Source organism: Idiotropiscis lumnitzeri, chromosome 8 (assembly GCF_059441095.1).
Source record: "Idiotropiscis lumnitzeri isolate Australia: NSW breed Sydney's pygmy pipehorse chromosome 8, RoL_Ilum_1.0, whole genome shotgun sequence".
NCBI classification, from domain to species: Eukaryota; Metazoa; Chordata; class Actinopteri; order Syngnathiformes; family Syngnathidae; genus Idiotropiscis; species Idiotropiscis lumnitzeri.
In genome coordinates, this window is record NC_142398.1 from 6,697,405 (window position 1) to 6,841,583 (window position 144,179).

The 144,179-nt window shown below is 40.3% G+C and overlaps 8 protein-coding genes across 16 annotated transcripts; 3 read left to right on the top strand and 5 right to left on the bottom strand.

The window, feature by feature from the left end:
* Positions 1-7,201: 7,201 nt before the first annotated feature.
* Positions 7,202-18,329, bottom strand: cyp4v2a (cytochrome P450, family 4, subfamily V, member 2a). The gene is made up of 11 exons (XM_088302074.1): positions 18,103-18,329; positions 15,944-16,056; positions 14,785-14,870; positions 13,813-14,003; positions 12,424-12,493; positions 12,216-12,342; positions 11,588-11,746; positions 10,769-10,871; positions 9,047-9,181; positions 8,150-8,329; positions 7,202-7,908 (listed from the first exon to the last, which is right to left on the bottom strand). The coding sequence occupies exons 1-11, from the start codon at positions 18,290-18,292 to the stop codon at positions 7,724-7,726; spliced, it is 1,539 nt and encodes a 512-aa protein (XP_088158200.1). The 5' UTR covers positions 18,293-18,329; the 3' UTR covers positions 7,202-7,723.
* A 2,684-nt stretch (positions 18,330-21,013) lies between these two features.
* tlr3 (toll-like receptor 3) lies at positions 21,014-30,698 on the bottom strand. Its single transcript, XM_088302073.1, has 6 exons — positions 30,419-30,698; positions 29,367-29,786; positions 28,865-29,059; positions 25,656-27,511; positions 23,667-23,928; positions 21,014-21,091 (listed from the first exon to the last, which is right to left on the bottom strand). Exons 1-5 carry the CDS (start codon positions 30,443-30,445, stop codon positions 23,691-23,693), a joined length of 2,736 nt encoding a protein of 911 aa, XP_088158199.1. The 5' UTR covers positions 30,446-30,698; the 3' UTR covers positions 21,014-21,091; positions 23,667-23,690.
* An 11,596-nt stretch (positions 30,699-42,294) lies between these two features.
* Positions 42,295-102,467, top strand: sorbs2a (sorbin and SH3 domain containing 2a). 9 transcript variants are annotated; one of them, XM_088302011.1, is made up of 24 exons: positions 42,295-42,754; positions 62,197-62,252; positions 62,930-63,019; positions 65,363-65,602; positions 67,884-68,240; positions 69,678-69,804; positions 72,338-72,498; positions 74,363-74,429; positions 75,949-75,999; positions 76,076-76,301; positions 76,367-76,481; positions 79,423-79,494; positions 81,994-82,050; positions 82,853-82,902; positions 84,650-84,831; positions 85,022-86,677; positions 87,346-87,425; positions 87,563-87,660; positions 87,868-87,982; positions 88,067-88,195; positions 88,612-88,803; positions 99,895-99,932; positions 100,041-100,147; positions 101,184-102,467. In XM_088302011.1, the coding sequence occupies exons 4-24, from the start codon at positions 65,462-65,464 to the stop codon at positions 101,246-101,248; spliced, it is 4,086 nt and encodes a 1,361-aa protein (XP_088158137.1). In that variant the 5' UTR covers positions 42,295-42,754; positions 62,197-62,252; positions 62,930-63,019; positions 65,363-65,461; the 3' UTR covers positions 101,249-102,467. The 9 variants fall into 9 exon arrangements, with proteins under 9 accessions (XP_088158137.1, XP_088158139.1, XP_088158138.1 ...); XM_088302012.1 differs by lacking the exon at positions 42,295-42,754 and adding an exon at positions 49,082-49,228; XM_088302014.1 differs by lacking the exons at positions 42,295-42,754; positions 62,197-62,252 and adding an exon at positions 65,736-66,305 and having other exon boundaries at positions 62,905-63,019; positions 65,363-65,389; positions 65,484-65,602.
* On the top strand, positions 91,931-94,414 carry LOC148331881 (uncharacterized). The gene has a single exon (XM_088302016.1). It carries the CDS (start codon positions 92,364-92,366, stop codon positions 93,162-93,164), a length of 801 nt encoding a protein of 266 aa, XP_088158142.1. The 5' UTR covers positions 91,931-92,363; the 3' UTR covers positions 93,165-94,414.
* A 2,025-nt stretch (positions 102,468-104,492) lies between the features above and the next one.
* LOC148331882 (PDZ and LIM domain protein 3-like) lies at positions 104,493-117,908 on the top strand. Its single transcript, XM_088302955.1, has 7 exons — positions 104,493-104,747; positions 112,717-112,868; positions 113,711-113,786; positions 114,280-114,467; positions 116,528-116,655; positions 116,968-117,079; positions 117,591-117,908. The coding sequence occupies exons 1-7, from the start codon at positions 104,655-104,657 to the stop codon at positions 117,760-117,762; spliced, it is 921 nt and encodes a 306-aa protein (XP_088159081.1). The 5' UTR covers positions 104,493-104,654; the 3' UTR covers positions 117,763-117,908.
* A 2,482-nt stretch (positions 117,909-120,390) lies between these two features.
* Positions 120,391-123,685, bottom strand: LOC148331883 (neuropeptide Y receptor type 2-like). The gene is made up of 2 exons (XM_088302297.1): positions 122,978-123,685; positions 120,391-120,732 (listed from the first exon to the last, which is right to left on the bottom strand). The coding sequence occupies exons 1-2, from the start codon at positions 123,683-123,685 to the stop codon at positions 120,391-120,393; spliced, it is 1,050 nt and encodes a 349-aa protein (XP_088158423.1).
* A 5,015-nt stretch (positions 123,686-128,700) lies between these two features.
* Positions 128,701-131,596, bottom strand: LOC148331884 (lecithin retinol acyltransferase-like). The gene is made up of 2 exons (XM_088302794.1): positions 131,105-131,596; positions 128,701-130,110 (listed from the first exon to the last, which is right to left on the bottom strand). The coding sequence occupies exons 1-2, from the start codon at positions 131,594-131,596 to the stop codon at positions 129,955-129,957; spliced, it is 648 nt and encodes a 215-aa protein (XP_088158920.1). The 3' UTR covers positions 128,701-129,954.
* Positions 131,597-133,263: 1,667 nt separating this feature from the next.
* On the bottom strand, positions 133,264-136,167 carry LOC148331885 (lecithin retinol acyltransferase-like). Its single transcript, XM_088303121.1, has 2 exons — positions 135,604-136,167; positions 133,264-133,504 (listed from the first exon to the last, which is right to left on the bottom strand). Exons 1-2 carry the CDS (start codon positions 136,165-136,167, stop codon positions 133,352-133,354), a joined length of 717 nt encoding a protein of 238 aa, XP_088159247.1. The 3' UTR covers positions 133,264-133,351.
* Between the last annotated feature and the right edge of the window lie 8,012 nt (positions 136,168-144,179).

Sequence of the window (144,179 nt, forward strand, 5' to 3'; positions counted from 1 at the left end):
CTTTTTTTCAAATCTGTGTTTAATTTATTTCATAATGATTTTAACACTATGAAAGGAAAATGACAAATTTTCAACCAGCCGCAGGTAAAGGTAACTCGCAATGAAGATATTTAACCACATAATGTGCGCTATAATATTAAATGTTTCAACTCGATAGTAGTAGCTCCCTACCTCAATATTTGTATCAATGACATTTATTTTTTAATACAACTATTGGAAATGATATTTTGTCCAGTAATTAAATAATCCCAGACTGTAACCCAACAAAAAAGAGAAGGAAAGAAAACAAAGCACAATATATTGAAATAAAATACTTTTTCAAAGGTACACAGAATGACTCGAAGTCAAAGTCAAATTGAGTCTTTCAGATGTTTTTTCCAAGCAAGTCGGAATTCATATTTTCTGTGACCCGAGTTGAGTCAGGTCCAAGTCACGTGACTCAAGTCCACCATCTCTGGTAAACAGGATTTTGCATGGATTAAAAATGGTGGATCAAATGTCCAAATGGGGTACAACCGCCACAGTTTGGGGACCCCAGTTGAATGAAAAGCAACCCATCTGGATCCTACACTTTTTAAGATGGTGAATGTCCCTTTCAGCACCCCAAAAAATCGGAGCACAAATAAGTTAGCATACTCCAACCACAATAGCCACAAATCAAAGGGTTGTTTTTTTTTTAAAGGTTGATTTCTGTTCTGTCTGTTTTACTGCCTTCACCAACCCCCCCCCCTCCACCGACCTCTTTGGTGCACCCTTCGTTTGTGCATTTTGACGGAGCGTGACACCTCCCGATAGAATCAGTGAGTTGTTCCTTTAATGTCTTTTTAATGGCAGAAAATGACCTGATTTCTATTCGACAAGACAGCAAAAAGGAACACGCCAAGTGGAAGAAGGCGTGGGCGACTGCGTGTGCGTGTAAGTGTGAGTGACTAAAAGCAAGCCAGGGAGATCGCAGGGTGTCATGAAGCGCTCCCGCGCTCAGTCAGGTCGAGGCGCGCTGTCACTTCTTGTCCTCAACATGCGTGCGTGACGTGTACACACAAATACGATGACACCCAAACCACACTTTCTTTCTTTGTCTATTCCGAGGCACCGCTAGTGATAACCACAAAACAGCGTTAAGTGTTTTTACTTGGTTTTCTGATGGTGGAGAGTTTGATCTAAACAATGAGAACAGCATCACGCGTAATGTTTGCAAATCTCTCTTTGGCTAAAATACAATTAAACCTGTTTAGCTTCGATCTACCTACTTGCCTGCCTGCCTGTCAACAGAGCCAAACAGAGCGAGCGTTCCTCAGTTCTAAGATACATTGCTGCCTCCCTGTGGACATTAGCGTGAACTACAACATGTTGGAAAAGTAGGCCAGCGCAGTCATGCACGTCATCAACATCACCATCTTCAACATCCTCGTTGTCGTCGTCATCATCTTTCAACCTAAACCTTTTAATCATCTTCCATATATTGCTCTTCCTTCTCAACATTTACATCTTCATCCTCCTCAATGTCGACGACATCTTCCTCGTTGTCGTCATCCTCCTCCTCTTCCTCCTCATCTTCTTCATAATTTTTCTCTTCCTCCTTGTCTTTTGGTCTTCAACCTCATCTTTCTCATCCGATTCATGCCCTGTAAGGGTTTCTTCGCCGTCAGGGAACTCCCAGATCTCCCAGGCAATTTCTTTCATGACATACTTTTTTCACCCTGGACTGCTCCAACTCACAGTGCTCACTGGCGAAGTCCCTCCTTGTTTCTTTCTTGTTCTCCCTTCTCACGTGCCTTGCAAAATTGCTCCTAGCTATTTCCTTCCTACATAAATGACATTTTTATGACTTGGATCATTTGATTTCACACCCCCACAGCTCTTAAAATGGTTCTCCAGATTACCCTTTTGATTGACTTTTTTCTTTGAAATTTCATGAATTCTCCTTCTGTGGTTGGTCAATGCCACCGTACTGTTGCACCTTTTGCCACAGCCCGCGAACTCACAAATCAATATCCTCATAATCCTCAGGTGTTGGGCTGCTTCTTTGGCCTCTTTCACCTTCAAAACGTGCAGCTTCTTCTGTCTCCTTCCTTCTCTTCTTTACAATCCCTTTCTGTTTCTTTTCTGTCCGTGGTGAAAAGGCTTATAATTCGTCCGGTTGATGGCCTTCTCCTCCCCCAGGACTTGCTTCCGGTAGAGGATGTTTTTTTTTGGCTTTTTTTGCCAGAAACTTGTCGACGTTTTCCAGGTGTTCCATGCAGCCAACAATGCCAGCCTTTACCGCACTGTCATCTTCAAGTCTCATCACATGACCTGTTCTTTTCTCGATTTTGTACCTGACTGACTTGACACCCAACTCCTTCCTCACATCAAATGTTCTTTCCTGCTTCCTGCGTCTCTCTGAGTGGTGCTTTTACATTTCCTGTTGATGTCAGCTTTGTGTGTGGCAGTCAAAAAGTTGCGTCTCTCTACGCAAGCCTCCTACCATCTTGGCTTGTCTCTTTTTTGAGTGCTTTGAATTTTTCAACTTTTTTTTTTTTAATCTTGAACCATGAGGTGGCTGCTCGCTTAAGTTGTTGGTGAACATCTTCGGTTTTGCCAAGCCATTCTCCTAGAACTCTGATCCTATCACTTTCTTCATTTCCAAACTCTACAATCTCCTTGTCATCATTAAACCATCCTTCAAATCTTCTTTTGTTATCTTTTCTCCTTCTTCCAATTGTTCTTCGTTCCTACTGTGGAATCTATCTTGATCTTTTTTTTCCTGATTTTTCAGATTTATCATTTGGAAAGTTGCTTCCTGGAACCCATTTAAAATGTATTCATATGTTTTGCTCCATGGCTTTGGCTTTTTCTTTTCTTGCCTTCATTGCAATGCGCATCACCACCTGGTGGAAGATGTTAAAAAGTACTTGGAGATGTTCTTGCAGGCCCACCCATGTCTCACTCACCCCCCCCCCCCCTCTCTACTTTTGACCTGGTACTCTGTTGTCTCATGTAACTCCTTTCATGTTCTGATGCACTTTTTCCCAAGGTCATATTTTCCCCGATGGGAATTCTTGTTTACCCTATGGTAAGATTTGCGAAGCTCTAATATTCTGACATTTGTTTTTTTTTGTTTTTTGGTTTTGTTTTCTAGTACGACTGCGCCTTGAGCATCAGCTCTTCCCTTGCAATCTTGATTGTAATTTGCGTGACGTCTGCAGTCGATCTGTTCTTTCTGAAGCCCGATTGGTCATCATCTAGGAGATATAATTCCTCTGCCCCGAGCCGAAATCCAATTACTAACAACTTCTGGGCTGTTTTCAAAAGTGACCTTTTGAAATCTTTTCAAAATGCTCTTTGAAGTCTTCCTTTGTAAGATTTGTCGCGTTAGGAGCCCTCCTAGTGCCTCTCCTTCCGGACTTTTTCAAGCTTTTGAACATCAATCCGAAATCATTTCTCTTGCTTGCATGATTGCTTTCATTCCGTATCCTGTGCCACCATTCATTCTCCCACTCTGCGCTTCTTTTTTTCAACTTTTCATCTTCTAGTTCTCTTCTTCAAATCTCATGCTCTTCTCTGTTCTGTATCCGACTCGGCCCTTCCGATATTCTGTTCCAGGCAATCAAGGGTCAGTTGATTCTTGATCTCATTTCTAATATTTCCACTTTGTTGTCAACCATTGTAATTACATTTTTTTTTTCTTGGCACCACTCTAAAAGGTCCACCCCTTGTTGATTTGATCTTCTTAATCCAAAAATCCCACACACTCCCGATCTGTGTACACCTCTGAAAATGGAGTCCCCACCTGTGATTGAAATGTCTTTTTTCGCCCACCTTGTGTGTTCTAAAAGATCAATTTGCGCCACCTCAATTTAACGAGCATTGCTCCCCATCCATAGAGGGGAATAAAAATCATTGAAAACTAGGCCCACTGCTTTTCCTGAGATTGATCTTTCATTGTATTGGCTTGGTTGTCCTTCATCGCACCGTTTCTGTAACAGCTCCCCTCTTAACAATCTCGCAGCTCATTATGCGTAAACTACGGCGATTCGTTTCTCATTTTCCCCAAACCAAGCTATCCCTTCCCTCTCAACTTTCACCCCTGTCAGTAATACAGAAATCCACCTTGTTCCTATCAGCCTATTCAGCAACTGCCTTTCTTCCGTTGTACGTACGCTGACACGTTGTCTCAAGTTTGACTTCTCTGCCCCTACTCTTAACCAAAATCTCTAAAATTATCTGAAAATCTCACGGCAGTACGTTTTTACAGAGAGGAAAGAGATGGCAAGTTTCTTACCCCTCTGTTGTAAAAAAAAAAAAAAGGACACCTCCATATCCGCCTCTCGACGTACCCTGTAGGTTTGTCCTTCTGGCATTTCTGGTCACTCATCCTTTTCATCTTCTTCACTTTCCTCTTTATCCTCATGGTTCTCAACTCCACCGTCCTCTTTCTCATGTTCTTCCTCATATCCATCCTCATTGTAGATACAACTTCCTCATTCACATCTTCCTCGTCTTCATATATTTTTAATCCTCATCCGCCTTCCTCTTCCTCATCCTTCCGCATGCTGATCTTTACTCAAGTCATCTTTTTTCATCCTCATCTTATTCAACCTCTGCTTCATACTCGTCATCCTCAGCTTTCTCTTGAACCTCCTCATTCTAATAGTAGTCCTTGTTCTTCTTATGAATCACTTTCGATATTATCATCCTCATTTTCCTCTTCTTAATCAACATCATTCTCATTCAATTAAATTTCCTCATTTTCACCCTCCTCTTCATCTTTATTATCCTCAGCCTACTTTCAATTCCTCTGCATCCTCAATATCTGCCTTATATTAATTTTCATCATATTAATATCATCATCATCAGCATCATCATCATCATCATCATCATCATCATTATCATCTCCCTCAGCTTCCTCCTCCCATTCTTCATCCTTCCCGTCATCATCGTCATCCTCTTCCCTAAAGTGTTGCAGCGCATAAGGTTCACTTGCCGGCAGACAGAAGGAATCAATCGGCGTACAAATCAATGTCTGCGATGGAGGAGATGATGACGAATGGATCTTCATTTTTCTACTTTCCATTACTAACTCTCAAGGGCATCTCACAGGTTGCGCGTATATGCCTGCATGTGTGTGTGTGTGTGTGTGTGTGTGTGTTTTGCACATGATAAGCATTCACTCAAATAAATGATAATAATAACTAGAGCTGCAAGCAGGTACAAAGTGCGCTCGCAGCCCTGGCAACGTTGGGGTACTGTCACGTTGGAATTATTTAATTTTTTTTAATTAAGTATTTCAGATTTAAATCTATTTTGAGAGTTAGTGTCGATCTTGGGTTGGTGGTACTTCTGCCTACAACTTTTGCTCGAGCTTGTTGACATATACAATCGGATTTGCTTCGCTAAAAAATTGTAAGGGCGTTCTTGAGACATTTAAAAAAAAAAAAAAAAAAAGCTTTTGCACAGATTTATACCCTCCAAAGTACTGTTTTCTTGTTGAAAAGAACATTGCCATGGCAAAAATGCACAAGCTTTGTGTTGCAACATCATAAAGGCCAAAACACTCTTCCGATCAAATATGACGTTTATCTGGGTAACCGCTGGCAGAAAACATCAAGCAAGTTTTTCGCTCGGAAACAATTAGCTGAGTTGTTTTTACTACTATATCTTCAAGTTAGGGGACAAAACAATTAGTGGTGACTATTAGTTCTGTAAATTCCAATTTCCAAAGCCAATATTCAAAACAACAAAATTGCAAATATTTTATTGAATTTCTCTGCATCAAATTTTATCAAGGTTTATCCTTAAATTTGGGAGTTCACCCATAATTGTTTTCTTTTTCACAGCTTCTTACTTCTATTTCTTCTTCTATGACGTTGACTAGTGGTACTTATTCTACTAGAGTTCGAGTACGACTTCTTCACCTCCCACCTACTTTTTCCGATTCCTCTATTCCTACTTTAACCCATTATTTGTCTACTTTTTCTACGCTTTGTCTTCTTGCACTACTCATGTACTTTTGTTTCCACTCGAGTTAAGTCCCTCATCCATTGTCTTGAGATGTACGATCAATTGGCAGTACATGCAATGTTGTTCTTCATGTTTGGAATAAAAATCAACAACATAGTCCGCGTGTGTATTGCCGTTTGAATTTCCACAGAAACAACCGTTCCGGCTTTCTGAACATCTCGGCCAGCATTGATTATGCAGCGCATTGAATAATTGAAATAATCCGCATCCATTCATCATCCAGTGACTTCTCTTTTGATGTTATGGATGGAGATCATTTGTTACGCTGTCCTGCCATCAACCCACTGACCATTCATCCTCGTTGACCTCAATGGGCCACTCTCGTCTCACTTCTACATCAAGATGGTGATGAAGTTGTTTTGATGATGAATTGTCTCTTATGGCAGTATTCGCTCCGTAAATGTACAGCGCAGACCTCAAGAGTTTTTATCTCAATGATAAACAAAAGAAGCAATTTAAAAGTCCTGTTCAGAGCTGTAAAACTGCGAAAGAAAAACAATTTATAAAATCAATATAACCCAAAGTTATACTTTTCAGCTTCATCAGTGAATTGTAAAACTGAAACTGCTGAGAAAACTAAGCTAGCTAAGGCAAGCCAAAGTAGCTTTTTCTTATGATCATTATAAAGGCTAGCCAGCATTAGCATAGCATCAATCATATATGGAGATCTTTATGCTTCAATTTTGGCGACCTTTGTGCCGCTAATGTATAAACAAGACGACATGTGGCACTTTTAGCAAGTGTGCATAAAAAGGTGGTCAAGATAGCGATTAATCTGCACTTTTATGTCGCTGTTTGAACATGCAAGTGTTAGAAGGTTTATCTTTACATACGTTATCAGTATGCAGTAGGGTACAGAAAAAAGAAAAAAAAAATCCATAAAAAGTCAACTATGCAGGGGTCTTGCTTTTTGGGGTACCGTACATAATTTTCAGTCTAATTTTGGTCAAAGTTCCAATTATGATAGTTTTGATATTTTTCAACTTCAAACGTTAAACAAAAACACTGGTCGTTTAATACTATTTTATGACAGTTTTCACCTAAATTATTAAAAAACAAGCACATTTCTCCCAAAGGAAATGTCAAATAATCTATGCAGTAATAAGAAAAAAATCAAATATAACACACATAAAAGTACAATGTTATTTTTAATTAACAGATATATTAAAATAAAATACAGTGACATAACTAGTTGTCTTTAAAAAAAAAACACTTTTTTTATTTTTGGAAAAAAATTCTTTTTTTAAATGCCACAGCAAGAAACATTCCAATATGTTACACTTTGAATTTAAAAATGAATTTGGGATATTTTTTTGCCGACTTTTGTTAATGTCATTGCCACTGAGATAATGGCAATAAACTATTTAAATGAGAATTTACAATACACAGTATTAAAGTACAATGTACAATGCATCCATCTATCTGAGCCGTTTCTCCTCACGAAGGTTGCGGGCGTGCTGGAGCCTATCCCAGCTGTCTTGGGGTACTAGGCGGGGTACACCCCGAACTGGTTGGGCAGCACAAATACATTTAAAAAATTGAATTGGAATTGCAAACACAATCATGAACTTTCATGCAAGACAATTTTGACACAAATCACAAGTATATTCATAACCCACATATCAAGTTAATTCAGCCAGAAATGTGTCCACCACTTGGTAATTGGTAAAAAAAAAAACCCTCATGGCTCGCATTTCATTCTTTTGCAATTTTTTTTCTCTCAAATGAGAAGCGTTGTCTGTGCGTTGTCCCGCTTTTCCAATTGGATCCAGATGCCACACTCGGGGCGAAGGATGAGCCCGGCGGTGGGACTCAGCTCCTCACGTGACTGGCTGGTTTTCACATTAAATTTACGCAAAATGGATGATAACACCACCTTTTCCTCCATGATGGCAAAGCGCTGACCTGCCAGAGTGCAAAATGATGAGACATTAAAGCATTAGCATTTGAAATTTAATTAACATCAACATAAGGAGAAACCTCAGCATGAAGAGAAGAATCAGCATCAAGATTTACTAACATTATCATGAGCATAAAATGCATTAACATTAGCATTAATGATAGCATTAGCATAAAGATAATTACGAGCAACAGCATTTGTTTTAGCATGAGAATGGGGAAACTGATCCATGAGTCCAGTTCTTACCGATGCAGTTTCGGAGACCGGCAGAGAAAGGGATGTACGCATAGGGCGGCCTCCCTGCCAAATTTTCCGTCAGGAACCGTTCGGGCCGGAATTCCTCGGGCTCGGGGAAGTAGCGTGGATCTCGGTGGAGAGCGTAGGTGATGATGATGGCGTTGGTGCCACTGGGCACTTTAAAACCGTCTGGCAAAATACACAAAAAAAAAAAAAAAAAGAAAGAAAATGACATTTTTGGTCAATCCCTTAAAAAAACAATTGGTACCGTCAATGACTCTGGAGAGATTTCCAAAAAGCGGAAAAGCAGGTTGAACATTCTACTTTTTGTCTCTCAACGGCCACCATATTTTGGCAAATGTAACGGCCAGCATGAAGAACAACATCAAAACCTTTTGTCAGAACACATGCACCCACACACTCACAGTACAAATAGGATTCATTTTGATTCAGATTTAACGTGAGAATAATCACGTTATCACAAATGCTAGCCATACGATTTTACTGAAGCGTCAATTGCAGCAGAACGAGCAAGGCTAGTTAACAAAAAGTGCACCGCAGCTTCTAAATTGAAGGTAGCTTGTAATCACATTCCCAGGTTTTACCAATGGCCTCTCTGATCGGGTGCATCTTGTCAAACTCCCAAAGTATTGCACATTTTCAAGATAATAGCATAGACGCTAACATCAGAGCAGTTTTATCAGAACCTGACGCAATTATTCCTTGATGGGAAAAGATGTTCAAATGAATATTGCTTTCATTCAAACATGTTTCAGAGAGCAAGGACACCAGAACCAACATTAGCATAAGCAGAGACTAGTTTTTAAACAAGGCTAAAACAAAAAAGTCTGACACTTTTTGACCCTCAATGGCCACCGTACAAATAGCGACTTAGCTCATACGTACTGATTTTTGTATCTTCGCGTAGGCTGCGTCCGAAGAAGGGTACGGAGGGATAGAGGCGTAGGGCCTCCTTAATGACACACTCCAAGTACTTGAGTTGCTTCAGGTCGTCCATGCTAGCCACGCGTTCTGACGCACCTTTGGACATGGGGAGGAAAAAACATCTAAAGGTGGCAACCCAAAACCCCAATAGAGTTGGTGCACCCCTTTCCCCGGACACCCCGAACCACCTTGCGGCATTCAAAATATTCAAACACAAACCCTGCTTAGCATTTGGATATGTTGATAGATATGTACATCATATAGTCTATTTTACCCACACCTTTCAACAAACTTTGTAATACACTCACCCTTTTCAACACACTGATAGAGTTGCCTCTGGACCACAAATTGTTTTGTTCCCCAGCACAGATATTTAATTCAATTTAATCTCTGGCTATGTTGATTTGTACCTTGTAGAATGGCCACTCCCAATTGCTTTGGTTTGGTTAGCAAAAGCTTATGGATGAAATTGTAATACAGTATCCAGGAAGTCGTCAAGTTATGAACGAGTTCCGTTCCAATGATGGCGACGCAACCAGAATTTCCATGTTAGTTGTAATTAACTCATTCACTACCAGCCGAGTAAAAAAAAAAAAATGGATCTTTGACGTCTTTAGCCGTCAATGGGAATAAATGAGTTAACCTTTTAATACCCCCAAAATCTTTACATAAATAGTCATAAACAATCATTATATGTCATATTAATCAAATAAATTGAAATGAAAAAAAACAAGATACTGTACTTACCAGCACTGGTAAGAGGTGAAAAAGGTTTTTGTGAAATACAGAGTAGTTTGGGGGTTAATGATGAGACAAGGAATTTCAATCTCATTTCATGGAGACACGTCATTGCCGTCCGTAAAAAAATTAACCAATCTATGTGGATGAATTATTACCCTAACCATAAGGACCTCCTGTATGATGAGCAATGAACAATTAACCTGATGAAAAGCCTACCAGAAAGCATTTTGTATGTTTATCTTGGTGACTTATTAAAGAAAACTGACAAAACATGACGCTGCTCATTTCCTCATTCTCTTTTAAGTCAGACATGGAAAGTTATCGTTTTCATGTTATTGATGACGTATTTACAATGACTTTGAATGGACAAAGTGTGATCGATCCCTGGTCTCACTCCCACCACATAGAGTGAGGGTAGGGGGGCGTGGCCATAATACTCATGACCAGTGGGCGTTTTTTTAGCTCCTTAGTTTTGTACAGATTTCTCCAAAACAAATATATAACATTGAAAATGCAAGATATCATTTTCCTGATTAAAAAAATGTAGCTTGTTGTTAAAAATGAACCATCAGGGTTTTGTGATCCCTTTACAAAAAATAAGTGCCATAAACACAATAAAAGCATATCTAGGAAGTATTTAAATCCTATTCATTTAATATTATCGCAGATTCATTGTAGAGAATTGACGGGCGGTTTTCTGTCTACTGACGTTGACTTCTACGCACAAAGTTACACCGAAAGAGGTTGCATTCATCTGAAGCCTTGCAAAGCACATCAAAACAGCTAAGAGCATTACTGAATCATGCTCTCTGTGTGTGCGGGGGTGTGTGTGTGTGTGTGTGTGTGTTTTCACAGCTATCATTTGCCCGAAGCACAACTCCAAACTCAAACAAACACATTAGAGGCAATGAGTCAGCGTGCGCGTTGGGGTGTGTGTGTTACCAAACACTTCCTGAAGCTCGCGTTGAACTTTGTGGTGCACGTCAGGGTGAGAGCCCAGCAGATGTAGGGCCCAGTTCATTGAGGCGGCCGTTGTGTCATGGCCCTGCAAAAACAAATAGAAATACAACAATGCGTTCATGTAATTCTGATCAAATAGAAAGATTTAAATGTAGAGAATAGCTGTGAATTATGAATATTGTCATTTTTATGAATTTGGCTCTCATTTCTTTTCATACATTTTTGTGCATTAGCATGACTTGGACTCGTAATATGCTTGCGTATATCGTTGCGTAAACAAGGGCTGCACGATATTGGAAAAGCATGCGAAATGAAACATGATTGTTGAACATTCTGATAACTTCCTTTTGTGAGACTTTCTGTCTAATTGTCAGTCGAATAAGTAATTATTGTAAAATAATGTTAATATTATAAATTAACTACAGGACCAGCAAAAAAGAATTACAAAATTAAAAAAAAAAAAAATTTCTATAATTGTGTTTTGATTTACTATTTCGAATACGACTTCTTAATTTGTATTTTCTTTTCGAATAACAAACATAAATTAATTAATTCATATTTAATTCTTTAATTTTTGTTCTGATCATGTATTTTCATTTTTTCCCCAAAACCCAGACCACACTGAAGTTTAGCTAATATTGTGGCCAGGTTTTGTATTCACATAAAAATAAAATAATTCAAACAAAACACTCAAAATTTGATGTATCTACTGTAAGGAATAATTGCAGTTAAAATTGTCTTCACGCAAGTATATTTAATTAATAAATACACATAAATGAAGAAAAAATTGGAAGTAGAAACCCTGAACATGAAGGTGTCCACTTCCTCCTGGATGTCTTGGTGGCTCATGGAGTTTCCGTCCTCATCTTTGGTCTTGAGCAGCAGGTCCAGGAATGCTCGCCTCTTCCTGGTCTCGGACTCATCCTCCAGCTTCAGACTCTCGGCTCGCTCCCGAATTACCTGACAGGAGATCTCAAATGCTCCAATGTGCTATACTATATTACATTACATTACAGCACGGTGGGTGCTGGAGCCTGTCCCAGCTATCTTCGGGCAGTAGGCGGGGGACACCCTGAACCGGTTGCCAGCCAATTTCAGGGCACACACGAACAACCATCCGCTCTCAGACTCATACCTAGGGGCAATTTAGAGAGTTCAATTGACCTGCCATGCATGTTTTTGGAATGTGTGAAGAAACCGGATTACCCGGAGAAAACCCACGCAGGAACGGGGAAAACATGCTAACTGCACACAGGAAAGCCGGAGCTTGAATCAAACCCACGATCTCTGCACCGTGAGGCCATCGTGCAAACCAGCGGCGGTCACCGTGCCGCACATGCATACAAATAAATAAATAAATAAATAAATATCCCTCCCCCTCTCTCTCTCCTTCTCCTTCTCTCTCGCTCACACACATACACACTCTTACCTCTAACGTGAATGAATGGAGCAATTTCAGCGTGCTATCGTGCACACCGCCCTCGCCAAAATATTTATACGTAAAGTCGGGCCAAAACCATGGCGCCCTCTGTCTGCGACTGATGATGTCACTCATTCTTGAAACAAAGACAAAGACCTTGCATTATTTCCTTGAACTGCGCAAAGCATGAAAATAAAATGAATGCACTTATACTTACTTGTAGACGCTCTGGACATACTCTGACTCAGAATTGCTTTGGGCATGGATTTTCCTTCCCATGGCAGTTTCTATAAAAGATATGCAAATTGCAAAATCATTAACTTGCTTTCTTTCTCTCTTTATTGGCAATATGAGGCGGAGGGGTTTGTGACAGTCACAAAGACGTACATATAAGGGCTGAATTTATTTTATTGGGCTTTTGGGCACAATTGAGTCTGCCCCGTGGATTCTTCTCAGTAAAAAGTGACCAAAGTGACGCATTGCATTAGCATTTTTGTTGTTATACATCAAACTTGTCAATTAGCAGTTTTATAGCAACTTTTTTTATATACAGTCGTGACGACACAATTTCCAGCAGCAATTTCCACAGTGTGCCTCTTTTCTTCTTTCTGCTTTGTGGGCGTCACAGACATCTGCCCCAGGTTGCAAAGGAAACAACATTGTGGGGGTAAAACTGGCAACTGCAGTAGTCGGCCTCGCTATTGGTGAGGGATAGGGACAGGTTCTAGCAGCAAATAATTGGCACTGATTGTACGTGCCGTGGGGGAAATCATGATTTATTCATTTTTTTTCTCCAGGGGATAAAAAGTGGTTCAGCAGTGAATTGAGTAAAACAAATAAGTGGAGATCGGGAACAAAATATGGCTAATATGCTGGGATTTCCGCAAATAACACGGGTCGACTGGGCGGTAGTTTTCTTGGGTGTAATTGAATGAGCATAGCATTCTGCCCCTAGTTGCTAAGGAAACAGCAGACTAAGGGCCGCCAAAATGTTAGCTGCATTCATTTTATTAGTTATTACACAAATAATTCTGCCTGGTGAATTTTACCTAGGAACAATAGATTGTGATTTTTTTTTTCAAATCTTATTTAGAAATGATTTCCATAAACTATTACATGACATTTTTGATCAGACTCTCCTTCCATCATATTTGGTGTCACATGGTAGTTTGATTTGGGAAATTAACTCATTCACTGCCAGCACAGGTAAAATGAAAGTACGTCTATATCCGTCAATGGTAGCGAATGAGTTAATGTGTAAAGTTTGTGAAAGCATGATGTCTCAATCCTTACAGAGGTGGTTTGGAGTAATCTCGTTAGTGTGTCTTTTTCTGACTTCAAGCACCTACCGTCTCAATCATGGGTTTTTTTTTTTACTTGACATTGTAATGCCAATTAATAAAAAAGATTAGTCATTGATTTGAAACCTTTGCATTTATTAAACTACCAAACCCCAACTATTCATAACTACTATCAAACCTTCCTCCCTGCAGATTTGAACACTTTATTCTTGCACACTATTCTTTTTGTTAAGTAAAAATAATGACCTTGACCCCAGTGGAGCTTTCTGCCCCTGGTTGCTAATTAGCTGTTCCAGTGCACTGACCGCAGATGATGTCCAGGGCGCAAAGCGTGACATAGTTGAAGCAGTTGAAGGGGCCTCTGCCCGCCTGCGAGGCCAGCTTGTTCACCAGGACCTCGGCCTGCTCGTTCATCACTTCCAGGAAGTCCTGCAGGATGGTGAAGTGGAAGGTGGGTGTCAGCATCTTGCGCCGTTGCCGCCACTTTGAGCCTGTGCTGTCAAAGGTTCAAGCAGAGTTTGTTAATACAGCCCTCTGAATCGGTTTGAAGGATGAAATGTAGCAACCGTGAGTAAACACAGTTGCTATCAAGAAACAATGCCTGAATAGAATCACAGTCAGCCATTTTGTTTTGAGACTAAAAAAGGGGCGTCCGACACCAGTTTGACTGATCGACAGGAAATTGCATGGACATGTCAATCAGACGGGATGTAAGAAAAAGTCTCAGCGAGAGGTCCCAGAAATTAAGCAAAAAACTGAACATTTTGAAACTCTCCTTATGGGCTTAAATTCCATGGAAAAAAAACAAGGCTGGTCAGTTAGAAAAAAAAATTCTCAAGATAATAGTTTCACCAATCAATGCAAAATTGGCTAAACATAAAAGATCATAAGAGGACACAAGAAAAGTTCTCAAGGTCCAGTGCCCGACATTGAAAAGGAACCGAGTGATTTTGTTTTGACGTGACCATTTTTGGGGTTGATTTTCTGAAAAATCAGGAAAAAAAAACTAAAACGCCCCCGATGCTACGTCACCAATCGACATCATATTTGGATCCACAAAAAAGTCCCAACAAATTGAGTGGGAAGCCATCTTTTTAGTGCTTGGAAGCCATTTTGGACTTATTCCGGGACTTTGCCAAACTTCTACGATATGAAATCCGCCCCAATGATCAGAAGCAGGTCTCTTCGACATCAGAGCGATGCTGAATTACGAGACATTATTGCCCAAACCATTTTATGTGGGTGTCGAGCGGCGTCAAAGTTTGGCATTTCCGTACCTGGTGAGCAGGCCGGTTCCAAGCCAGGGATGGAGGAAGCTGTAAGCGATAGATTTGTCCATGTGAGCAGGGTTGCTTACAATTGGCTGGGGGGAAATAAATATAAAAACACAAGTCACTGGAAAGTGTTTCAACTTTTGAAATTGATTCAAATGATCAGCTCATAAGCAAGCTCTGATGAAGCTTGATACTGCTCATTTGAATCAGGTGTGTTGCAGCCGAGAGGGACGGAAAACATGCAGGAAGGCGACCCTCCGGGACCAAAGTTTTTTTTCTGTGTTATAGGAGGTCGAAAAAGCACAAACACAAAAGTTAAAGGTCTATAAACCTCTGGGAATGCAATGTCTCGAAGCTCAGATGTAGGGAATGGTACTGCAAATTTGATCTGAATAATTGAATTATTGAATAATTATTATTCATTATTGAAGAGGTAAATGTTTGTCACTCTCGCTCAACTGCATGGCCATTAACAAATGATAATAAGCAAGTAATGTCATATGGATTGTCTAAAAGTGTTCTGTTGCTGTAGTAAGAAAAATATCATATCTTGAAAATCTCTTAAGTTGGGTCACTCTTATCTCAAGGCACCACGATAGATTTTGATCACTGTTGCAAGACCTTCTGATTATTTTTGTAGTACTAAATAATTTTTTAAATCGGCTTTTACTCCTGCCTCCCTTGCCAACTTCACTACATTATGTTTTTTTAAGAATAAAAATATACCAATATTTTTTTCAACAGAATGTAAATAATGAGTTTGCGTATGATAATAAAATGTTTCATTCCGATTCATTGCGTCACTCCTTCAAACGTGCCTTACTCGCCCCCTCTTGGCCACTAGGTGGCAGTATAATGCCGCGCTACACACTGGAAACAAATTCAAACGGACATTATAATGTATGTTTCAACTACTTTAATAGCTTATCTACTGTCCAAATAAGTTAGCTATAAATCCGTAGGAAACATTTCTGGGACTGCGACAAACAGTCATCACTGCTTTTACTTACGTGGCAGATACACTTTCTCAAGCTTTCTTTTTACCATGACATTAGTTTTGCCTGGATCCCCCAGGGACTTTTGGAAAAGCCCCTGGCTTTAACCAAACAAAGTGTGGGGAAAAAGTGTGATTAATAGCTTATCTATGAAGTGTATACTATACCTCGACAGTCTCTGCATGATAAAGAATCACAAATGGCACTATCCCCAGCCAAAGTTTAATCACCGGTGCATTGCGGAACTCTTCTGCATAACCCTGAATTTGCTGGAAGAACTCTGCAACACAAGATGAATATATATTGTTTCATAAACATTTTATTTTTACGTTAACATTTCATCCATCAATTAGCCTAGCCGAGCCGTTTCTCCTCACGAGGGTGGCGGGCGTGCTGGAGCCTTTCGAGGCTATCTTCAGTACACCCTGAACTGGTTGCCAGCCAATTACAGGGTACACAAAGACAAACAACCACTCACACTCACACCAAGGGACAATTTAGAGCAGGGGTGGGTAAACTTTTTGATTGGTGGGCCACAATGGGTTCTAAAATTTTTCAGAGGGGCCGGACCATGAGCAGATGGATGGAGTGTTTTGGTAACCTCACCTCATCTGAGAAAAAAAAATACATTTAATTTGAAATGAAAGTGAACAAAAGCATTACAACAATATATATGTCTTTGACGCACCACAGTATTTAGAAAATAAAACATTAGCAAGGTTTATTCATTTAATTTTTTCAAGTTCGGTGTGTCGCATTAAAACGTTTACAGATTAAAACGCCGCATGTGGCCCCCGGGCCGTAGTTTGCCCACACCTGATGAAGAATGTCCGACCAATCTACATTGCATGTTTTTGCAATGTGGGGGGGAAACCGGAGTACCAGGAGAAAACCCACGCAGGCAAGGGGAGAAAATGCAAACTCCGGAAGGCCGGAGTCGGAATCGCACCTTTCACCTCAGTGCTGTGATGTGGACATGCTTCATCTTGGAAAAAATACTATACTCCCAAGATTACGCGTTTTCCCACCAAATTTGGCTCTGTTCGTTTAAGGATTAGACTTTTCTGTAAACCATGACTTTATTCTCATAACATAAAGATTTGTCACAGAAACCTTTGGACTAGGCAACTTTCCTGTCATTTAGGTGTACACATGGTACTTCAGTTAGTTTTATGAAACTGTTCATGGAAACATTTCTTCCAGGTGTCGTGCCAAAGTACTTACCCCCTGCCAAAATCTGTATCCCCTGTCGCGGGAGCGCGCACGCATTGACTGAAGGCGGCGCGATGTTACTACGTTTGTTTTCATTGAAAGGCACGAAGAATGTATGATTTTGTGTGTTTGATTTGCTGTAATTTAAACCAGGGTTTCCATAAAAGTGGTAGTCTTCGTCGGTGTGGGTTTCAGCACACCATTCGCTACAATTTAACACGTAAAGTAAGCGTTTGACTGCGCCGAAATCGGGGGGAAATTACCTGCATTTGCATTAGTTAGACCAAAGAAATGTTGCAATCAATGAAGCTACCATAAGGGAATTTCAGTGATCAAAACACGATGAAAAGGGGAGAGGATTAGTGAAGTGGGCTATATCGTGTTTACAGCGAGATCAAATTAAGTGGCAACATACAGATAGGTGGTATCCTGTTAGAGAACACGTAATTGTATTCCAATTGACTGATTTGTTTATTTTTTTATAATCACCGATAGCCGTGTCAAGAGTAGCAAAAGAATAAAAATAAATAAAGTCACTCGCGTTCTGCGTCGGACTCGAGGTGCATTCAATGACCACTTACGCAGTAGGAAAGTTACCAGGGGATACTGATTCTGGCAGCACCTGCCAGAATAGGTACCCCCCCTCTAATCACAAAAATATTGACCCTAACCATCAAGTGACTTATTCTGTGTACTTATTGGATCATTTTGAGTATGTGTGGCAAATTTGAGCAGGATCCCTCTTTTCTAAGCAAAGTTACCAGGGGGGACCTATTCTGGCAGCCCCTGCCACAATAAGTACCCCCCCTCTAATCACAAAAATATTAACCCCAACCATCGAATGGTGTGCTGAAAACCACACCGACGAAGACTACCACTTTTATGGAAACCCTAGTTTAAATTACAGCAAATCAAAAACACAAAATCATACATACTTTGTGCCTTTCTAGAAAACAAACGTAGTAACATCGCGCCGCCTTCAGTCAATGCGTGCGCGCTCCCGCGACAGGGGATACAGATTTTGGCAGGGGGTAAGTACTTTGGCACGACACCTGTTCTGAAAAAGTTTGAGATTCCATGCAAGTGTGACAATCGGACCACGGCGTCGATTTACCTACTGCGTCCGTCTTCAAATCCAGCGCGTTGCCGAGGAAGGGATACGTGCGGCTTACAGCCGGGATGGGCTTCATGATCACCCACTTTTTCAGATATCCGCTCAGCTGTTTGTAGCCGAGCGCCACCAGGACCAGAAGCAGACCGACAGCCAGCAACGGCACTGACACGCAGGCGGGTATGATGGCCATGTTGCTTGGCTGTGGTTGTTGAGCAGTAGTGGGAGGCAGGCGGGGTGTTATGTAGCAAGAAGCGGGCTGGGGTGGGAGGGGCAGACCACAACCGCCCTTTGTGCTTTTTATCTTTGACTACACACAGGTCAGTGTGCTTTAAGTTAGACTTTTTTATGTAATGATCAGCAACAGGATAGGCGAACCAGACGATTGCTAAGGGCTGACGCCCCTTACCAAATGTTGTGGGCTAGTGACTATAGAAGGGGGTCCTACAGACAGCTGCAATTGGTCCATCAATGTCACAACTGGAAACAGGCACAAGCAGGCTTGTTGTAATGAATTTACAGTCCAATAAAATGGAATACAATTTAGAAAATCCAAACAAGAAGGAGGAGCAAAGGAAAATATTACAGCGCTAAGTGAGAATGTGTATCTGTTAACGTGAGAAAAATTAAGATGCCAGTTTGTAGCAGTCCCAAGCGTCAGAAATGTTTACTACGGATTCATAGCTAAAGTTAGTTGAACAGCAGAAAAGCAAATAAAGCAGTTGAAACGTACAGTAAAACTTCCGTTTGAATTTGTTTACACTGTGTAGCGCGGCATTATACTGCCACCTAGTGGCCAAGAGGGGGCGCAGAAGGCACACTTGACAAGGCAATGACTCGGATTGAAGCATTTTATCATGATTCATCAACTAATTAATTATTTGCATTATACTGGGAAAACATTGCTATATTTTTATTATTAAAAAAGAACAATGTAAATTTTGGGGGTTGTTTGTATGGGCTTGGACAAGTTATGCCATTTCAATTCAATTCAGTGGGGAAAGTCAAGTAACCCAAGGTCACCCACCTAACATAAGATAAAATCATTTTAAAAAGTCCTTTTAATTTCAAAAATCAAAAATTATAGATCTGTTATATAAAGTAAATTATACGCTGGATGATAAAGCACTATATATTTTATACAAACATCATTTTGGTCCCATTTTTGACCTCCTGCATTGAAGTATGCGGAAATGCCTGCAAAACATATTCCCAGTCAATTTTTATTTCACAAAAAAGAGCAAGAAGAAGAATTAGTTGAAAACAATATAGATAACCAACAAATCCACAATTTCTTCAGTTAAAATGATTGAAATTTCGTGATTTAGTAGATTTTAGTATTCTTCAATTTAAGCTTGAAGCTCACAAACAGACTTTGCCAACCAACATTCAAAAATATTTGAAAAAAGAGAAAGCAAGTATGAGTTAAGAGGAACGGAGATCTTTTTAAAAGCAAGATTCGGGAGTCCTAAACTGATGGAACACTGTATTTCTATAAAATTAATAAGTTTATGGAACAATTTGAACAAATAAATCAAAGAATCCAATTCAGGCATCACATTTAAAAAATAACTAAAGCGAGTCTGTTAAAGAAATAAGAAATATGTTCAATTTTGGTTGTCTATTAGACCAGGCTTTTTTCCTATGAACAGCATAAAGTGGATCGTAAACTGGGAACTGACTGTTTTAAATTTGTTATTGCAAATGTAGTCATTAAATTACTACGTAGGTTTTTTTTTGTTTTTTATGTGACTTGATGGCCGGCACAATGGCCTCACAGTGCAAAGGTCGTAGGCTCGATTTCGGCTCCGGCCTGCATGTTCTCCCCGTGCCTGTGTGTCTTTCCTGCGGGTGCTCCGATTTCCTCCCACATTCCAAAAACATGCATGGCAGGTTAATTGGACACTCTAAATTGTCCCTAGGTATGAGTGTGAGTGCGGAAGGTTGTTCGTCTCTGTGTGCCCTGCGATTGGCTGGCAATCAGTTCAGGGTGTCCCCCGCCTACTGCCCAAAGATAGCTGGGATAGGCTCCAGCACCCCCCGTGACCCTAGTGAGGAGAAACGGTACAGATAATGGATGGATGGATATAATGATTATGATTATTATTAAATACTCTGTCAAAACCTTGATTCTGCCGCCTTTCTTCACAAGAGTCGCGCGGGGTGCTGGAGCCTTCGGGCAGAAGGCTGGGTACACCCTGAACTGGTTGCCAGCCAATCGCAGGGCACACATAGACCAATAACCATTCGTGCTCACACGCATACCTAGGGGCAATTTAGAGTGTTCAATCGGCCTGCCATGCATGTTTTTGGAATGTGGGAGGAAATCGGAATTCGTGGGGGAAAGCCACACAGGCATATGTGCACCTTAGATTTGAACACAAATTACATCAAAAGCTATAAACTGATTATCTTCAGAATCAATCAATCAACCAATCAATCTTTAACACTTTTCATACAAGATAGCCTCTAAGAATAATGGCCAAAGTGATATTTTGACAATTGTTTTAGTACTTACTTATTTTTGACTAAACATCTTCTCAGGATACTCTGCTAAAATTGGTTGCATCCTTGAACAGAAGATTCAATTCTATGCCTGGAATAAAATTTATCATACGTAAAAAAAAAAAGATGCATTTTTAATTTTCCGTTTTATTTCAATAAAGCCACATAATGTATTTTCAATAGATCATGCTGCCTCTAATAAAACAAGAAATGAACTTAAGAGCAAGATAGACTATTGATTGAGCAACACAATTTTCCATCAACATTATTTTACTGCTGCCACACAATTCTGTCAAAAGAAGTTTGTGAAGGCTGTCTTCAACTACTGTTGGTGTCTGAAGGCTGTCTTGATGTACCCTTTTTTCAACAGAGTTTGTGTAGGAATGAAACGTGTTCGCTTTTCAGCAGCAGCAAATCTCCGGAGTTTTGACAAATAACTTGCAGTCAGTTTGGGCATGCCTGCAGATGGAGGTCAGGATGGGTCTCACTGAAAAGAGAAAGCAATTAAATGGAAATTAATCAGGTTAGATACTAATAGAGAACACATTACTCGTATTTGTTTATTTTTCATGCATCATAATGGTTTACAGTTCAAGTCAACGTCAAGACAAAAAGATCCTCTCGCTGTGAAAGTTTTATCCATGACCAGAGTTTCATTTAAAACAATTTGCAATAGAAAGGAAACAAAGACAAATAAAAAAAAATGCTTCGATTAACCAAGGCCGGAGGTTGATTTTAGTCCGGCCTACGAATCGGTCCTCGTGCGTGTGATGAACCGCCTTGCAAAATGGGCAAACGACAAAAATTGCCTCAGAACGTGACAAAAGTGCCACTACCAACTGGTTGGTCCCACTCAAAATGAAACATTTTTTTTGAGTTGATGTAAGCCTACAGGTGAAAGTATTTATTTTGAGTTAAAGAATGGAAAGGTGAAAGTATTACGTTACAGAAATTGAATGCACGTGTTCAGTATTTTAAAGATTGTTCTGAGCAAATCAAACGGTAATTTAATGTGTCACATCACAGATGGGCGTGAATGTTTTTGGAGTGTGCCATCTACAGTGCATGAAATCTTAATCTGACTGCTGCATTTGATAGCATAAAGAGTTAGATTACTAGTTGGTCAAAATGGCAGCCATTAGACTGTGAAGTAACTCGTATGCAGGCCATGCAATGGAAACAGCTCCGAGCTGCTGCTAGCAAATTGCGGGCAATGCTCGCTTGCGCCACACTGAAGCAGATTATTGGTCGCAAACATTTTTGCACTCATTGAGATCACAAACAGTGCCGGGATTAAAATTATACCACAATATGAAATTTAAGACATATTGTTTAGCCCTCAGTCTCCATTTGAACCGATTTCATCCATGACAAGATGATGAAAAATTATTTGCAACAATTGAAAAAATTAACGCAATCTGATGTTCACAAACACAGCCGAGCCAAGTACAGATTGGCTGAATTTTTGCTAGGCTTTTATCTAATTACCGCTAAATATACCCATTTGTCAATCTTTACAGTAGACCAATGCAAAAACAGACTAAAGCACAAACACTACCAAAGTTACTTTCATATGGAAGGCATTCTCAGAAGAACCAATGCAGCAATTAGTACAAAATACTTGCTGTAACTAGGTGCATTAGCAAATGGGCAGCATAGTAAAATCTACAGCGGATGGCGACTCTAAGAGAGAGGGGGACTTTGAAACGGGAACTCACATTAAAAGCAATTTTTTGTAATATATTCTACGTGCCCTCGCTGGTATAAACAAGCCACTCTAATAAATATTGTGGAATAAGAAATAAGTGGATGAATCCACCAATTTTCATCCATATAAGGGAGTGGCCATTTTGTCTCATAGCGCACTCTTGCTGTCAGCTGAAATTGAGGTCAAAGTGCATTCGGCTCGCATTGCCACGATCACGTGACCCAAACAAAAAAACGAGTGAGACTGAAGGTTGGGGCACTTGGACGTCCATTTCCGTTGTCAGCAGACGACGCGACGTGGCAGTCCCTTGGAATGGATGAAAATGGGTGCAGTTGACACGCGACCACTTCAGGGTAAACCAAGATTGTCTAATGCGCAAAAGTAAGAGTTCATGTATTATTCACGTCAAATACATAACCTGTAGGGTGTAGTAAGTAGGAATAGCCACTAGATGTCACTCATAGTTTTAAATTTATTAATAAAATCGTACTATATTCTTAACAGTGTAAACAAAATATGTAATTTTATGTTACATCATTGCATGAAATAGTACTAAAATACCTCCATAGTTTCTTATGACACAAATATGTAATTTATTAATTTATTCGGAGAACAAATGTGGGACACAGAAGGGATGGATAGATTGATGCTTAGAGAGTGACTTTTACCCTTAAATAAATTTTTACACAGTGTAATGAGATTCTGAGAGCTGTTGCTAATATGTGGACCCGACTGTCTAACCAAAGATGACAACCAGAAATTAGATTTCAATTCTCAAATTGGGCTGTCAAAATTAAAGCGTTAACTCAGGTGATTAATCCATTTTTTAACTCAATTAAATATGTACTCAATTAACTCAGTTTGATTTACTTCAAAAATAATTTGCATACTTTGCCAATATTGTGCCATATAAACTATACATCATTAGCACGTCTCAGAACAAGTTACCACTGGGCCTGGCAAACCAACACTGCTGGAGTGTGGCGCTTATGGGCAGTTTTGAGAAATGTTTCGAAGAAAAATGCATGTAAAGATGTCTCCATTTAGAACATATTTAAGAATCAAAGAAAGCTATTAGAACAGTCTTTTGAATTAAACATACTTCATATTTGGTGATTTTGCACCAATTCCAAGATATTATTGAAGTAAATATCTGTTACAAGCGTCACAAAAAAATTAGTTGAAAAATGTGAATAATCGCAATTAATCATGGAATTTTTTGTGATTAAATATTACTATGTGCAAGTGTACAAAATGAAATGTCACATCACACATTTGTTGGTTTTGCCGTACCAGTTTGTGACTTTAGGTTTGCCTGGCCCATTCACACCAAAGTGAGAACAAATTCCCTAACCTGCACCAAAGGCCGCTAGGTTGTTCAAAGCAGGGGTGGAAATTGATTGGTCATCCCGAGGGCGATGAGCAGCTTCTGACGGAAGGCAACCACTTGCTCCTTGTGGACGGGCCAGTGGAGGACGCAGCGTTGCCTCAGCATGCCACGGCGCAGGAAGAGCGAGCGCGATAGCTTGTAGTCGTGTATGTCCTGCAGGAAGACCAGTATAACGGAGTCCCTGCTGGCCTCCATCACCTGGTGCAATGCATGATGGGCTTTGAAGCTGCATGGCGGGAAGCATTTCAAATCAAATTTCATTTATATAGCATTTTTCATACATGACACGTAACTCAAAGTGCTGTATAATAATGAATAAAAAGGAGAGCGGCACTCTTCCTCCTAACATACCCAAACAACATATATATATTTCCATGAGCATGCCTGCGCTCTCACACACACAAAACACACACATACTCAAAACCTGATACCTGTGTTAAATAGCACACTGAATTCACATGAGAAAAGGATACTCAAGGGGAACTCAATAACCTACGGCCCCAGGGAGCGCCACCGTCACAGAGACCCCTGGCCCAGATTGACCGGGGTAGACCTTAACCCTGGTCCTGGGCTAAGGAGACCCCGCAGGATGATAACTACAGCCTCTGTTTTGTCCTGATTGAGCTCTAGGAAATTATCTGCCATCCATGACTAAATATCTAAAATACAATTTAAAAGGGTATCAATAGGCCCTGCGTGAGACATGGCTGTGTGTCGGCAGCGTAGCTGGAGAAGCTCATGCCTTGTCTCCTGATTTCGCCCCCCAAGGGGAAGCATATAAATATTAAAAAGTATTGGGCTTAAAATTGAAATGAATCTCATTTCTTTTTGGAGGAACAAGTATCCATATTTATAAAGAAATGTCTGTCTGTCTGATAGGAATAAAAACAGCTAAAAGCAGTACCAGAAATGCCCACCCGGTTTTTAAGTCATGCGTCATCATCCACACCGCTCATCTTGTACAGGGTCGTGGGGATGCTGGAGCCTATCCCAGCTAACTATGGGCGAGAGGCGCACTACACCCTGAACTGGTCGCCAGCCAGTTGCAAGGCACACACCGACACCACCACTGAGCGGGACCCGAACCCTCGCTGCCCGCACACAAGTCAGGTGAGTGTACCACGACACCATCAGTGACTAATTTTTAAGTCTATTTAATAAAATGTGCTGATCTGCAGGATCAAAAGCAGCACTTAGATCCAGTAGCACTAAGACTGTGACTTTATCCATATCTGTACGGGATATCATTTAAAATCCTTAAAGCAGCTGTTTCTGTTCTATGGTTCTTCTAAAATCAGATTGATATTTCTCTACAACCCAATCATCAATCCATTTTTTGAGTCACTTATCCGCACAAGGGTCCTGATAGTGCTGGAGCCTACCTCAGATTGCATCGGGTAGTAGGCGGGTTCCACCCTGAACTGAAATCGCAGGGCACACAAAGACAAAAAAACTCTCGCTCTCACACTTAAGGACAATTTACAGTGTTCATTCACACTCACATTCGCAACAGGGGACAATTTGGATTGTCACACCAACCTACCATGCATCTCTTTGGAATGTTGGAAGAAACCGGAGTTCCCGAAGAAAACCCGCACAGGCACAAGGAGAACATGCGAACTCCACACAGGAAGGCCAGAAACGGGGATCAACTGTTGTACTATTCATGACTGACTAATTTCAATCAATCGTCTATGTGTGCCCTGTGATTGGCTGGCACCAGTTCAGGGTGTCCCCCACCTACTGCCCGAAGGCAGCTGGGATAGGCTCCAGCACCTCCAGCGACCCTAGTGAGGAGAAGCGGCACAGATAATGGATGGCTGGATGGACTTTAGGGGGATTTACAGGAGTTGCATTACATCCACCGCAATTTATTGAACATTTATGCTAGTCCTTCCTTTAACCTGGGCAACCTTTGCAAAAGTGGTTTTAAGAACAAAGAAAATTACCTACCGGCTGCACCATGGATCGCTGAGGAGGCTTTCGGTGACCACAAAAAGAATTTTCCGGGAGTTCCTCATGTTCTCCACGATGGACTCCAGCTGGGACTTTCCTGGCACGGAATCCCGGTCCTCCAGGCAAAACTTGCAGGCTTTGCCCTCAAGGGGAATCATGGCTCTTTCCACCCAGCTGCTGTCCACCTCGGCGTGGATGATGTAAGCATCGTATTCAAACTGCCGGCTCTCCTCCACCGTGGCGTCACGGAAGCCTAAAGCCCGGTTGACCAGGATGTTCCAATAGAACTGGATCCTCCAGCTGTGGAAGCGCACTACAAGTGCTGTCACGGTCAGCAGCATCACTAGAGTACTGCTCAGTATGTAGAGCACCCGGAACGGTGCCCCGTCCCTGCAGGACAGGGGGTCGAACTCTGTGATGGAACGGTTGGAATAAGCCAGCGGCGTGTTGCAGATGTATTGGCCCCTCAAGCTGGGAATGCTGGTAGTGTTGGTGGTGTTTAACCACGTCACAAACCACAGGATGCTCTCACATGTACAGTCGAAAGGATTCCTATCCATGAGGAGAAAGCTAAGGTTGGTCAAAGGTATCTGGAAGACCTCGGGCCTCACGGCCGTGATCAGGCTCCGCTGGAGATTTAAGACTTTCAGGGAGGTTAGGCTGTCAAACACAGAGTCCTTCAGGTTGTTGAGCAGATTGTTACTAAGGCTGAGCTCACGCAGGCCACTCAATCCGCGCAGCGCCTCCACAGGGATCTCGTCAAGCCCATTGCTGTCCATCTGCAGGCTCGTCATGTTGTCCAACCCTTTCAGGAAGAGTACAGGTCCACCTAGATTGGCATCCTTCCACAACCGCGCCAGGTTGTTGTGTTGCAGCTTGAGGACCTTCAGGTTTACGAGATTGCTCAGCAGGTTGGCTCTCAAGTTGGCAATGTTATTATGGCTCAGGTCCAAGTAGGCGAGGTTGGACAAGGGCTCAAATGGAGAACGAGCCAAGTTCAAGGACATGGCCGTGAGGCTTTTACTCAGCGTCAGCACCCTGAGAAGAGGAACGGCAACAAACGACATGGAGCTGAGGGTGATGGTCTGGCGGTTGAAGGACATGTGAAGCTCCTGGAGTTGATCCAAGCCTTGGAACTCTGCCCCGCTCAGAGTCTGCTTGATGAAATTGAAATCTAGAAAAAGGTGAGTCAGGTTCCCCAAATGGGAGAAGGCTCCACGTTGAATCTGCAAAATGTCTGTCGCCGTCAAGTTGAGCTTCAGCAAGCATGACCTGCCCAGCGAAGACAGCGTCTTGTTGGAGATATTTTTCAATGACACGTAGCTGCTCCAGCTCAGGTCCAGATATTTGAGACTTTTCAAGCCTGTGAAGGTGTGTGCAGTAATCTCCCGTGCCGAAGTCCTCCGCAAACCCAAAGTCTCCAGGGCGCCCAACGGCTGGAAAGAGAAGTCGTCGATGATAGGCGTGGCGGAAGTATGACTTTTCACCAGGGCTTTCCTCAAGTCCAGCTTCTTTAAACTGTCAAGACCCTGAAACGTCTGCTTGGTTAAGTGCTTGATGTTATTGTCGGACAAAACTAGAGCATCTAGTTTGCCGAGCCATTGGAACGAGCCCTTTTCGATTTTACCTAAGCCGTTGCCGGAGAGGTCCAGCAAAGTTATATTGGTTTGCTGCAACTCTTTGAAGGTGGCATTGATGAGTGTAACCAGCTTCATTCTCTGCAGGGACAATTTCTGGATAGATGTTCCTGACAGTGCAGCACATAGTTTGGAGATGGCCGTCGTTCCCATGTTGCTCCCATCCATGATTAACATACGTAAGTGGGAAATGGGGTGGAAGGAACCAGGCTCCACCTGTGGAAAAATACACAGACAACGGCTATTTGAACCGGTAAACTTGTACTGTATGTCCCGCATATCCTATTCAGTGCTGCAACGACTTGGGGCTCAAAGGAAGACGACACCAAGGACTGATCACTGGTCTCAAAGCCTCTACGTACTAATCCGACGTTGGCCATTGGAAAGTCGGTATACGTGTCAAGTTGTCAAGTCGGAGCCGTTGTTGGGGCGTCTGGGGGACGTGCTCGGCCGATTCAACATGTCGGGACAAATGATCACTGTGATTGGCTGTCAGCTAGCGAATCAGTGTGCTGGACAAATACAGCAAGTGACCGTGAAAGGCTATGCAGTGACTATTACCGCGATGGCATGGAGGGTTGCTACTTCTCACGCCTGTGGTCCGTAGGTAGTTTGCTTTTGCAGTGTGTACATCCGTCGTTTTATGGTCCAAAGTGCCGACTCCTAGGCCGACGCGACAGTTGGCCACGACGGCCGACGTCGGATTGGTGTGGAGAAGGCTTTAGACTAGGTGTGGGCAAACTACGGACTGGGGGCCACATGCGGCCCATTTAATGTTTTTATCCGGCCCGCCGAACTTGAAAAAATTTAAACTAATAAACCTTGTTAAGACATATATATTGTTGTAATTCTTTTGTTCACTTTCATTTCAAATTAAATGTATTTTTTTTTTCTCCGATGAGGTGAGGTTACCAAAACACTCCATCCAACTGCTCCTGGTCCGGCCCCTCTGTCAAATTTTAGAACTCATTGTGGCCCGCCAGTCAAAAAGTTTGCCCACCCCTGGTTTAGACTGAAATGTCAGAGCATGCCCTGTGCTACTGTTCCACTGTAGTCCTTTTTTTTTTATAAAACAAGTGTCAAGAACCACATCAACGCTGGCTGCCCCATTTCTGGGTGTTATGAGCAACTGCCCCACTTGGCCTCAGTGCAAGAGAACGGTAATAAAAATGAATAGGAGACATAAAAGGCAGTTTAGACCAATACCAGTATTCACTCTTTGAGTACTCACCGATAACAGCGAGTATTTATTTAATCTAAAAAAACAAGGACAACAAACTGTGAATGAAGACTTTTCTTTTTGATGCAGATGATGATGATTCGCCTATGACAAACTGCTGCAGTAGAGTGACAAATACTGCTGAGGAAGATTTAGTCAATGTCAGATTTTTTTTTTTCCCACCTTAAGTATCCGTGGCTGTTATCGTCAGCCTTCACGAGTTCCCGGCACCTTCAAATAAGCCTGATATTGGCTCAACACCGATGCCTGGTATGTGTACTCACCCAACCCGAATAAAAAGCAAAAAGTGAATTTAAAAAAAAAAGTGTAAATACAAATTTACTACTTACTGTTTTGATGCTGGCGGATTCCAGGTTGAGGACCTGCAGAGATGTTGAATGGCTAAAGAGAGCAAAGTCGTCGTTGGCCAAAGTTGAGAATGTGTTGAATCCTAACCTGACCTCCACCAGGTCGGGCATCTGAGGCCTGGACCCAAGTTTGGCAGAGTTGAGGTTGTTTTTAGACACATCAAGGAATTTCAGACTCTGAAAGGCAGACATGGGGGAGTCACATGACTTGATGACTTAAGTGGATCATTTTTGTAATTGGGGCTTAATTGGTTAAATCTCAATATTTCAGGATAAAGCCGAAATGTAACCAGCAAGCCAAATATCCTGAACCAATTTATGTTTTCAGAGAGCAAGACTGTATGACTTGTTGAGCACAAGGGAAGACATGACTTAGTTCAGACTTGAGACTTATTACAACATTGCGCATACCTGTCTGTGGTTTACTCTGACCCTAAAGATAAGTCACGGTGAGCCGAAAGCCACCAGATACAGATTATAGTACCTGAAGCCCTGAGAATACTTCCCCTTTCAACTTCAGCCTGTTGCTCGACAAGCAAAACCTGGTCAGGCTTCCGCAGGCGCTCAGATCCTCCTCCCGGATGACATGCACCTCGTTGTGGTCTAAATCGAGAGTCTGCAGCAGAGGCAGCGCCCGGCACAGCCCACCATCCAGATTGGTAAGGCTGTTGAAACTGACATCCAGATGTAGGAGACCTGCATAGGGAGACAGGGATGCCGGCGGAACCTCGCTCAGTCTGTTGTGGGACAGATCCAAGCTGGTGATATCGCTCGGGAGATCAGGCGGCACGGCAGCCAGACTCAGGCGGCTGCAGTCGGCTGTGGTGCCTTGGATACGGCAAGCGGTCTTCTTCTCTGAAGCCTCAACGAGGAAAACCAGCATGAAGTGGCACAAAAAGATCACCTGTCAGAATGACAGGGAAACGGTTGTGATTTTGAGAAGAGACTCAAAAAAACACTAAAAATCATTGATCAGGTTCATCCGATCTCTGTGATGGGTGTGATGTTACCACCAAACATGCTAAGACACGAAAAAAATCTTTTTAAATAATAATGTAGTCCAGTGGTGGCAAGTATTTAGGTTTTTTTTGGCTACACAAAAAACTGCACCCTAGTTTTTAGAAGCCATTTTTTCTTTTGTTTCTGCTTAAAAAAAGCCTGCTCACTAAAAAACTATTCAATTGTCACTTGAAAATATTTCAAGTCAATCATCGCCAACAAATAGCATGTCTTCTTTTAAACTAAATCAAAACAGCAGAAAAGAACAGCAGCGTGCTAGACTAGACTAGACTCAACATTGAATTATTTCAACTTCAATAATTAAAGCATTTTTTTTTATACTGGTTGTTACTCTAAATTTCCTTTGTTGGATTATTAAAAAAATCAATTTGCATTTTGGTTGCCAGTGATGCAATACAAAAGTCACATGTACAATCAATTAATCAATCTCCTAGTTTGTTTTTGGTAATTTATGAGCCAAAATGTTGTTTAAATTATACATAATAAATGTTTTGGTCATTTCGTCCAAGTCCTTACCAAGTTGTTGCCGTCTCTTGAGCTCATGGTTGCCAAACAAAGAAGTCGTATTTCCTCACCAGTGAAGACATCCGAGACGCCAATAAATAAGCTTTGTCAGAGCAAACAAACACGGACATGAGATTTCTAATTCCGCTTTCATTTCTTCTTTTACGAGCTTCACTTTGTACAATGTGCACAAACTAAAACTCTCACACACAACCACGTGAAACCAGTTCTTTTCAATGCCAAGTAGGCAGGACTAAACTTGTCTGCTGGGCGTCCATTTTGCCAAACATAATCCAGGTCAAACGGAAAAAAAGAGAGAGAGAAAATTGCGATTTGCCAGTTTTCCGAGCGGGCGGTGCTTGCATACACTTTGGCCTTGACACACCCACCCACACACGTGGGAGAACATGAAATGAAACTTGTTTTGAGACTCTAATGCTGCATGCATGCATGCATGCGTGAATGAATAGATGAATGAATGAGCGAGGGAATTTTATATGAAATCAAGAACCAACTTTGCAACACATTTATTGAGTGAAATCTGAATCAGCTTGTTCTTTTTTTTCTTTTAATGCTCAATACCGATGATTTATTCATTTCGCTCGCATTAAAAAAAACATGCATGTTAGGTCCACTGAAGACTCCAAATTGTTCTTTGGTGTTAATGGGAGTGGAATGAGGCCCTGCCATTGGCTGGCGACCAGTCCGGAGTGTACCGCGACCAGTCCGGAGTGTCCCGCTTTTTGCCTGAAGGCAAGTGAGATAGACTCCAGGATGGATCATGGATTAGTACATCAAACATCTGGAAAGACTGGCTGGGGACCAGTTCAGGGTGTATGTACTATGTACCTTGCCTGTAGACAGCCCATGGCAACTGGAATAGGTTGTAGTTGCAAATGATGACCACTAGAGGACAGCACACCTCTATAAATCAGCACTTGTTTCACTGCTGACTGCCATTGAATGATCATTTTATTTACACATTTACATGTTGTGGGTTTATGGCGACAACCTTTTAAACTTGACAGCACTTCTTTTTCTTTTTTACACTTGCATGGCAGTCGATACTATTTGAGTTTTTCTTGTGACAGTTTTGCCCTCAAGTATTCAACCTTTACCTTTTATAATTATTATTGTAATTATTATTATCCATCCACCATCCATCCATTATCTGTACTGCTTGTTCTCACAAGGGTCGCGGGGGGTGCTGGTTGCCCGTCAATCGCAGGGCACACAAAGACTAACAACCATCCGCTGTCACACCTCTGTGAGCTTGGAGTGTCCTATCAACCTACCATGCATGTTTTTGGAATGTGGGAGGAAACCGGAGTACCCACGCAGGCACGGGGAGAACATGTAAACTCCACACAGGATGGCCAGAGCCGGGATCGAACCCATGACCTGTGCTGTCTCTCACTGTGAGGCCATTTTGCTAACCAGTCGGGCCACAGAGGCGTATGAAATATGAATACAATAATTTAAAATAAATATAAGAAAAGATGAAAAAATACCAACACGAATGCAATAAAAACATAACAAAACAAACAAAAAGAAAAACGAAAACACATCAGAAAAAACTATATCAATAAACAACAGAAGTATTCAGTTAAAAACTAAATTAAAAATGAATGTGATAAAAAAAAAACATTTAAAAAAACAAACAACAAAAAGGTTCAAAACATTAATTAGCTGCACCAGCTAGAGATAACAGAGATAGACAGGTGATGGTATGTCATTGCATATTTTTTTTTAAATTAATTGATGAATTTTCACAAATTCAGTCTCTAATATTAAGTCATTTTATTTGTGACAGAAGTATTCTTGCAAAAAAAGCAAACAAACAAAAAAAAAACACTACAATCCCTGGGGGCGGGCACTCGTTCTCACCAGGTTTTTTTTTTATCCCTGGCAACTAACACGAACCGCTCGTATCAGATCACCTCGCTTTTATCTTTTTATCCTCCCCCCATGAGATTAGTAAAGCACAAACGTCCTGTCCTGGGATAGGAGGCACCTGAATGCTTTAGTCTGCTGCTAACCTCCGGCGGTTTATGCTGCCACGGGCTTTGATCCATTGACTCGACTGATGTCGACGTGTCAAAACAAAAAACAAAACAAGTACATACGGAAAAATAACAATAATGTGGTGAATAAACAACACTGTAGAAGATCCAAGCAGCGAATCAATAGATGCTGCAGAGCATCTTTGCTTTGGTTGTTTTCAATTCCAAAAATAAAAGGCATTTGAATCCGGAAAACACTTGGAAGCTCATAAATACGGGTTTTTACTGCTGGATGTGTGTATTTTTCTCGTGCTACGTCACTAACTGGATAGTGTGCGTGTGCGTGCGCGCGTGCGTGCGTGTGCGCGTGTGTGTGCGCGCGTGGTGAGTCTACTGGGCTCTTGTACGTATGCAAATGTACAATAACTGCCAGTGTAATTTATGCATCTAATCAGCCATGTGAAGCACACAACCCACGGGCCAAAACTGATGCTCTTGGGAGTTCGGTTTTCATTTTTTTCTTTGATGAAAGTGGAAAAAATGTTGCTTTAAGAGCTGTAAAGTAGGGGGGCCAAGAAATGTCACAACAACTGAACTACAGTAGTTCAATGTTGTTGTGTTGTGGCTTTTGCAGTCGTGCCGAGTTTCAGTGTGGTGTTGCGGTTTTAATAATTGTTGTGACCTTTCTCGGCCACCGTAGTAAAGCTTTGGGCGTCAATTTAGGGTTAATGTTTTTTTATGTATGAAGAAAAATCACCCGAGCTCACACCTGTTTGACCTGTTGCCTCTGGCAGGCGCTACAGGTGCATCAAAATAAAGACGAACAGACTGAAAAACAGTTTCTTCCCGAGGGCCATCTCCATACTGAACCCTTACAGAACAGCAACATAATGTGTTTTTATTTATCCAATTTCGTATTTATTTTCTATTTAATTATTTAATCTTTAATTGATATATATATATATATATATATATATGTATATATATATATATATATATATATATATATATATATATATATATATATATATATATATATATATATATATATATATATATATATATATATATATATATATATATATATATATATATATTTATATTGGCACCTCTGGTTAAGATGTGTTAAATGACCTAATAGCAGTTAATGTTCATCAATCATCCTCTCATACTGAAAATTGTAGGAATGGGACACCAGACACAGAATCAAGCTCCTCCAATGGCCATCTCAGCCCCGAAATCTCAACACCATTGAGAACCTGTGGCATAAGGCAGAGGAGAGGACCCAAGTCAATGGATGATTTAGACACAAATTCTAAAGTGTAAAAATTAGTAAGACTGTACAATGTAATTAAACTAAAGTTAAGAAAAAATACTCAGCTGGAGCAAAGAAAAGTGAGCAGAAATGTGTTTGCAGAGAAATATAGGCCCCTAGTGGCATTCTTTTTAATTTTTTTATTTTATTGATTTTGGTTATTGATGGAACTGTTGTTCAGTGATGACTGTCTGGCTCTCTTCTCACTGCTACAGCTCTGACAGGAGATGAATACGGTCAATATTTTATGCAGTGTGCTGTTGACTCTTTGCAGAAGAGTACACACTAAAACACCAGAGTATGTACATATACTAGCGTGATTATTAATATCTGCACACTTTATAGTCTGTCTATCAGCCCATTTGTACTGCCTGTCTAAATTGGAGGATTGTACTGTCCAACATAAGGAGGTTTTGAAAGAGTATTTAAAAATAAAAATAAAAATAAAAATAAAAATAAAAATAAAAATAAAAATAAAAATAAAAATAAAAATAAAAATAAAAATAAAAATAAAAATAAAAATAAAAATAAAAATAAAAATAGCACCTTTTATTTGAAAGAGAGACTGTACAGAACAAGAATTAAGAAATCCAGGACAAAATGTGCAGTTTAAAATAAAAATATACACAACATACAAAAGTCAAGGGAAAAAAATAAGAAAGAAGTGAAATAATAAAGAATTGAAAGATGTCAACAGATGAATTTTAAGAGATGATTTGAAGGATGTGAGGTCAGTGCTGTTGCGGATGTGTTGAGGGAGAGAGTTCCAGAGGGTGGAGAAGGAAGGCGCTGTCTCCTCAGGTTCTGTGCTTGGTCATGGGGATAGTGAAGAGGAATATTTGACAGAATGTATCCTATAGGAAGAAAAATAAAATCCATCCATTCATGTGTGCAGGCAATATTTAAATTACAGTTTAACATTATTAACTGACGTAAAAGTGTCAAATGACCTTCATGCCCTAGTGTTTCAACAGTTTTAATTATCATATTATTGTAAAAAGAAGTTAAAGATCCCATTGCACAATTTTACTTATTGTTTATATTGCACTTTCTCACAATGAATAAACCACAAAGAGACAGAGTAAAAATCAAGGAAGAAGTGGGTTGCTAGACAAAGATATCACGGGATTTGTTAGGGCTCACTCAGCTCCCAATCACTTGAATGCAACCACCAGGGTATGCAACACTTGTGTACAATTTGGCGACAATGACTATAAACCTCATTATTTCAACCTTCCATTATAAATACAATACAATACGATACAACTTTATTGTTTCACAACAGCTGGAGCTGTAACAAAGCGCTTTCCATATGCTGGAATATAAATTAGCGGGAAATTCGAACAAATTAAAACACATAAACACCATAAATATAGTCAAGTATTGTTTTAAAACACAATCTATTTATACTTACTGTATGGTATGATGGTTAGCTGAGTTTTGCTTGCTCAAAACACAGAAATGTATTTTTAGCGTAGTGTATGCAATTTTCTTGTGTGTATGTCTGTATTTAATTTTCCTATAAATTATCTTCAAGTTCCAGTAGTTAACACCATGGCAGTGTTCTGCCTTGATATTCAAGAATGGTTATTTTGTTTCAACATATAAGAGGACCTCAACTTCCTTCAGTGTAGAGGTACTTCTGGCTGAACACACAGATGTTCTTGTGGGTCATCATCTAAAGCTATGTTACCTAAAAAGGAACAGGAGACATGCAGGGTCAAATTCCTCATCCTTAAAAATCCTGCAAAGACGCAAGAATGATGTAAGACGGTAAGGTCCTCGAAGCAGTCTGCTAACTCATTCACCCCAAATGTCTACATGCAATAGGATTGTACCACTGCTTGCTGCTTCAAGGTCCTTAATCACCTTCTGTTGCCCCCCCCCCCCCCACTATTCATTAATTGGATTAATGGGCCCATTTCTTAATTATAGAAGCCGAAAATCTAGCAATAGGATTTGCAGCTTTACCCGAGAACAAGCAGGGAAGGAATTCCAAAGATTTGTTTTTAAACATACTTTCTTCTCAGAGGCTACTTAGAGCAGCTAGTGATAAAAGGCTCTCCAAGTAAAACCGTAATGGCAAATGGTAAAATACTGTGGTGTAGCAGGCCTTAGTGCTCATCAAAAACCGACTGATTTTTTTTCAAAAAAGTACATTTCATATTCCAAACAACCAAAACATTATGCATAATAACTCTGTGTTTAAATAAAGGGAGACTAAAATGGTGAGAATCGTATGAGGTTTCTTTACGAAATGACGTCACCAACTACTGGCCTGGCATGCACATTACAGCATTCTGCCAGAGATCTTTTTGACAATATTGTCATCGATACATGAAACATTTCTAAAAATTCCTAACTCCTTCTAATATCCGTCATTGAGACAGATGCATCCTCCTATCCAAGGCCAAAACAACACCTGCCGTATTGTATCAGACAGCTTGGCAGCAAATGCAACAGATGCTAGTCTTGGCCTGCGAGTGTAATCATAATAATAATTTAATAGTGTACTGTCTATCGCTAGTGCTTTGATAGATGTTAAGAGGTGCGTTGCGTAACACGCGCCAACTTCCTTGCTTCATGCCCTCATAAGGAGAAGCAATAGAGGTGCATGACAATGTTGGCTGCACAAGTGAGATGAAGTGCCAAAGAAGAAGCACGTTGGGAAAGCCACAACTGAATGTGGATGTAGATGACAAAGAAGAACAATTTATAAACAATTTTCCCCTAGGAAGTCATAACTTATAAGTGCCTGGCCACTTGTTATTAGGCACAATTCGCGCGTTTGCTTGTCGCTGGACAACATTTACAGGGCCAATTATAAGTATCTGGGCACTTGTTGCTAGACCAAATTCATACCGTTTCATGTCACTAGGTAGAATTAATAGGATTACATTGAAGTTGCCTATTAACTTGGCAGTAGGAAGAAATCAACAATCGTAGGGATCCATCATAATTGCCTTACTGCTTGTCGCCAGGTAGAATTTGCAGGGCTTGACTGTAACTGTCTATTCACCTTTCGCAAGATAGATTTCATAGTAATCAATTCCAATTACGTATCCACTTGCCAATTGGCAGAATTCATAAGACATAATAGTAAGTCCTCTGCCAATACAGAATTCGTAGGGCAAAAGCATAACTGCTCATTTGCTTCCTGCACCAATCCGTGACAACTTCTTCTTCCGCTAGTCACTAGGAAATATTTGTAGAGTATTCTAATAAGTGCCCATCCACTGGGCAGAATTCTGAGGTTACAATTAGAACTAGCGGCTATTGGCCAGCATGCAGCCATTCATAATCAAGCCCTACGAATTCTGCCTGGCGACAAGCGGATGGGCAGTTATAATCAAGCCCTATGAATTTGTCTTAACAACAAGTAGCTTGGCAGTTAGAATTAAGCCCAACAAGTGACAATTGAGCACTACGAACTAAGCCAAGCGGCAAGTGGAAGTTATTTGAGCTTTAAAGAATATTAAGCATTTGCCTGATTTGTTCACTATTTTGTGTTCAATTTATTTTGCCCAACTATCCAAACAAGTTGCATACATGATAAATCGGGGCTGTCTTGCTAAAAAAAAATTAGCTGCATGCAAAAAACCAAGGTCGACAAGGCTGTAGAACAGGTTTCTGGTACGCTACAGACAGTCATCAAGGCTGGTGTTATCATAGGAAATATGTCTAAGGGCCACTTCAGAGATGATGCAGGTAGGTTGAATCATCCGCAGATGTAAAAAAAGGCACAAGTCGGCCTTATGAATTCTGCCTATGTAGCTACATATAGAAAACCGTAATAATTGAGTCCTGCAAATTTTGCCTAGCAGCAAATGGAAGGCCAGTTAAAATCCAGCCATAAAAATTCTGCCTAGCAACAAGTGATAACTGCGCTCTATGAATTAACTATCTTAAGTAGTTATAGTTGAGTTGCATAAACTTTGCCAAGCAATTAGTGTCTCTGCAGTTAGAAATGACCGCTATAAATTCTATCTATGTATAAGTGGCTGGACAGTTATAATCAAGCCCTCCAATTTCTCCCTGCAAATTATAATTCGGCCCTATGCATTTGCCTGGTAACAAGCTACAATTTAGTCTCACAAATTCTGCCAAACAACAAGTAGCGGGGCAGATATAATTGAGTCTTATGGCTTCTGCTGTGTTGGGGCAGATGAATGAGTGAGCCCTGCAAATTCTGCCTAGCAACAAGTTCTAATTTTCATTTTATTTTACTTGAACAACTGGTAAACAATGAGCAGCAACTGACAAAGACAAAGACAAGCGACATGGCCCCGGACACATACAATTGATCCGAATGAAATCTGATGAGCAAAAGGTTGCCGAGAAGTTATCATTGAGGCCTGCAAATTCTGCCCAGCCACAAATTAGAATGGATCCAAAGAACTCCGCTGGGCAACAAGTGTTCGGGTAGTAACTTATAATTGAGCCTTATGATTCTAAAACGTTGGTCACCAATTTAGGTAACCCCCGAGGACATGCGAAAATAACTCACCAATAATGGGACATTGTGATTTTCTAGGAATTTTGTAGAAGTGATCATTTGGTAACAATGGCAGAGATTTTTAAGAAATATTTGTTGCCTAATGATATATACAGTGAACCCCCGGTTATCGCGGTTAATGGGGACCGAGACCACCCGTGAAAACTGAAAATCCGCGAAGTAGCGTCGCACCTTCAAAAAAAAAAAAAAAAAAAAAAAAAAAAACACAGTGTATATATATACTTCGCACCTATATATATATATATATATATATAAATATATATATATATATATATATATATATAAATATATATATATATATATATATATATATATATATATATATATTTATATATATATATATATATATATATATATGTATATATATATATATATATATATATATATATATATATATATATATATATATACTGGTAGAGAGAGAGAGAGTGAAATTCATGTTATAATTACTTCTTTTTGTATTTATTTAATTACTTCGACTTTTACCTGCTGGTACGCCGTCCGGTGTGCCCTGTGAATGTTATGATCCTCCAGCAGAACTGGAGGATTGAACAGGACTCTCCAAACGCAGACCCGGGATAAAAGGTGGTGATACAAAGATATTTATTATAATCACAATATAGTCAGTGAAATCAGCGCGTCTCGCAGCAGCTGACGGCATGGCGCGAGACTATCGCTGGAGGAACGCCCACACAGCTGAAAAAACAAAAACACACGCGGCATGACAGGCACGGATCATGACAGTGAAAATTCTTCATTTATTTATTTATTCATTCATAACTGACAGCCTCGTGCTCCGCCGGTGCGCGGGCGGAAGGTGCTCCTATTCGGCTTGCTGTGACGTGAGCATGCCCTCCTCCTCCGCCGGCCGGTCTCCTTCGGAGCTCACGCACGGTCTCGAACGAAGCGAAATGTCGCCGCGCGAGTGCCCGGGCGGAAGTTGTTTCTCTTCGGCTTAACTGCCACGCACGCCGGCCGCAGCGCGGGTACGGTCCGAACCGCGCGAAACGTCGCCCCCCGATCGTGCCGGGGGGAACGTGCTCTTCTCCGTCCACTCTCTTCTTCGCCCGCCCACGCTCTTCTTCGGCGCACGCCGGCCGTCTAACCGCTCCAGCGCCCCGCCGTGCCGCTCGGCGAAACTGCAATGCCCCCGAATATTTTTTAGACCCGCGAAGCACTGAACCCGCGAAAGGTGAACCGCGAAGTAGCGGGGGTTCACTGTATCTCATTCTTAATTAATTGTCAGAATTCATTAACATGGTAGGTGTCTTCTCATTAATGGATGACATTAATTATTAATAAGCTATGAAAAATAATTAGCACATTTTTCTTTTATTTCACAAGTGTGTATAATAATTGGTAGCCTGTCACATTAATTCAGTATCCAAGAAGTAACTCATTTTCAAAAAAGGTTGGTGACCCTTGATCTAAAACCTAAAAACACCACTGCATAGCATACTGAATAAAAGATGAAGACATGTTACAGGCGTTGCACATTCAAGACGTTTAACCAGCTCTTAAGACAAAAAAGCTAGCCTGCAAGGTGCTGATATGATGACATTGTCAGACCATGACTTCATGTACTCCAAATGTTCTATTCAGCACCATCAGGCAGTCTTCAAACACTGACCAGACTGCTGAACTTAACCATATCAGCTGTTCCAAATGTGGATCCTTTTGAGAATGGAAAGATATGAGGGCACAAAAAAAACTTGATATCGATGGGATTGGGTGGCAACCAGTTCAGGGTGTACCCTGTCTACTGCGCGAAGTAACGTTGGAATCGGCTCCAGCACGCCCGCGACCCATGTGAGGAGAAGCAGCTCAGAAAATGTTTGGATGGTTGATGTGGGTGAAATTATAGCTGTTAATGTAAAGAGACACATTTTAACATTCTTAAGACGTGATTTTTACAGATGCCACATCTACCTTGAGGCAGTGTGCATTGTCGTAAAGAAATCGACTGCAAAAATTAGGTTTACGATTAAAAGCAAAGGTAGTTGCAACCTTATTTGATGATTGATTGTGGGCACAGCTTCAATTAGGACAGAGACCACTGGGTCTACAATACATTAAACTTACTTTCCATCTTCATCTAATTGCACAGCGATTAGTACATCGCCACCTGTAACAACCTTGAATTGGCCCATGTCGGTGGTCATGCATTGCCATCATTTCCCCCTCGGCCCAGTCACAATGTATAGCCTATGAAAAAAAAAGCCTCACCGTGATAACAGTGATGGCAATTGACTCAAGGGCCGACCCGTAAAGCACAGAAGAGCATATGCGATAAAAGACCAAACGCATGCACGCGGATGCACGGACACACAGTTCCTGTTGACACAAAGGTCAATATCACTGAAGCTCTAAATTTGAACCCCTGAAATGAAGAAACCTCTCGCACATATGTTTACTTCTATGAGATTTTTACAGATTTCTAGGTGAACTCTCTTTAATGAAAAAAAAATCATAAAATGCACCGAACAAATACAATAAAAACTAATTTTATGATTTTAATTCATTCAAATACCCCATTCACAAAATGAAACGTTCGCAACCCGTTATTGTTTATCATTGAAATGAATGCTATTTATCAATGCGTTCAAATTACTTTATCAATCTGTTTGAATGACACACCTCAATCAAAAATGTTTACTCCTCATAGGCAGTTCCACACTTCCATACTAAAAGGCTAACGATAGCCCACTGTCATGATTCCAAGGGCAAACCGCTCACAGGTTTGCAAATTTGCCACAGGCTAATTGCTAAAACAAGCGTTTTTAGTATTCAAAGGACTGCGCAAAAACAATAGTTTTCCCATAATGGCATTGTGGACAAAAATGCCGCTTTGTAGCATTTGATTTATATTTTATTACATGAGAAGGACTTTATCAAATACGTTCGAACAATTTTATCAAAACGATCAAAAGACGTTGCTGTACATTTGACCAACATCGACCAGTCAAAAATGTTTCCTCCACGTTGGCAGTTCCACGCATTAACAGGCTAACTTGCCCACTGTAATGGATAAAAGGGCTAACTGCTCATAGGCCAGCAAGTTTGCAAACTGAAGCACAGTAGTATATTCAATAATATATATTCATACATATTAGTGATGTTCCGATACAGATACCAGTATTGGTATCGTACCAGTACTGCCTTAAAACACTGGTATCGGATTGGCGAGTACCAACCAATATGGTCCCGATACCGGCTATCGACATTGGTATCATGCTTCAAATGCTCCAAATTATATTTTGAATAAATTTAGTTTTCCTACAAGCTAAGGATTTCATTGACATATTCTGACATCTATGTACATTAGTACGAAATGTAAAATATTTGGGGTTTAAAAAATGCATTTTCATATACACAATTTTATGCTTCAAATTTCAATCAAATGTAATCTGATGACCCAGTCTAGATGAAAAAGAAAACCAAAACTGATATGAAATGATCAGAGTATGTATGTTGCGATGGTGCTGAAGCCTAATCCAGCTATCTTCGGGCAGTAAACGGGAGACACCCTGAACTGGTTGCCAGCCAATCGCAGGGCACACAGAGACGAACCATCCGCGATCGCACTCATACCGAGGGGGAATTTAGAGTGTTCAATCGACCTGCCGTGCATGTTTTTGGAATGTGGGAGGAAACCGGAGTACCCGGAGGAAACCCACGCAGGCACGGAGAGAACATGCAAACTCCACACAGGAAGGCTGGGGTCGAACCCACAACCGCTATTGTCTCTCACTGTGAGGTCATCGTGCTAACCAGTCGGGCCACCGCGCCGCCCGCTTATATTTCAAATTTTCAAAAGTGTAAGTACAGGATCGGCCAGTTAGCGGTATCGGGACCCAAAAAGTGGTATCGGAACAACACTAACATATATGTATTGAAGTGTGTGTTTCAACAACTGTTACGATCTTGGTGGATAGAAAAAGTTGCTAACAGGCAAATTGTAGTCCGTTGCCATGGTTACCGCGCGAGCAAATTGCTCAGAGGGTGTTGGTGGGCAATTTCGAGAAGCCATTTTGCGCAGTACCGGCGGTCAATAGCCTCGTACTGGGGCGGTTGACGTTAGTCAAGTTCTAAAAAGATATGAGCTCTCGCCTTCGCAGCCTCCCGTGAGGGTGCTTGTCCTTGTCGCGGGAGAAAGCAAAGAGGAGCGGAGTGGAACCGGGAGGGCGAGCCAGAGAGCTGCAGGCGGGCGGGCGGGGGCATGGTACCATTTCGCCGCATTGCTATTCGATCCACTCCACCCGGTGACCCCCGCCGTGTGAGGTGGGAGTTGTCCGCCTCCGTGAATCCACCAGGCAGACGGGCTACTAGTAAGCACTGAGCAGGTGGACCGTTTAGCAGGTGGACTGCCGCTTGCCTTGCTCGATCCTCGCCGGTGCGTTGTGCTGTTTTCGCGTGTGATTTTGTGTCTAAGTGAGGACTTTTTTTTTTTATAATTTTTTTTCTCGACATGGAGGACGCTGACAAGCTAGCCAGGTGGAGGCGGCTTTGCTAAGGTAGGCACCTTACCGAAAACCTCACCTTACGTCATTTTATTCCAAACCACCATTCGGACATATTTATGTCATTTCATTTTGTTTTATTTGAATTTATTTAAACGCGCTACAACGAGCCTAAGTGACCCCTGCATGTCTGCGACAGATACCGGGGCAGATGAACACAGGCAAGCCGGCCGAGCGCGCCCGTGTCGTCGCCTTGGTGCGTTGAAGTGAGCCGCTCTTTTTCCGGCACATTTATGGAAGAGAGAAGAGATATAATTAAAAATGCGTCTGTTCTCTTCTTTAAGCACCGGAAGGATTAAAACGTGAAGTGATACAGAAAACAAAAGCCTTCTAATGGTCAGATTGACTGGTTTAATCCCTCAATGCCGCATAATCGCTATTGTCATTGACTGTGTACTGTAAAATGCATCCATGCATTCCACAGTTTGTAGGGAATGATTCACAAATTGACAATACTATTGTGGTTTATTTTTATATCCACAAAATAAGAGACTCGTGCTTTATTAAGATATTACAAAAGACTAGATGGCGTTATTGTCAGTGATCAAGTGTAAAAAGAAGTTAGGACCTGCTACTCGAGGAATTTTGCTGATTTTAGGACCAAATTTCACTGTAATTATGCATAAAGAGCAGAGTCTCTCAAACATTTTGGATCAGAGGAGACAGTATTCCAAAGACAATTCTATTGGCAATTTAACAACTATCACAAATTCACCTGAATACCGTCGGATATGTTTTTTTTAGACATGTAAATGATGAAAAGTTATGAAGCACCTTAAATTTCAAATGGTCTCAAAACACAGTCAGAGGTCAAGAAAGTCAAGATATATTAACTATATTGAGCACAGCTGTGAAAAGAGTCATTCCAGGACTTAAAGCACCATCCACATCATAAAGCTGACTGAGAAAATACCAAGATGTGCAAGGAAAGCTGTTATCCTAGCAACTTTGAAGAACCTAAATTCTAAAACATTTTGTTCTGATGAACATTTTTGTCTACCAAATAATTAAATCATTCCAGTATTAATGTACAATTCAGGATTTTTTAAATCATCAAAACACACTGAATTAGAGGGTTTCTTCAAACTTTTGACTAGTACTGATAGAATGGAACTCGTGTTTCACTCAATTTATCAATTTTAGTGGTTTATTGACATGTTGGAAACTTTTGACCCGAGGTATGTGCTATCAAACTGCCAGTGTTTCGCTTATATCTATACAATTCAATTCAATCTTAGAAAAGCTTGTGAGAGAATAAAAAAGTGCTGCCTTCCTGCAGGGATGGCAGAGTTTTGATGATGCATTTACACTATATTACAAAAGTATTCTGTCTCCTGCCTTGACTCACATATACATTTAAGTGATATCACATTCTTAATCCATATGTTGTAATATGACATTTGTCCACTCTTAGCAGCAATAACAGCTTCAACTCTTCTGGGAAGACTTTAAGAGTGTATTGGGAGATTTACGGCAAATTATTTTGCGGACCCCCAACAACTAGAGCTAAGGGGACCCCAGTTTGACCACCACTGAGTATGCGAAATAGCCTAAGAGCGATTGTGGTCGCCTTCCGCTATACAACTCAACTATTCAGCCTCCGGTTAACTCTTAGAATTGTCAAAGGAATTCCCGCTTATGTGAAACACTGCATTTTCTTTGGTATTTTGACGCTACTGTTGTCAAATTGAAACTTACTGGTATGAAGGGATGTTGGTAAAACAATAAGGCTTATCTGTCAGAGTCATCTGAATGGCGGTGGTGGGGGGTGACGATCCGGGAGAGTGGGAAAAGTGTAACACTATCACTCCGGGAACATCAAGCCACTCCTATTGTGGCCTACCTGACCTGTGTGCAACGCTGAAAAAATATCAAGGATGCAGGACATAATGTCGCGTAATTCTACCTGCTAAGATTTAACACTTAAATGTGGATTTCATATGTTGTAGACATCAAACAATGCTACGTTTGTTAACAGAGATACACCTGCCAGCTTGTTCGGAGAGAGAAAGAGAGGGAGAGAGAGAGTGTGTGTGTGTGGGTGTATGAGACTCAAGCTTTTACTATGAGATATATTGCGAACAGCCATGTGGTCCACGGTCAAATTGTTAGCATCATAAAGATTTTATAGGAAAGTACTTTTTAGTCCTCTTCCGTTCAAAAATAACAAAGAATTTGTGAACTTTTGAGACCAAACAATGGCACATACATTTTTGCAAGACCAAAAAGCACAAGTCAATTCGTTGATGCTCACTGAACGGAGGTCACTGCTACACTAAATGATGAGATATGAGTAATACCGTTTTATGAGATTTTAAAGGCACATTTGTTTACTGGCTAATGTTGGAAGAAATCATAATTTCACACCCTCTACTGTATTTTCTCTTTTTTTTTTTCCAGCCCTGTCTTTCAAAAATAGAGTAGATCGAAAAGCTTAGACTCACTGATACGAGTGATACCGCCTTAGCTTTAGCTTTAATGACATAATCCTTTGGAGATTAGACTGCTAACTGTTGACAGCGTGAACTTTTTTTTTCCTCGTTTGCTGCGTTAACAGCACACAGGCTCTGTTTTATAGACTACCAATATTTGTTTTGGTGGGTAGAATTAACACATTCAATAAGAAAAACACAAACTAACACTAGCGAATGATTGCTGACACAAAAACGCCACACTTAAACATCATATTCATGCAAATAGTGGCCTGTGAATGTTAATTTACCCAACTGTGGATGGGGAGAGGAATCTGTTAGGCGCTTGTTCAGATAGAATGGATTTTGAAACAAACTAAAAAGGACTGTTGTGAAGTAACGTAGTAAAATGTTAACAAACAAGGTCGCTCATAACTTGATACCGTGGCGCAACCAGATGTCCAAATATACTAGAACTCAGAATAGCGACCCATCTTTAATTGAAAGAGTAATCAGAGAGGATTAGTCATCTCAGAAATTCCACACTTAATCGCAAAATTCTGCAAAAAATCCGCCAATTTATCCTGATTTAAAAAGAGGTGTAAATTGGAGTGTGTCGTCTATTAACGGCTACTAGTTGAAGAAAGACGGTACCACAGACTTTACTGGTGGATTTGGCCTGAAAATGAATGTCGTATCAAATCCTTCTGCTCGGATAGCTGTCAATGCTGAGTCATTAATAGGGTACTTTGGCGCCCTTTTTGTGTTTTATTGGTCCCCTGATAGTTCTTGAGGCTACATCATTAGCAGCCATCGCTTGTCAGCTTTTCACCGTTCCTCTGTGATCCTTGGCACGTGAGCTGGAGATCTGGGAAACTGCAGCTGTTCTGGCCGTCATGTTCCGGCCGCCACTGCCCCACGCGGCCCTGCGATCCCTCGGCCAACTGTGCTCGTGTCGATTTGATTTCCCCCGTGTTACCGCTTTGTCACCAACACACTTGGCGAGCCAGGCAGTTGTTTAGTTTTTACATTTTGGCACTGCATAGATGCCCCTTTTTGGAGCTCAGTATGCCTGTGGTTTCATTTGCATTTTTACTGCTCAGGTGATGTCATTGCTTTGTCCCGTCTGATAAAACTGGAGTTACATTTGCATCACAGTTTAGCACTAATGCTACGAGCCCACGACCGCCTAGAATTCCCGACTTCCGAGGACATTCTGTGTATTTGTGTTTAACTCGAACTGATGAAACCTCGGAAAGATTCCAGGCCTGGAACGTACAGACTGGTACTGTTAAATGTTCTTCTGTTCTAAAAACTAAGCTATTATTCAAGCAGTTCCACTCAGAGATGCCTGTACTCACCAAAATACAACGTTCAAAGACGCTCACATGCTAAAATAAAAAAAGCCTTTTTTTTTTTAATTTATGCCTTTCTTGCGCCAATTTTGAATTTGTATCTATTTATTTATTTTTTATGAAGATTCTTTTATATAAGGAGAACACAACTTTTTTTAGCTGTCAAATATAGTTACCACTGTCCTGCAAATGGTTGAAGACTTCCCAAATAGCACCCGACTGATAAATTGGTTAGCCGATTAAGTCGGCTAATTATGGCCCTTTAAACATTGCCAAAATTATCAGCCAAATGGTTGATGTCTGCCAATTGTTTTCATCTTTATGTACGCTAACCTTTTTCAGCAGTTATACACAAGTAACACAGGTCTCATTATTTATTACTTAAATTTATGTCATAATGATAAGGTTCATTCGATGGACCGGTCATTCAATACAAAGAAAATCTCGATTTTCAACACATTTTATATTCAGTCACCCCATTACTTTATTGTCTTGCTGTACACTGGTGTGAATGGAAAAGGCAGCGGCCGTAGTCCCAGACAACGCAGTGCACAGTAGCCGCTCGCGTTGGTTTTAGGTGTCAAGCGTCTAAATATGAAATGCTAATATCAGTCGTTACGTCTTCCTTCTGGGAATAGCAGCCAGTCTCAGGGTCTGACTGTGTGTATAGTCGACGTGCATGTGGTCACGTCCAAATATATACACTCCCAGATGAATTACACGGCAGTAAAATAATCAATGACGTGAGCCGGGTGGTCGTACGAGCAAGTTAAATGTATTCATAGTGAGACGCAAACTGCGGAGATACAGTGGGAAATCAACTCCAACTTGTTCAACGTTAGAAGCTTGCTCAACTGCGGTCGTCTCGCATGATGAAATACCGATGCAAAAAATTCTACTTTTTTAACATTCATCAAAAGCAGCATGCTGTTATATATTTTTTCTGATAAGAACCAAACCAAGAATTAAATCCTAAACAGTTTATGTGTGTGCATTTTCTGCAGTGTAAATTTGAAATAATGTCCTGGTTTTGAATAATAGGATACAAATTTTTTTTTTAATCCATTCATCATTGCAAAATTATTAAAATAGTCAATATCAGTTGCAGCTGTATTAAAAAAACTTAGCAAAAACTGATAGCTGTTTTCAGGGAATGAAATGATTGTCATTTCAATATAATGGGGAAAATGTATCGAAAATATGAGTTAATATTTGCCGGGAATTTTAGTCAAATCCCAAATTTCTCCACCTCAACTTCAGAGTCTCTACAGAACATAGAGTATTTATACCCGCTGTTGTGCCATTGACGGCAAGGAATGTTAGCGTGCGTGTCGGCCAGCGTCGCTGCGTCTCAAAGGGCGACGTGACCCGTTCAGTCGATCAAAGTGTCAGCCTAGGAAAGTGAAAGAAAATCTCGCTGGGTGGAATTCGACAGGGTTATGTGGTAGTCAAACACTCTTGCATAGCCGCGCGCTGACGAAATGCTGCTGCTAGCGTGTGACTTTAACCCCTGCTGTGTGTACCCTTCAGTCATTTATCCGCCCTTTCCCAGAGCTGTCAAAAGTACTTACTCTCTAGTTAAAAAAAAGTACAGATACAGAAGGATTTTTTACTGTCAATTATATACAGTACCAGTTTTTTATTGTCTTAGGTTGTGTTTATGCTAAGATGAAAAAAAAAACTAATGGACAGGCCGTCGAAACATTGATTTACAAAAACAATTTTAACTATGACAACTGAAAAATTACACCTCAAGTTAGCCTGAATTTTTGAATACCCGAAGCTCGTCATGTTTAAGTTGACACAAGGCATTTTCACTCCAAACGATTCTTTTGAATAAAGACATGGACATGGCAAATTTGTTCCGTCATACTCGTTAATGTGTCTTTTTAGACTTATGGTTCATTTTAACAGTGGTACCTTGAAGAGAAAAAATTAAGCGCTTCTGCCACCGATGGATTTTGAGCTGTTTATTGAACATTACAGTCAAGAAGTTCTCAAGAAGTTCACATCCAGATATTTGTAAGCAGACTGACTGACCAAGTTCCTGACGAACTAAGCCTAACCCTTTGAAGACACAAATTACATCACTAAAGTTGTTAGGACTTTCGGCCTGTCATTCAGTAATCACGCAGTATAATTCTCTTTGATTGTATTTCATTACGTTTATGTGCAATCCTGTGATATTTTTCATTCATAAACCTGTGAATTTTACTCAATACAGTCCATACCTAGCTACTTCCTTATTGTAATTTAGCCTATTTTAACTATACGTACAGTATACAGGGACAGGTCAGTAAATGGCGTGACTGTATGGAATGTGATAAAATAAGAGCTAGTCAGACCCCGACACTGAGTGTGGTAGTGGGGGGGGGGCATAACGTTCCAGTGTCACAGACAAGCATGCCCGCGTCTGTAAATAGCAGGATCTGATCACCGCTTCACCCAAACAGGGAACTCTCTTTGCCAGTCTCTCTCTCTCTCTCTCTTCCTTCCACCCCCAACCCTCCCTCTTTCTTCCACCTCACTCTGTTGTCCATCCTGAGATTTAAACACATGTGGGAATACAGCCCCCGAGAGGACAGGGAACTCATTCCAACCGTCTTGAAAGAAGACAGAAAAAAATTGAGCTTCCAACAAAAACAAGGGGAGTTGGAAGACATCTTCGCCTCATTCAAAGCCTCCTTTTTGGTTTCATGAGGGTAAGAATTGAATTTTTTTTGGGAATGTTGCACCTTGCCGACTGGTTGGTCATCCTTGGGGTGACATTTCATAGATATTAATTTAGGAATGGAACAAAGGATACAGTGGAAGACTAGATTGCGTTGACAAGGGGAATAGCAAAAAAATCAATAAAATAAAAAGTGGAATTTATTTCTTATGGTTTTGCCCAACTCACAGTTTGCTGAGGTTCAAGAAGTAAGAAATACAGAAAAGGGAACGCTCCAATCGAATGTTTTCATGTCAATGAATATCTTTGTAGCCATTTCAAACATTGTTTGTGATAACAGCTCGGTTTAACAATGATGTTTCAGTTTTCAGCTTCTAGTTGTGACTTGTTTTTCCAACCTCCTGTTGTATTGCAGGTCATATTGACTGTTTAAAGTACAGGAAACAATAAAAAAAATAAATATAAACAAATATGCATGTAATCTAATCTAATCTTGTATTATTTCTTTTAATTACACTTAACTAATTATTTTTTTAAAAATCCTGAGTTTACAATTCAACGTTTTGTAGTTAAAAACAATGCCCTCTTCCTTTTTTACCCCTCGGAATTTAGTTTTCTGCACTCTCCCTTCATGCTTGGGTCTCTCGTTACACCCTTTTTTCCACTCGACAAAAGCCAACGTAGGGATACCTCCATTTAGTGTGCGATCTCCGGAGTGTTGACGACTGTCCGCTCAATCCCCTGTAGGTGTGCACCGAGGGGTGATTTCCGTTCGGTTCACACAGGGATATGCTTTCCCCGCCATCACCACTGGTGTGATTCATTCATCTCCCCTCAAACCTTGTTTGAGCATTTTCTGCCCCAATTTATGCAGATATATCAATGATGTTGATAGGATGTGATTTATTTGCCTTTTATGCCCTTGGTGTGGTTATAGTTAGTGTCTTACATTTGATGGTAGTGCCTTATAAAAAAGGAGTTGAAAAAGACTCAGTCACAAATTGGCCACTTTTGATGGACCAATTTAATGGAAGTGCCCTGATAATGGCAAAGAAATCTTAACTTAGTTTAAAATATCAACAAACTGTAAAAATCTGGGTGAAGTAATCCAACCTGAATTCTCACTTTTAGCAAAGGAATGTTCCTAAATTTGAGAAAGTTTTTCTGCCTGTTCGAACTAATGATCATCCTCAGTGAAGACTAGGTCTTAAATTTAATGTGCCCAAAATTCTTCACCTCCTTAAACCTGCAGAACCTGCCAAAAAATTTCCACCTTTCACAGTCAGTCCAAAAGTGGCATTCGAACCTCCTATACAGTATTTTTGCAATGCCCTAGACAACCTTAGAGGGCAAAGGGTCTTATCTAACAGCAGTAAATATAGCAGCACCCCCTGCTAATCAAGTCGCTCTTATCGCCGTAGTGGACACTTAACGCCGGTACCTGGGGAATCTGGACTATGTGTGCAGAATGCTGCTGATAGGACTTCACTTTGAGTGGGCTTCAATGACAAACTGTTATTGGAATAGTTAGCTCGCGTAAATAGAGCCAGTGTGAGGGGAGTTGTTTTCTCCTGCCCCAAAAAATGTTTTCTTGTAATATTACGTACAGAGTAAAATATTAATTTAAAATTTTAGCTGCAAGTGCTCAGAGACCTGATTTTGTATTTATTACTTCAGTTCTGACACTTGAGTTGTTTGTTTTTGCTCTTAAGTGGTTTACTAACTGTTTCCCTGCGTATTTGTCAAGTCATCTTCATTTGTTTGCTGAAAAAAAATGAGCTTTTCATTGTCTAACAGCAACATAATTGCTTCGGCACCATCTTGTGGCATCTTTGTGCTGAGGAACTATGTTGAAGTCAGTTGAGGAGCTTCATGTCATCATTTGTTGCCATCCTGGGTAGAGTTGAATGATTTATCGTTTAGGGATCTAAATTGCGATCTCTGTCAATGTGATTTTGAGATCGCCAAAGCTGCGTTTTTTTTAAAGGGCTCTTGTGCCCCACGCTCACAAAGCAGGTCACACCAGCCAGCGCCGTACTGATATATATATATATATATATATATATATATATATATATATATATATATATATATATATATATATATATATATATATATATATATATATATATATATTTAAAAAAAAAAGTAATTTCTTTCGAGGCAGCTTGAATGCTAGGTGCTATGCTAGCTTGAACTGTTTTCTGTGTCCTGCCTACTCCGTCTAATATGACTGAGCGAATAACAAGTTCAATATATTATTTTCCGAGGGAAAAGTTTGATTTGAAATCTAAACTAAAAAAAGAAAACGTATCAGCACCGTCGAGTTAAGTACACAAGAACCTAAACAGTCCTGAACAGCTTGGAAACATCAGCAACTTGAGTGAGATTTAAGCATCAAGTGCGTTTTGCTTTTTCTTTGGCTTACTTTTTTGATTGCACCATATCAGAACAGCAGAGATCCCAAAGCAGCACAGTGTGATGCCCGCCATTGGAAATATATACCGGCAATATATCGGAATTTTATTATGCCGAAAATTAGAATCGTCATCTGCCTCAAACAATCCATATCGGTCAGGCTCAAATACTAATGACACCTTTTGCTATGTTCCATAGAATCAGAGACGTAGAGAATAGAAGGAGAGCAGCAACAACACCTGCTAGTTGGTCGTCTGAGAAAGAGATCGTGAAAGAGAGATCACTTATTACAACTTGCTTATTGTTATCAAGGTCCCTCTTCCCATGTATTTTTCTCAACAAATACGTGCAATAAAATAATCTGTAACCAAGCAAGATGAAGCATTTTTTTCTCTAAATTGCATTGTCTGAAATTTGAAAATTGCATTCTACCACATTGCGATTTGAATTCAATTACAACTAATTGTTAGCCCTTTTCCTTTCAGTCCAGGTGCCCACTTGCTTTTTATGCTTTTCCCACCATCCTCTTTGCTGCTGTTCAGAGCCATGTTTAGAAAGGACAAGACGCCTCAACTTGTCACATGTAATCCCATCTCCTTCCGCGCCCTCGACTCCAGAGAGAGCGGGCGAGTTGCTGGGGTTGTAATTTTTTTCATAATTGCATTAGCGATCCTGTTGCTCGTTAGCGGTGCCCGTGATGCAATCCGCAACACACACGGCCTCTGCGTCGCTTGTGCCATGGACGGACGGGCCGGCGGGTGGGGGTCAGCGTATCGGCCTCCTCACGGGGGTTCCGCTAATGAGTGGCGAGGTTGAACAAACAAGGCAGATAACAGGGACTTTGTTGAACGTGGCTGTTATTCAACTAGTGGCAGGAGAGCTGAATAAAAACAACTTAAAACAAGTAAAGATCATTGCCTTGTTTTGCTTGTCGCGCCGTTGCATGTACAGTATGCTGATTAACAACAGGATCAACCACCGACCTTGTTTTGCATTGAAATTCTCTTGCGCATAACATTCGCACACCGACCCAACCTAAGCACAAAAACCAAAATGAAGTCATTTATCAAGCAGCTGTTAGCTTTGCTTAAGTTGTCATGCATTCGTGGTTTTATATGAAAAATGTTGCCCCTAAAAAAAATTAAGATCCTATAAAGTGTAAGAGAGACACTTTTCAAACATTTGTAGTTTGTAGTTGTTTCTCATGAAAATTGATCACACAAGTCTTATTTTCACATATTATGTCACAAAACAAATTTTAGAAGATTTCAGTCCAACTGGCATCGAAGGTTTCATTTCTTAACGTTTTGTTTTAACTGTGACTAAGCACGTTATGTCTTTGTCGTTAATGAGACTGTTTGATGACTCGATATTCACCACATTGTTTTGTCAGTGTAGACTCTAAATGCCAGCTCAGGTCTCGCATACTTGGCATTGCGTTGTGGTTGAACATTTACTACGTGGAATCCCGAAGGGGGGCAGAAAAAGCTAAACCTCCGTAAAATGTTTAACACATGCTGCACTACTAGAGGAGTGTGAAGTAGCAAATAAGGTCAGGATCCTCCCTGCCCTTGCAACGCTTGTGCTTGATCTTGCAAATCCTGCTGCCTCACAAGGGAATGTGTCGGAGGCCGCAGACGTATCCAATGCTGAAAACCTAGCTAACTTCACCGGGTGGACTTTAAAGGATTAAGGATCTTTATTTCTTCCACATTTTTCGGTGCGCTACTTCTATTGATGTCATGTTATAGATTAAATAAAAAGGAGAAGTATGAAATACAATAACATGGATTCACACGATATTGTGGAGTGAGCACACAATCAGTGTAATGATTAAAGACATCGCCTCATTTTTAATACTACACGAAGAAGTCGTTTGCAATGTGCGGTAAGAGGCAACAGAGTTCAAACTGTTTAAAGAAAATATGCTTCAATAATCCCATCTGTGAACAGAGGTAATTGATTGAGAAGAAATGTTCTAATCTCAATTACCATACGGCTTTGCAGAGAAGTTGTATACTACATGTATGACCAAGCAAAATGTTTGCGATTAAAAAAACGTTGGAAATAGAATACTTAACTTTTTGCCTGATTTCAGCTCTCTTTCTAGTTCGCTGAGTGAGTGAGTTACTTTTAAGTCATCTAAAAGCCTGAATTTGCCGTGGTTTATCCAGTGACTGTAATTTGGGCTCCGGGAGACCACAAAGAAAACCAGCATGCATAATCATATGCGAGTGTAATAACCGTGAGACTGTAAAACCAAAACGTCACAGCTGCACATGCTCAAAAAGTTAGTTTGATGAAAACCAGCCATGTACAGTAGCACACTTGATGAGGATTTTGTATTTGTCGTGTGTTTTTGTTGTTCTACTTTTGACAAAGAGTAATTTGTACCGCTACAACACCATTGCGACAGCTTTGCTTTAGAAACCGAGTGCCGACGTCCTGCAATAATCAATTAATGTTGTTGTTGTTCTGCAAAAACTATGACAGATGCCGAATTTAACGACGACCAGGCCGCCTCGTAGCCCATTTTCCATAATGACTCCTGGAAGTGGTCAAATCTGATGCCATGCTCTGCTCACACTCATAGATGGTGTAGGCAAAAAAGCTTGGCAATTTAGCCTTGCCCATCCATGGATATGATACCTGGAGGAGGCCGATCAATTTTCTATTGGGTGAATTTTCCTAGTTGGATTACATTCACGTTAGATGGTAATTTGCAGAAAATGGCTGCGTCAAGCCGAAATGACCAACAGCCTATTCAACTTTGGCCGTAGGCCCTTGAGACATTTTTTGTCCGTATAATAGAAATGTTCAATAAATTCTAGGCTGTAACTGACTTCAGGGGATATTTTTATCTCGCTTTCCAGGGAGCATTCTCGACTGGACCCCTAAAATACAGAGGAACCATGTTTTTCAGATGTCTGAGTTTTCATATTCCTTCAGCCAATTGATTTATTTTTTTGTTCTACATTATTTCACTTTTTTTTAAATACTATATATACACCCAGTCGGTTTTCATACAAAAACATGTGTGACTCTGCCATTCATATTCTGTTCGCTTGAAGCATTTCTTAAGTTGCGTAGAAGGGGTTCAACAGATGGGCATTCCTACCAATTTAAACCAGTGTCCACTCAACATACGGGTGGACGTATTTATGTAAAGAGCAGGCGAGAGTGATCAAGGGAGCTAAGCTATATAGCCTCAAGGGTCCTGACCTCCGTGTGGTGCCTCGCACAGAGACATACTCAAAGGATGTCAACAGATTATGCTCATTAGCAAATGTATTTTAAGACACTGCCAACAAGGAACGTCTATCCACGTAGTCGTTCCTGTGTCCTGAACTAAAATATGTCAGCTGGATATCACTAGGTCCTGGCGTAAGATCTTGTGTCCTCCAGAGATGTGACATGGCTGGCCTCAGGAGACACCGTGGGTATGCGAATTAGTCGACAGGAAGAAAAACTTTTCCAAATAAGGAATAGGGCCTTCATTCTTTTAAATACAGCACTGCATCGCAGTTATTTCAGTGGACACATTTTTGTGGTCAAAACAACGATAGGCATGGGATTCAAAATAAATCTGGCAGGTCTGAACGTTACATTTTTATGTTGCACTTTGGTCAAACCATGACCTTATAGAGTTGGGTTATTGGATTATCGCGTTTTACGGCACGTCATCCAAGTTAATTCCCTTGATCCACCCACAAGCGATGACAAAAACCATCCATCCATCCATCCATCCATCCATTATCCAAACCGCTTCCCCTCACGGGTATGCTGGAGCCTATACCAGCTGTCTTTGGGCAATAGGCAGGGTACACCCTGAATTGGTTGACAGCCAATGGCAAAGACAAACATTCACAGTCTCAATCACACCGAGTAACCTACCATGCATGTTTTTGGAATGTGGGAGTACCCACGCAGGCACGGGAGGAACATGCAAACTCCACACAGGAAGGCTGGTGGATTCAAACCCCCGACCTCTGTACTGTGAGGCGGATGTGCCACCCTGACGAACACTAATTCATTGCAATTTTGTACACTATACGAGGTTCAAATGTGGATAAATTTTCAACAGAATTTGAATCATAAAGGCAATTGCAAGTCCTCAACTGTAACTCCCAATTACCTTTATTTTAATTCCAATTAACATATCATGAAAAAAGCCCGAATCCTCTGACAATTGAGTGCCGAGTGTACTTGATGGAGCAAACTTATCGTCAGATAAGCGCAGCTGATATTCAGAATTTTGCCTCATCAGCGGCATCTCCCTTTTTAAAAAAAATCTGCTAGCCGATAAGAGATATTCTAAAAATTGGGTCAACTTTCTAAGTGATGCCCCGGAGTCTGGGAAATCCATGAAATCTTATTTTTGTTTGAGCCTAAAACATAAAGCAGCTTTTGAGTTAAACTTTTATTTGGAAAACTTTATTTACTGTGGGAATTTTTAAGGACCTATTTATCTGTTGAAGTTTTCACTGCACTTCCTAAGATGTTTCTGTGCCTGGTTGCTCCTTGACATTTTTGTTAGAATTTTAGAACAAAGATGTCTATTGTCTAAGTTAAAAACAAAAACCTATTTACAAGTTGAAAAGCTGCGGAATAAACCTGCATAAAGACTTAAAGTTAAGTGTTGACGTTTGTAAAATTCCAAATTTTGACAATTTTTTTTTCCATGCAAACAAATATCTGGTTATTGGTCTCCTTGACTACTAATAATCAGGATCGACCCTGAAAAAAATCACATTGGTCTATCTCTACTTTGAAAGTGGCAAAATGCGACCGTTCAAACCATAATGTCCGATTTTTGTGTTCTCTCCAAGCATGGCTTTTTGATACTTTTTTGAGGGGGTTTACTCACAATAATCATGCATGTTCCAAAGTGAAACTGGCTTTGCTGGCTGGATTTTCCAAAGACTCTGTGGGGTGTTACCGAGCACATTTTTGGGAGTCAGACCATCAAACCCTAACCAAACCAAATTTTCACGATTGCCTCTGCCGCGAAATGTGGTGCGCCCCACAAGGTGTGTTTGGACTGTTTCCTCCCAGTCGGTCCAGCCATAACATTTACACCACAGACACAGCTGCTGTGACGCCGCAGATCTGTCCCCAAGAAACACGATCCTGTTTATAAGCTCACCATCGTTTGGATGCCGACAGCTCGTGACGCCACACTCATGATTTACCCAGTCCGTGTGTGTATGGTGCTTGGAGATAGATTTACGAGGGACGCCGTGTGAAGGTGAAGATTGGGTCTCCGGAGGCTGAAAGTATCCCACAACACACAACTTGATATAGACCCAGCGTCTTATAAAATGCTTTCCCTACATTAAATATTGATATTATTTACCCCTCTCCTAGCATTTTGTGTCTCATCTAGTTCATAAAACTGACAACTACGGGAATAACTACAACAACAGCCGCTGAGGCTTACCAGTCCTGATTAGGTTCCACCCCAAAAGGTAATGCTGTCACTCAGAATCATACTTTGCACTGACAAACCAAAGAATAAACAGAAATTCAAAAAAACATTCATTAGGGAAAAGAAATACTCCTGGATGTACACCTTTTTGTCGGTTCCCCTCAACAATCTCAGGGGGTCTTCTTTGCACATTTTCAAGTTTTTGTTTTTGTGATGAGATTTACGACAAATTGGCATGCCCCCTTCTGGAGCTCGGCTCGTTTTTTTTCCCGGTTTCAGGGTCTACATCACAGCAGGGAGGCAAGCGGGGTAATATTGCTAGACTTGTCAGTTCTGTTGTCTAAAACGGCGACCGATCACCACCAAAATTCAAATGCACATTTCTACTCTTGTCCACTTGAACCCGTGAAAACATAAAAGCGTTTTGCACAATAGTTTGGGTTTATTGACATCAAACGTGAGCTCTTGTGATCACCTCCACAAAATCCAAAATACCGTGCCGATCGATTCTCCCCTTACACAGGCTGACGCGGACAAAAGCAAGAATGTGCACACAAACCCCAACATTTCCCATATTTCGGCAGCCAGGCATGGATGTTTAGCTCTCCCACCACCCACGGGTAAAAAAAAAACGTACGTTCTTAAGTAGCTTTTGCAACAAAATTAGCTTCTTACCGGTAACTTGGTGCCGGGGATGCCTGGCTCTTGCCTCCCATGCACATTTGCGGTGCGAGTCGGTGTCGGTTTTGGATGAACTCCTCATCGATAAACCCTGGAGGGGGTCTTCTTGAACGTTGTGCATTGCGAAGCGGCATGTGCTTTTCGTCAAGAGCGTCAATGTTCAGCGAACAAAAAGTTCCAGCAAGGAGGCCGCCCAGCCGAGTGTGGCCGCATTGGAACGTTTCATTGAGTCGTATACGCGTAGCCCGGAGCTGTCGCGTTCCAAAAAATTAAAAATATGTGTTGTTGTTACACCCCATTCAGTCAAAAAACTGGAGCCAATCCTCATCCAAATAAATGTGCACATCTACTCACTCCCACTTCAGTCTATGTAAATATACCAACTGGTGCTTTTATCCGGCCTCACCGTGATCAGCAAAGTAGTGTGCCGCGTTCGAACAGCATATTCTATGTACCTTCCACAGTTCCTCATTCTCATATAAATCAGCCACGGAGAGGTTAATTCTTTTGATATGTTGAAGTGGTCATAGGTAGTGATGTCCACATGAATTTTAGTGCCGAATGATCACGGTATTTGGACGTTGTAAGCAATGAATTCCAGTGGAGAGTTTGTAACCGGTCCCTTCACTGACTCTGCAGTACCATGGTAGAGCGGTGGGGGGTGCGGCTATATTACTTAGTAAAATGAGGTGTTTTTTCAAGTCGTCACTTATTTACTAATTTGTCCAAAATTATTGGATAAAATGATATCTAATTTCAGTTTCATTACCAAAAAATATATAAACTGAGCTTGTTCGTGAAAAATGAGCCATCTTGGATCTTGTCCTCCTAATTGTATGTAACAGTATGTGTGATTCACGCACACATTTTATTAAAAACTCACTTGTGCCAATGTACAAACTAGAATTGAGTACGAACTAAAATTGACTTCACAGTGCCAGTTGTTGCAGAGGCATACTTTCACTTTCACTTTGAATGTACATTCAATATATCCTAAATGCTAAAAACAAACCAACATCGTACAACAACACCAACATTTCATAAGGAGGCATCAAAGGAATTAATTAGTTTTGGGCTCAGCAAAAAATATGAAAAAACGCAGCAATAAATGAGTTTTACAGTGAATAATGGAGGATTGGTTCTCAAATCTTTTAGAGAATTTGCGAATGTTGAACAACAAATATGCCAGATTTCACTGTATGATGACTGAATGGAAATGTGAATGATCAAATTTGCTTGTTTGCGAGGCAACCTCGCGTTAATGGAACACCTGATGATGATTCTTCACATGGTGTAAGGTGCTGTTATTTGTGTTAGCGTGTGGAATGTGGGTCCCCGACAGAGGAAAAGTAATTTGTGAATTTTGTGGTTGCTGGTGTGATTCTCTGTTGCAGTCAAAAGCCAACATGATCAGAATCAGAATCAGAAATCACACTTGTGTATGACGTTAGCGTCGGTTTTTGTCTCAATCGAGGCTGTAAATGTGTCAGCAAGCTTTACGGTGCACACTTTATCCCATCAGTCGCTCGCAGAAGGCACTTAGCAGTCATCTCAGAATATGGCCGCATGCCTTTTCCCAAAATGAATCCCGACGTAAATCAACCTCTCAACATGTAAATCTGTGATGAGGCTGACAGTTTATGTTCTGTACCTTTTTGTCGCTTGGAAGTAGCCATTTTAGTCATTATGTTCTCTTGCAGGGTTCCTTCAAAACACAATTAATCTGGAGAGCTTTTCCAATTATGACCAAATTTGGACTATATCGACTGGCGAAATTGCAGAATTGAATTCCACAAACATTTCAGTTTCACTAGGTTAGCTGTATTACCTTGTTGTTATCATTAAATTCAAAATCTCCTTCCTGCTTCTAATGTATGTTTGATAGGAGTCAGGCGTGCGTAAGAGTGGACTCACAAAAGTTTCAAGAAGGCAATCCCAAAAACACAGCAGTTCTACTTTTTTCATTTAAAATGAGCTTTTTTTTTTAATTTTTGGTCATTTCCAGCAATCCTTCAAAGGCAAACTTGTCTTCAAGGGTTCACATCGCAGAACATTTGGCAGGCTTGACGAATATGACCAGACCAACAAAAATGTTGCAAGAACCTTTGCCTGAAAAGATGCTTGACGTCGGTCATTTTGGAGTGACGTGGCCATTTTTAACAATTGCAAAGGATTTCTGTCTTCGTTATTGTGTTTGAGCCAAGCTTGGCAGCAATGTTTGATCTTTTGCCATAATTAATTGTTTGCCACCTCTGCTTTAAGTGCAACGGAATTAGTTGGTCACCACTAGAGTGAACAATGAAGCTGAGTGACTCGTCATGTTAGCCATGTGCTACATGTCGAGATCATTTACAGGAGGCCTACATAGCGGGCCACATGTGATCCCTGCCGCCATCAGTCTAATCCACCACTTAACTGTACGCATGACATAAGTTAAGTCCCACCATAATGCCCCACTCCCATATGATGGGTCTTTTTGGTTTTCAATTTCCACCATACCAATCACGCCTTCTTTAGCTACACTTCTTATAGCAACAGAAGAGAGTTATGGGGGCAGTGAACATTGCGTTCTGTATCGTCTTCCTGTTTGTCTCCCATATGTTGCAGCTAAAGTCCCCAAAAAAATAGAACCTTTAAAGTCAAGTGTAATACATTTGGACAGCCAGAGGTCATTTTAAGATTTTCTTGTCCTACAGATTTGGTCGTCAAACATGTCACGAAAAGTATGAACAGGAGCACGTTGATAAATAGGTTTATTGTAATTTATGCAGCACAGTGGACAACTGGTTATAAACTGGTTAGCATGTCCACCTCACAGTTGAAAGGTGCAGGGTTCGATATCCCGGTGCGGACAACCTGTGTGGAGTTTGCATGTTCTCCCTGTCTGCGCGTTAATACGTCACACATAGCAACTACTTCAGCAAAACCGTGGCATATTCGCAGTGGTGGGCCGGACATTTCACACGTAGGCCTTCAGTGAAGTCCTTCTTTGTCCAACTTGAATAAATCTCCCTCATATTACCATCATTTATGACACCATGGCTGGACAAATAATATACAGAAAGACACTTCCGCACGACTGAGTGAGTGTTGCATGACTTAGCTTCTATTCAAAGGTCCATCTTGAAAATGGCCTCGCAAGTGTATCTGCAATTAAATCCAAACTTTTCCCTCCTTCGGCCATTGTGGTTTAAAAACGCAAGAATATATTTTTGATTTTCAAACGGTCGCCAGTTATGACTTTCTGATGTGTTGATTCTGCATAGCGCTGCTCCCTCATGAGTGACTCTCCAATCACAATGTGATCGACTCACGATCTGATTGGCAATTGCAACTGTCTATCAACAGTAAAAGCCCCCTTGCTTACAGAGAACAGATGCCCGCACGGTTGTACCTGAAGGCCTTGGACGAATAGTGCTATTGGTATTATGAATTCTGCCTGGCAACACGAGCTCGCTGAATTCTGATGGGATAAAAACTCTAACCTAAAAATTCAACACTAGGATATAAAATGACATCAATGTGAAAAATATTATCATGATTTCTTGATTATGTTAGGAAAGCCTTCAAGGCCTTGACTTCCCACCACTGCATATTAGTTAGTTGGTTAGATGGACTTCAAAATCTCTAGCTTTTTGCTTTCTATCGTCTTCCAGCAGTACACCCGGGTGACGTCACTTCAGGTGTTCGTTCATCGCTGATTTACAAAGGCTACAGACAACGTACTCGTTGGACTTTGTGTTGAAATTTGTCCATACTTTGGACTTTCTTGTGCGTTTTTTTTAGCTGCTACGGGATGCCGCTCTCCTGTTCCCCGCCTGGAATGCTCGGATCCGGCGGCTCCGACATTTATGCTGTTCTCCTTTCTTGTCTGTGGTGCGCACATGTTTACAACTGAAGGCATGCACGTGTGGATGTATATACGTATCAACAACATGCAATGGTATGTTGTGCGTACTAACGTATTTACGTCATCGACACGCGACATCGACTTGTTTTCGTTCTTTTTTTTAAAGCGACGTCAACGGTATATTGTGCGCTCCGACGTATATACGTCATCGGCTGCGTCGACTAGTTGGGACTTCTCCTCACGAGGGTCGCGGGTGTGCTGGAGCCTTTTCCAGCGGGGTACACCTTGAACTGGTTACCAGCAAATCGCAGATATGTATATGATTCATTTATTCCTAACATTTGACTTACAAAAATTCCAACTCAAACATGAGATAAATTATAGGTCCCTGAGAAGTAACCCTAATAAAGTCAATAAAAACAAATTTTACACTTTGAAGTGCAAAATAACAATTAAAGTTGACTTTGGTACAGAATCAAGTTTTTATTTCATCTTCTATGATGCTTCCATTCACAATATTTAAATTTGACCATTGTCACTTCTGCTTTAATTTCCACTCATACGCTACTTGAGATCTGTTTCGAAGACATTAAAGGTGTGCGTTGTGTTTTTGTTTTTGCAGGAAGGTGTGTCACCCAGCTTGGAATCTCAAAGAAGTGCTCTTCAATATGAATACAGGTATGCATTAAATGTCATCCTGTCCATTCATTTGAACCAGAATCTCATACACTCGTGTTATTTGAGCCTTCTTCTAAAAACAGTTACTTTGCAAGTGTAATTTGCTGCTCTGGCATCGGTCCATATTGAGTTCAGTGATATTTTGTGGAGAACCTGTTGCTCTCCGCCTCACTGTGATGTATTCCTCCATGAGTACTTTTCTAAAGCTACACTTGGCAGGCGTCCCGTTCTGACTTCTGTTCTACTATGCCAGCTGGAGACGAGCGCTTCATCTTTAAAATCTACACGTGCACAGTCTGCCAAGGTTCAGATTGTTTACACCGACAACAGCCCTTACAGAGTTGGCACACCCAATCCACGGCACCACAATCACCCCCAACACCACCCCAAATATCCAAACAAGCCTTGTTTAGCGTATAACTACAGTACATTGATTGTTAAAGGGAAAGCAGCCTTTACCAAACCTTTTAGGCTATTCACCCCCTGCAAAAATCCTGACAGAAGTGGCGCAGCCTTATTTGGTTTACCTAATGAATGTTTGAAAATAACCTCAAATATCAATTATTTTTTCTTTCTGCTATTTTATTTAAGCTAAATTGCATGTGCTCTGTGTGTTGCTTGTGCCTGTATGCATGTGTGCATGTGTCGTGTGTTTGCCGTGCATGTGATGTTCTCAGATAGCGGCGGATGTGCTCGCAAAAGCGTGGCCATGTCGCTCACGCTCTCACCCATGAAGAGGGTCCAGAGCTCACCCAATCTGGCCTCAGGTACTAACACTTGCACGACCCAATTTAACGGAAAAGGCTCCCACCATGAGACAAGCCAGTTTTCACGTTTCAGTTTTCATGTTGCTGCTTGCGCAATGTTATGATTGCTATTTTTGTTATGTTATTTTGTTCCCTTTTGCTTCGTGTTGTCAACTTTTGGGGGTTAAATCATGTCATACTGGTCGTTAAACTCCCGACAGCTTGCATATGACATGTTCTCCTTCAGCCCCTATTTAGACAATCATACTTGCTGTTTTCCCCCAATTGCAGTGCTTGTATGGAATGTATTGATGCAGGGGTGGAGTTAATTAGTTGGAATGTCCCTCTTATCTTTTCTCCGAATTAGTGATGGACCGATCATTAGTAGTCGTGGAGGCCGACAACCAATATTCATTTGTAGAAAAAAGGGGTACAGTTGTGTCAAAATTTTTAGGAGGAAAAAAAACTTCAAAACTTGACTTAAAGTTAAATGCCTTTAGGCACATATTTATTGAACAACTTCAGTGATTTACAACATGGTAAAGCTTTTTCAGGTCTTAGAAAATGGACAACTTTGTTTTAAAAGTACTCTGCTGTCAATTTTTGCACCATGCACAACATGGAGCGGTGGTTGTTTTAAAGTGCTCTATAAACAAAGTTGAGTTTAGCTTTTCATGTCATGTGGAAGACACACACAGACACACGTACACTGGCACTCATTCATTTCTTACTTTTAGACCAAGTCCCTCACAGTATTATCATCAACTTTATTTATGTCTGGAGCCATGTCGTTGCAAATCTGCAACGTTACAATGGGAGAGCGATTAGATTTAGTCTCAAGGCATCTTAATGTGAGTCGAGTAGAACTTTCCCTTACGTTGATATGACATAAAAGGGCTCGTAGCAATGTTACAAGTGGTTGTGAGTTGTAGTAGACTGACGTTTATTAAAATTTGGGCAAGGTCTTGTCGCTTTACCTTTCTCTGCTCGTGGGACCTCTCCTGTAGTAATGCATGTGACTCGAGGTGAAAAATCGGATGCCGATAATTGGTAAAATGTCCAAAATTGGCCCCGATAATTGGACTTTTTTTTTTACATTACTTCACACTGGGTCTTTATCCTGACATAAAGCGGACCCTGCTCTCCACTCGTCAAAATTCAGTTTAAATTAAAATGCACAACAGCAGAATTTTATGGCATTCTGAAAATAGTGACAAGATGTGTTTATTTGGAATGATGTTAAACCATGTCATGGTATATTACTGTGAAACAGGATCTTTAAAAGAATTGTTCTGGAAAATAAAAAGACGCAAGTTGTCTCGCTTCTGGCGACATTAAGATGGACGCACACATTGGATAGAGATCACATGTCACTCTACTGGAATGCTAATGACCTAGGTTCTTTGGGCCCATGCATCTGCAAGAATATAACAATGCAATCAACAATAGGGATTTAGCCATGCAAAAAGGCCCATGTAACAACAAAAGCTGTTTCAGTACACTTTGTTCAGGGTCACTTAAGTTGTGTTGGAATTGCTGTGGTGCAATGTTGGAATCTGGACTCATTGTTGCCAATACTGTTGGACCCCTAAAGTGGAACACCCGCTTAAGATGATTTGTTTGGAATTCCAACAAAAAATGTGGCTCTCAACATTGTCTTCAAAGTGTATACATTGGTCCCGGGCGATACAATTTGGGTTTGTTCGCTTGTAACGCAGAACTCTTGTAGCTCAAAGCACTTTCTCCCATCAAAATGAATGGGAAATTATATTAATCCTTTTAAAAAAACAAAAAAAAACATTTTTGTCAGGTGTTTTAAAGAGGACAAATTGTGTTCTATAACATCATGCTTTATTAAAAATACATAAAATTCAGTACAATTAGAAGGAATTAAACAGTTTTGGTGACACTTTCAAGTTCAATCGTGCTGCCCATTCTGGTGTGTGCGCCTTGGCAACTGGATAACAAACAAAGACAAGCAGATGTATTGTACAGTTGGGATGAAGATTATATTCCAAAAACAAGTGTGTTAAAAATCGCAATCGAATTGATATTGCATCTTTTGCCAATACCCTTCCCAGTCGTACCGTACTTGAGGCTAATCTTAGTCACTCTTTGCAGAGGATATGGTAAAGACACCATCACATAGATGAGGATTGTTTGCCTCATCTAAATGTTTGATATAACATCAATTGTGAGGAAGTCTGTTTTTTTTTTTTTTGGGCTGTTCACTTGATAATCACAAAGTCTGATTATGTACTTGGTGGACATTAGGCTATTGCTGTTACCATCGGAGGATGAGTTCTGCAATTCTTTGAAACTTTGATTTTATTATTTTTTTTGTCTTGTCTCTCTGTTCCCCAGGGAGTGAGCCTCACTCGTCAGACTTCAGTAAGCCTCTTGTCTTTTATTCGCCATCTGTACCTTGGTCACTTTTGTTCTTGTGTTTACTTACTGACGCTAATGAAACCAACCCAACCTTCAGGTTCTTGGCGCTCTCACAGTGCAACCGATGGCCTTAAGAACGGCGACGCCATCAGCTCGTCTCTGGCCGCCAAAGGCTTTCGCAGCGTCAGGCCCAACCTGCAGGATAGAAAATTGCAGGTAAAACATCTCAAATAGATATTGGCACATTTTGGCTTTAAGTTTGACATTTTTGTCTGTCAAGGAGTGTTTTCATGGGATGTGACTACAACCATACTGATTTATTTTTTTGTATTTCGATTTGGTCCAAAAGGGTAACAATCACGTACCTTCGCTCCCTTCAGGAAGAGATTGTTTGCATTTCATGCCAGCCAGCGCTAACCCACCAGACCACAGATCACTCACTGTTATAGATGACAACCTGAGCACTAATCGAATGTTCTCCCACAAAGAGGAAGCATCTTTAAGAGAGTGCTACACTTTTAGTACCACTTCCTCACACACTGAAACCAGCGCAAATTCACTCCAACTTGTGTCCAGTGTCCCAAATGATGCTTCAGCTAATACACATGTCCAGGAACGTAAGGTATCCTGCCTGACACTGACTCCCGTAACCATCCCAGACCCGCCTGAACACCTTCACGTTGAGACCACAGCTAGCCACTCGCCCCCTCCTCTCGCACACCACCCGACCACCCCTCCTCAGCCCTCCACAAGGACCTCCTCGCTCTGCGTGAAATTGTACCCGGAAAGCCAGAAACATCCAGAGCCTTCAAACAAATCCACGATGAGCCTGACTCAACCACCACCAGGTTTAGCTCCATCTCAAGACCTGAAGTCTCCTCCCGCAATTCCACCAAGACCTTCTCCTGCTGAGTTGTTGGTACAAGAAACAGCACAAATTACATTTAAGATGACTAAAACGACATCACCTTGGTGGCATCAAGTTGGAAAAAAAGAGCAGCACACACGCTGACTTGTTTAGTAGACAGTATGCCACCTTTGCTGGGTTCTTTGTGAAAAGGCCAATGGGGGATAATTTTGCAGGATATCTATGTGAACCCTTGTATATTGTTCTTTTGGTTTTTCAACTTGGTGCTGCCATTCAAGAAAGTCAACTAACATTTTTTTTTCATGTGTGAGCAGCTCAGCTGACCCACGGTTAGGTATTGCATACATCTGTGAAAATCGGTGTAAAGTACATTATATGGACACCGCACATTGGGTTGCAGTGCCTAATGGTGAACATGTAGAGAGAATAAGAATTGAAGATTGTGCAGGAAGCCGAAATTTAAACAGCAGTGACAGCGGAACACTACATGCGGTCACAAATTACACTGGAGTGTATTATCCTGCCACAGTCCCACCAATGTGGGAGAATTCGGTTCCTGATCCAATATTAAAGTAGCATCGACCTAATGAGAATATTTATCTACATTACAGCAATGCAGAAAATCCGACCTCGCCAACTCAGTAAGGCACTTACTATTCCTGGAAAATATTTATTTTCCATTCATGGAAAACACACGGAAAATGAGAGTGAAAAAAGTCAAGTGTGCCAGAAAAGCTTGAGTTGTCCTTGAAAAATAGTTTTCCCCGCTCTTCCTTGTGGGTAACACAACCTAAGCCAACATGCATGTCTGTTTTCAGCTGCATTCAGGGCAATGGGCAACATTGAACTGGGGCGCTTTTCTGCTTCATCTCTGCTTCGAGCTGGCACAGCGACCCATATGATGATACCAACTAGTCAAATTGCATATTGTCTTTGAACAGTTCGGCTGCCCATTGTTTCCATATCACTTTTTAGACGCAAATAAGGATTTATTTTCTCCAAACACGCACCAGAACTAGAGATTTTCAAGATTGTTGCTGTAGCGCTGTATATCAACTGGGAGGTTGTTTTCCCTCATTCTGGCTGCTGTGTTGGGAGACAGAAAGCTATAGCGGCGTGCTGTCACTTCTAGCTGCGCGCCATGAGATGAATTCTGGTTTCGGTTGAGGCGCAGCAACCATGACAACAGCTTTGAGGTAGCGACGGGTAACAGGTAGTTTTATTGGGCCACGTTTCACTCTGTATTCCAGACTTGCTCAATTGTCCGACACCAGAAAGAGAAAAAATGCGAACAACAAAAACTTCATTAGGAATTCTGCTCAATTAAAATTACTGACTGTGTTTTGTTCAACTATGCGACCGTTCAGTACACCTTTACAGATGAGTACCAGAGAAAGGCTGACGTAGCAAGATTGGTCGTAAATGACATTCGTAAATATGTCCCAATCCTTGTGTCCATGTAGTCTATTTGCACTTGGACTAACAACGCCTTTTCCATCCACAGCATTAATCAATGAAGACAGGCTGCGGACTCATGGGCGTCACTGTGTTACTTCCACTCATGCTTTGTGACAGGGCTTCTAATGAGCAAGGCCACTAAGCTCTCTTCCTTCCTCCCCCCATCACCAGGGCCCCCTCTCCCTTGACACCACAGCACGTCAGTCCCCCTTTCTCAGCCACAGCTCCGAATCGCTCGACTACCTGTCGGGTCTAATGTCCAAGGGGCTGTCACCCAGCCCATATGTCGCTACCGTCACCGCGTCGCCCCCCGCTTCCCCCGTGACGGTCTCGGCTCTCAGCCACTACTCCTCCTCCACGGCGGGTCTGCTGGACGAGCTGCAGATCTGTAGCCTGGACTCGCCCGGCGCTTCGCCCACACCGTCGCCCACCCTCAGCCACGTCTCGGTCTTCACTGCCGCCGCTGCTGCTGCTGCTGCTGGCCCCGACGATGCGCTAACATCCACCGCAACAGCCACTGTCACTAACGTAATTATTATTCCAGCGAGTCACCGCCGCATTTACCCCAAAACAACGCTCCGCCAACTCACTCGGAGAGCTGCAGCGCCATGTGTTGCTTTTATCTGCCACTAACTGTTCTAAACCACCTGCTTGATTCCAGACTTTAGCCCACCACCCTGTCATTGCAACGTTTCTGCTCTCAAAGCTCTGCTCTGTGTCCCTTTCTCTGTAATGCTCCAATTCTAAGTTGCATGCACAATTATAGCCATTCCTACTTGCAGACCTCGTCTTTGACTAACAAATAAGCAACGACAGTTTTTTCTTAAATAGTGTTCTCTGCTTTAATATACGGAATCATCCAATGGAGTACAATAATCACCTACTCAAGTTTCTACAAAACCTGACAAAAAACTTAAAAATTCTTTGAGGCCCCTGTAAAGTTTAAACATAAGATAAATATGCGTCGTCATGGTCTTGCATATCGGATCTCCTCTAATTGCATTTTTCCTTCGATATTACAATTCCGATTTAATTTGTGATTATTTTAAGCCTACCAACTAAAATCATGCCGTTTTTAATCATTCATTTTGTCAGTTGCTGCCTTTGCAATTTGAAAATTGCATTCTACTACTTGCAATGTCGATTTTAATTGGAATACTTAGCAGTACTATCAATCCAACGAAACGTGTACAGAGTTTACAACTTCTTCATGACTTCTTCAAAAGTTCAACCAGCTTGGTCTTACCGCCATGCTGCAAGTAACATGTCTAAGGAGAAATTTCATTCCGGGATTAATGAAGTATCTACTTAACAAATTCAATTGCAGAATTGTGTTTTGTAGAATTGTTTCTATTTTATGTAAATGCTCATCAGCATGTATGTTACAGTCAAGCTGCAAGTGTGGTAGTATCGCGAAAAAGAAGCAGAATTTCAAAATGTTCTTTTCAATGGCTCAATGGAGTATCCAGAAATAAGTGCCATGCCTCACTTGAAAACCAATGCCGTCTGCCCTCGACGGTTAAGTAAAGTCACTTCCCGGCCACCATTGGTGGAAATATAGTACATCTGACAGGCTTTATCATAAATTTAAGCTTTTAGTGCCTATTCCTGCTCATTATGCCCTAGAGATGTAGATATGTACTGTAGTTTTACTTCTCATTTAACAACATTGTCATCAGTGATTAAAAGAATAACTTTTTAAATACCATTTTAATGTGCACTAATTGTCGGTGTCTCAAATTGGATGGAAGCGCTTCTTTCAAAGTAGCCTTCCATCCTGTCCGCTCTCCGCGAGCTTGATGTCATAACCAAACTAATGGAATAATTGTCTGTCTGTTGACTATTACTCTTTAATTCTATGACTGTTTTCCCGGAATCTGCCCTCTCTCCGCTTTAGAACACACTGACGTCGTAAAATGAACACTTTTGGTGATTATGTACTGTTTGTGGTGCACCTCCTCATAGGGCCAGGTGCTCTCTCACACCATGAACGGGGGGACGGAGCACGCCCCAAGGTCGCTTTCGCCGCCATCTTACCCGCCGCCGCCGACCTCGCTCCGCACCGGAGTGCTGAGGCAGAGCCAGAGTTCAGGTAAGATGTTTACAAATGACATTGAATCCTTTTCACTATTTTCTGATGCAAATGGCACCTTGACTTTGGAGTTTAATTGGTTCTGTGACCATGCTTCTTACTCAGATCAGTTTTAGCTCAAATCATTTGAGATACGACTGATCTGTTCAAAGGTGAAAGTTAAATTGAGTCAAATTGATGTTTCACTTTGAACCACCCCATAAAAAAACATTTTTGTAAGTACAAATAGCACTGTTCAGTCGAGTTCGAACTGATTAGTCGACGAATCGACTTTACTAATTCACATTGACGTATAATGCTTGAAGTCGCCAATTAAATGTCCTTTTTTTTTTTTATTTTTTTATTAGAGTATGAGACGGTGTCTTCTGGGGATGTAAAGACATACAAATTTAAACTGCTTAAGATATGCATCGATGTAAAAAAATAAAAGAATCGACTCGCAATGCCATGTTAACCACAGCTGCTCTCTGATGTCTCTGCTGCAAAAAAAAACTGCATATGCACAATGCCTAGTCTGAAAAGCACAGTGGTAATCTGGGTCTTCTGTGATGTTAGTAATTGAGTTTCATGGCTAAACCATTTTAACGTTAGCAACTGATTCCGAAAGTTGTGGCATTTCACCAAATGACTTAATACAATGTAAATGTCCCTTTCGTAGCAGCACCACGGTTATGAACGAGCATCCAAAGGAAGTGCTATTTAATTTCTGACATAGAGACAGCTGTATCTGGAAGTTAGCTGTAGTTTGCACACACAGGTATGACTGATGGAATGCCTCACGCAATGTCCTGTTGTGGTACACAAACATCTTGTTGTGTCTACTGTGGATTATGACGGTCGGCAAACTCACGTTTATTAAAAACCAAAACACCGTTTTTGTCTACCTTGTGGTTGACTTTGAACAGCAATAGCACAAGTGCTATGACGCTATCCTCCTAATCTCTTTTTCAGGCATATACCGCGTTTTGATGTGTAGATTGTATTATGCATACAAGAGAAGCAAAACAAAACATTTGGTGTTAAGGTTGAATAAAAACAAAATTAAAAATCAATCCCAGTGTTTACTTTAATTTCTTTAGCACAAAATATTTGCCTAATTTTATTCATGGAATTTCAGATTCGTCTACAAAAATGGATTGGAGGCCAAGTAAACTCAAATATATATTTCTTTTATTATTTTCATAGTATTAGTTCAACTCATCATTGTGTATTTTCTTTTTAATCTTTAATATGCACAAAACATTTAACTCTTGCGCCAAACATCAATACATATTGCCTTTGTGGATGGCTGCAGAACCACACGAACCTACAGAGACAGAGTTTGAGTGAATCTTTAGATCCCGACTGCCTTCTAATCTGCCAATTTACGGGGCTCTTTTGAGTCACCTGCCTGCTTTTCTCACCGAACTGTAACGCTGTGGAGCAGGAAATCTCACGCTCACAAGGCAACAGTTTTCACGTCTGTTCCCGAGTATGAAAATAAGTTGTAGAAGAGAAAAGCCATTAGTCTTGCGAGTTTAGGCGATTCTGGTAGCCGGGGAATGAGGGCATAGGTGCGAAGTGAAGCTCGATCTGAGGCAAAATTTTATGTCTAATAATGCATGGCCCACAAAAGTATGATGCTGTGAACATTCACATTGATCTGCCGTTTTTTCAAAACGTCTTTATGTCAATGGGTAGGACTAGATAAGAGTCGTACTTCTTTCTACTCCCTTTGAACATGTAAACCATGTTGATCTATGACATCTACTGATGATTTTCTTTCTCTCTTTTTCTTTCTTCCAATTTCGTTTTTATCTTGTAATATGTTCAATAAATCAACTCAATCAATCAATCAATCAATCAATAATGTGAAACTGGTGCCTGGTGAAAAAAAAGCTGGGGACCGCTGTTTGTTTTAAAAGATGACATCATTGATTGATGGACTTCAACTCAACTTTCTACGCTTTATAGTTGACTCCAACATTTTTTTTTATTCAACCTCTACTTTACGTTATCATACTGTATTAAAGCATGCAGTAATAACATAAAATAAAAAATGGAAATTAAGCACTTTCCTAAATTGCTGTATTTTTCATTCTTTGTGTTTTCTTTTCCTTTTTCGTCTCGTTTTTCTCTACAACCACAGCATTTTTTTTCTTTAACAGGTAGACGACCGTCGCGTAGAAATTATTTTACACCAGCCTTTTTCTTTATCAACTAGTTCTGCCTCATCGTTGCGCATATACATAAGCACTGCACTCGTACTGCGTCGGCTCGTCGACTACGTTTATGTTTTTATAGAATTTCAAGATTTAATTGGATGGGCATCACACTTTAGTTCTTGGCACTAACTTAACTACTTGCACAAAAAACACAACAGACACTTTTACTTTCCCTGCGAATAAACTGGGTGGACTGATGGTGGCCAGATGTTGTGAAGTTTGCTGGCGCCGTCTAGTGGTCGACTGTCTGAAGCTCAATCATCAGTCATATTTTTTCTTGCAAACGCAAAGCAAAAAAATCCATGTATTTTCGATATTCTCTGTTTTAGAAGCCAGTGATGCGTTTACCAGAGAGTCTGTGGTGTCGAGCAGCACCGTGCCCATCGCACGCTTCTCCGAGGAGGAAACCAAGGTGTCCATCATCAAAGCCCCCCACTACGAAGGGATCGGACCCGTGGACGAGTCGGGCATTCCCATTGCCATCCGCACGGTGAGATTTTGACACAACCCACAACTGTATCAATCAAAATGATTGATTTGGTCAAGCACCCCAAAAATTACACTACAAGTCCAACAAAACCAAAATCATCATTGTAATTATCTTTGTTTTGTGTTTGGTTTGACAGTAGACTTTAACTGAACGTGGCATTAAACAGCTTAAAGACTATTTTTGAAAGAATTGTTCACTGTCAGCCAACTTGCTGCTTGTTGTGAAGTGGGTGGAGTTGAGTTAATTTCACTACCACCGTACGGGGTTCATATCTTAATTTTTCGCCTGCAAGTCAAAGCCAAAAATCGCCTGAACAGTGTCTTGTTTCTTGAATAATTCGCAAGTTGAGTCACTTTGAACTTCAATGCGCCGCTGTCCAGTCATAATGGGTAATAACATTATTTTGACACTCGGTAGCCATTTGTGAAGACTTCAGGGAGAGGATAAGCACGTATTAGCACTCTGTCCCGTTTTGGCTTCGTGAGGAGCCTTGTTTAATGGACAAGAGTTACAGGAATAAAAAGCTCGGAAATCGATGAAAAGAAAAACGAGGAGTCCTGCAGAAAAGCAGACGCGTCCTATTGTGAGCAGACAAGCATTTTTGCGGCCTCTCTCTTTGGTAACCGTGGAGAGTGAAGTGGTAATTGGCCCCCAGTCTCGGCGCTGTCATGCTCAGGCCAACTTTCTCCCTCTCTGTGGAGCCTCTTCTTTTTTTGTTGTTTTTATTGAGGCGAGGCCAAACACAGTTTTTAGTGCTAGTGAATAAAGGCAACATTAAGTGTGACTGGCTCCTGTGTAGAAAGACGCTCATACCACACTTTCTATAAAATGTACGTCTTGCTATACGGCAGAGCAGCATATGGTCCTGCTGTGGTTCGCTCACATATTGTTGCGTCTACTGTGGATTATGGCGGCATTAGTCAGTGAACTCACTTAAAAAAAAAAAAAACACAGTTTTTGTATACCAGCGGCAAACAGCAAGAGCACATCAAGTGTTACGCTTATGAACTCAGAAATCTCAGCACTCAAAAGTAACACAACGTGACCTATTTTCCCTCAAGCCCTGAATGGCAACTCATAACAATAAAAGACATAACCTACCCCTGTCTGTAGAATATACTAATTTACAGTGCCAAAAAATGATGTTGCCCCTAATCTTTAAAAATATTTTTCCATTCCAGGTGCACACTACATTTTGAATGTCTAGATCAGATTATGCATAATAGAGGATCAAAACAAAATGTTTTGGATAAATGTTTAATTTAAGGTGAATGAAAAACCAATACAAGTATTTATTGTAGTATACTTTAGTACAGTGCAAGTTCCTAATTTTACTCATATGATTTCACTCCCTTCTACAAAGAAAAAAGGATTGGTGCCCAAGAAGAGTGAAATATGTTTGTCAATATTTTTAGTATTATAATATTTAACATGTAGTGTCATAGTATTATATATCTCGCATAAATTACTGCGTATAGTTTTTGGTTGCATTTTGAAATGCACTAAACATTTACAGCTAAAGATTTTAAGGCCACCTTCAGTTTCAGTTGCTGCCATCATTTACAAACATGCCAGGAAAGCTGCTACAAGTTGCAAAGTTTAATACAAATTGAATATATTATCATCTTAATTGTCTTTATTATACATATCTTAAAGAATTCTAGCTGTAAACTAACAGATGGTCATATGAGAGCAGCAGCTTGCGGGTGCAATTATGGGGAGATTTACAGATGACCCGATTAGTCGACTAATCGCGACTACTGTTGGTCATGAGTCGGCAAAATAATCGTTTGTGGCAGCCCTACTCTTACCCTGTAGATACTTTTACCAGTTGCTATGCTAACATTTTTCTCTCTCCACATAGACGGTGGATCGACCCAAGGACTGGTACAAAACCATGTTCAAACAGATCCACAAGGTCCACAAAGCGGGTAGGTTAACTTGACTGTAGCATGACCCTAAGAAGGTCCCGTTCATTGTGTGATGAAGTCTCTCATTAATGGCGCCTCGCCCCACACCCCAAATAACTCGTCTCCCCTCGCGCCCTGAGCCAGAACTCATTAGGCTGGTGGTGAAGACTCGCTAATAAGACACAATCCGTCCTGGGAAAAGCGCTCTAATTTAGAGGGTCTGACCGCAAATGTCCAGCATAGGGTTCGTTTGTTCTTGACTGCTCGGGCTAGAAATACCAATGCAACTATTGCGTAATTGAGCGTGTGAATGTGTTCATCCTAATGAATAATGACAAGCAAAATGCCTCAGTAGGGTGCTGTTGACCTCAAAAGCAACAAGTCAATGGCTCATTTTTTTTAATGTTTTATCTGGAAAAGTGGAAACGTGGGAGAAGTTTAAAGCTCCACAGCTGCCTGATCAAGGCAAGAGAAGTGTGTGTGGTTAGGGGGGAGGCGTGGATGTTGGATGACATACAATACTAAATATAGCGGAGGCCAATAGGGGAATGTCATAGGCAGAGCAGAGCCCTGGACAAATTAAGTGAAGATTCTTTTCTGTTTTTTTTGGGGGGGTGTTCTTACTTGCAGGGGGAAAAAAAACGAGGCAAAGGCTTAAGGGACATCTGACAAATTTTCAAGATTATAAAATTCAGCAACTTTAATTGTTTCTTTTTGGAAAAGTGGAGCATCAGTAATCTTTTTAGGAAATGAATAGTGCCTTGTGAGACAGTTTTTTGCGGGCCGCAAAGTGTACGTGACTTAAGAAGTGCATTTTGTGTGTGCGTGTGTGTGTGTGTGATGTAAAGATTCATAGAAAATCGATATAATGTCGATAATAACCAGTCAACATTGATAAAAAAAATAAAATAAGAGAATCGATTCACAACCCCATGTTAACCAGAGCCGCTCTCTCGTGTCTGTGCTGGAAACAAATTGCATACACAAAATTACTTTATTTTCCGGTCTATATGGCGCACATGCATATAAGCCGCAGCAACTCTTTTGGGGAAAAAAAAACAAAAAAAAGATATACACGCCGCACCAGGCTATAAACTGCTGTTTTCTGTGTTGAAAAAAAAATGATTGTTTACTGCATGCACAGAACGATTTTGTGCCGTGAATCCACATAAAGGTACATAAACAGATTGTTAAAACAGTGCCTTTTAACACAGCAACAACTTTTCTAATTAAAACAGGACTGCCCCAAGAGAAAAAAAATTGAGATTCATTTCGTGTGTTTAATGAACTATAGAGCGCCCCTACCGGTGAAAGAAAAATCCACATAAAAGCATCACTGCTGTACAAGCCGCATGGTTTAAAATCTATGAAAAAAGTAGCGGCTTATAGTCTGGAAAATACGGTACTTAATACGATGTAAACCTCTCTTTAATAGCAGTGCAGCACAACGGTAATAATCCGGCAGTAAAAAAACTGTCACTCATGATCACTTCGATTTGTATCAATTGTATCAAATTTTAAAATGCACTTTACTTTTCAGATGACGACTATTCAGACACCTACAGTGCAACATATGCTATCATCAACAATGGTGAGCTTGGCTTTATGATTAACTAACCATTACGCTGAGCAGCTTAGTCCAATTTAATGTTCTGCTTTTTTAACAGATGACTACAGTGTGCCACCCAGCGCCACCTTAGCCCACCCGGCCCCACGCACGCACACATACAGGCCGCTCACCAAGAGCCTCTCGGACAACGGCGGGCAGCGCGGAGCCGTCCGGGATCCCTCGCCTTCGCCATCACCCGTGCCTCCTCCACCACCGCCACCCGCGCCCTCCTTGCTGCAGTTGCGAGCCCGGGATAGTGACCGTGACAAAGACACACCTGATATGTGAGAGAACATTCACGTCTCACATGAATTCAGAGCTTTTGCGGCCTAATGGTTCTTCTCTCTAGGAACGAATGGGGTCCTCCCGACAGGAAAGTGGACACGCGAATGTACCGCGCCGAGCCAAGGAGTATTTTCGAGTATGAGCCAGGGAAGTCCTCCATTTTAGAACATGAAAGACCTGTAAGTATTTTTTTTATTCTTATTTAATAAGTATATATTTGATAAACAACCCCATATAATTGCGATTGGTTGGCAATCAGTCCAGGGTGTCCCCCGCCTACTGCCCGAAGATAACTGGGATAGGCTCCAGCAGGTCCACGACCCTCGTGAGGAGAAGCGGCTCAAATAATTGATGGCTGGAACCCCATTGAATTCTGTGCAGACAATTTTCTAAGCGGGACCAATCAGATCACAATTAATTGTAGTTTTTCCTTAATTCTTGATTCTCAGTAATTTCAAACACAGGGCAAGACTTCCACTTTGAAAACGTCAATCAATCAGTCAACAATTAACGGTCATTCCTTTGGGCAGCAAATGAGTCAAAGCTTGAATTCATTGTTGTTTGCTGGTTCCTAAGGTAGCGAGTGCATAACTTGCATGTCACCCCGATAGACAGAAATAAACACCCACTTGCGAGCGCCGTGTGTACTACTTAATTATATTTCTCTCTTCAGTCACACTCCTTATTGTGTTGTCTTTGTGTGTGTTGATTGCACATTGTTGTCAGCAGCCACCACCAAGTCACTCTGCTTTTCAGGCTGACTCATCGTTCCCCCAAAACCGCAGTTAAGGGAGATGGATGCAATGAAATACATGCCTTAGCATCTTTGCAGGAGTCGGATTAGAACAAGAAAAAAATGGAACAATTGTGTGTCCTATTGTGGACAACAACTTTGCAATTAAAAAGGACTCAAGAGTCCATACTAAGGTGATGAAAAGCTAAAGAACGATGAGATTTGAAAATTCAGCCCCGGAAACCACTTTCATTTAAACATGAAATTCAAAAGGTCTCAAAAACCCATGCCTGAGAACACACAGAAAGTCTGCTATTTTGTTTTGAAACATCCATTTTAGGGACTTTTTAACCATTTCTCGGGGTCCATTTATGACAAACTAGACCCAAAGATTGTTATCGCAAACTATTTGAGTTCCAGGGGTTTTAGGTCAAATTCAGTGTCTTTTGATCACAAAGTGTTTGTGTTTCAAGAAGCATGGAAGTTTAGGTCAAATTAGGGCCGGACTGATTCAATATTAATATATGTTGCGATAGACACATGATCAATGACAATATGAAAATGCCTTCAAAAAAACAGTGAGAAAACCCCAACCCCGGCATTCTGCGTGCTGTAGGTAGCAGCTACAATTTCGTGTTATATTTGTGCCACACTTACATGCAGGTAAGAGCACAAAAGTGTGTTTTGGGCACAGCTGAGTTGGTGAATGCTCATCTGCTGAGTGTGCAGAAACGAAAGAAGAAAGAAGAGGGCGCACTCGCGCTTGTGTGTTTGGCGTACGCACGACATACAAAAGTGTGGCTTGGATTTGTTTCAATAAACTAAACCCGTCAGCGCAATAGCTAGCAATAAGACTATATTGTGCAACGTAACACATCCGAATGAATGGAGTCAAGGAGTTCCCGATCTTTGACATGCTTGCTTTGGTGTTTGGTGTAATGCTGACGCTCAGCATTGCCATGAAGTTACAATCAGATAAAACAATAGCATATAGTTATAATCCTATGTCAATAATACACCTGCAAGCAAGTAAAAGTAGAACCAAGATGGTTGGTCAACTATAATGCATACTAGTCCTGCACAATATGCGGTTTGAACATCGCGATTGCGATGTGCGCATGCGCAATAGTCTTTTTTTTTTTTTTTTTTTAAGAACACGGAAACTTTTGGTTTGTTACTATGCCATACATTGTTGAGACTACACAGACCGTCGTGCTCACGCCCCCTGCACCTTATGATAAGAAGTCCAAACCGCATCCACAAATCAATAACTTTTCACGGGGCAAAAGCGAAAGCAACTCAACGCCGTAACAAAAGAGAGGTTTACAAAAAAATGATCCGCACGCTCAACAAAAGGTATATAAAATGCCGTGGCGCACGTATTTCTATCAAGTGTCCATCCCAGAGCTGTATAATAAACAAAGCCAAGTCTTCCCAAACAGAGCTATTTGAGTCATCTGCTGAAATCTTTTCTAATTTCAATATTGCAATGTACATCACAGCCTCCCCAAAAATTGCAATGTCATTTTTTTTCCAATATCGGCCTAATGCATACATCCAAGAGTGTATTTGATCTCTGTACATTGTATGAACAACGAATGAAGGTTACTCTAACATGGGGTATAGCGCCTTCGGCAAATAACCATTTACGCCGGCGATACTTGAGCCAGGAGCATGGATTTAAACAACATTCTGCATTACACTGCATTGCAATGTACACATAAAAAATACATTTTATGACTCACAGCTCATGACCATAGGATAGGAAGTTAGGAACGTAGATTGTGAACGTAGACACTATTTAATAATAATTGACTACCAAACCACTCACCTTCTGGGGCCCAAGGAATTGTATGTCTAATTCTGAGTCTTATGCCCCCAAATGAGTTCCAAGGTCCGCAAAATCTCGTCCACAAGATAGTCAAAGTCCAAATCGTTTGAACACCAAATTGTGTACAAGATTTTCGGTTGAATTGTGACGCATTCGTGACACCATACTATTCACGTTTGTAGGTCTCTGGAATTTTAGGATGAATCTTGTATCTTTCGTGAGAGTCAACTGCATTAACAATCCTAGTAAACAAAATTTGGCGATTCTTGTCGACTTAGAATTTTTTTCTATTTTGACCATGATATTGTTGAGTTTCTAGATCCATGGAATTTAAGGTTTGACTACCTAATGAGTTCCAAGTTCCATCGTATTTACTGTACTTAGTGAACACGGTTTTAAATAGGTTTTTATTTCTTTTACCCTCCAGATCTTCACCCATGGTCCACATCCACCTTCCTCACACTCAACCCGAACCATTGCCTCCATGTTTATTTGACTTTTCTACATACTTCCTTCTTCTTTCTTGTCTCTCTTCCCACTGTCACATTTTTTCCAGAGCTATGATGACATAGATTTAGACAACGAGCCTTGGTATAAGTTCTTTTCCGAGCTGGAGTTTGGCCGCCCGGTAAGTTAGCTCTAGGCCGCCGAGCTACTCGTGAGCACTCTCTCGCCTTCTAGGCTGCTGCACTCACTTTTTCTCCATACCACCCTTGTGGTTTTGTTTCCATGTATATATAGTATGTGCGTGTCTGTATGTGTGTGCACTAGTAAACCGCGTGGGGCTAGCTGTGTGAGCATGATATAGTAGTTTGTTGGGTGCTGTGACTCCTCTATACCCCACCAACTGTCTAGCAGACTGTATTTTTTCTGGGTTTAATTCGCTTTTTTTTTTTTAAGTTTGTTGTCTAGCAGGTATTGATACATTGATAATGATGTATAATTATTACCACCAACCACAAAAGCAGTTACTCTATCACCTAAATTACATGATTGTTAGGTAGAAATAATGGACAGTGAAACCTCAAAGGCCGAGCATGAGTCGTACCAGAGTCAGTTGCCCCTTTTGCTCAGCCTTAAAGCTGGCCTTAATCCAGCTGTCATTCTATGTGAAAGGCACAATGCAGGGGTGAGGAAGCCAGTTTCACAGCTTCTGAGTTAGTATCATTCGGAACAGCGACTTTGTGAAAAGCAATAATGGGAAGTCAGAAAGCTGGTCTGAAGTTAAACAAAACAAATGACATCAATCAGAATACTCCATTCTCGAGTTTGTAGGCCCTTTTACATTGCCGATCAAAACTTTCTGTCATTTGTTTGTGTGAAATCTGAAAATCTAGATGACGAATACAACCCAGCAGTATTCTGCCTTGGGCGGTAGAATAAGAGACGACTTAGCAACTGTGTGAAAGGGAATAGCGGAATGCCAGTGCAGGCGTGTGAGGTTGAACAACAACAACAAAACGATTCCCATAACAAATAATTGAAATGGAAAGAGTTTAAGCCCCTTTTGCAATACCGGTCAAAACTGGCTTTTGGCTAGCAATGGTTGTGGGTGCAAGGTATAAAGGGATGACGGCTTTAGAGGAGGTATCAAAGGAAGGTGACAGTGTGAAAGGGAATAGCGGACAACCAGAACAGATCTGCGGTGTAATAAATATGAATGTCACAAATAATGGAAATACAAACATTGCCTCGCATGTTTTCCTTGTATCGCTCTTCTGTGTGTAAGGTACGATACAAAATGGTCCACAGAAGCGCAGAGAAACAATGATAAACGATTGTGTGCATTTACTTATTCCTATTCATTTGCTTGTTAGTTCATATAGGAAGGCTTTATTCTGTACAAGCTTTAACAGCTTTAACGCCCTCTGCTGGAGGAAGCATGTGGTACAATTCTGACGCAATCTTTATGCACTGCACTGTATTAGACTCAAGCCTTTTTTTCTTTTTCTGACATAACTCACACTGCATGAACACTTTTGTTTGTGCGTGTTTTCGTTTGCACACTCTGGTCACTTCTATAGTTATATCCAATCCAAGAGCGCCTTTTACAGAGGCAATAACTCCAATTTATAGGCCAAGGAAACTTTGGTCACTGTAAATGTACCCCATCTATAATGCTCATAAGGCAGGTGAAACATGTGATCCTTCCATCCAATCAGAAGAATGAAAAGGTGTTGATTTTGATGCAGTAAAAAGTACAATGAATGGAAAGTGCATTACACTAATAAATACAGTATATTTAAAAAAAATAAAAATTATAATAATTGCTTTAAATGAAAATAATGACAATTATATTATTTTGGGGGATATTTACATGTATAATTTAATAAATAATTATTAAATTGGTATTATGCCATTTTCCTATGATATGATGTAATAGACATTGTAAATACACAAATTGTTCAGGGTCACTGATGATGTAGTGGTACACTCGCCCGAGTTGTGTGCGGGCAGCGTGGGTTCAGTTCCCACTCAGTGACGGTGTCTATGTCGACCCTGTGACTGGCTGGCGACCAGTTCAGGGTGTAGTGCGCCTTTCGCCCGTAGTCAGCTGGGATAGGCTTTAGCACCCTGTACAGGATAAGCGGTGTGGATAATGACATGACATGACAAATTGTTCACCAAAGCATTCAACAATGAAAAAAATAAAACAAAAACTAATTAAAAATATTTCAAATTCAAAGTTGTCCAAAAATAAACCATAAACAGTACTACAACAGATATATGTTATACTGTGTTTTGCTGTATGACTGAGAGCCATATTCGTTTGCTGTAAGACTGAGAGCCATATTCGTAACTATTTGGTTATCCTATTTAGTGACAATCAAAAGTGAGAATTGTCTTTTGTAAAAGCATCATTTTTCAAACATCTCTGATATCGGGTGTCATTAAGTTGCTTGTGCGTCCCTAAGGAAGTGACCATTCGGTGTGTAAATGCGTTTGTGATTTAGAGATTAATTCATGCATAAATATCCGACTACTCTAATGGGTGTCACTCTTCTCCACGTTTTTCCATTCTTTTCTTCCACTCCCTATGATGCCACCGCTGTTTCTCCTCCTCACCTCATCTTCACCTTCCTCCTCTTCCTCCTCCTGCCTCCCACGCACATCCCTGGCGTTCAAGCCTCCTAAAAAACGACTCGATTATAATCCAGACGTCTCTGCTCGCCAGCGCATCGAGGTAAATGACGTATGTGACTAATGTAGTGGTGCAGTAATGTAACGTGAACAGGGGCTTCTGAGCCGAAAACTCGTCATCAGTCATCATGATCAGTGTTCTAATTAAGTAACAGAGCCGCTTGATTACGGCTACAAGAATAAATTGGTGCGTACATGAATAAATCAAAATTCTGGGTATAAATGTGGACGTGAAGCGCAGTAATGGTCAGCAAATGTTTTATGTATGAAATAAACAACATAATAATTTGTGTTAAGTTACTGTCCAAAGACAGCTGGGGATAGACTTTATGCCCACAAACCTCATGAGGAAAATAATAATAATAATAATAATGGATGCAAGTGAATGTGTATATGTGTTATTACTGTAAAAAAAAAAGACACAGTGGAAACACCACTAGTTACCTTTGTTTATAGTTCATGGCAGTGTTGAATGATACCTCCATGTTTAGGTCCATTCCATCTGATCCAGTCCATGTTTCTGAGGCAACATATGACCCCCGACCCCCTACCACTTTCCCCCCCAACACCATTCTTAGCTCTTTTGCTAATTCACCTTCATGCCCCAGAGCAGCCCGACAGAGCTCAAGCAGTGCTTTGTTTTTGCAAAGGTGCACCACGTGGAACGATCATCTCTGTTATGCCAAGAGTGGCTAGGGGGAGACTTTTTACTGTGACACATCCAGAGGCCCGAGCTGGCTACAGTGCAATCGGGAGTCACTCCAGCCACCTTTTGTTCCACCTTTTTTCAGACCGTCTTATTTTTCTCTTCCCTTTTTTTTCTCTTTTCTTCTTCTGTCTTCCAGGCGACCCTGTTGGTGACTCCTGCCGACAAGACCCCTGAAAGACCCACGAGGTAACCCCTGTGTTTCTTTTATTTTTGTTCCCCCCGCCCCCCTCTATCTTGCCCCTCCCCCCCATCTTGTCAACATCACCGCTCCACGCTCTGATTGAGAGCTGTGCTCTTGTCCTTGGTATTGCTCCCCTTTTTGCTGACATTTCGGTGTGATTATCAGCAGTTATTTGCTCGTGTGACTCAAGACAATGAGTTACATATCTTCCTTGCTATTTTTTACCAAAATGACCATATTGAGTCTGTCCTTAACCTCTTATTCTACTCGCTCCATTCTTCCCATGTCCTCTCATTCCTTCGCCATGATTATTAACACTCGCCTCAGTGAGCAGTAATAAGACGTGATGAATAGGTGGAGTCGCTCTCAATAGAAACCTCACGTGTGGCTTTTTAAATGAGCACAAAAAAGAATGCCAACAAGTCAATGTTGTACTGTGAAAAGAAAACATTCCAAACTGTTTCATAAAAATTATGCCCACTGAGCCAGTTATGCTTTGCCACATGAAATTTTGTACCCTCATCCATCAAGACTAGAGTCGTAAAATGTCTGAACTGAACTAACTGAAAAGACTCAGGAAGTCAGATTTTTTTTTTTTTTTTTTTGCAAATACATTATGCTTCAGTGCGAAATCCTTGTAACGCCATCCAACATTTGACATTCCATCACATAATAGCGCAATCCATTTTCAAAACTTTAGGTTGGTCAAAAATTTTAAAAATAGTATAACAATGTGTGGACAAACAAATTTGTTCTGATTTGTGGAAAAATACAGTGACACTCTAAAACAATGGCCTCAATTATATTTTGACAAAAGTGATTTTATTGCCCTTAAACATGTCATATCTTCTAGAATCAGCTGCATTCTTATTTGAAAATATTCATTTCTACCCCTGAAATGAAAATATTAACAAATATAGTATAATCAGGACATTGTATGGTTCAGTTTTTCGTGTTTTCTGGGGAAAATTTGTAAAAATCGCTTAAGCCAATATGTGACAATTAAAATTCACCAAATTTGGGCATAGGAAGATTTGGCCCGGCAGCAACGATTGGGGACAATACTGTTTCATAAAAATGCTGCCCTCAAATCCACTCTTACATTGTAACACAGCCATTGGTATGTATTTCTATTACGAGTAGACTTTAAAAAAAAAAGTATTGTCTCCAAAAAAAATAAACAAATACCATTAATGCATAATGGCAGTTTCACTTTGCATCATTAAATTTGTTTGGTTAGTTTGATGACTTGTTAGAAAACACTAAACTCTAACAACTCATTGACTCCACCAGGACAGCACTTAAAAAAATCATGGCACATTTATAGAGGTGCCCAATATGGATCTGTTTTAGGGGGCCGGGGGATTCACCAATCAAAACAAAATTTGGCGAGCACATCTGTCATTTAGGGATTCATAAAAACAAGTCTCAAGGAGCCATGTTTGAAATTTAACTTTATGTGGGCCATTTTGGTTTGAACAAATAATTTTGGGTAAATTCAGGGAAACATACTGAAACAAACTCCTAGAGAATTTGCCTTAATGACTTCCAATGAGCCGAGACTATCTTAGATTGGTGATGTTACATTATAAAGATTGGCCACGAAATTGGGGGCTGTGAGTGCCCGTTCATTGCCTTGTGCTTCCATGTTCCCATCTTGAATGTGTAGTTTGTCTCAATACTTGTGCATTCATATTTCATTTCATTCATGCATTCAGGACTTTGTTGTCATTACTGACCGCCATGTTTCAGCGCTGCTAGCGACTACAGAAAAAGAAGGAAGTCAGAGCCTGCGGGCTCCCAGGCGAACACTGTGCCATACGCTAGCCGAGCAGCAACGTCACCCCAGGCGTCCGACACTAGCAGGTCCGCCAGCAGTGCCCTCAAGAAGCCCGTCGTTCGCTCCTCGCCGTCCTCACCCTCACGCCCCAAAGGTATGAACTTGGAATGACTCCCAGTTTGTCTCTCATGTGTTTCAATTGTGGATGCTTTCCCTCCTTCTCCCTTCCTCCCATCCTTTCTTGCTCACTATGACTGCTTAACATGCTTTCCTGCTTCTTCTTCTCTCCCACCATGCTGCTCTCTTGTGGGACATCTTAAAAAAAATAAATTAAAAAAACGAAGGTGGGGCCGCATGCATCATGTATTCAAACACTTTGACCTCTCCGGGTCCTTGCCGGCACTCGTCCCTGCACCCCCTTCCCCTCCGATGCCCAAACGAGGCGCCGGCGTCCTCATGCGAGGAGGCTTCAGCACCACCACCGCCGAGCAGCAAACTCCGGTCTCGTAGCTGCGACGACTTGCTGGGCGACAATGCAAGCCGACGGCGCGCCTGCCGCTCGGAAAGCGCCGGCTCGTTGCTGTGCGGCCACACGGACTCCAATGGGTCCGTGGGCACAGCGCCTCGCCTCCGCCGTCGGCTGCCACATGACTCTCCGGGCTTTCTCAAGCTCTACCGCAAGATGCACCACATCGACAGGGCCCACCTGATCCCGTCCGAGGTGATCCGTTCGGTTCGCGCCCGCATCCTGGAACTGGAGAAACAGCCACATCTGCACCTGCACCGCCTTTCTCCCTGGGCACCCTCTGGCAGCTTGGAAGTGCCACGCGACACTGTGCCCAGCCGCATCTCTGCCTTTGAGAGTCTCATTGAGAAATCCAAATCCATGCCCAATTTGGGAGAAACCGAGATGGCGTCAGGCGCGACCACGCCAGGTGGTTCGTCGTCTCGGGCGAGCAGTGGCGGCGGCACCCCTAGTTTTCCAAAACGCCGTTTCTCCATTGAGTCGCTCCTGGAGGAGGACGACAGTGGCAATAGACCGCCACCCGCTGCCTCGGACCACTCGCTTCAACCTCGTAGCCCGCCTGAGGGCCAGCCTCGTGTGGGGCCGGAGCCCAACCGTGGAGCCTCCTACCTGGCTCCTCCCGTCCCACGGGTGCCGCAAGCTGACTACTCTGATAGCGAGCAGGATGCTATCGCCTCAGACCTCAGCGACTTCATCCAGGTGGAGGGCTCTTCGTTTTGTAGCGAGAGCGACTTTGATCACTGCTCGCTGACGTCCTCGGAGAGCCTGTACGGCTCCGCCACATTGCACCACCACCTCCGCCATCACCACCATCACCCTGGTCACCAGAGTGTTGGTCAAAGCCAGGGCTACCAACATAGACACCTCATTAGCTCTTGCAAAGGTCGCTGCCCGGCTTCTTACACACGCTTCACCACCATGCTCCGCCACGAGCGACAGCGGGCCCGCCAAGACCCTCATAGACATCCGCCGCTGAGTCGCAGCAGCCGCTCCATGGTCCAGAGCTCAGAGTCCCAACAATCCATGTCCAAGCTGGCCTACCTGGTCAGCCCAGTGCCTTTCCACAAGAAAAAGGGCATCGGCGGCGGTCACAGTCGCGGAAGCAGACCAAAATCCAAGCAGGCCATCTACGAAGCGCTGGACGCAGCCCTGAGGGACATCTACGAACACATCCAAGCCGAGCGGGGACACCGGGGCGCCAAGACCCCCGATGACAGCATCCTGAGAAGAATACTCTCCGAGCTGCTGCCCAGCGTGCCTGAAAGAAGCTCTTCGTTGCCAGGAAGGAGGAGGTGTTGGCACGAGGTCAACCCGGACGGGTACACCTCGTACGGGGGCGATCCAGCCACGGTGCATTTGCATTCTCCCCGGCTCCAGTCGCCAGTCAGTGCCTGTTACGGACGCCATTTGGACGCCACCAACTATAATGATTACGGGGAGGAACATGGCAATGAGAATGGTGTTTTTTATTCAGGTGGAGATGACGCCGTTATATCATTTGCTCGTTGTCCTATTTGCCACCTTGATCACATGATGTCTTTCCATTGTAAATTCTCATGTTACAGCTGTTGAAAGCATTTTATCCCAACAACTGAGCTTTTTTATATATGGGAATTTACAGAATACAGTAAACCCCTGCCTGCAGTTTGCTATTCAAAAATTCACTGAAAGTATGTCGACGTGATACATATTGACTGAAAGACTAACATCTCTGTATGTTGAGAGGAACTAAGTTTAGTCTGGGTCGTTTGTAGTGGTTCAGGGTGGCCTCGCTGGATGTTTAAACTATTGGTAAAGGCAAATTAAAAAAAAATAGGGGTCTGTCACTGACTTGCGGTTTTTCGCTATTTAGTCGGGGGTTACTGTATTAATCTGTGTGTCGTGCAATTCATGCCCATCTGTTTGTAATGTCTTTTTGAAGAGTCACCAATCATTTAAAATGTTTGCCCCCGTGTTTAATTTTATTGTCTCCAAACTGTCTTTGTCAAATATTGGAACCCCCCGTCATTCATTTTCATGCCTTTAAGTACTTTCTGGAATGACATCAGCCGTATTGTGAGCATGCCCCATTGTTGTCCCTATTGTCATTGTTATTCCGACTGTGCTAACTTCGTTTGCCCTCTTGTCTCCTGCCAATCACAGACCAGGATGCGCCCAGGAGTTATTCCACCACGGACGGTCGACACACTCCCCAGAGTCGAAGAGCCACACCTGACAGAGAGGTAAGACCTGTTGATCGTGCCCCCAATTAACAACAAACAGCTCAGTTAATATTAGCATTATTGGTTGCATTGTTTTGTTGTTTATTTCTGGTAATACTCGCTGCTTTTCTTCTGTCTCCCACTTTTATTCCCTCTAGGTATCACATAAACAGATGACACAACTTATTCTGTTCTCTCTCCTCCATCAGAAGCAGCCTGCCCGAGCTATTTACAACTTTAAGGCGCAGACGGCTAAGTGAGTACAGTACGAAGCATGAACGCCTAAAACCTACACGTCAGCAAATGGCCGTTCACTCCATTAAACTTTACATGGAATTTTTATGCCGGAGTTATTCGCATCCCACTATCATACCTGAATGGCTTTGACCGTGGCTTTGCTATTCATGCGCTGCATGGCCTCCAATTAGTAAACTCCGCTTGTAATAACCTGACAACATTACAGGGAGCTGACGTTCAAAAAAGGTGATGCCGTGAACATCATAAGGCAGATCGATAGCAACTGGTACGAAGGCGAGCACCGAGGTCGCGTGGGGATATTTCCTATATCTTACGTGGAGGTGGGTGTACGACTAGCTTACAGCTAGCAGAAATGACATATTGTATGTGTGGCGTTATATGGCGTCTTAATTCTGTGTCTCTAGAAGATGGCCTCTTCAGAGAAGGTGCAGCCCAGCCGCCCGCCTCCACCTGCCCACGTCAGGGAGATCGGCGAGGCTGTGGCTCGCTACAACTTCAACGCTGACACAAATGTGGAGTTGTCTCTCAGAAAGGTAGATTGTGTACACCCTGGACTGCATGCCAGTGGGTCACATTAAAAACTCATTCGATGCATCAATGCCGTCTATTTTCTAAACCGATTGTTCTCATTTGGTTCACGGGTGAGTTGGAGTCTGTCCCAGCTGACTTTTGGCAACCAAAGTGTTGTACACAATTGACTGGTCATCAGTCAATAGCACTCAGAGCTATTTCCCAAGTTTTCAAAGGTCACATCCAGTATGATGCGATAAAATACTTTCCGTCCATTTTCTATGCTGGAGCCTATCCCAGCTGAGTTTTAGAGAGACACCCCTCTTGCTACTCTTATGCGATCCGATAACATCCATTCAATCATTTCCTACCCCTCTTGTCCTCATAAGGCTTGTTGGTGATTGTTACTCCATTATATGTGTGTTTGTGTCTGGTACAGGGCGAAAGGGTGATCGTGATCCGACAGGTGGACCAGAACTGGTACGAGGGCAAGATCCCCGACACAACCAAACAAGGCATCTTTCCCGTAGCCTATGTGGACCTGCTCAAGCGCTCGCCCTCCAAAACCTCTGCCCACCACCTCCACCATGGATATCATGGCAACAGGACACCCAGCTCCACACCCATCAAGGTAAGGGAATGTCATCACAACACCAGGAGAGAGGGGAAGCGGCGTTGGCAAATTTACAATGGAACCTCTAAAGTCCCAAGTTGGATACGTAAAAAAAGAATATTTGGGAAAATTACGCTACTGACATTTGACTTGGGATTAATGTAATGTTTCACATATTTTTGTTTTTTACTTCACTTTTGTTGTCATGTTAGGGCCACCCATCAAGTGGGAAATTAGACAAATCTTTTGTGCACTTCTTTTTCCCAAAATAGTAAGAAATGTGAAGCAATACTCCTTATATAGACAACTAAAATTAATCAAAACTAAACTAAAATGATGTGCCCTGTGATTGGCTGGCAACCAGTTTAGGGTGTACCCCGCCTACTGCTCTAAGATAGCTGGGATAGGCTCCAGCACCCGCGCGGAGAAGGAGAAGCGGTACACATAATGGATGATGGATGAACTAAAATGAAGTTGTTTTGAAAAAAACAAAAATGTAAGGAATTGAAACTACCGTATTTTACGGTCATAAGACGCGCTGCATCAAAGGGCGCAACACTAGTTGAGGGTGCTATTTCCATATTTAATGCATATACTAGGCGCGCTGCATTACAAGGCGCGAGCTCGCGCTAGCTCAGCCTGCGCTAGCTCAGCTCGCGCTAGCGCTCGCTCGGCTCGCTGTGTGGAATTTGCATGTTTTCCCCGTGCCTGTGTGGGTTTCCTCCTATATTCCAAAAACATGCATGGCAGTTTGATTGAACACTCTTAATTGGCCCTAGGTATGAGTGTGAACATGGATGGTTGTTCGTCTTTGTGTGCCCTGCGATTGTCTGGCAAAGTCAAAGTCAAAATGAAATGAAAACTATAATGTAAATTCCAAACTTTTATCATCCTAGTCACCAGTCAATTGTATATCAAGTTACGCTGACGTGATAAGATATTATCCATCCATCCAAATCCATCCATTTTCTATAGTGCTCAACCTCATTTGGTTTGCAAGTCCCTGGAGCCTATCCCTTCTGACTTGGTAGCAGAAGTGTACAATGGACCTGTCAACTGGAAACAATGATGACAGCTTCTCTGTTGCAAAAAAGTATCATCCATCCAACCCTTTTCTATTCCACTTGTCCTGGAACTCTTTCGTTTTTATTATTTTTTTTTTGTGTGAAAAGGAGCAAGGTGAGAATTAGAATCACATTTAGAGGTTCCACTGTATTGCAGTAGAGGCATTTATCACTGATTGAATCCTTCAGTATTATAATACTACCCAAACATATGACCTCATTTTTTGGACTAGAAATTGCACTTTTATTCATTGTTTGGCTGGTCCTGCCACTCATACTATGGTGAGATTTGTTAATATTAGAATTAGCTTGATCTGGCCCCCAAAATCCCCATTCTTATGGCAGTTGGCAAATACTTTGGTTGCATTATTGCTAGTGGCCAGAAGGTGGTGGTAATGTGCCATCAATTTGCCAACTGCCAAAAGAATGTAAAACGGCAAGTAGTCAGAGTATTAGTGAGACATTACCTAATTACATAATTATTTCATTGATTAATATCAGCCTCAATGCCCCACGTGATCAAAACAACAGCTCTCAAGGAGCTAACGAAGATTTTGCCGGAGTGGGAGTGACCATAATTTTTTTTTAAAATAAATATTGAACAAAAATAAATAAATAAATTATATATATTTTTCTATATATATATATATATAAATATATACATATATATATATATATATATATATATATATATATATATATATATATATATATATATATATATATATATATATATATATATATATATGTGTATATATATATATATATATATGTGTATATATATATATATATATATATTAGTGCTGTCAAGTGATTAATTTTTTTAAATTAATTAATCACAAAGAATTCCATGATTATTCACATTTTTCAACTACAATTTTTTGCGAAGCTTGAAACAGATATTTACTTGAATAATATCTTGGAATTGATGCAAAATCACCCAATATGAAGTATATTTAATTCAAAGACTGTTCTAATTTAACTGAAATTTTGGATTAATCACCTGAGTTAATGCTTTAATTTTGACAGCCCTAATATATACAGTATTTTCCGGACCATAGGGCGCACTTTAAAGTCCCAAATCTTCCCCAAAACAAACGAGGCGCCTTGTAAATCGACGCGCCCATTATATGGACTGAGCATCACTCTCGACCATCAACTCTTTTACTCATTGGGCTGTACGGAGTGCATGTTAGCACACCCTGCTGGTCAAAGTCTGAGTCATCTATGCTTCTAATTGACCGTGACTTATACATTATGTGACTATGGTGTTTGGGTGATGGTGTAGGTGAAAGCTGGACAAAAGGGCAGCTGTCCACAATGTTGTAGTCTGTCTTATCATTTATGTTATTGCAAGCAAGAAACGTCCCAGGTTTTAGACAACAGACTGCAAAAAGCCCAAAGCACAACATGCACATCTCTCTAAACAGCCATGTGATTGGCTGAGTCTGAGTGGCTCTCAAGAAGCCATTGCTATAATATTTTTGTGTTATTTTTATTTCTTTTAGGTATGTAGATGGCATGAGAGATACATGTTTTGTGTTAATCTTATTTCTTTGTTGCATTGTTTGCTTGTATGCTGAGTTTTTTTGGTTTTGATTTGAAACCGTGACTCTCAGGAGTGTGGTGCCCAGTGGAGTCCCTCCCCTGACGTTGTCTAGTAGACAAATTGCCATGACACCTCTTATTGGTTAGAGTTAGTGTTATTGGCAGTGATTCCTTATTGTTTAAGGACATCTGCCATTGACTTGGGGTGATACCTCTAGCAGCGATCCCTTAAGGGATTGAATCCTTGTGAGCTGGCTACAGCTAGCCGCGAGCTGAGCTAGTGCGAGCTCGCGCCTTGTCGTGCGGTGCGCCTAGTATATGCATTAAATACGGAAATAGCACCCTCAACTGGTGTTGCGCCCTTTGATGCAGCACGTCAAACGGTGTATATATATATATATATATATATATATATATATATATATATATATATATATATATATATATATATATAGCAGATTTTTCTTTTTACATGCATTTACCTTAAATTGATCATTGGTTGCAACCAGAATTATTATTTCTGTAGAAGAGATTGTCCGGATCAAGGTTATTTTCAGGATCAAATGTCCGTGTTCAACATTTGGAAATTAAGTTTATATCTTCATTGTGCACGTTTTTCATCTTTTAATGTTTTTATATATTTATTTAGCATTCACTGGGTTTTTTTTTTGCGAAATAGGCTAGTAATTAACCAGTCTCTAATTGCCCAAACATTATGATGAGAGGCTGAGTAGCGTTACCCTCTCATTAATTCATGAAAGCAGCCTATTTGATAAACCAATCAGCAGCTCGTGTTTGAACTGTTTGAAGAATGCTCTTGAGTTTCCGAAATGTCGGAGTGAAGTAGTGCGCACTCTGAGCATATTTACAAGTGTGTTTATAAAATAAATGTCTCCTAAAATAGTAGTTTTTTTTTTTTCTTATTCATGATGTCTTTTTTTTGACTGGTGCAACCGATACAGCAGAATGACTTCTAGTCTGAAAAACATGTTAAACTACATTCATTCTAAAAATGGGCATACACACACTCAAATGCACTGTGTACCTTTCTGTTTACTTCACTCTCTTCTACTTCCCTTCATAAAGCCTTTCTCTCATCTACCGCCTCCGTCCCCCACCCCTGCCCACGACCACCCATCTTCACTGCTGACCAGGCATGACCTGCGGGCGGTCACCCACGAGTGGCTGTCCCTCACCGTGGACGCCCCTCCTCCTCGCTCCCTCTCGGCCACGGCCTTCCCCCCCACGCCACCCCCTCTCCCTGGTCAATTTGCGCCGTCTCTCAACGAACCTCTCCCCGCCTCGCCCAAGTATCCCTCTGCTGATTTAGGTCCACTGGCCGCTTCTTGCATGCGTAGTGTGGGTGACCCGTTGCGCGTGGAGAAGCCGAGTGAGTTGCAGAGAGCGGTATCAGAGCCCCTCACGTCACCTAGCCAATTTGACGTTCAACTCCGTGTCGCAGAACCTTGCGATGAGCTGCTGTCTGTAATTCTGGATGACCCGGCTCGATCGGTGTGTTTCACGACTAAACCCCCGTTTCACGAATCTCCGCCAAAAGCAAAACCCAAAGCAAATAAATCAGCAGAACACAAATGTGTCACAGACCACGTCCTGAACGAAGCCCCGGTTGAGTCTCAGAGGCCTCCATCAACAAGAGGGAAGGTGTTTATTGAGTTATTTATTCAGGAAGAAGTAGATGAGGAGGCTCGAGAGGATGAGGAGGAGGTTTTTACAGGGAGACTCAGTACACAGGTAGAGCATTTGTGACTTTTCTTTTAAATCCCCTGTTTCCACCAGGCAGTACAGTTTGCTCTTTCAAGGTCCCTGTTTTAAAATGATCCACTTTTGGGTACCAACCTCAGTGTTAATGGAGGAGTTGGTACAAGAATTGAAGACCTACAGAGTTGCGACTTAGAAAAACAATATAACGCCACTCTTCAGTGCCTCGTGGCAATAATGTCCTTGCGGAAACACGCTGCCAAGGGGCGCCAGAAAGAAAGCACTCTGGTTTTAGGGAGCGTATTACCGCGTTTTAACAATGTGCATGTTGTAACTTGTGAAATTAAGAAAAAAAAGTCAATTCCTATGTCCATTATCAAATACAATATATACAGATAATTAAAGTTAAGTTTCTTAGATTAATTTATCAGAGTTGTGCTTCTCTGGCTTGAATCATATTTAGCGTATCATCGGAATTTGTATTCATGTACAGGAAACATTTTATATATCATATATAAAACTATGATATATGTGAGAAACGGTTGTATTCCCCGTCTCGTATAATAACGCAGAGGACCAGGCGTCTATTTGAAGTGAGACTTTCTAAAAAATTTAAATAATTGTAAATTACAATAATAATAAAATCGAATCCTTTTTTTTCATTAAATCCTGAATATTATATATTATGATGTTGCATTTTTTTAACTTATTCCTTTAACTTATTTTTCCACAACATTTAGGACATTAGAAAAACAAGCTATGTGAGGTGATCTACACCTTTTTTTTTTAAATTTCATTTTCACTTTTTATTACAAATTAAACAGGTACATAACCACATCCTAATGCGAGTTGCTACAGCCACAACTGACAGCCCGCTATCCTGATCACTGTCATTCGCTAACTCCCACGTTATTTGCCACTTCACATTGTTCTTCTAGCTTTAATCTAAGAAGGCTTGTACTGAGCTGTACTGCAAGGTGGAAACACAGTTTAAGTTTTAAAAAGCTGCCGGACCTTAGATTAGACATGGAGGAAAATATTTGTCATGTTGAATGTTGCATATCACATTGAGTTTTACATTTCAATGACACATTTTGTTCCAAATGTATATGCGAATAGTGGCTTCGCACTACAATTCTGTTTTTCACGTTATTTCTACGCACTAAATGGCAAGCTGTCATTCTTAACACTTCTCCCTGTTTTCTTAAAATGAACTTAACATTTTAATTTGTTATTCAGAAATCTGTGTTGACCAAAGTAAAAATAATGGACTGAAAATGTTAACTATGACATATGTGTGAGAAACGGTTGTATTCCTCGTATCGTATAATAACGCAGAGGACCAGGTGTCTATTTGAAGTGAGACTTTCTAAAAAAATTAGATAATTGTAAATTACAATAATAATAAAAATTAATCTTTTTTTTTATTAAATCCTGAATATTATATATTATTATATTGCATTTTTTAAAATTCTAAAATTCATGATGAAGGGAAAAAAGAATATATATATATTTATATATATATATATATATATATAACATATATATATATAGCATATATATATAGCATATATATATATATATATATATATATATATATATATATATATATATATATATATATATATATATATATATATAGCATATATATGTATATATGTGTGTATAGACAATATTGTATCGTAAAATAGAAAAATATCAATATGTATTTTTCTAAATATTAACAATAAAATTATTTTCTAATATAGTAGTTACCGTTATTAGTTTTAAAAATGATATCTATTCTAACGATCAATATAACCAATAGGAAGAATTTAAAAAAAATCTAAATTTATACTGATTAATGAAAATTATAGTGATAAATAATAAAGGCAAAGGAAATGTTTCAATATTTTCCTCTATGTCACCTCAGCCATTAATATTTCAATTCAATTGAAGTTGTGTGCTCAAGTATTGTGTGTCATTGCCCCCCCACTAGGCAGACGTCTGTCCCCCCACTAGCTCACCCTCTCCCCCCACCGGGCCCTCGTCACCCTCCTCACCGTCACTCTTGAACTCTCCCCCGTCTTTCCTGGCCCCCGCACGGCCCCCACCGCTGCCCATCTTCTCCACATCGCCCCCTGTCTCGCCCTCCCCCTCCGTGTCCCCCCTCCACTCGCCAGAGCCACTGACTCCCCCTCACTCCGCCACATCGCCCTCCTCCACCTCTCCCCCGCTCCTCACCTCCCGCCGCTCTCCCCCCACGGTGCCCTACCCGGGCCGTAAGTCCCCCAAATTGAAGGTAAACTGGAGTCTGCGTGTTGCTAGGAATGAATTCTAACAGTTGTTGCTGCTCGTTTGGGAATGAGGAATGGATTCATGAGTTCATCGGATGGACCTCATTAAGTTGCTCTTTACAGGATTTACTGACTGTAGAGTGCCTTGCCTTTGTGCAAATATATTTGTCAAATATTAAAAGATGTAGTTAATGTTTGTATTTTAAAAATATATCGTGAGATTAATTTGTAATGATAATTGCTCACTATGGAGAAGGTAGTTATGCATTTTTGATCATATAAAATAGTATGGTCCTTTTACTTCATTATTTTTCCAATAAATAACTGTAGAGTATATTTGGGGAAAGGCCTTACGTTTTTCTAATAATAAACAATGTATTTAATATTTTAATCATTGTCCTATGACTATTCTGAAATAATAGTAGTTGTGACAATCATGTTCCTTGTTGGTATTTTCAAATAATATAATATTACATTTTCCACAATTAACATACATAACATTATTTGTTAAACCATTTAAAAAATATCACTAAATAATATTGGGGGTGGGGTTATATGGTTTTCCTACACATGAATAAATAAAGGTATTTCTGGGTGTAAGGTCTAAATTTGTAGAAATGCATTTTTTATATATTTAATTATATACATGTTTTTTTTTCATTACTTCCCCATTAAATATATCATAATGTAGTGTTAAATCATTCATTTAGTATATTTGAAGTGAACAATTTCCTACAAGCAGCATGTATTGTGGTCATGAAAAAGTCCACCGTGCAGTGTGGAAGTACCTTGTCATAATATTTGCAGTATGAATTTGTATTGTGTGACGTGCACACTAACGTACTTTGTCCATTAACAGAAATGACTTTGTGGTTAGGGAACATAGCTTGCGCAGATGGTGGTTGCATCGTGATGTTTTCGGTGTCGGCCTTTAGCATGCTAGCGTTTGGCTTTGCGTGTGCTCGACATAACTGCCAGTGGCTTGGTGTTGGTTGCTGTAGAAACCAAAATATACATTTTGCCTTCTTTCTTTGCCCACCGAGCAGGATCCTGTCGTGGGTGGAAAGCCGCCTCGTAGCCCCATCTTGTCTCGGAGGCCCACTAGAGGTCGAAGGGTAGGGGGACACGTCTTTGTCTCTTGGTGAACTCTGCTCACTGGAACTGTTGCAGAAGGTTGCTTTAAAGCACGTTTCAGGAAGGAATCTCAAACCACTTAGCTAACACACATGTTCAAATAAGTGAACCAAACAAGAATTATTTCTTTCAAGTAGATACTTGCTAATAAATTATTAGCCTCTGCATATGTAAAGGTTTCTTAATACGAGTCCAAGAAGAGGCCTGCATTCTTATAAAATGGAATGATACCGTTTGTTGTTAGTACAAAGTATAAAGAAAATTTTGGTTCTTTATGGAGAGAAAATCCCAATAACATTGTTTATATTGCTCTAATATACACTAATAATATACATTACTATGACTTTGTTGTATTACTTATTACACACACACCCAAATATATATATATATATATATATACTTATATATATATTTATTTATTTATATATATATATTTATATTTATTTATTTATTTATATATATATATATATATTAGGGCTGGGCGATATGACCTAAAATCAATATCGCGATAAATTGGGCAATTTTACCTCGATAACAATAAATGCACGATAAATTCCCCCTGAGGACCAAAATCAAAATAAATGCAGAAAATGCATATTAACTGCTTTTTTTTATTGACCAACTGGTACACATTACTTTCAATGAAAAATAGAAGTACAAAAATCATTTGAATAAACATTCAAAATAGCTTTCTTTGCATGACTTGAACAATGTCACAAAGAACAGGAAAAAAAGGGTACCTCTCACAAAATCTTTTCCTGCAAATAGATTGTGCCGAGATGGTGTAATGCCATTTGCAAATGCTTAGATTTGTGTAAAGGTATCTTGTAAACAATATAAATAATGCCATGTGCAAAGGCACTAGTCGCCTGTAAACAAAATGCTAAATAAAATGAAAAAAAAAAAATCAATGGAATGCCAGTGCCAAACAAACGCGTGTGCTTCATCAGTAAAATGTGCCGTCTCGAGTACTCCGGTGCGCAGTCGCCACTTGTCGTCTATGTACTGCACATTTCAGGCTCAAACAGGGATGCATGTTGCGACTCGACCACAAGTCGGATGTGGATGCAAAATGCTCGACATGTCTCCGCTCCCGTCCCGATGTTGTCCATATCGGGAAGTGCTGTTTGCGGCAAATATTTTCGTACCTCTTGTCGGCTACGTTCCTGAGGCGTTTAAATCCTGTGCGCTCCACTGTAACTTCTGGAGCTCTATCTTTAGCTATGTGCTCGGCTATCGCGTCCACCTCTGAGACGTTCTCTCGTATGGTGTCGCCTCCGTTATGGGCTGTTGTTACTTGTCCAACCTTGCTCCTCACTTTGAACTTTTAGCACAAGCTCCAAGTCAACAGCATGGTTGTGTTGTGGGTGGTGAAAAAGAAAAGGTTGGACGCGCTGTTTCAGGTGCTTACGACGCACTTTGTAGTTCATGTTCTTTTGCTCAAACATCGTCTTTATGGAACCCAAAACATTTCCAAACGACAGATGTCGAATTTCTTTTTGGGACAAGCGCGACAAGACCAATTTCAACTAACGTTACTTCGTCTTTAGCCGTGTCAGCCGCTTCTGAATTTGAATCGCCAGCTACGAACGCGTCTTGTGTTTACATTCTTCTACAGCGCCTGAGTCACGTGACTACATGCGCTGGAGCAGACTTAAAGAGGCATGAACATTGCCGCAGACAGAAAAGACTTTCCTTTTTCATTTTTTTTTTAGACACCGAATTTACCGACATGGGCAAAATGATGTCGGTCATTCTAATAAATTTCGGTAACGGTAAATTTTCGGTTAATCGCCCAGCCCTAATATATATATATATATATATATATATTCATGTTCTCAAGTGATTAATTTTTTTAACTAATTAATCACAAAAAAATCCATGATTAATTTGCGGATCTTGTAACAGATACTTACTTGAATAATATCCTGGAATTGATGCAAAATCACCAAATATGAATTATATTTAATTCAAAGACTGTTCTAATAGCTTTATTTGATTCTTAAATACGATCTAAATGGACACATCTTTCCAGGCATTTTTCTTCAAAACATTTCTCAAAACTGCCACACTCATGCAGTTTTGGTTTGCAAGGCCCAGTGGTAACTAGAACACAGTGTTTTGTTCTGAGACTTGATAAAGATGTACAGCTAATATGGCGCAATATTTGCAAAGTATGCAAATTATTTTTGAAGTAATTCAAACTGAGTTAATTGAGTTGAAATATTTTACTGAGTTAAAATATTTTGTATATATGTATATACATGTATATATGTATGTATATTTGTCTATATATATATATATATATATATATATATATATATATATATATATATATATATATATATATAAAACATTTTGGGGTTTCAAAATGAATTTTCATTTCCAGAATTACTCAAACACAAAATAATACGGCAAGTAGTGCAGTAGGTCTTGCCTTACTTGAATCATTTTGAACAACTTTAAACAAAATTTCTGCCTCCCTCACAAACGTTTTTCCTGCACTTGCAGTTTTATAATAATAGCTTTTATTGTTTTTAATTGTACAATGGCATTTTCTGTCATGTTTGTAAATCTAACTATCCATTGTGAAGAAAAACTCAAATAAAAAAAGAAATCGTAATATCTGTCAAAAAAAAATAAATTGCAATACAATTTACTCCTAAAATCTTTTAGCCCTTGCGGACACATGCATGTATAAATGTAAACATTTAATCATTTGACAGCCCTAATATGTATCTAACTTTACAATATATTTAACATGAATAAAAAAAGATTTCCAAATTATGATTTGCTGGCTCCGGCCTTCCTGTGTGGAGTTTGCATGTTCTCCTCGTGCCTGCGTGGGTTTTCAGAATCAGAATCATCTTTATTGGCCAACTATGTAAAACAGACTGGGAATTTGTCTCTGGCAGTTTCTTCTGCTGCTCTGATTTCCTCCCATATCCCTAAGACATGATGGTTGGTTAATGGGACATTATAAATTGGCCCTCGTTGTGAGTGTGAGTGAGAGTGGTTGTTCATCGTTGTGTGCCCTGCTTGCTGGCAACCAGTTCTGGGTGTCCCCCGCCTACTGCCCGAAGTCAGCTGGGATAGGCTCCAGCAACTCCGCGACCCTAGTGAGGAGAAACGGCTTAGAAAATGGATGGATGGATGGAGTCCTCAACTGTTTGAGTCAACATATTTTTTTTAACTAAGTCCTCTGTATACATCATCTTTACAGGTGCCATGCTATGTTATGTCATGTTCACTTATGTTATATGATGTTTCACCCACCCCCTCTAAAAATATTCCTGGAAGACACTTATGGTCTGTGAACAAAATACTACTTTAACGAAGTTTTCTAACACATTTTCGTTCTTTTTCAGCGATTAGTCCAAGAAGCGCTCCATGGAGGAGGGGACCCGTAAGTCATGTTTTCACACCATTATTTTGTTGTCATTTTGACATTAGTAAGCGAATTATGTGCTGACTAAAGAGGGTAATGACCGAGTGACATTTGTTTGCAACGTAGCTTCCAGGCCGTGTATAACTACACGCCACGCAACGAAGATGAGCTGGAGCTGAGGGAGGGGGACATTGTTGACGTGTTGGAGAAGTGTGATGACGGATGGTTTGTTGGTAAGCAAAGACACACAAGGTGATTTTTTTTAATTATTATTATATACATTGTATCATATTAAATTATGCAAGAAAGAACTCAAAACGAAGAGGATCCGAAAGTACCGCCACCGTGCAGAATGTACACAACCATGAAGCTATGTTCCATATGCAACCACATTCACATTAAGCTCAACCAGTGCTAGCTAGCCTATTAGCCTAAATATCATCCTTGCGCAAATTTAAGGCTGTAACTGTCTAATATTTTTAGAATAGATTATTCAATTGATAAACTGAATAATCTGATCAAATTTGATTTGGCATTAAAGTGTTTTGCAAAACCATTTTTTTTCCCCATCTTACTGTCTAATTATTAAAGTTGTGTTGTAATGTTGTTTATTCGGTACTGTTCAGCGATAACAACAAAAAGATCAGCCCTCCAAATATCACACCATCAGGATTGATGTACTCATCAACCTTTTGGAAACTGATTTAGTTGCTGTTTTAGTCATTGTTTTCCAAAGTAAAAGCAGTTGTTTGAAACTGTCTTATTTTGATTGAACACAAAAGGTGCACCCGAAATCAGAGAATAATTACTGTTGAGACGCTGAAATCAGATTGATTTGGATTATTTTGAATGAAACAATGGCTCTGAACAATTACTTGATGATTAAAATAATTGCCGATTGGTTTGTTCATCGATGAGATGTCGATTCATTTTGACACCTCTTCGTGACAAATTGATGTGACCTCACACGCGGACAAACTCTAATTTCTGTTAATAAAAAGTTTGATGGGGGGAAAAAAACACAGTGTTCCTAGTACTAATTTTAAAGGAATTGGCACCAGCGAAGTACAATGAGCACATTGTAACGTTTGTTGTTGTTTTCTTTTTAGTGTTTTTATGTAAATAAATTGCCACTAGATGACATTGTGAACCCACAATTTTGAACTAAAATGGCACCCTAGTCATGACACTTGCCATTTAAAAATGTTGATTTTAGGTCATGTTTAAAGCATGCTTTTCACATTTTATTGTTCTTAATTGTTTACAAAGGGACGTCTCGTCGAAGCAAGTTGTTCGGAACCTTCCCAGGAAACTACGTGAACCAGATCCCATGAATGATTCCTCGCCCCGCCCTCCTCAGCACAGAAGCGTGTGAATGTGTGCGTGTGTATGGCGACGCAGCTCTCACTAGCCATCTTCAACAGAAGACCTCTTTAGTACAATTTTTGGTTGTTTTTAACTCTTTGTACGCTTGTTTTTAGGGTCACGGACAAGCCGAAAAATGTTGACAAAAAATGCTTATTTTGTGTATGTGCTGCATCACGCATTATTACTTTTTGTTTCGCACCCCAAAGACATTCAATGATGAATTATGTGCTATGTTACATGTGCAAATGTCATCTGTTACCGTCACCGCTAGTGTTTATGCACTTTAACCAATTTGTGTTTGTTTGTCGGATTTCACCTCAGAAGAAGAACGCATGTCAGTATCAGAGGGCTTGTCACCTTTTCAGTTTTTGTATTTATTAGCGCTCCAACACTAAGGGATGATTGTAGCATAATTTTTGCTTTATTTGCGATTATTCAATAATGTAACCGAGCCCACTTTGGAAAGATTACAGTGATGATGAATATTTAAAAAAAAAAAAAATCTTCATACGCAACACATTTTTAACAATCTGAAATTATGAAAGTTTTAGTTTTTAAAGCGATTTGGTTTTTTTTGTTTTTTGTCGACTTTTCTCTAGTGTGCAAAATAAGACAAGATGTCATGGATTGTAGGCTGTTAGTTGAGTTATAATGATTACATAAATTTGCAGGTTTTCCTCTAAGGGGAGTTCGTAATATATTTAAAACTGCATTTTAGCTGTGACTTCACACAAAGGATTTTTATTTTATTTTTTGACACTGACTATCGTTGAAGCACCTTAAGATATGTTATGTTTATCATAGGTTCACATTGTGTTGCTCACATTTTAGTGTGCGTGTGTGTGTGTGTGTGCGTTTATTTTCTAAGCCTTTTGTATGTTGTCAACATCCACCTGCTTTATAAAGAAAAATCACTCTTGGCTTTATCTTTTTTCTTCTTTTGCCATTCTTGTTTTGTATCAGCAGCGCCATCTTGTGGGTGTTTTTAACACCGCCTTAAAAAAGAAATTAGCCATGTAACAGGTGACAAATGCAAAAAATAATAACATGAATATACTAATGTAGTCTAAATGGAATATTTGTAAAAATAATTAACACACGCACACACACACAAGTGTCAAGTATTTCTACTTTGCATTTTACGGGGCTGTATTAATAAACGCTTAGATTTATGATCTTAACTCATTTTACTGTTCTCTTTTTTTGTCATTTTTCTCATTTCAAAAACAATGTGACAGGTTTCACAAAAAACGCAGCTGCGTTTCTTTGGTGTTCTTTATAATGGTGAACAGCCTGGATAGCATTGTTGGATTATTTTAGTTGGTACAACACCCAATGGTTAACAGTGCTAACATAAATTATTTCAATTAAATGAATTAAATTTACACAGGGTCACGACTGCAACAGTGATGTATTCTGTTAGCTCTAGTGGTTACATTAGCATTCAGAGTTGTACAAACTAAAAAAAATAAATCATTGACAGTGTCATTTGCGGAGCTGGACACTTGACCCTTATTTGCCCGTCAGTCCCCTGCCCTCCGGCCGCTATTTCGGTATGGTTTCTGCCACGACCCTACGGCCTTAGTCATAAAAATTGTTGGTAGCATCTGTGCGAGTGTTATTTCCATGATGTAGTCGCACCAGTGCTCACATTAGAATTAGGAGTTGTACAAACTTAAATAACACTGGTCAACAAATGTTTGCAACATTTATTCAGAGATTCAAGTAAAACTTTTTTTTTAATTATCTTTTTTTGTGCAGATTCCCAATCTGCCCTAATTTTTTTCTCTAGCACATCAAATTTTCATATTACAATATGGAATAGCAATACATTCAGTAATATTTATGATTTGAGGGTTAACTTCAGCAACAGATGTCTTATTTTGTTGTTTTATCTGAAACTTCATAGCTATAAATAAAAATATAAAACGCATGGTAAAATCCGTATTGCACGTTTTTATAGGTTAAAAAAAAATGAAATATATTGTAACGTAGAAGAAATCAGGCAAAGCGGCAATCGAGCAACAAACTCTTTTATTGACAAAAACGGTTACTGTTGGCCATAACCATGCCGAGACAACCAACATAACGCTGACTCGAGTCAGTTAAAAATCCGTCTCCTATCTCTCGCTTCTTTCGTCCAGCCTTCCGTCATCCAGCCCCCTGTTGCCTTCACAGCCTCTCCAGAGAACAGGAAACCACAGAACTTATTAACTATTTACATGGTCGCTACAATATCAAAAACCTGATGATTTAGGAAAAAAGTAGACATTTTTAAAATTGGCATCAAAAATACGTTTAGGGGCACTTAAACCATCTCTAAATTTGCTGTTGCCCAGTGAAATTAAACAGTATCGCCAATATGTTAGCACTATAGCATTTGGAGCTATAATCGGACAGTAACTCGTGTTAGCATTACTGCTAACAGTATTGTAATTCTGAGTGACGAGCCTATATAGACGCCTTCACTAGTGCTAACAATAGAATTATAGAAAAGAAAATAATTATGAAGTGGAATTACATTATAGCACGAGTGCTAACATAAGTGTAAATTTACAAACTTTAATAAAAAACTGTGTCACGTTGTTTTAGTGTTAGTGCTAACACGAGTGTTCAGTGTTGGACAAACAAAGCAAGCAGTCAATGCCATTTGCGTTAGCTCCGGTGCTACCAGAATCACATCGGCATTTCTGTGTTCATTCATATTTGTGGACGAACCTGGACCACAATTTAGCGATCACTATTTTTGCCTAAATGCTGCTTTAAAACTTCTACAATAACTTTATGGCAGTAAAGGAGGGCTTAAAATTTTCCATTGAATGCCTTGCAAATGCTAAATTGCTCCATGCAGTTTGATTGACAATAGTATGATTGATCTGGAAGATGATCATCTCTTTTTACATGTAAAAACAGAACAGTACAAATGCAACAACATTAAGAAAATACCCCGTAATACAATTTTTTTTAGAAGGGTTGGATTTTAGGATGCTGGGCAGCCCTCCAAGCTGGTGCGGAGGGGGCTGGTCCACAATGTTCCTGCGGGACCTCTGAGCAAGGATGGGCAGACCAAAAAAGGAGAGGAGTGAAGAGGGGGGCTGGAGGGACGTTTATACCAGACTGAGCTGTTTGGGGATGATTTTTGGTGGAGGAAAGGGGGGGGGGTCTTGTGGAGGGGTGGGGGCACTCATTCTCACTTAGTTAAGTATAAGAAACATATAATGGCACATAAAGCCATAACAGACCATTGGAGTTCCTGTATGAGGGGTGGGACCACATCCGACCCCCTTCCAGCCAGCCCCTCCCTTGCCCTTTGATATCGCTGCACGCTTAGACTCCCCTCAGTGTGTCGGGACGTCGCCGCTGAAAGTGGCAATGCCGTTCAAGGTGGTCCTGAATGGGCCGGCCCCCTGGGGCTTCCGTCTGGTGGGTGGCAAGGACTTCAACCAACCACTGACCATCTCCAGGGTGAGTCAGATTTAATGTTTTGCTCTTTTCTAGAATCTTTGAAAAAAGTTTCAATGGAAGTGAAGGAATGAGGGTGGGTTGGGGGCTTGCAAGAAAGGGGTGTGACTTTGCACCTGTGTCAATGTGTTTTGCTGTAGGCTTAGATACAAATAGCAGCTTACGTTACACTCTCACATCCACACACACACGCCCACACCCCCCCACACACACACACACATATATATGCAGTGGAAAAATCTACACACCCCTGGCCCAGTGCCACATTGTGGTGCTTTAAGTATTTGAGACTAAGATAAATCATCCCTTCATGTAATGTAAGACAGCAACGCAATTGAAAAGAAGAAAATATATTAAAGGAAAAATTAAAAAATGTCAAATAAAAGCCTTCTTGAACTGTTGAACTTTATTTGGGGTTAAATAGACACTTTGAATTGCTAAATCTCATTTAACATAAGTTTCAATGTGATTGGTTCATTCTGAACATAGCTACATCCCAGTTATAAAAGGGTGGGTGTGCACACTTGTGCAACCCCCTTTTTTGTCCCAAACAAGTTGCACATATTGCAGGTCACATTAACGATGGGAAATGTTTTGGAGTCTTTTATCTTGGTCTCGTCTTTTGTATTCCACAAACACCTGGCAATTTGTCTAGACTTTTTTCCCCCCATCCACCAGATTACTCATACATAAGACTTTATCAAAATATGACAAGACACTCCAAAGTCCATCATCCCAATCTAGTCTGGACTGCGAAGTGTGTATAAATGGACTGACAAATTCTGTTTGTATGTAAATAGTCAGGTCTATGGTTACATCATGTGTGTGAATGGATAGCCACATATATTTACATTATGTCTGTATGTGATTGGTCAGACTCATAGTTTAAAATATATGAATATGACAGATGGACGTTTCTGTTGTGTATGTAAATGGACAAACGTTCATCATGCGCGTCTATGAATGAATGGACTCCGGTATTTTCCATAATGAATATGTAAATAGAGAGACGGAGAGTAATGTCATGTGTGAAGGGACAGACTGTTTATATCGCCTTTACATGAATGGACTGATGGCTTTTTGAATGCTGTGTGGATGAGAATGGACAGACAGATGGTTACATATTGTGTGTGTGTGAATGGACAGAATGATATTAAAATGTCTCCCTTGGTGGTCAGACAAGGTCAACATTTTTCATGTAAGTGAATGGACAAACGCAAAGCCAGTTTTCTTTAGTGTGTGCAAGTGGATGTTTGCATTGTGTCTATCTGAAATGGAGACAGAAATGTTTACAATACATTTTTTGAGGAAGTACAGACTCAGGATGGGCGAGTATCGATACCAGGTATCGGATATGGATTTAAGGATGCCCCCCCCAAAAATCTGGCAGTTTGACACATTGGTGAATCATGTGTGTCAAAAAGACAAGAAAGGTGTTGATTAAAATGTTATGTAGCATAAGTACTAGTAGTTTCGGTACTTGATATCAGTGAGTACTCAAGAGTGATTCCCAATACTGATACGGTCTGAAATACAGTGGTATAAAAAAAAAAAAAAAAATCCTTACATAATATTTCAAATTTCCCCATTGTGGGACTAATAAAGGACATCTTTATCTTTATCTTTATCTTTATATTTGTACACCAGCTATGTTGGCCTCCAGAAGACAAGATGAAAAGATCTTTTTTGGGAAGTGATACAACAAAAGTCTCACGTTGGTAAAACAAATAGGTGGCATGAATAACGCAAGTTGAAAACTACATTTGCAGCGTGTTCGGCGTGAAGAGTGACACAAGAGCAGGAACATTACAACAATTTAGACGCGATTCGATCTTCTAATCCATCACCAGCCCCCGCCTGCTATTTTTAGGAAAAGACATCAGGAACAACTGGAGCCATCATTTCAAGGCCACTCTCTGTGCGTGTGTGTGCGTGTGTGTGCACTCGCGTGCATGTGTGTGTGTGCCTCCACTGCCTTTTTAGGACAGGAACATCACCTCCTGGTCTTTATGGGCCGCTAGGAGAATGTAAACACAAGTGATGGCAGAGTTCTTTTTTTTTTTTTCTTAAAGCAATATACACACAATTTAATTGTGTGAATGCTTGACACCACTCTAATTAATATTCTGCCAGGTTTTGCCATACGACTCCCATTTTTTCTACAAGACACATGATATTTAAACCATGTTGGGACATTGGGTTATTTTTGCGGCTATGGGCTTTTCTTTGATACTTACGAGTGACAAAACAAGTAAAAATGTCCAGGAAAAAAAAAGTTTAACTTGATTGCACATTAGGCTTTATTGTCAGTTGTATGCAGACATTCAAAGAATCAAAATAATTTTAGAAGCAAAACTCATACATGTTTGGGTTTTTTTTGTTTGGTCATGTTTAAAAAAACAGCATTTATTAATTCAAAATATGTGTGTCAATGTTTTTCAAAATGATTTTTCAATAATCAAATAATATTAATAATTAATATAAAATAATAAAAAAGTCTATTCATTTTAAAAATAGATTAAAAAAAAAGTCCAATAATTTTGTGCTATTTCTTTATTATTCTTACTTTCTATTCAACTTAATTACTTCACTCACTGTTATGGTCTGGTGATTTTTTTTCCCGAAGATAAAAGGAAGAATTTTGGGCAAAAATAAAAAATTGCATAAACAGTTTTGTTCCGCCATTGGAAAGTTGTGACTTATTTCTTTCCCATTTCATAAACATATGAAAGAGCACATGTATATTCTCTCCAAAAGTGATGTGAATTTCGCTCTTTAGAGTTTAAGGGAACTAAAAGTCAGGAGATAGTTGTTCCTTGAAAAGAACCCTGCGTAGCTTCTACTAATTACACAACACTCTGTAGAGTAAATCATTTTAAAAATCTCGGCACTTTCATAGACAGCAACCTTACTTTCACTGACCACATTTTAAAATCTTGTAACCAACGCCTCCGTCTACTTTGCAAGTTCAACTCTTTCAGATTGAGCAAGAACATTATGGAAACAGTCTCTAAGGAATCTTAACCTTTCATATGGCAATGTGTGAGGGCAATCTTAACAAGGAAAAAGTAAATTGCCTAAAAATCATTGGGAAGACACAAAAATAATTAATAAGGAAGTGCTAAAGATAAAAAAAAAAAATGAAGATAGCAAACGATTCCTGTCGCCACTTTGCATGGAGTTTCAACTCGCCCCTTCTGGTTGGCGTGACAAAGTACCAAAAGCAAACTGTAACCTATTTGATAACGCCTTTATTCTAAATTCCATCAGGGCTTTGAATATTAATATGTGTGGTTAGGCCAGCCTGTTATTGAATATGTCACAGTTGTCCTGCATTTTGTCTTTAAGATGTTTGTTGGTGTTTGTCCTGTTCCTGTTGATCCGTTCTCTTTTTGTTTTGGAGACAAAAGACAAATTTCCACCTTGCGGACAATGTGAATGAAATGAACTGACTAACTGAAGCAGAACATAAAGTATATAGCTGTGAATATACTCGGTGTGCAGTGGTGTTTATTTTGGAGATCCCTTGAGGAAACATCTCCTTATTTGTTTGCCAGATGCGAGCTCATGTTCAGCAGCTGCATGCTAATTTTGGCGGCATGACAGTGAGAACAAAGCCTCGTAAATACAGTAAGTCTGCATTTTGGCCTTGAGATTCCGTTTTATATCATCTGAAAAACAAATTGTCTTGGATTTACCCTACGTTTCTTTCTGGTTCTTCATTCATCCATTTTCTGCATGGTTACTAAATTTAATGAAATTGAAGTTTAATTTATTTTTTTTTGCATCCGATATCTGTGTTTACACCTCTCCTTGGCCGACAAGTTTCTGTGGAATTCATATTTATAATCGTATGTCAGAAATAGACTTTGCTTGGAAAGTGGTTTCTTTGGAAATTGTAAATCATGTTTTATTTTTCCAATTAACGAGTTAATGGAACCCAGACAATTCATCAAGATTTTTTTTGTTAACCAACACATTTGTGTGGTAAGTGCCATCTGTAATTGAAAAGTCATTTTTACAAACGAAAATTCTTCTTGTTATATTGTTATATGTTTTTGGCATTGTGATATTGTAAGTCGGGGCGGCACGATGGATGATGGGTTAGCACGATGGCCTCTCAGTGCAGAGGTCCAGGGATCGATTCCGGCCTTCCTGTGTGGAGTTTGCATGCTCTCCCCGTGCCTGCTTGGGTTTCCTCCGGGTACTCCGGTTTCCTCCCACATTCCAAAAACATGCACGGCAGGTCGTTTGAACACTCGAAATTGCCCCTAGGTATGAGTGTGAGCGCGGATGGTTGTTCGTCTCTGTGTGCCCTGCGATTGGCTGGCAACCTGTTCAGGGTGTACCCCGCCAACTCCCCGACGACGGGCATGGGGCAGGCTCCAGCGCCCCTCGCGACCCTTGTGAGGACAAGTGCTACAGATAATGGATGGAAGGGATGGAGCTTAATTGTTAATGAAATCGTATATCCTCAGAGATTTTGCAAAGAAATTTCTGTAAAAAAGTAATTTTTGCTAAACAACAACTATCTGTGGAAATTTCGAACCGTAAGTTATTTCTTGCCAACACTTGGACTAGAGCAGAGGTATTCAATTAAAAGTCACAGAGGTCCACGATGAAAATTTCTTCCAATTAAAAGGTCCGAACCAAAGTTCAACTTCCCTTAATGCCGAGCCTATGTGTACATTTTTATATAGTTTCAATATTTAGTCATTTTCAACAGAGCGCACTTATATACTAAATATTTAGCAATGTTCCCATTAAACACCTTTGCCAGTCAAACAAATATAAGGCGTTTATTTCACATTCAAGAAAATGTGGCTCCAGGAATTTAAGGGTGCTACTTCCAGAAAAAACTATAAAATATCTCCTGCAGAAATATATCAAGTGCTAAGCATTGAGTTAACATCTTTTACCTTTTTTTCTTAAATCAAAGAGTTATCAGCCTAAAAAAAAACGGAAAGCCTAATTATCCAAGTAAACCAGGTCAACATCTTCAGTACACAATCAATAAAAATGGCTGTCCTCATGAAAAACTAAATCAAAATGAGCTTTAACACCACTTTTTTAAATATTTTTTTAACTTCTCTTAATGAGAAAAATGAGTTTGTGACTGCCCTGCCAATGACTTAAATCTGGGTTGGAACGGAGTCAGGGCCATTGGGATTTGGTAGATTATTTCACACATCTGGGCTTTGTGTTTTCCTTTAAATAATGTTTGTGCAACCGCATTTAAGCACTCCTTCACAGCTTCCCCATCACTTGAACGTTTTTTATGTTTCCCCAAAATCCATGATACTTTTACTGAATATTCGTTTGCATGCCGCTGGGATGTAAACGAAAATGTAAAAATCTGTTGTACTGCACTCGAAGTTCGATGTTTTTGCATGCGCTCACCTCAAACTTCAGCGGATAACTTTGCAAAAAAAAGGGCGGTGCTTTGTTTGGTTGTGGCGCTTCGCAATGTTGCGACGGTTTCGGAGCATATGATGCACACTGGTTTTGAATTGGCTGCAGCCAGAACGAAACTGAATTTCTCCGTCCATTTATTTAAAACAAGACGCATCGACTTCGCTAACTTTTTAGCAAAGCATACTGTCAGCAGCACTCTCTTCCAGTCTGCTGCGCAATTGGCAGTGGATTGTAGACAAAAGATCTGATTGGCTCAAATCAGTGACGCCTTTTCCGTATTAACTAGAATTGCAGCGCCAACGTTTGCGAATGCGCCCTGAAAAAATTCATCGTAGAGCGGCCATGGGTCCGGTCCGAATCATCCGCCATTTGGTGATGCCTGAACGAGAGTTTTGCCTACTTTTGGTGTAGCTCGTATATCGAGCATTGTTTTTTTTTTCTAACTCACAAATCCCGGTGGAAATTGTCATCAAATCAATTTTCTGTGGAAATTGTATAGCGTACAATTTATACTAGCTAAAATCTTTCAGTGGAAATCAGAGTGCAGACGAAGTTCTTGCTAATAAACAAATATCCGAGGAAATCAATATTGAATATCCTGTTTTGTCAAAATTATAAATAGTATTTGCTAACAAGCAAATATCTTTGGAAATGTTAATCGCATATCCTAAATCTGTTTTACTGACAAGTTTCTGTGAAAATTGTTAGTTAATGTGAACAAACAAGTTTCTATCAAAATTGTATATCATACTGCGTGTCATTTTTTTGATAACATTTATTTTTGTATTGGAGTTTTGCTAACAAGTTAGTGTAGAAATCATATCGTCATCGTACATTGCTTTTGCCATCGTATAAATATATGTAGAAATCGTAATCATGTCGTTTTTTTCTGTTGAAATGACATATCTTGTTCTTTTTTTTTGCTAATATACAAGCAAGTGAAGGAAAATCCTTGGTGGAGGTTTAAAAATAACACAAAATAGACGAAATCTGTAGACGGTGGTGGCAATATACAAAGAAAATTTTGCACATGTCAAATAGGAGAATCCAAGATACAAAAGAAACAAAAACAAAAGGAAAAAACTCTGCCTGTTTCTGACATTCCGTGCGGGAAAACATCTGATGTGTGCTGCAAATCAGCACTCCCTCTTTGGAATCCACTTTCAAGGCCTTATTTATAGTCACATGACATCAGCATGTGCGTGCGTTGGGGCGTGTGTGTGTGTGTGTGTGTGTGTGTGTGTAGTAATGTAATAAGGTCACGCCCCCGTGCATCAGTAGCCAGAATGTTCTTTGGCAACCTTTGAGTTGATCTTCTGCGACCTCTCGTTAGGCTTCTGTGATCTGATCGCAGACACTGTCTGACACAGTCTGGGGAGAAGCAAGATCCGGTCCACATTGTAGTTACAGTTTTTGCTACAATTTGTGTGAATGCTGAAATATTTAATGAAATAATGTGGATATGGATTGAGATTGAATTCTGAAATTATGAGGAATAACAATGAAGGGGATTTTTTTTGAGGGACATCCAAATTTTTGGTGTGTTTAAAATCATTCCCAATCCAAATTCAAAGTGATGAATGTTTTGAATATCAAATGGAAAAGATGATGTGAACCTGTTTTGTTGACTGTGGGAATGAACAGAGATTTTTTTTTGTGGGACATTTCATGGAGGAAATTTTACATTTTTGGTGAAAAGGAATTTTTGTCAAGTTGAAATCTGTTCCTGCTGAATTCAATCCGCCGAATGTTTTGAATTTGAAATGGGAACAATGTGAATTTGTGATGTTGAATGTCCCATTGGGAATAAATGGTGAATTCTTGGTTGAAAATTTTGAGTTTTTGAATATGTCGAAATTGTAATAATGTGAATCGAACCAATTATGTGCAAGAAGATGCATGTCAATAGCATACAGAATTCACAGAACTATTTTTGAAATGAAAAGACAAAAATGATAGTTTGTCAGTTCAACTATTTTTCAAGTTACTGTAAAAAGAGTTTTGCTCCCAAGAAAAACACACTTGCAATAGAGCTATGTCATTTATAACAGAAGACAATTTGAAATATTGGTACAGATTTTTTCAAGAATCAAGGAAGCTGAAACATTGTTTGCTTTACTTTCCACATCCTAAAATGATGTGGCTGTCGAGACAGATGAAATTTTGCTGGTGTATTGCGCTGTTTGCACATCGGCTGTTGTTTTCCCCTACAAACCTTTTTGCAAGTGCATATAACAAGATTCCAATAATTACTTATTACATAATTACTAATTACAATAAAACTAAATCAAACGGCCTCAAAAAAAGTCAGTGTTGCTCACGGCATATTTCTCAGAATTTTAATCATAATGAGGTGCTTTTGCTGAACCCAACCCGTGTTCCGCCACTGATTCAGGAGACAGAAGACAGTCTATTCTTTCTTTTTGTTAGGTTCATTACTTATATTATTATAAAACGCAGTATTCGGCGAGTCGTGAATGATCGGAAAAAAATGAGTGGCAGTGAATGATTTACGAGATTGCCCAACATGACCAGTCTCCTCTTCCTGCCGTGGTAGATCACACCCGGCAGCAAGGCGTCCGTGGCTAACCTTTGCGCCGGCGACCTGATCGTGGCCATCGAGGGCGCATCCGCCGCTGACATGCTGCATTGCGACGCGCAGAACAAAATCAAAGAGGCCACCCATCAGCTCACGCTCACCGTGGAGAGGTGAGTGGTCTCATGTCACTTGACAGACTGAGTACATATTTCGTGGCTACAAATTCTGATCCTTCAGCACACATTTTCTAGGTTTCTTTCTCAGATGTATTTCATAGAATCCACGCGAGTGATTATATTTTTTTTATCTTTATCTTTTTAATTCTTATCCCAAAACAATCTTCTCTTTTTGTTTGACGTTTTAAACCAAGCAATAAAGTAATTCTCATTTTTGTCATGAGGAAAACTCATTCCAACCCCCCCCAAAAAAAAAAAATTGGGGGGGGAATTAGTTACCCTTTTGTGGTGAAGATTTATTTTAAGACTTTTGTTTTTAACAATTGAAGAAGCTACATTAAGAGAATGTTGTTCACAAATGTATTTTTAAAAAGAAAACTTAATTTGGGAATATTTTAGAATGCATTTGTCATGATATTCTTATAATTTGGTACAATTTCTATAATTATTAAAATGTTTTTAAGTGTACAAAAAATACAAAAATATTACTCGTCCGACAAGCTATTGGCCAAAGAGGAAAAAAAGTAAAAAAAAAAAAAGTTTTTAAATAAACATGTTAAAGTAGAAAAAGAAAAAAGTAGCTCAAGATCACCTTTAAAAAATTGTTAACTTTTGTTTTATTGTTTTTAATTTGAAAAATTGAAGGGGAAAAAAATCAATGCAGTTTTTTTTAGTAAAAAGAAAATATAAAAAAATCCAAGAATAGTAATAACCTCCTAATATTTACAATTGTTCTTGAAATTGCAAAGGAAAAATCCAACAGAAAAGCTGAACATAATTTTTTTTTTGTTTGGTTGGCTTTTATAATGGTCTGACCTTATTTGTGATGTTTTTAGAGTTGAAGCTAAATTGTGGTCGCCGCGGGTTACAGAGGACAGCCCCTTTAAGGTCAACCTGGAAGCCGAGCCACAGGTTAGTAGAAATAGCAGTGAAATCATGCTTTGTGGTCCGCTCCAAAAGTATTGGCAGTTTTCACAGGTAAATCCTAAACACAAAAAACAAGCACTATCTAATTTTTATTTTGTTTAATTCTAATTTTAAGTTCAAGCAATCAATCCAAAAAGCAACAACTGTGACAATAGAAAGGAACTTTTGTCACATGTTGCAATACTTTAGCTCACGAGAAAAGTGGGTGTCTTCAACAAAAAGATGCACTGTCCTGAGTTGTTTAACACATTGAAAATGTAAATTTTATTATATAATATAAAAGCTGGAATTCTATTTCTCTTTTTTCTCATATTCAGCTTTTGATCTGAATCCTAAATGTCTTCAGGAAATACCAAAAACAAAGTTCCAATACTTTTGGAGGCAAGTGTAAATATACTGTAGTACCCTCACTTCCCAGTTGAATTGTTTCCATCTTTTTATTTGTTTGACGACTTTGACCTTTTGACCTTTGGCGCAGGAGTACAAGGCCATCGGCGCAGCCCACAACCGGCGAGCTCAGCCGTTCGTGGCGGCAGCCAACATCGACGACACGCGTCAGGTGGTCAGTACCACTTACAACACGCCCATCGGGCTCTACTCTTCCGGAAACATCCAGGACGCCATGGAGGGTCAGATGAAGGGATTTGTGCAGCCCAGGCCCGAAAGGTCAATGTGCTTCACATTTCTCCCACACAACAAAAAAAAAACAAATCAATCCTAATTTTAATTATTAGCGAATTAAGAGTCAGACTTTAAAAGTGTCTTGTCATTGCGAGGCATTGTTTTAAGTCAGCAGAATTGACAGCCATGTGTAAAAAGTAGACCATTGCTTGAAATGCTATATACTATTAAAGAATTATTAATTTATTTATTTCTGAAGAAATAAAATTTTCAGTTCCTTTTCTTTGTTTTTTTTTTTTTAATTTTTTTTATTTAAGAAAAAACATTTTTTTAATCAATCCAGATTTTGTTTTTATTCATTAGTAAAATCCCCAGCCCATAAGGGAACATTTTAAATCATGATTTCTCTAAATCATTAAAATATTTCCCTTTTTTTAGCTGCCAAAAATTCTGAAAAAAAAAAGAACATTTGTCAATACCGCATATTTTTAATTTTCAAAAATTACCACAGCACATATTTTGAACATTCATTTGGGGAGAATTTTTGTTTAACTTTGATTTGCTTTATGTTTTGAATTATTTGGTTATATTTTTCCACTGTGTTAATGTTCAAAACGTGCTCAATGTTACATAAAACCTCTCGCTTTAACCATGTCAGCCTTACAGTGCGGTCACAAGTCTTTCAGTCATCCGTCTGCTATACGACGCGTCGCTATGACGACATACATATACATCTATTCAAGCTTTGATGTCAAGTAGCCTGATGAAGAAGCAATAAATCTGTTGTTCCAGGCCATTTCCTGCTTAGATGGGCCGTGCCAGGCATGCGGAGTTGCTCTTAGTATGTCGACAGATGTGCCAGGTGGACATTTTAGGGCAGAATGGATGACGCATTGTTTGATGTCTTTTGCACGCCTTACGTGATCGATGAGCATTCATTGTAACCTACAATTTGTCGGTTACTTGCAAGCGAGGAAATGTTGATCACGACAGTCTTCTTTTTGGCTGACTGTGACACTGTCCCGCAATGTATATTTGCATTTAAAAATGTGTTCAGGCAGGTATGGTCATTATATTTTATTTCCTTCAATAACAATTTTGAACATATTGGGATTTCTAAAAATCACACTTTGTAAATCAAAAATGTAATCAAAACTGTTTTGGAAATGAAATCTGTTGATATGCACATCTCATCCTTTATGAGAGATGCACAATACGGAAAGTATAATTTGGTATAAATCAGTTTGATGTTGCAGATAATTCATTTATTTTTACTTGATGATGTCGCTTCAGTGTGACAAACATTAAGAGAACTACAACTCCCAACAGGCCTTCTCTTCTTTCGGTAAACGGTCATGCCATTAATATTGAAAGAAATGCGATTAAAATCAACCCCATAGGCCTGTGTATTCAATTAACTGCCAAAGAGGACAACACAGAAGATTTTCTCGAGGATTCTAGTTAGTTTTATCCATCCATCCATCTTCTGTAGCGCTTCTCCTCACTAGGGTCGCGGGAGGTGCTGGAGCCTATCCCAGCTATCTTCGGGCAGTAGGCGGGGTACACCCTGAACTGGTTGCCAGCCAATCGCAGGGCACACAGAGACAAACAACCATCCACACTCACACTCATACCTAGGGGCAATTTAGAGTGTTCAATCGGCCTGCCATGCATGTTTTTGGAATGTGAGAGGAAACCGGAGTACCCGGAGGAAACCCACGCAAGTACGGGGAGAACATGCAAACTCCACACAGGATGCCCGGAACCGGGATCGAACCCACGCCCGATGTTGTCTCTCACTGTGAGGCCATCGTGCTAACCAATCGGCCACCGTGCCGCCTTAGTTAGTTTTAGTTTCAGTTTGTTTTTTTTGTTTTTCAAATGTAAAATGTACTATCAGTTAGTTTTCATTCTTGTAAATCGTATTAGTTTTTACTTTAGTTCGTCAACGGAAATGTTTTTTCAATTTTAGTTGGAGTTATTTCATTCATTTTCGTTTACTAGATTAACCGTTATGTGGACACGCACACACAAATAATATATAGTTATTTTTTAAAAATGCATATGTGACCTGCTAACATCTTTTTTGCCGCTCGTGTTCACAGCCAGAGGACGTTGACTAACATCGAGGATTCAGACGTATATCGCATGCTGCAGCATGACCATGAAGAACCGGGACAACCGCGACAGTCTGGATCCTTCAAGGCGCTGCAGGAATATGTCGAGAGCGACGGTTAGTTTCGCGGACAAAGTCCATTTTGCATTTGGTTGAAATTTTATGGCTACAATCAAATACAGTTTGTAGGAATATAACGTATGAGCCATGCTGTTGATGTTGTACTAGCTATGTACTCGATGTTTAGATTTTAAATGGTCATTCTGTTAATTGTAATATTATACAATATTATATTCTTCGGTGCGTAGCTAATTAATATTTTGTGTTTCGCCAGTAGACAAATACTGAATGATTAAATGTGACAGTATGATATAATTGAATATACGTTATGAATTCTGATGAAATGTAGTGTGGCGTCTATTGTTGCAGGCACCAAACCGATTGTGACCAGGACAGTGAAGGCGCCCACTACCAAACCCAACGCACCTGCCGGAAACCTGCAGAAACTTCCCATCTGTGACAAGTGTGGAAATGGCATCGTGTGAGTGCACATTAACAGGCGATATACTCTATTATGTCACCTTACAAGTGATTATTATATTACAGTGATATGGACCAAGCCATGTTACCGAGAAGGCTAGCAATTGCATGTGGTGACACAAGCTAGCAGCAAAGCACTTAAAAAAAAAAAAAGGAGGATCATGAAGCATCAGCACCAAGCATATTGTTGCTGTCCTATGAAAATCACTTGTGTCCATTTTGTTTTATATTTTTTATATTACATGAATGAAGCTTTTGCGTTACATGCCGCTAACGGGAAAAAATTGCCAATATTGGACATGCATGTTTTTCAAAGGACAGCGATGAAGCATCTAGAATGTACACAATCATAAATCAATGGTGCATAAAAGGCTGGATTGATTAGTTACATTTTAAAGTTTCACATTTACACAAACACACAGCCAAATGCTAATTGTTGCGTTTTAAATTTTTATTTTTTTTTATTGTTTATTGTGTCATTTCATGTGTTTATTTTTTTTGTACTGGTCCAGTGGTACAGTGGTTAAGGCTCGGGACAAGTTCCGCCACCCGACTTGCTTCGTGTGCGCCGACTGCGACATCAACCTGAAGCAGAAAGGTTACTTCTTTGTGGAGGGCCAGCTGTACTGCGAGGCCCACGCCCGGGCCAGGAGCAGGCCCCCGCCCGAGAGTCACGACCTTTAGTTCAAGATCGCGCCCAGGATGGGACTCACCGCCCCTGAGGGACACCGCCTGGTCACTGCCTTCCCAACCACCTAAATCACATCACGTTCTGTTTACCATTGTCCCTATTGCTTGTTTGTGACTCAATAAAGTCGCCTCATCCTGCACTCAATTATCTTTCTTTATTTTTTTATTCAATCATATACATACCTACACACACATATACACACACATACCTACATACATACATACATTTTTAAATTGAAAACTAATACTAAATCTAAATTAAGACTAAGTGTTTTAAAAAAAAACTAACACTAATAAATAATTAAAATAAAGTGCCCTGAAAACTAACCAAAACTATAACGCCATTTAAAAAACAAATACGAAATAAAAACTCACCATATTTAAAATTAATTTACAATTCAATATAAAAATAAGTTTGCTGCTGTCACAAATATACAGTATTGTCTTTGTTAACGTTAATTTGTAAAGTATTGTTATTATTAATTTTATCAGCATCACCATCTAGAATATTTTTCATCAGAAAAAATGCACAGCGAACCATCTTTTGATGTACTTTGAAGTTAAATTCAACATTTACGTATACTTCTGTTTCTACATTTATATTATTCCAACAAAAAAAAAATGTCCTTGTTTTTTCCCCATTTCCATTCCACTGTTAGAAATATAAATTAGGACCATTCAACATTGGGGCTGACTGTAAGCCCCCCAAACTTGAAGGTCATCATATAATCGTATTTAGAAGCCATCCATCAAGCTGAATGTGATTCAATTCTACCGAACTTGAAAGAAAAGCATGTCATTGATGTTGTGTCTCTGAAGGAGCTTGTTTGAAGAAGTCAAGGAAAAACCAATAAATAAATCAAAATGTATTAAATTAAGCAGCACAAGTATGGAGCCAGGAGACGGACATATAAGTGCACTCTCTTTCTCTCTCACGAAAAAAAATTGAATTTCATAATTTGACTTCTATCCCTTCGACCACAGCAAGCGTCTTATTGTTTTTGTTTGTTTGACTTTCAACCCTTTTGTCCTTCTGCCAAACACACACTTGGGTCAAAATAAACCCACCACAAAGGAAGCAGCAGGAAGTGTGATCCGGGCTGCTAAATAACGCTGTCAGCGAATTCCACATTATTAGGTACACATGCATTATTTATTAATTTATTTATTTTTTTATGTGTGTTTTTTTCATAGTTTGCCAATATTAAGAAGCATTCATTCATGCCGCACTCCATTGTGGCAACGCCGCTTACACTGTGAGGCAAATCAATCTGACCATTTTTCTTGTCAATCATTCTAAATTATCATCATTATCATTCCTTTTTTTTTCGAACTCATGAAGACTTGAGGATGATGGGCAGCGGCATGTTCAATGAGCAGCCTCACTTTCGAAGTTGCAGATCGATAACAAGCACTACTTCCTGATTGCTCCTGACTTGCTTTTTATTCACAACAGAATTGACGAAACCAAAGGAATTGGAAAATCTCAGACAACAGTCATTCAAAATCAATACTGATTCTTGGCTACACAGTTTGGTATGGTCACCGGATGAAGTTAGAAGAGTAGTCTGGTTTTCTTTTGGGACACTTGTGTCACTTTAAATGGTGGTAGCACCTACAACGGATGGGAAGAAGCACTTATCCAAATTAGTAGGGTGCTTAAGCGACTAGAATATAATTGTAGAGGACATGGGATCCTCAAAAAGTCCAACATAAACTTTGGTGAAGTTGTCTAATAGGATAGGGACTTTTTTATTTGTATTTTTTTTGTTGCTCTTAAAGGGCCAGAATCAGGGGTAGACAACAGGAAGGGCCTCCTGTCGAAATCAATCTCATCAATGGCTCACTTGAGTGAAGATCATTCAAGAGTACCGGGGACCAGCGTAAGTGCAACATAGACTTTGGTCCAAATGTAAACTTGATGACACACCATTTCAAATTCATTTTCGTTGCTCTAAAACAGGGGTGGGCAACCTTTTTGATTGGTGGGCCTCAATGGGTTCTAAAATTTGACAGAGGGGTCGGACCAGGACAAGATGCATGGAGTGTTTTGATAACCTCACCTCATCGGAGAAAAAAAACATGTTTAATTTTAAATGAAAATGAACAAATGCATTACAACAAAATATCTGTGTTAGACACACCAGAGTATTTAGAAAATAAAATATTAACAAGGTTCATTCATTTAATTTTTTTCAAGTTTGGCGGGCCGGATTAAAACGTTTAACGGACCACATGTGGCCCCCGGGCTGTATTTTGTCCTCACCTGCTCTAAAAGAACCAGCGCTGCAACACACTTTACAATAAGCAGCAATTTGGCAAATACTAAAGCGTTTTTCATGAAAAAAAGGATTCAAGCTGTTTAGTGACACTCCTAGATGAAATTATCTGCCAAATTCAACAAAGAGAATTACACTGTGTTTTTAAAACAACCAAACTGCCTTAAGAAAGGCCCTCGCTGGCCGTATGCTAATTAGCATCTGCGTTGCAGCGCTTTCAACCTGTAAGCAACAGATTGAACACAAATGATTCAGCATTGTAGACAGACAATAAAACAGTACTCACAGTCACACTCTTTATCCCGGCACCACTTTCCAATGGAAAAGTGTGACTTAAAACTTGCTAGACTTGTATGCCGGGGCAGAGACCATTTTTTTTCATCTTTTTATGGACGCTAAAGGGCCGGTAGCAGCTGCAGACGTCCCGGAAGGCGCTCCTGTAGTTGCTGTTCATCCAGCCGTAGAGGATGGGGTTGACGAAAGTGGAGCACATGGCCACCACGTGGAAGACGCTGAAGAGCAGCTTGAAGTCGTCCATGTAGACCACGCGGCTGTCAATGTCCACGGCAAGTTGGAAGGCGTGTAACGGCAACCAGCTGATGGCAAAGACGGCCACCACTGTTACCAGCATCTTGGTGGTCTTGCGGCGGCGACGGTGGGCGCGTGACAGGCGGCTGGCGTTCATCTGGCTCCAGGAAACAAAAACATAAAGGTGTTATCATATACATATATATATATATATATATTTATTTATTTTTATTTTTTTTTTTGTTTGTTTTTTGGGGGGATGTGAAATGAAGAGAGTCATATTGACAAAAGTGTTGTTTTCCTGCCTATCTTGAGGCAACTATTGGTGTCAATTACTTTCAGATTTTTGATATATATTTACAGCAGGGCTATATCCCAACATTGCAATCCATTCTGGGTTCAGGCTGAAATTTCACCCCAGAACAAGATCCCAAACTTTTGTTAGAAGTGTATGTGGCTTACTTCAACCTCTAATAGTCAGGATTTCAACTAATCTAGGTTTGTAAAACGGTGCTACACGATGGCAGCAAAACAATATTTTTTGGATTAGACAAGGCTGTGGCTTAGCTAAATAATTCTCAAAAGTGTGGTATGAGTATTACTTGTGGTACTCTGGATCTCTTCTATGCAAAAGAATCACAGAATCAAATACAACTAAAATTTAAAACTGAAATTTTGTAAATGTACTTTGCAGGACAAAGACATGGGCTTCTATAGTTTTTTGGCCTTTATATTCATGTTGGGGCGGCACGGTGGCCGACTGGTTCGCACGATGGCCTCACAGCGCAGAGGTCGTGGGTTCGATTCCGGTTCCGGTTCCGACCTTCCTGTGTGGAGTTTGTATGTTCTCCCCGTGCCAGGGTAGGTTTTCTCCGGGTACTCCGGTTTCCTCCCACATTCCAAAAAAAAAACATGCATGGTAGGTTGATTTAGCAGTCTAAATTGTCCCTAGGTATGAGTGTGAGAGCGAATTGTTGTTCTTCTTTGTGTGCCCTGCGATTGGCTGGCAACCAGTTCAAAGTGTCCCCCGCCTACTGCCGGAAGACAGCTGGGATGTGCTCCAGCACCCCCCGCAACCCTCGTGAGGAGAAGTGGTACAGATAATGGATGGATATTCATGTTGATCATTATGGCAGTACAGGCTGAGCAAAATGTTTTTTCAGTTGGTAATTGGTGTAAAAAAAAAATTGAGACCCACTGGCCGTACTAAATGAAGCTCCTCCATTCACTTCAGCATGGTCCCTGTGCACCAAGATGCCCAAGATAGTGCCAAAACAATATTGGACCGAGCACTAAAACAGGTAATTGGTGAGTTTTCAGCAAACAAAGGAAGATCCGGGTCATGGCACCGATTAAAAAGTTAAGAGCGAACTTTGCCAGGATATGGATGGCAGAGAGATCCTCCATGATTCTCAGTGTGGGGGCGTCTCTAACTAGCCCATGTGTCAGTGGCTGTTTACATGCAGTCAGTAACCCGTTTCCAAACTGGCATATTGGCAGCATTCGGGTTTGAAAACACGCGCAATAGCCCTGATTCAGGTTTTTAAAATTGCGAATATCATGCCTGGATTACTCCATTTTTAACCTGAATTTCGGAATACCCAGAGTGCACGGACTCTGCGCAGGCTCAAGTGCAAGGAATCTTGGGCTTTGTCGTACAGGAAGTGCGTGTTCACGCGGAGTTTGGCATTAGTGATAAACAAAACAGGAGCTAGAGTAAGTACGACAGCGCACTTTTGGAGCGAGGAGGAAAAAAGGAAGGAAGCGCAATAACAAGTGGAGATGACGTATAATTGCATCATGACGTGTCGCCATTTCAATCGGGTTATTTAAATGTGGCGAGTAACTGTCCACTGAAGCCATTTAAACAGGTTATTCAGAATGACTGAGAAATCTGAATTTTTACCTTAACCTGAATATTGACTGCATTTAATTGTCGTAAAATTGCAGCACTTACAAGCATTTACAAACACAAGAGGTAACAGCATTCAAGTTATTTATCTGTGTCTATCCATTATCTGAGTCACTTATCTTCACATCTTCACTAGAGTTGCGAGCGTGCCAGAGCCTATCTCAGGTGTCTTGGGACGGGGAATATCCTTAACTGGTTCCCCGCCAATCGCAGGGCAAACATTGACAAACAACCGAACATCTAGGAGCCATTTAGAGTGTTCAATCAACCTACCAAGCATTCTTTTGGAACATGGGAAGAAACCAGAACACCCAAAGAAAACCCACACTTGCACAGGGAGAACATGCAAAACTCCACACAGGAAGTACCGTCTTGACCTACTATACCAAAGAGGCCCAATCTAACAATTGGTTCAACCAAAAATGTGCGACTAGGTGGATGGCCCCAAAGATGGGGCAGTTGCACCGTATAAAACTTGCAAATATCTCACCTTGCTCCAGATGCACGCATAGGCACCTGTGTTGACAGCCAATGGCAGGCCGTACTGCAGCAGCATCATGGCAAGGCTGTATGGGGTGCTACCGCCCCCTTTGGGCCATTTCTCAGCGCACACCCGGATGGACTCGCCGGGTGCCAGATGGAAGGTGGCGTACTCGCGGAAGATGGCCAGCGGGCTAGCGAGTAGCGCGCTGACCGCCCAGGTGATTGCCACCACGACAGCGCAGGCCTGCCGGGACATGCGCGGTGCGCCATCCAGGCGGCGCGCCACGCTGCGTAGGCGGTCCAGTGCAATGACGTTGAGCGTGATTGTAGACACGTGAACGGCAGAGCCCTGAGCGCAAGGCAAGACGAAGCACAACACCCGGCCGAACGCCCACTCGCCATGCAGGGTGTACGCCAGTGTGAAAGGCAAGCACAGGGACGCCACCAGGAGGTCGGCCAGAGCCAAATTGGCGATGAAGAAATTGGTGACGGTACGCAGGCGGCGGAAGCGGAACACCACGTGGATCACCAGGGCGTTGCCCACCACTCCCAGGGCGATGATGGTGCCGTACGCCAGAATGAGCGCCACACGCACGACTGGCAGATGCGTGCTGTCCTCTAGGCCCGAGTAGACTTTGTCGCCGGCGGGCACCGGCCTGGCCCAGCAGCAGTTAGCGGAGGGCCGCTGCGCTTCGCTTGCATTGGCAGCGTCCATTGTGTGGTGGCGACCCCATCAGCTGACCTGCGGAATGACCACATTGGACATTTTCATGACATTTAGCATCAGACTGTAATAATTCTGAACAAGTGCAACAAATAATTTTACCCAGTTGCTTTGTTTGAGAAGTATCAATCTGGAATGACTTGTTGACATCAACCGGCAAATATTCTGCTACTTGCAAGCAAATGACACATGTCCGATGAGCCGATTTTGAAGAAACAGTTGGAGAAGCGCTGAAGTTCCTTAAATTAGGGTTACAGGATTCGGAAGGGATTGGCCAGGATTTGAAACGCCGAAGAACAAATCATACATACCTACTGATGATGAGTGAGTCACAGCATTTCCACTGATGACTGATCTGAGTGAATTTGGACCAGCCGCATGGGAATTTCCCCACACTTCCCAAAGGCCGCCTCATAGCTCTAACACGAGCTACCTCCCAATTGATTGGCGTATAGCGCAGATGTAGAGGTAGAGCATTTGACTACAGATAAAGAGGGCTACAAGCCCCTTTCCAGCTGTTAAGCATGTACAGCTGTTTGTGGACAAGTTTCAACTCCCCCAAACAAGGGATGTTACTTTGCTCTGTTTGTTTGTTCCATGTCTTAGGGAATGTCTAAATTGGTCGACAAAATCATTCATTCCCACTAATCTCGAGGGTTCCTCAATCCCAATTTTTCACCAGGGCAACCGCTCTGCCAGTCAACACAATTTCATGGCAGCGCACAGCCTCTGGCAGAGGCGACTTCTATGAACTTATTACTGTAAAAACCTTTTGTGAAATGGGCTGAGGAGCCGATTCAGAAGGCAGCAATTAGTGGGGATTTCAACACGGGACCGCTCACATCCAAAGCGAGAATCAGAAACATCCTGACTGTTTATTTCATCAGCGTCGCCCCTTTCACACTGCCAATAAAAGCGAGTTATTTTTGAAAAATACCAATGAGGAAGGCACGGTTGAATGACATCATGTTCTATACATACACTTTGCCAATAACACAGCACATGTATTATCCACTCTGATTAAAAAAATCCAAAAGGTCGGGATTTGTATTTTTTTAAGTCTTACCTCCTCAATTTCAAGAAGTTGACGTTGAGTACTTTTTTTCTGTCCGAGTCCACCCGCAAGTGAAGATGATGATGATAAGGATGAAAGAAGACGAAAAGCAGAGTCAAAGCTTTATCTCCACTGATGAGCAGCAAGAAAATGTGACGAGCTCTAACTGCATGTCTCAGCCCCCACCATCACCCGCCACACGGGATGCATGATGCAGGTTGAGGCGTTACATGACAGACACACACACACACACACACATATACATATATATATATATATATATATATATATATATATATATATATATATATATATATATATATATTATATATATATATTAGTGCTGTCAGGCGATTAAATTTTTTAACGAATTAATCGCCTTTTTTTCAACTACTATTTTGTTTGAAGCTTTTACCGGGTATTTATTGAAATAATATATTGTAATTAATGCACCACACTCCAGCAGAGTTGGTTTGAAAGGCCCAGTGGTAACTTAAGCAGGGTGTTTTGTTCTGAGGTGATGTGCTAAAGTTGTTCAGCTAATGTGGTACAGTGTTTGAATTTGGCTTTGCAAGATATGCTAAAAATAAATAATTCAATAAATAAAACTGATTTTAAATTAATCTTGAGTTAATGCTTTAATTTTCACAGCACTAATATATATATATATATATAGATATATATATATATATATATATATATATATATATATATATATATATATATATATATATATATATTCTGTGGGGTGTGCGTGTGCTCCGGGAGTACAGGGTACCATGCCCACCAGTACGGGCTGTTCAGTCCCTTGGTCCTCATTGCCAGCAGTAAATCAGATTTGTTTCCAATGAGGGTTGGACTCCGCCAAGGCTGCCTTTTGTCACAGATTTTGTTCAGAACTTTTATGAACAGTATTTCTAGGTGCAGCCAAGGCAAAGAGGGGATCCGGTTTGGTGGCCTCATTATTGCATTTCTGCTTTTTGCAAATGATGTGGTACTGTTAGCTTCCACAAGCCGTGATCCTCACTGTAGCGGTAGCAGCCAAGTATGAAGCGGTTGGGATGAAGATCAACACTTCCAAATCTGAGACCATGTTTCTCAGTCAAAACAGGGGAGAGTGCCCTCTCCGGGCCAGGGATGAGATCCTTCCCCAAGTGCAGGAGTTCAAGTATCTTGGAGTCTTCATGACGAGTGAGGGATGGAGCGTGAGATTGACAAGCGAATTGGTGCAGTGTCTGCTGTGATGAGGACTGTTGTATCGGTTTGTTGTGGTAAAGAAGAGCTAAGCTGAAAGGCAAAGCTCTCGATTTACCGGTCAATCTACGTTCCTACCCTCACCAATGGTCACGAGCTGTCGGTCATGCCCGAAAGAACAAGACCTCGGATACAAGCAGCGGGAATGAGTTTCCTCTGCAGCGTATCTGCGCTCTCCCTTAGAGATAGGGTGAGAAGCCGAGAGGCACTCAGATTCGAGCTGCTGCTCCTGCACATTGAGAGGAGCCAGGTGAGGTGGCTCGGGCATCCTTCCCTTCATGTAGTCATAATTCCTCCATGATTTCATTCATTACAAGTAATTCAGAGGACATTTAAAGTAGCACATGTGACTCCTTGGCCCTTTCAAAGACGACTTAATGCACGGATATACAACCTTCTAATTTTAAGCTTGCAGTTCTGTTCTCCCTCATATTATTCATTTTCTGCATGTGGACATAATGTGCACATGGAAATAACATGAAGAATGAAATACTGCATTTTCGAAATTCCTGTTTCAAGAAAAACGTATGTCAACATGAGAGACAAACGAAGCTCTGATCGCTGTCCGCTTTGATGGATAATTTGGATTTATAATGAGCTCCCAAATATTTCCACTTTACTGCACTGTGTAAAAGAAAAGGTCTCAATCCATACTGATCACGAATTGATCTCAATCTATTAAAGAGAACATCGATTATTGGCCTGTGCCATCTGTCCACTCTGAAACACTCCCACCACAGGACCCAAGGTCGCTGGAACACTTTTGTCTGGAAAAACGTCATATATACATGGATGGGTATTATGTAATGATGTCTTTTCCCAAGATTGCATGATGCGACATTAATGAGAAGGCTTGTAGTCATCTTTGAAATGTTTTAATCAGCACGTTTATTTATACAGTCCGGCAATTAAAATGCAATTTGATTTAAAAAAGAAATTACTTCAAAGCGCATGTTTACGTCTCTGTTAATCTAGAGTCTTTTTCATGAATGCTGATGAGCTCATCAAAAGGGAAGGCAATTTGGAGGCGTTACAACATCACAGCCACCTGGTTAGTGTGAGTGTCCTCCTTTGACTGTATTTACAGCTTCCGGCAAGTCACGTGCAGAATAAATCGCCACCAACACAAAACTTCAATAGTATAATGCATGATAATGTTGCAATTAATAAATATACATTATACATTCATTATGATAATGATTAGATGGATGATAATAAAAAAAGACGAGTTCTAATCATGATTACAATCGATAAATAAATTATAAAATACATTATTAAATGTAACCATTAAGAGAAAAGAGTCCCATTTTGGGGTCTAAAAATTGTAACGTGTAACATTTTGCCAGTAAACAAGAACATCTGTCATTTGATTTTGGACAGCATCCTTTCGCACCGCCTCAACTGTGGGAAAGCTTCCAGCCTGGCATCCTCGGAGGCCTGGCACTTAGGGAACAAAACCACAAACAAACAGATACAGATGAATAACATACATGTGGGAAAATTAGCTGAACTCTGTTACTTGCTTACTAAGAAGGAGAAAAAAAAATATTTAAAAAAAGCGCCGGGCAGATTCCATGGCCACTGAGTAAGAAATACAAGGCAGAAATGTTTTAGAGGGGTCACCATGGCCACCTGCACGTCGATAAACTTGCAGCCTGGCCTCACCTCAATCAATACCTCCCTGCGGGTTTTTATACCTCGCTTTTACGTCACTCCACTACGGTGAGACAGATTCAAAGCTCATTGAAGCCCTGTCATGTCACTTACTTGAAATCAAAACTCAGGGTCCATGGTAGTCAGCAGACATCTGCCACCATTTAAAGGGCCGCTAATTAACCCCAAATTAATTTCCGATGTCTTGTTGGCTTTCTTTTATCGAAAAACAAAACAAAAAGCTGGCATTCATAAAGGGGTGTGTAGACTTTTGCATCACTGGATGCCCACCTCACATTAACTCGTTTTTATATTCCAACCATTTGCCAGCATCCACGCGTTAACTTGAGAAATGCGCTTTTTGTGTGCATTTGATGCTCAAGGTTTTTATTTTCTTTAGGAAAAGTACTGGTTATATATTTGAGCTGCCATAAAAGTCCAAACTATTGGCATCAAAGTAGATTTTCAATTAAAATTATCCATGTTTTACTTCAGATTACTAAAGAATGACAAATGGTATAAATGATTTTATTATTTTTTGGGGGGATGAAAGAAGAGAGTCAAATCTTTCTTTTGGTGGGTTCAATGTCTACATCGCAATATTTGAAGATTGGTCAAAATCGTCTAAAAAGTGGCTGAGCTACCAATGGCTGCCATCCAATAAGTTAATACCTAATGTACATTGTAAATATATATATATATATATATATATATATATATATATATATATATATCATACATACAAGCTGCTTGAAAATGCTCAGCACCTCCAATTGACCTCACCCCCTCACAAAACCAACAAACGAAAAAAAAGGGCCGCACTTTTAGTGGGGAGGTGGCAAGGGGTTGCAGGAGTTCAAAGGTATTTATTTGTATATCTTTTAAAATAAAATAAGCGTGAATAAAATATACAAAGAATAATTTATATATTTGTGGGAGAGAGAGAGAGAGTAACAGAGAAACACAGACTATATACTTTTCTTCCGCATTAATATTTAGCTGAGTGCAAATTCACATGTTTAGCATAAACCAAGACAAATCAAGATAGGCATGTAGAAATGTTTTTTAATGGCCCCAAAACAACTTCCATGACGTTATACATCGAAAGAGTAGCGTAGGGACGACAAGATTTATCTCGCCACAATGTGCGTCATCATAATCTTCAATCATGAAAAAAAAAAATCCACATAAAAACGCAACTTCAGGCAATCAGGAACACATTGAGCCAGCAGGTGGTACTCTAACCCTTGTCTTTTGATTTGGACAATGAATAAAATAATGAGGGGGGAACAAAGTATCTTACAGCGTATATACATTACTTTACAAATGAAGCAACAGGTGGCGCTAAACACCAAAATTAGTTTTTTTGTAAACTTTATATTGTTGCTTATAAAATAGATGTCATTTATTTTGACATAGATTCATGTAAAAATCAGTATTTATTGTTGTATATTGATTGATATAAATGAAAAAATATTCCTATTCATTCAAAATATTGTAACACATATAGGTTCAAATAAAAATATATTTCTGTTTTAACCATGGTCAATGGTTAAAGTTTATTTAAAAAAAATATTGTAACCTTTTTATTTCTATGTATGAATGTATGTGTGTGTGTGTATGAATATATTTATATTTATATGTATGTAATTACAGTAGGTGCAATGATCCGTTCCTGTGTGGAGTTTGCATGTTCTCCCCGTGCCTGTGTGGGTTTCCTCCGGGTACTCCGGTTTCCTCCCACATTCCAAAAACATGCATGGCAGCTTGATTGGACACTCTAAATTGCCCCTAGGTATGAGTGTGAGTGCGGATGGTTGTTCGTCTATTTGTGCCCTGCGGTTGGCTGGCAACCAGTTCAGGGTGTCCCCCGCCTACTGCCCGAAGAAAGATGGGATAGGCTCCAGCACCCCCGCAACCCTTGTGAAGGGAAGCGGCTCGGATAATATATATATATATATATATATATATATATATATATATATATATATATGTGTATATATAAACTAGAGCCTGGTGTTACCTTTTTTTCAATTTTTGCAGGCTCCCCCCACCACCAAAATGGTCGCTACAAACACAATGTTTGAATTCCTGTTCTATTTCGATCATGGTTCTATGAGTCTTCTTAATGCATCCAGTTATGACTGACATGTCCACCCAACACCCAATTTCAGGTCAATTGGATGAAATTTTTCTAACTTCACACACGGCTACAAAATACTTTCTCATACTTTTTTTTTTTTTTCTTGGTGTAATCCAGCTAGTGCTTTTGAATGAGCGTTTTTTTGCTCAGGCCTGTCTAGGCTGCCATCCAGATGGTGAAGGACAGCAACAGTGTGCCCAAAAGGGAGATGGGGGTGGCACAGCCGAGGTAAAGCAGGACGATTGCGCCGCACAAGGCCGTAATATACGAGCTGGTACGGCTGCACACGATCTTACGCACCGTCGTGCAGAACTGAGAAAAAAAACAAAGCAGAATACAAGCAACAGTCACATGCATGCTGGTTTTCGGAGCAGCTCAACTTCCAATGATCACTTTTCACACCCTGTGCTCGAGTCAACAGCGGAATTTAAAGTGGGACTCGACTTTATCCTTCATCTTTTCCATGTGACCTCCCTGAAGCAACAACACAACTGGTAAGAATTGTCGAACAAGAAATCCGCATAAACATGAACATTAATGCTCATTTGTCAAGTGAGCCTAAAAACATGTTCACTGAGTACTCCAAGTTGTCATTCATGTTTTTAAAAAAAGTTCACTTTACGATTCCAAATTGGGTTTTTGATGTTGACAAAACAGAATAAGTTAAATTAGTTTGAAACTTCATTGTCACCTAGCTTTATAATAAACTATTTTACATTCATACTTATGTCAAGTTCAGAAAAGCAAAATTCTCTCTCGTATTGGGTTATAAAAGACAATACAAGACTCAGTTCTCTTCAGCGTTTACAAATTGTATGCTGGTTTTGTTGAATATTAAATACTACTTTACTTCTTATATATATTTGAAAAATATGTGGAAAAAGATCTTTATGTTTATTGAAGCAATGTTTAGGTTGGTCGAATCTCAAAAACATTATTTTCATAGATTTACACTGATAACGTTAGAATAATACAAATAAAAAAATTATTGCTGTCTACGATCATTAGGTTAGTCGGTTACTAAATTGGCCTTTTGGTGCATTGAAAACTTCTCTTAAAAACTAAGACTAAAACCAACAAAAACATATGTAAACTAAAACTAATAACAGCTGAGGGAAACAAAGCATTTAAAAATAACTAATAAAAACTATCAAACCTGCTCTATGAACTAATGAAAACTAATTAATTAAAAAGAATGTTAAAAATAAATAAAAACTCATGATAATGACAAATTCATAACTACTCCAGGCTAATCTTTGTTGTACCTGACAAAGACAATCAATGCGATGGTTTGCGTCTGCGGTACCTGGTATGTCTGGTAGCTGATGGCCATGCCGTATCGGCAGTACATGACGTAGTGTTCGCAGTTGTACCACAGCAGGCTGTAGGCGACCGCTCCCAGCAGCAACTCGGCCCTCCTGGCCACCTCATCGGTGTCCAGTGGCGGCTGCTTGCACACGCTGTCCATTCGGTTCACCAACACCTGGGACCCGTACGCAAAGTCCCGCAGCGTGTCCACTCGCACGCTGGCCACCTTGGCCACCACGCCCAGGAGCAAGCGGTTGTTGGTCACCATCTTGGCCACGGCCGCCTTGTTGCGCGTGATGACTGGGAGGATGTCTGGGATGAGGTGGGCGACCCGGCCGTCACCCAGGTAGATGCCAAAGTGCGTGAAGAGGGTCCGGGGCACCTCCAGGAGGTCGCCCCGCTTGTACTGGGACAAGTCATACCCGCAGGCGGGGTCCTCCTCCTTCTTGGAGGTGGCGAAGAAGAAGCTGAGGAGCTGGTAGAGGAACATGGTGGGCATGTGAGCGCGAGCCCACACCTGAGCGCTTTTATTGCGTCGCAAGGTGGGCTTGGTCGGGATTAGCGATTGGCCGACATCCCAGCAGGACTGGAAAGAAAAGCGCTTTCTCTAAGAACTGTGTGGCCGGTCTGGAATGTGAAATTGGGGATTCATTTGTAGGGAATTAAGGTCGAGGGTCCGCGTCAGGCGCAAAGCCTCATTCTGAAAAAGGTCAGCATGGGGTAACCGGCAAATAAACCGCTTTTGTTGGTAAACTCCCTCAGCATTTTAAGAACTTGAGTCATCTAGAAATGCTTATAAATATTCAAGTCGATGTCAAAGAAAGCAGGTTGGGGTTCATTCAACATTTGAACGTTTGTTGAGGAATAGATGTTTACTTATGTCAAAAGAACGTGTCGTTTTTTAACAACTTCATCCCAGGCGGAATAAAATAATGAAATTATTCGTTTAACTCAGGATTAAGCCAATTTTAGCTAAGGGAAGTTAAGAAATTTCTTTTTGGGGTTGTGTAGGAGTGAAAGCATGATTTAGGACATTATTTAAAGAGGCTGACAACATTAAAGTTCTTGAAAAAAAACTGTTCATCGAAGACTGTTGACTGTCAGTCATTTTTCTGAAAATTTGGGATTTGTTGAAAATGTATGTCTTCAGTCTTCAGGAAAGCGTACGTTAGGTTTCTTCGTGACAACCTTATTTTAGATGTTTAAGGAAAATTGGTATGTTGTTTTTTCAAGTTAAAATATTCTCTGCGTACAAAAACGTCTATTAGGTTTGTCTAAGACTCTTGACCGGCATTGATGTTAAAAAACCCCCCAAAAAACGTAGATTTGGGTTGTTTAAGATGAAAATGACGGATGTTTCTGAAAATATGTTCATTATGCTTGGTAAAGACCAGTGTGTCTTGATGTTTTGGAAAACAAATACGTTAAGTTTTCCATAGAAAACGTTGTTTTTGTTTGTAGCTTACCTACTCTGATTTGTTGTTAATTTAAAAAAAAAAAAAGCACACTAGATTCATTAAAGTCTTGATACACATTTGTTTTTTTCAACCCTAAATTATCGTTACAAAATTGTCTTTGAAGTCCACAAAAATTAAAACAATACGTATGCAATTTTCTTTTTTGGGTGGGGGGAATACTTTTCAAGGTTTTAAGTTATTATAAACAAATCCTCATTGGGAAAGGGTCAACATTAGTTAGCCAATCGATAAACCGCTTTGGTTGTTGAACTCTTGCCATCGTGACTCAGCACCTTTAAGTCATCCAGAAAGTCGTCAAAACATGTACATTAAGTTTAATGAGGACCAAATTGTATTTGATGTGCAACAAAATATGGATTTGAGATTGTTGAAGTGTCAAAAATGGGGATGTTAAAGTTTTTCGACGCTGAAATGTCTTTGACGTTTGTGGAAAGACGTACCACAAAATTAAAAAAAAAATGTCCATCGATGTATAATTGCCTTTGATGTTAGAGAACAAATCGGTCAGGTCACCTGAAGTCTTAATTGATGTTTATGAAAATGCAGCAAGATTTGCTAAAGACAACTTTTCTTTGTTTACAAAACACACACATATCAACAATCATAAAAAATAACATTTTTATTATTTACACTTTTTTACACGACTAAAAAAAAAAGACTTTAGTGAAATAAACCAGTTATTGTCATTAGAGGGGGAAAGAGAAGGACATGAGACACTTCAAAAGGCACTTGGTCAACTCCAAACATTGGCTAAGAGTCAACGGGAATTAACCGGCCATCCACAGAGTGAAGGGGATAAGAATTGTGGGTAATGTATTGGAGGTGGCCATGCCGCCAAAGAGCATGGAGACGATTCCCAGAATTCCCGTCACCAGGATGCTGCGTCGATCTCTGATCACCCATTTTATGCACTCGCAAAACTAGAGAAGGAACATAAAACATAAATGCTTGTTAATAATAGAATACTACTCGTTTCAACATAATTCCTTGCCACCAGGACACCACGAGAGGGTGGCAAAGCATTGTTTTTGTCTAATTGAAGATCCTCAACTCACTTCAACATAGTTCCTAGAAGGGCTGAACAAGTTTGAAAAATAATCTCATTGAGATGTGTTTTTTCCTCTCAATATTGTGATTTGTGAATAAATATGCGGTTATTATTTCATGGCGCCCTTCCCGTGTATTTTGGAACAAATAAAAGCATCCATCCATCCATTATCTGTACCGCTTCTCCTCACAAGGGTCGCGGGGGGTGCTGGAGCAATACATTCATTTGTATTACAATAATATCAGATTTATTATACATAAATATTTTAGTCTTGTAATTTAGGTGTATGCTTAATAAATGAAATAATATGAAAGACCGTTTGTTTATCCTCTTCAATTAGAGTTTTTAACAGTCAATAAATCCTTATAAATATATGGCTTTATCACTTCATCAAATAATGATATGCCACCCTCTCCTGTCGACTGAAATTGATGCCAAAGTGTTCTCGGGCGCGCATTGTGAATGTCTCATGACCATGGATGGATTCATCTGCTTGATTCAACAACATAATATTAATCAGTGTACGGTGTTTACACTATTTGGGGCATATAGAACTTTTTGCAAATGCATTTGTAGACTTGGGTTCCCCTTGTCTGTTTCAATAAAGCGCAATACTGTTGAGCAGGGGATCGGCGTCTTAAATGATGGAGTGAGCCATTTTTCATCAGTGCTTACTGGTCGGCCACGTAAAGATGGACCACCAGGGATGGCGCTATACACTGGGGCTAGAGGGGCTATTGCCCCCTCAGAAATCTGTGAGGCCCCAGGTAAGCCCTTCCAGCACTTTATTTGATAATCTAAAATATATTTACAATATATAAATATATTTACAATATATATATATATATATATATATATATATATATATATATATATATATATATATATATATATATATATATATATATATATATAGAGAGAGAGAGAGAGAGAGAGAGAGGTATTGGGTAAATCAGGGGTGGAGGAAGGTATACCCTCACAAATTAAACCTCCAATATAATATAATGGAATAAGTCCACCCATCCATTATCCAAGCTTAGAATGTATATTTTCAAACAAGAAAATGTGGTTGTTGCCCCCCAAAACGTAAAAATATGTATGCGAGGGTGCTGTTTGTAGTGTAGTGCACGAGACATAAGAGAGATTCATAATTCCCATCACAAAAAAAGAGAAAAATTCTGTTGTTATGTCTTATTTTGCTTATCTGATCAAAGGAGTCATATATAAATTGGCACCTGATGTCATTACAACCCATCACATGAAATGCAAACTGTCTGCCGATCTGATCAGATTTGCGTAAAGTCTAAAATCTTGTTGTAGGCTGAGATCATAACAATAAAGGGCAATGAGGATTTTCATTAAAAAAAAGTAGGCTAAATTAAATAAAATATTGAACACTTTATTTTTCACAGCTCATTGGCCTTCGAAGAGCAAATATCTGCGTATAATTAAGGCACATTAAAATGCATTAGGGGGGGGTAAAAATATCTGAACCCCCCCCAAATTCTTTCAAACCGCTACTGAACAATCAATATATGTGAAAATGGAGAGAGAAAAACGACTATCTTAATATATAGCAGGCGTGGGCAAACTACGGCCCTGGGGCCACATGCGGCTTGTTAAACCCTTTCATCCGGCCCGCCGAACGTGAAAAAAATTACATGAATAAACCTTGTTAATGTTTTATTTTCTAAATTCTGTGGTTTTTCAAAGACATATATATTGTTGTAATGCTTTTGTTTACTTTTATTTCAAATTAAATGTATTTTTTTTCTCAGATGAGGTGAGGTGACCAAAATACTCCATCCATCTGCTCCTGGTCCGGCCCGCTGTGAAATTTTAGAACCCATTGTGGCCCGCCAATCAAAAAGTTTGCTCATCCCTGATATATAGGCTACTGAAACGAAATTGAGAAATAGTCCGCGAATTCGCGTGTACGCGGGGGAGGGGGGGGGACTCGCCCGGAGTTACCTGTTCGGTCTGTTGGCTGGCGCCACGTCCGTATCTGCAGTGAGTGACGAAGTGCTCGCAGTTGTTCCATAGCAGACTGTACGGGAAGCTGCCCAGCAGCGCCTCCGCCCGGCTGGCCACCTCCTCGGCGGGCAGCGCCTTGGCCCCCTTCGCCGCCCCGACCACCTGGCCAGCTCCATCCGCGCGGTTGACCAGGATTCGGGAGCCGTACGCGAAGTCCTCCAAGCTGTCCACACGCACCGTGGCGCGCCGGCACAAGCATCCGGCGATCAGCCTCCCGTTGGTCACCACGGTGGCCAGGCGCCGCCGATCGTCGGTGAACGCCGGTAGGATGTCCGGGATGAGGTGCGCCACCCGGTCGTCGCCCAAGTAGACGCCAAAGTGGGTGAAGAGTGTGCGGGGTACCTCAAGGAGGTCGCCCCGCCGGAGAAGTGGAGGTGCTGGTGATGAGGGTCCCCGGAGTTGAGTGGCACGCTCGTGCGCATGCGCGGAACCGAAAACAAGCACTTTGAGCTTGCAGAGGAGGGCAAGTTTCTCCACAAGGAAGGCGAATAAGTTGATCATGGTGACTCTCGCTCACATTGCTTCGGATGAGCTCCTTTTATTAGGAACGAGGAGGAGTAGCCCCCCTTCACATCCAGCCCACCAAGACGCTTTTCATCACGTGTGTTTGTTTGTTTGTTGGGAATTTGCAAGCACATGCTCACAAATACGATTCAAGCATAAAAGTCACGTTTGGCTTGATTCTTGCACAAATGTAACCCCACCTCGGCCCCCTACCAATAAGTAAAAAAGTATAATTTCGGAATATTCCATTTCTCCATCTGGGGCAGATTGACAAGGATGGTTGTAATTAGGCAAAAGAATAATGAAAGCGGACAATTACATGTTGCAGGGTCTAACCGTGCTTGTTTCAAAGGGCTCAAATGTATTCACATTTATTACTCAAGTAGGAGTATAGCTATTGGGATTTTAAAATCATTTATTACCATTTGAAGTATCAACCAGATTTTAACCTAAGTAAAATTATTAGTTTTAATACTACTTAAAGTATAAAAGCTAAAGTAACGCAGAGGTGAAAAAAAGTGCATTCAAGGCAAAGTCGAGTCCAACATTTTCTTTTCATTATGTTGTGTAATAGTCGAAAGATGGTTTTCAGATTAATGTTGCGTTCATGAAATGATAATTAATCAGATGAATCCACCCAGCCCAAAATGTTTGACTTGACCGACTTCAATGGCATGCCTTCACTAACCTTCATTGGCAGGTAAGTAGTGTTCGCCCAAATTTGGAATATGTGACGGCCAAAGATGTAAGATGTTGCTTGCCTTCAAACTGTGGCGGAATCGCCTACGTACCCATTCATAGCAAACTTAGTACATGTACTATTAGCTATGTAGCAATATATTAAACTCATATTCTCACATATGTTTGAAGTCGAATTAAGTCTGGTGTCCTCAACACCCTTGATGATGCCTTTTCAGCTTACCGCAATGTGCTTTTTTTTAAGTTTGACGTAAATTTTTTGAAAGCAATTAGGTGCTGGCACTTCAGTTCAGTTTGCATTTGAGTTGAGTTGTTTTACAATAACTCCTCCAAGTACAACCAGGAAGGTGAAATTGGTTGTCTGGCTTTTCTGGCAATCAACCAGTTAGGACAGCCGCACATCTTACTGGCAAAGTTATACGTTTCTATTTTTGAATTCTCATTGAATTGTTCATTTGTTTCATGTGCAAGTGCAATGCCTCACGTGCAAACGAAAAGTGTGTCGCTATGTTATATGTAGCGCGATTTTAACCAGATTGGTGTTTTGAACAATGATAAATTGCAATGAACACATCTGAAATTAAATCATAATGAGGATTTTTTTGTGTGTGTAAGGAGTAAAAAGTGCTACAAGTATTTGCATAAGAATGGAAGATGAAAATATAGATACCCAAAATGGAAACACGGTAATTGTACTTCATTACTTGACACTACTGGCAAATAAGTTCAAACTTCTTCGCATGTTTTTGATTCTTGGTTATTGACTTGCGCATGTGCATAATCCGTGATAAAATACGGCAATACATTTCAAATGAACCCTGAAAACTCATGTAATCAGTTTTATCTCAATAGCAAAAATGTTTTTGAATTTAGTTCACTTGCTTTTGTTAACTACTTAACCTGTTTACTTTGGCCCACAGTAATGTTACCAAATAACACTAGCTTCCACCCAAATCCGTAAATGCTCCTGCAGAATTAATCTGAGGAATTTCCATGCATGTACATATGTATATATATTTTCCAATCCAATGACCTTTTCTGTATCTCTAAAATCCGACTGTATGTGTGCCAGCTACTCAGACTGCAAGTGAAGTATTTGCAAGTAAACTGAATGAAATATGCAATTGTATTTCCACAGACGTGATAAAAGAATTCCCAGTCTTGGACATCTGCACTCACTCAGAACACTTTTATGTTTACAGGGTGTCACATTGCTTTCCTCGCTCAGAAAAGATTGCCTTTTCTTCACATATGAGAGCTTTTCTAAAAAGAAAAACATGGAAAAAAGGCTTTTCAATGGTTTGTCTTCTTGTGCTAAATAGATCGATATTATGAATGTAAGCAAATATTTTACCTCATTTTGTAAGCCAAAGATACTTGTTGAACAGATAATACCAACCCCCTACCCATAACCATAATCAATACATAATTTTTTTTTTTTTCGTCCCAGGGGCGGAACGGTCCGTACAACCATCCCGGACGGACACCCATTTTTGGGAGGGAGAATAGAGAACAGGAAGGTTTTTTTTTAAAAAAAAAGAACGGTATAAGCACGGATGGAAGTGGGTTTTTGTCCGTCCCTTTAATCGTCCCTAAACGGGTCAAGTTCCGCGTGTATATGTTGCGAGTACTGGCCCTTGAACTGAGAGCAAGAGAGCGAGAGAGAGAACGAGAGCGAAAGCGTGCACGAGTGTGCAAAAACACGGCCGCGACAGTTGTGTGAAGAAGTAATTGAGAGCCAAAATAAGCAGCTTAAGTTGCTTTTCATCTGAGCACAGGGACAAAAGTGCAACGAATTGAGTCATCGCTACAAGAGTCTGAGCTCATCTGTGAATTTGCCTCGCGTGACAACCAGAGTCTGAGAAAGGTTCCGGTATGCTCGGTAACTATAGCTGTGTTCGGCGTTGTTTCGGGGGTTAAAAAGCGTGTTTATAATATTATAGAGGTTGCTGGGAGGTGATGCACTCCCACCATACTTTGCAGCACTACAGAAGTAAATAGCATTTAAAATGCATGTTGATTGTCAATTATCGTTCTTCAATCTTCGTTATTGTTTAATTTTATGCGAGTATGCTTTTCATTTTGCTGTTGTTTAATCATTTTTGTTTTAATGTGACACCGTGATCCTGGTGGACATGTTGACTAATGATTTGCCTACACCTGTCATTGTGAAAGTAAATGACTGTGTACTTGTTCATCAACATGCAATAATTAAAGTGCAATTGTCCCCCACTGCCTCGTGACTGTCACAGTATAGATAATACCCCATATAATAATGTGGAGTCCCGCGGCTATTAGTCCGAAGTGGCTAATGTATGTACAAATATGTTGTCATTGCTAAATTCAGCTATCGTGGCTTTTAATAAGGTGTGTTTAGTAGTCCGGAAATTACGGTAAGGAATATTATAAGAAATTAGCCAGCTAATGAGCTTTAAATTATGTTTATGAATAATGAAACCTCTGCTGTTCGCCTCATGTCATGCACAGACACTTTTTTTGGGGTGGGGGAGGTGCACACTTTACAAGTAAGGGCAGAAACGCTTAAAAGGACGAAAACGGACGGTGACGGAGGATGATTATTTTACATGAATAAGGACGGATAGACGATGACGGAAGGGTGCTCAGGCCCCAGACAGAGGACGGAGAACAGACTGGCAAAATAGGGTAAAGTGCCCATCTATGTTTGTTGAAACAATCTATTTTTTAAGAAAGTGTCCCAATAGACAATAGTTTGGTTGTTCATATTTTATGCCACTGTTATAACGCTATCATAGCGTAGATGAAACATAAAACATGGACAATTACGCATTTATTTAAAATAAACACGTAGCCTCCGCTAATAATGCTAGCATACAATTGGAAATGCCATGGGCACACGGGTTAACAATTTGCTTCTAATGGCAGTACTTTTACCCTTGAAGCAACAAATATACAAACATGTTGCAACAGACGCAGACAGAGAATATAATAGCATTCACTCGTATATTCTTTATCCTCTCCAAACAATGAATATAGGAACTGATTCTCCATCTGCATGTCTGTCTTTATACTGCCCCCGGTGGCCAAGGTGTGTGCACCACAAAGTGTAGTACAACGTGCATTGAAAGAGAAAGTGTGACAAAAACGGTTTAACTCTGCATAAATCATGTCATGACTATATGTTTTTGCAAAGTATTGTGGAGTGCTACCTTTTATCATATAAATATGTTTTGCAACAAATTAACGACTATTTCATTCATGTCACCAAGAAAATAGGATTTGAGGATAATTTGAGTCAGGAGCATGGTCAAGAAATGAATTAAACTCATATCTTAAGACACCACACTCTAAACATAGTTGGATCAAAAATAACACAAAAGGGATCTACCCAACAAAATATAACTCACTAAATAACCCATAAAAAGTTGTTTTTTCTGCAATACAACTCCCACCCCCTTAAAATGGCCAACAGAATTGGTTGTTTTGTGCGTTATTTATGTTTTGGGGTTAAATAAATAACCCAAAAAAACGTAATGGTCCAACATTTTTTTTAACCCAATTTGGGTTATTTTTGTACCTTTTGTTTTGTTTTTAGAGTGCACACCGTGATAACCACAATCCCAATCACCAAACCCACTAAACCTTAAATCTAACATAAACCTCGCAGGACAGAAACAGACCGGAATGGGAATGAGGAGAATGATGAGCAGAGAAGGTGGGAGGAGGAGGAGGATTGCACTTTTCTCAAAGCCATGAAAAGATTCCTTTTGTCCAGATTAGTCCAATCCTGTTTGCTTTGTACGACACGCTCATCAAAAGCAACCACAGGCTCTGCTCAGTGCTTGTTGACCCACATACTGTAGAGCTGCTCCTCAAATTGGGGTTCCTGGGGGTCAGTGATCCATAATTTGGGGGTCTGAAAACGATTGCAAAGAAAGATATTTTGTTGGGGATCGCTAATGTTTCAAAAATGTTCAGCCGGCGTCTCCTGACATGTAGCTTTGGACGTATTAAAATATGATCACATCAATCTGAATGGAGGTTTATGACGTAGTCTGCAAATGTGTTTGTGGATGGTTTGCATCGTGCCGGCGAAGCCTTGGGACAAACATTTTTCATTTTTCAAACCTTTTTTTTTCAACCCTATACAGGCAAAACTTGCATTAAGGACATTATCCATGTATTTTGAATTTATAAATATAACACAGTCAGTATTTATGTCTGTCTTGGACAAATATGACTATTCTCATTGACAGTGTGGAACAATGCACAAACTAATGATGATTCCGTTCGTGGTTTGTTTGACAAAATGTCAGAAAATTGGCAAAATATTGAACTTTGTTTTCCAAAGTTAAAGCAAAAACCCACGAAGATAATCACTCTGCTTTTTATTCACTGTTGAGAGAGTGAAATTGCATGGATTTGGAACACTTTTGAATTAAACAAGGGGTCTATACGATGAATCAATTTTCAAAGTGTTTATTCATTTACACGATCATCAAATAATCGTTGCACCTCTCAGTTCAACTTTTTCTTCTTGAATAAAATGTTTTCATAACATTGGGACTTTTGGGAGAAAACAGCCCACTATTTAATTCCTACGGCATTTAGTGATACACATAGTTGTTAATTGCCTTTTAGATTATGAGGAGGTCCTTGGTGAATACATGCTGTAGAATATGAGCACTTTTATTACTCCTAAAATAATGACACAAAACTTTCATTTAGAGTTCAAACTCACTGTATGTTGTCGGTCCATTGTTTTTTTTGTTGTTTTTTTAATAGCCAGTTAGTTCAGTCAATAGTTAAGTGTTTGATCACGTTTCATTTATCCGTTCATTGATAGGCTTGTTAGCTGTTGGAGATCCAGAATAAGTTTGTTTTTCGTTAGTTAATTCCCTGATATATTTGTATTTCATTTCATAGCCACTTGGGTGGGACACAGCTGAATGACTTTTTCCATCTAATTTAGTTAATTAGTTAGTTAGTTAGTTAGCTTGGTAGCTAGTGAGTTAGCTAGCTAGCTAGCGAGTTACTTTGCAATCGATCTTGCTTTACAAGTTCAAAATCAGAATCATCTTTATTGTCCAAGTATGTAAAACACAAAAGGAATTCATATCTAGCAGTATGAACTACATTAGTATTAGAGGAACCAGCAACTACAATAAACAAAGACCTTACATATAAGCATAGATGGGCACTTTACCATATTTTGCCATGCTGTCCCGCATCCTGCGTCCGTGACTCTGTTCTTACACTTTTGTCCTTTCTAGATAATAAATTATAATAATTGTCATTCGTCTTTGTGCTTTTAAAGCTATTCTGTCCTTGCATTTGATCGTCCGAGCAGCCCTGCGCAAAAAAAAAATAGTTGAAAATTTGAGACAAAACACCTGAGTGGAAGCATTTGTTATCATCTGTTGATGATGTTGATGGTGTGACATCAAAACTAAAATTATTACACAACAGCAAATTGAATAGCATATGCACAAATAATAATAAGAGATAATAAATAATAAAATGCATATTTTGGCTCTCAATTGCTTCTTCACACAGCTTCTCTCCTACACGCTCGCTCGCTGGAGCCCATGCATGAGCGAGAGGGGGGGGGGTAAGATCACGTGAGAGCGGGTTTATTACAAGATTTCATTCTACAAATATTTGAATTCTATGCACGATGTACTTTAAGAGTCGGACGAAAACGACTTCAAGCCTTGCTTTAACCGTCCTTCTGACAAAACTTTTCGTCCTGCATCCTCCACCCCATGAATGGGCTCCCGCTGGACTGCCCCTGTCCCAGGGACCAACTTCAAGACCTTCATATAAGTTCAGAAATTCTCTCCATAATGTAGAGGTACCCAATGTGTCAAAGGTTAAAGTATGGAGCTGACCTTAACGTGATACTTTCAAACATTTGTTGTTTTTTCGCCTGGCAAAAGTGCGGAACAACAAAATGTGAACAAGTGGCTTTTCTTTTTCACCATCATCACGCCACCTTCAGCTGAGCAGATTTATCTTTGCTGAGCTTAGTTTAGCTTAGACTGCGACCGACATTTGAACCCGGGGGCGGCCGCATGGTCCAACTTTTGCCCCGCTTGTCTTGAGAGGTTGTACACTATAGAGAAGTAGTTTGCAGTCAAAGTGCGTGAGCACTAGCTCGGCAATTATTTTATGATTTGAAAATAAAATTAATCTAAGTGTGTCAATAGAGCCAAACCAATAACTCCTCCCTACCTTATCTTTTTCGAATCATTTAGTACAAGTGTGGGCAAACTACGGCCTTGGGGCCACATGCGGCCCGTTAAACGTTTTAATCCGGCCCGCCGAAGTTGAAAAAAATTAAAGGAATAAACCTTGTTAATGTTTTATTTCCTAAATACTGCACTTTTTCAAGACAATTGTTGTAATGCTTTTGTTCACTTTCATTTTAAAATTAAATGTATTTTTTTTTCTCTAATCAGGTGAGGTTACCAAAACACTCCATCCATCTGCTCTATTATGATCGTGAATTCATCACATACATCTTAAAACATTTCCATTAGTAAGTCCACCCATCCATCAGCTTATTTGAATCGCTCTTTTGTTGTTCGTTAGGTCATTTTTCCATATGCTGATAAAAATGTTTGTTGTTTTTGTTGATACAAACAAATGTTCATTCATTCACTCATGCATTGTGTGTGAGTCCACCTGTCAGCCCATTCGTCTGTCAGTTATGTTGTTTGTTCGTTAAATAGTTCTTTCTTTAATTTTTGCAGTTCCTTTTAAATCAGGTGGCTAGTTCATTTGTTCTTGTTTGAATGAATGAATTAATGTCCTTTTTGTTTATTAATTAGTTTGTGCACTGAGCTGTTAGTTTAAGTGTTCATTTTAGCAACTCCTGATAAAACATTTTCATTACGTCCATCTGTCATTCAGTTTATTGGTTTATTAGATAGTTAGTTGATTTGTTTTTATTTAGTTGGTTCAGACTCATGAAATAATACACTTTTCTCACAAATCTGTCATTCATTTGTTTGTGAGTTTAGCCATTCATGAATTCAAATCCCTTCATATTTTTTGCAAATGCCGATAAAACGTGTGCTTTAGTCCATCCATGAGTCACTTTGTTTGTTAGTCAAATCATTCTTTCGTTCGTTAGTTTATTCTTGCAGATCCTGAAGTTGTCTGTTTGTTTGCACGTTATTTCGGGAGGTCGCAGAGGTTGCAGATCCAGAACAAATTTGTGGTTTGTTGCTTTCATTTATTTGTTTGTTGGCTGTGTTTTGTGGATTTTCATCAAAGTTAGGCAGTTAATTTTATCCTGATAAAAGACGTCCATTCATTTGCAAGTC

Coding starts and splice junctions, on each gene's coding strand:
- cyp4v2a (XM_088302074.1), bottom strand. CDS start 18,292: ATGGCCATCATACCCGCCTGCGTGTCAGTGCCGTTGCTGGCTGTCGGT. Junction 10,872..11,587: donor TGGACACCTTCATGTTCAGG/GTTTCTACTTCC, acceptor TTGTTTTTGCAG/GGCCATGACACAACGGCCGC. Junction 7,909..8,149: donor CGGTCTCCGAAACTGCATCG/GTAAGAACTGGA, acceptor GCACTCTGGCAG/GTCAGCGCTTTGCCATCATG.
- tlr3 (XM_088302073.1), bottom strand. CDS start 30,445: ATGAGCTCAAGAGACGGCAACAACTTG. Junction 27,512..28,864: donor AATCCGCCAGCATCAAAACA/GTAAGTAGTAAA, acceptor ATTTTTCCACAG/GTGGAGCCTGGTTCCTTCCA. Junction 23,929..25,655: donor AGCGATCCATGGTGCAGCCG/GTAGGTAATTTT, acceptor CCCGCCATGCAG/CTTCAAAGCCCATCATGCAT.
- sorbs2a (XM_088302014.1), top strand. CDS start 62,920: ATGTTCTCAGATAGCGGCGGATGTGCTCGCAAAAGCGTGGCCATGTCG. Junction 74,430..75,948: donor CCACAAGGTCCACAAAGCGG/GTAGGTTAACTT, acceptor TTTACTTTTCAG/ATGACGACTATTCAGACACC. Junction 87,426..87,562: donor GAGCCACACCTGACAGAGAG/GTAAGACCTGTT, acceptor TATTCCCTCTAG/GTATCACATAAACAGATGAC.
- LOC148331881 (XM_088302016.1), top strand. CDS start 92,364: ATGACTTCTAGTCTGAAAAACATGTTAAACTACATTCATTCTAAAAAT.
- LOC148331882 (XM_088302955.1), top strand. CDS start 104,655: ATGCCGTTCAAGGTGGTCCTGAATGGGCCGGCCCCCTGGGGCTTCCGT. Junction 104,748..112,716: donor AACCACTGACCATCTCCAGG/GTGAGTCAGATT, acceptor CTGCCGTGGTAG/ATCACACCCGGCAGCAAGGC. Junction 117,080..117,590: donor AAGTGTGGAAATGGCATCGT/GTGAGTGCACAT, acceptor GTACTGGTCCAG/TGGTACAGTGGTTAAGGCTC.
- LOC148331883 (XM_088302297.1), bottom strand. CDS start 123,685: ATGGACGCTGCCAATGCAAGCGAAGCGCAGCGGCCCTCCGCTAACTGC. Junction 120,733..122,977: donor ATGCGTGCATCTGGAGCAAG/GTGAGATATTTG, acceptor TCCTGGAGCCAG/ATGAACGCCAGCCGCCTGTC.
- LOC148331884 (XM_088302794.1), bottom strand. CDS start 131,596: ATGTTCCTCTACCAGCTCCTCAGCTTCTTCTTCGCCACCTCCAAGAAG. Junction 130,111..131,104: donor TCAGCTACCAGACATACCAG/GTACCGCAGACG, acceptor TTTTTTTCTCAG/TTCTGCACGACGGTGCGTAA.
- LOC148331885 (XM_088303121.1), bottom strand. CDS start 136,167: ATGATCAACTTATTCGCCTTCCTTGTGGAGAAACTTGCCCTCCTCTGC. Junction 133,505..135,603: donor CCAGCCAACAGACCGAACAG/GTAACTCCGGGC, acceptor TTCCTTCTCTAG/TTTTGCGAGTGCATAAAATG.